Genomic DNA, 144,179 nt, shown 5'->3' with positions numbered 1-144,179 from the left:
CGATGATGAGTGACAGCGCGCGCCAACCATTAGCATCAGCCACAGGATCTTGTTAACGTTCATGTGTACGACAGCAACATCTGTAGGCAACTAGATTCAGCTAAAGGCCGATTTTTGTCGGAACGAGTGGTTGTTTGTTGGATAATAATAATTTGTCCACCTCAAATTGACCACAACTAAGCCCAAAAGGAGATTGTATTTGAAAATGACATAATTTCACAGCTTCATTGCATTTTGAGACACGATCACACATATATATATATATATATATATATATATATATATATATATATATATATATATATATATATATATATTTTTTTTTTGTGGGAATTTTGGGAACAGATTTCCTATAAAAATGAAACACATTTTTTGACTGAATTCCTAGTGGTCTTTTTGAATAAAAACAAACAAAACATGATTTTACTAGAAACCTTGGGGGTCCACATTTTGTCAGTGTTTAGCTAGACCAAAAAGTTGTTGATGTTTTTTGATCTTCTAAGCTGTGCATCATCCTGGCAGCAAAAACAAATCATATTTACAATGTTCTTCGCACAAACACACGCCTGGTCGTCTAGCATGGAGTGAGAAAAGTCTCAATGTTTTGTCTGTATAGTGTCCCACAATCCACATGAATATTCACCATAACTCACAAATAAAACCTTGATCTGTGAATACATTAAAATGTTTCACAAATGAAACCATGATCTGTGAATGTGTTCAAATATTTTTCAAATAAAGTAATGATCCGTGTGTATATGTATATATTGTCAAGGCTCAGGAGAAGACCCAGATGCCGACAGTTTCGAAGTAACAAAAGTTTATTACAAAAACAGGGGGGCAGGCAAACAGGTCAAGGGCAGGCAGGTGTCAGTGATCCAGAGCAGAGTCCGGAAGGTACAGAACGGCAGGCAGGGTAAGGGCAGGCAGAGGTCAGTAATCCAGGGTGGTGTGATAAGGTACAGAACGGCAGGTAGGCTCAGGGTCAGGGCAGGCAGAATGGTAAAAACCGGGAAAACTAGAAAACAGGAACTAGAGAAAGATAAGAGCATTGGAAAACCGCTGGTAGGCTTGACGAAACAAAATGAACTGGCAACAGACAAACAGAGAACACAGGTATAAATACACTGGGGATAATGGGGAAGATGGGCAACACCTGTAGGGGGGTGGAGACAAGCACAAAGACAGGTGAAACAGATCAGTGTGTGACATATATATATATATATATATATATATATATATATATATATATATATATATATATATATATAATATACCAGTGGAGGCTGGTGACTTGAAAACTTGAGGAGGATGGGAGACCCACGGTATAGGCACGGAATACACGGCAATGACAAAGTGTACTTCAAAAATCATCAAAGACTGATTATTTTAACCTAAAGCATTTAATAAAGACATTTAAAGTACAATATTATGGGAAATGGGAATGGGAATGAGAGGGCTACTTACACCGTGTTGGAAAGGGATCACAGCAGTGATTGAATGAGGGTATGAGGCATGAGTTGGAGTGTTCAGAGGCTTGACCAGTGCAGGCCAGGATTTGACTGGGAAGACAAAAGACTATAAGACAACACACTACATAGATAGACAAAAGAGCTAAGAATGAGTTAGTCCAAGCAAGGAGTAAAATCATTGATGTGTAATAATGTGATTGTGTAAGTGATTAACTCTACATACAGTAATGTGAGAAAATTGATAGGGGTACTCACTGTGCTTGGAGGGGAAACATTCAATGTGCCAGTGGATGAGCGGGCACATGAGACGTGGCTTCAGATTATGTCAGGAGAAAGTTGACAATGGTAGTGGAGTGGAGTAGTCATCACCTCTTAAATCAGGGAACAGGAGGGGACTTAGCTGTAAATACAAATAGCAGATACATTCCATTACAGCTGTGCCATCTTAGGTTTTGACAACACATTTCTCTATGAAGTTAATAAACATCTCAAAATTCATAAAGTCAAACACAGACTGTGCATCTCGCCCACTTGACACAGTAGACCAAGAAACGTTCCTGAATACAGCCTTGATCATCCACATACCTAACGATAACAGACAACTGCAAGCAGACTGGTGCAGGTCCCAGAGCGGTGGGGCAATTTTTAACAGTTGATAAGACTGAAAAATCGTCTCGTTTTCATCCGATACAGCATGTCAGATCTCTAACGTTTAGGTGTAGCCTAGGCTGCTGCAACATTTATGTCATGAGTTTTTGCTTGTGTCTGTCTGGAGTGATTGTTATCATCTTTGCTAAATAAATACAGGAGGAAAGTGGAAAGCCTATCTGAGCGCACACGAAAAAAATTGCTGTGTCAACCTCTCTCTTTAATGTAATGTAACTTTTAATGGATGAGGTGATGGAAGCTATCAAATCATTCGGAATTGTTTTCAACATCCCGGAAAAGACAGTCAAAAGTTCCATATGTTCAGTAAGTAAAGCATCATAGCGTACAATTACCTCTGCAAGCTCCTTGTAGTTGCCCTTGTTAAAAACTTCTTAGGGCTGCAATCCCGTTAACGGGATTGATATGACAACAGCCAGTGAAAGTGCAGAGCGCCAAATTCAAACAACAGAAAACTCGTAATTAAAATTCCTCAAACATACAAGTATTTTACACAATTTTAAAAAGATACACTTCTGGTTAACCTTTTTGGGAAAGGGGGCAGCATCTTCACCTTCGGATGAATAGCGTGCCCAGAGTGAACTGCTTCCTACTCTGTCCCAGATGCTAATAGATGCATATTATTATTAGTATTGGACAGAAAACACTCTGGAGTTTCTAAAACTGTTTGAATGATGTCTGTGAGTATAACAGAACTCATATGACAGGTGAAAACCTGAGAAAAATCCAACCAGGAAGTGGGACATCTGAGGTTTGTAGTTTTTCAGTGGTCTGGCAGAGAGCCTTGGTCTCATGACGCGCGTCCCCGACAGAGTTACCTCTCGTTCCAGTGCCTTTCTGAAGACAAAGGAATTCTCCGGTTGGAACATCATTGATATTTTATGTTAAAAACATCTTAATAATTGATTCCATACATCGTTTGACATCTTTCTAAAGGACTGTAACGTAACTTTTTTGCGTTTTTGTCTGGATGAAATGCTCGCGCCTCATGAAGATGGATTACTGGGCTGAACACGCTAACAACAAGTGGCTATTTGGACATAAATGATGGAACTTTATGGAACAGATCATCATTTATTGTTGAACTGGGATTCCTGGGAGTGCCTTCTGGTGAAGATCATCAAAGGTAAGTGAATATTTATGGTGTTGTTTCTAACTTTGTTGATTCCAAAATGGCAGCTATTCCTCTGACTGTTTTAGGTTCTGAGCGCCGTTCTCAGATTATGCTTTTTCCGTAAAGTTTTTTTGAAATCTGACACAGCGGTTGCATTAAGGAGAAGTCTATATTTAATTCTGTCTGTGAATAACACTAGTATCTTTTGTCAATGTTTATTATTAGTATTTCTGCAAAATCACCGGATGTTTTGGAATTTAAACATTGCTGCACATAAGGCGCCAATGTAAACTGAGAGTTTTGTGTAACATGATGTCCTATGAGTGTCATCTGATGTCCGCTTTCAAAAAGGCTTTACAGCGAAAGCAAACCAAACGGTTATGTTCGGTCAGAGCCAAGTCACAGAAAAACACAGCCATTTTTCCAGCCAAAGAGTGGAGTCACAAAAAGCAGAAATATAAATAAAATGAATCACTAACCTTTGATGATCTTCATCAGATGACACTCATAGGACTTCATGTTACACAATACATGTATGCTTTGTTCGATAAAGTTCATATTTATATTAGAAAATCTCAGTTTACATTGGCGCGTTACGTTCAATAGTTCCAAAACATCCAGTGATTTTGCATAGAGCCACATCAATATACAGAAATACTCATAATAAACATTGATAAAAGATACAACTATTATGCACGGAATGATAGATACACTTCTCCTTAATGCAACCGCTGTGTCAGATTTCAAAAGAACTTTACGGAAAAAGCACACCATGCTATAATCCGAGTACGGTGCTCAGAGACCAAAACAACCCAACAGATATCCACCATGTTGTGTAGTCAACAGAAGTCAGAAATAGCATTACAAATATTCACTTACCTTTGATGATCTTCATCAGAATGCACTCCCGGGAATCCCAGTTCCACAATAAATGTTTGTTTTGTTCGATAATGTCCATCATTTATGTCCAAATACCTCATTTCACAACGCGCGTGCAAGTCCAGCGGAAAGTACTGACGAAAAGTCCAAAAAGTTATATTACAGGTCGTAGAAACATGTCAAACGAAGTATAGAATCAATCTTTAGGATGTTTTTAACATAAATCTTCAACAATGTTCCAACCAGAGAATTCCTTTGTCTGTAGAAATGCAATGGAACAGACCTTGCTCTCACGTGAACGAGCGTGGCCAGCTCATGGCACTCTGCCAGAGCCCTGAATCATTCCCCTCTCATTCGCCCCCACTTCACAGTAGAAGCATCAAACAAGGTTCTAAAGACTGTTGTCATCTAGTGGAAGCCCTAGGAAGTGCAACATGACCAATAGCCCACTGTGTATTCGATAGGCCAAGAGTTGAAAAACTACAAACCTCAGATTTTCCACTTTCTGGTTGGATTTTTTCTCAGGTTTTTGCCTGCCATATGAGTTCTGTTATACTCACGGACATCATTCAAACAGTTTTAAAAACTTCAGAGGGTTTTCTATCCAAATATACTGATAACATGCATATCTTAGCTTCTAGGACTGAGTAGCAGGCAGTTTACTCTGGGCACCTTATTCATCCAAGTTACTCAATAGTGCCCCCAGCCATAAGAAGTTAAAAGCCCATGACAGCCCACTTGGAGTTTGCCAAAAGGCACCTAAAGACTCTCAGACCATGAGAAACAAGATGCTCTGGTCTGATGAAACCAAGATTTAACTATTTGGCCTGAATGCCAAGCGTCACGTCTGGAGGAAACCTGGCACCATGCCTACGGTGAAGCATGGTGGTGGCAGCATCATGCTGTGGGGATGTTTTTCAGCGGCTGGGACTGGGAGACTAGTCAGAATTCAGGGAAAGATGAACGGAGCAATGTACAGAAAGATCCTTGATGAAAACCTGCTCCAGAGCGCTCAGGACCTCAGACTGGGGTGAAGGTTCACCTTCATACAAAACAACGACCGTAAGCACACAGACAAGAAAACACAGGAGTGGCTTTGCGACAAGTCTCTGAATGTCCTTGAGTGGTCCAGCCAGAGCCCGGACTTGAACCCGATCTAACTGGAGAGACCTGAAAATAGCTGTGCAGCGACGCTTCCCACCCAACCCGGCAGACCTTGATGAGAATCTACTTCAGAGTGCAAACGACCTTAGACTGAGGTGAAGATTTACATTCCAAGAGGACAATGACCCTAAGCATACAGCCAAAACAATGCTGGAATGGCTTCAGAACAAGAATGTGAAAGTCCTTGAGTGGCCCAGTCAAAGCCCAGACTTGAATCCCATTGAAAATCTGTGGAAAGACTTGAAGATTGCTGTTCACCCTTTAATTTAACAGAGTTTGAGAAAATCTGTAAGCAAGAATGGTAGAAAATCCTCAAATCCAGATGTGCAAAGTGGATACAGACACACACAAGATGACTCAAAGCTGTAATTGCCATCAAAGGTGCTTCTACAAAGTATTGACTGAGGGGTGTGAATACCTACGTAAATAAGATATTTCTGTATTTAATTTTCAATAAATTAGCAAAAATGTCTTAAAACACATTTTCACCTTGTTATTATGTGGTATTGTGTGTGTAGGTTAGTGAGATTTTTTTTTATTTCATCCATTTTGAAGTCAGGCTGTAACACAACAAAATGTGGAATAAGTCAATATTTCTGAAGGCACTGTATACAGTATATGGATCATGTTTTTTCTGTGAAACATTTTAATATATTCACAGATCACAGTTTAATTTGTGAAATAGTTGTAGATATTCACAGACCATGGTTTTATTTGGAAATAGTTGTAGATATTCACAGATCATGGTTTTATTTGTGAGTTATGGTGAATATACACACGGACACAATATTGATACTTTTCTCACTCCAGTCTGGAGTTCATTATGATTTGTTCTGACAGGAGGTTACTTCAAACTCAAGCATGTGGATAACAACAGATATATACACTCGGTGGCCAGTTTATTAGGTACACAGAAATGGTTCGCTGCTACAGACAGTGAGTCACGTGGCTGTGGCTTGCTATATAAAGCATGCAGACAGACATAGCATTCTGTTACTATTTGTTGAACATTAAATTGGGTGAGTGACCTAAGTGACTTTGAGCGATATGATCGTCAGTGCCAGGCGCACCGATTCCAGTTTCTCAGAAACGGCCGGCCTCTGGGGCTTTTCACGCATGACAGTGTCTAGGGTTTACCGAGAATGGTGCAACAAACAAGAAACATCCAGTCAGCAGTAGACCTGTTGTTAAAAACAGCTAGTTTATAAAAGGACAAAAGAGAATATCAAGAATAGTGCAAGGTAACAGGCAGGTCACAAACGGGCAAATAATGGCGCAGTACAACAGTGGTCGCAGAACGGCATCTCGGAATGCACAACTCGTCATTCCTTTTCACGGATGGGCTATAGCAGCAGATGACCACATCGGGTTCCACTCCTATCAGCTAAAAACAGGAAGAAGCGGCTCTAGTGGGCGTGCGATCACCAACACTGGACAACTGAGGAATGGAAAAACATCACCTGGTCCGACGAATCCTGGTTCCTGTTGCGTCATGCTGATGGCAGAGTCAGGATTTGGCGTAAGCAACATGAGTCCATGGCCCCATCCTGCCTGGTGTCAATGATACAGGCTGGCGGCACACATTAGGTCCCTTGATATCAATTGAGCAACGTTTCCATGCCCCGATGAGCTATTCTGGAGGCAAAGGGGCGTCCAACACGGTGCTAGATGGGTGTACCTAATAAACTGTGTATCTTGAAAAGAGAAAGATTTCACTCTGAAAATAGCCAGAACATAGTGGTAAGACTTAGTAAATGTGACTTTAGTTCCTTCTCCCGAATAACCGAAATCCTTCTCTTTATCCTTGGACAGAAAATCTTTAAGAGACAGAGCTCTGTGAAGATTATATGAAAATCATTGTAATAGTGCTTAAATCCATGCAAATCCAACACTAATGTGTGGCTGTAGAACAATAAGAGAACATTTGCCCAGTGAGATTTGACACATCCTTTATGTTTGATTCCCTCACTTTGTGTAAGAAGTGAATTAGCAATAGGCCGTTACTCTGACTCGGAACATAAAGAGACCACAGTTTGGTATTGGTGGGGACCATGGACTTGCCCCTCTAAACGCCAATAGCCTTACGTAGTATATCCAATATTGTGTTTATGTCCGTCTGTCTTCTTCTTCTTCTTGTTTACATCGTTACTGCCACGGTCCTCCTCACCGTCTTCATAAATCTTGTTGATTATCATCTTTAACCGTGTTCCCCTACTAACCACTTAATTTATGTAGAGAGGGTTTCTGATGGTGATCCAATGAGACTGCGGCTCCTAGTCCAACCTAAGATGTGCCGTGACTGTCACAATCCCTCTTTCTAAAAGTTGTGGCTCAGCTAAACAAGCTGAATGCTCCATAATTTATTCAGCAATCTCATTATTATTTCAAAGGAAATTAGATATTGTTCGAGTGGCCACTCTGGAAATCTTCAATATTTTGTTTTTTTTCACGTAACAAACAAGGCTCACTTTATAAGCAGAAGCGAGGCAATCTGAAGTACAGTAGCCCACAGATTAAGATGATAAATCCTCAGATTATTGATGACAAAAATCAGATGCTGATACTATTATGTATTTGCCCTCATTGTCTCGATCACAAGCTTCTAAGAGACGATATTACTATCGTGGCTTTTGCTGGTCTCCCTTCGATGCTACAGCACAGACACGTGGTTCGAGAGGATAGGGAAGCTTTTACTGTGAATTAATTGAATGTACAGTACACGAGGAATGAAATACTGTGGGCTACAGTAACAACAAGACTGATGAAGTGTCTTGCTTTACTATAATTTACTATTGTCCAATATTCACCAAGAAAAGCTGACACCTCTCATTTTCAGATCCCCTTGACAATCAAGCAGATTGACTAGAAGGGAGAGTCCAGCCTATTCAGTAACATTTTATACTGTGGAAATGTAACTAAGAACATTTGGCTCTTGATAACAAAAATTAATCATGGTTGGTTTTAGTTCCCTCACTTTAACAATATTGTGGCATGCCTGTGTGCCCTCTAGTGGAATATGATGAACAAGAAAATGTTTGCGTCCTAGTCCTGACAAGACGATGACCTCGCTGTTACTGAACGTCACACTAGAGATGAACTGATTAAAAAAATAATCCATTCTAGCCTCTCATGGGTAGACTACAAAAAGCATCAGACCAAATAACCCTAGATTTTAGTTATGTCTTAACTGAGATTATATCCCAGTCAACAAGTCATATTTCATAACGTCAGATCAATGTCACCTTTTCAGTAAAGGTCCACTGCGGGACACCTGAATATATGTACTAAATCAATCCTTCTCAGGTCGGCACAACAGCAATAGACAAAGAAATGCACACAATCCTGCTAGACCCTTTGCAATGAGACAGGGTAGCCTCAATCTGAGTATGAGGTGATGAGACTTGGAATCTAAATAGGACATGTGGAGCATACAAATGGATTTGTCACAATGTCTAAAATAAAGCAGGGTAGCTCAGTCAGCAAGCAAAACTAAACAGCCATCTTGGTTCAGTTACTGCATGCGTTCTCTATGGACACTCTTGGTGGGATAATGATTTATTTTGCATTGTTTTATTGCTGTATAGTGACTAAGGCTTGAGTGGTGGCACAGACAAGGCTTGGAGACATTGCAGGGACAGAGAACACACTTTATGAATAATTTCTTTAACACATTTGTACTGTAATAAGAAGAGACAACAAGGAAAACAGTCTCCTCCATTCGCTTCCTGAGAACCCCATCGCACTAAATAATGAATAATGGAACTAGGAAACCTTCACAGAACAATACGGTTGTGTTGATATAAAGGTACATTGCAGCTTGGTAACTATAGGACTGGTTCAGGGTTTAGTATTAACTGGAGGTAGCATTGTTTATTCCTCAAAGGACCCAGAGGACACGACAGTCTTATTCTTCATCTTCACATGGACCTAGAGTTAGCTAAACCCAAGGGAACTACACAATCCCTCCTTGTAAATTGTGTGGGCAGACTTGCAGTGTACACACCAACTGACAAGGTCTCCGTGGTGAAATTGGATTTTCCGACACTTCCCTACTGCTGATATGTCCTCTATTTTGGGGGTCTCAAGCTTTGCCCACTGAGCGACACTCCTGTGGTAAACTTGTTGTCACAATGTAAAAGGTCAGGGGTAAAGTAAACAAGGTGTAACAGCGCCAATTGCCAATTCAGCACCATTGAAGCAGACCGCAACTGAATCACAATTCCAAAGTTCAGCAAAAAAGGATGGTGGACAGTGACCTTATCAGGAGCCGCCACTTCCCACTAACCAAAACATAAGAAGCCAATATGTGCAGCCGTGTTGACCTTTTCAAACCAAACTTTAGAACTGTACATAATAGTGTATAAATGAAAATAGACCTCTCTATTGTTTTTTGGTATTAATTACGGTCCCCTTTAGCTGCTGCAAAAGCATCAGCTGCTCTTCCTGGGGTCCACATGAGACATGACATAATACATAGTATAGAACATTATTAGTCAAGGACTGAAATACATACAGTACATTTAAAACGTCACACATAGCCTACATATCAGTACATACACACAATATCTAGATCTAATACGTAGTACATTGCAAATTACAATATAATATATATAAAATGTCTCTCTCTTCACAGTCCCCTTTGTGCAGCAAAGTGCTTTTCTATCTGCTTGAAACTGGTTTTATTGCTAGTTTGAGTTCCCTGGGGTGGCATGTAGTCATGGCTCTATTTAATACTGTGTGTTTCCCAGCCACTGTTCTGGACCTGGAGACTGTGAAGAGACTGTTGTACCGATGAGTGCCTGAACTGTGTGCCAACTGTTTGAACAGACAGTTCGGTACCTTCAACGTATCAATGCTTTGCACAAAGACCAATAGTGATGCAGTCAATCTCTCCTCAACTTTGATCAAGGAGAGACTGACATGCATGTTACTGACACTTTCACTCCATGTACATCTAAGTGCGATACGTGCTGCTTTGTTCTGGACCAACAGCAATTTACCTACAGCATGTCCTTCTTTGCCGCACATGACCACACAGCTGGGCAGTAGTCCAGGTGCAACAAAACTTGGGCCTGCAGAACCTGTCTGGTCGACTGAGATATCAAGAAGGCAGAGCAACGCCCTATCATGGACAGGCCTCTTCCCATTTTAGCAACCATTGAGTCTATACGTATTGACCATGACAGCTTGCTTTCTAGGATTACACCCAACAGTTTAGTCTCCTCAACTTGCTCAATAGCCACATTACTCAATAATAGATCTAAATGAGGTTTAGTGTTGAGCGAGTGATTTGTCTCAAAAATTATGCTTTTAGTTCTTGAGATATTTAGCATCAGCCTATTACTAGTTACCCATTAGAAAACAGACCGGAGCTCTGTGTTGTGTCTCATTTATTTATTTTACTGTTGCAGCCAACGTGTATACTGTTTAGTCGTCAGCGTATATAGACACACAGGCTTTATTCAAGTTAAGTGGAAGGTAATTTGTGAAAACAGAAAACAAGATTGGTCCTTGTTGGCTGCCCTGCGGTACACCACAATCAACTGAATTAACAGCGATACTTAAAATGTATTTGCTATTCCCTTTGCCTCACCCCACTCAGCCATACAGTTCTTAAATTCATCATCTATCCATGGGGATTTGGCCGTTCTAACAGTCAGTTTCTTGATGGGCACATGCCTATCAGTAACCGGAAGAAGCAGTTTCATAAATGCTTCAAGTGCAGCGTCTGGATGTTCCTCATTACACACATCAGACCAACATGATTGCTTTTACACAATTTTAGGTCCAATTTTAGGTCCAGTCTTTGGAACTTTGGTTTTTCTAGATATGGCTATTATATTATGATCACTACATCCGATGGGTGTGGATACTGTTTTAGAGCAGGTTTCTGCAACATTACTAAAGATGTGATCAATACACATGGATTATTAAGTTCCTATTTTGTTTGTAATTACCCTGGTAGGTTGACTTATAACTTGAACCAGATTGCAGGCACTGGTTACAGCTTGAAGCTTCTTCTTGAGTGGGCAGCTTGATGACAACCAGGCAATATTTAGGTCACCCCAAAAATATACCCCTGTTTATATCACATACGTACATTATCGAGCATTTCACACATATAGTCCAAATACTGACTTTTAGCACACAGTGGTCTATAGCAACTTCTTACGAGAATAAGCTTTAGGTGAGGCAGATGAACCTGTAGCCATATTACTTCCATATAATCTGACATGAGACCCTCTCTTAGCCTAACAGGAATATGACTATGAACATACATAGCAACACCTCCTCCATTTGCATTTATATCTGTGTGATTATCGAAGCTGGAGACAGGAAGCAGGTACAGGGAGAACGTTTAATAAATAACGGACATGAAACAGGACAGGAACAGCATCTGGACAGCGGACAAAATAACGACATCAATGCTGACACAGGGATGGAACAGAGGAAACAGACAGATAAAGGGGAGGCAATCAAATAATGATGAAGTTCAGGTGGGTCCACTGAGGCGCAGGTGCACGTTATGAAGGGGACAGGTGTGCGTAATGATAGGCAGTCTGGCGCACTCGAGTGCCAGAGAGGGAGGGATGGGGAGCAGGAGTGACAGTAAAATTAAACATTTCTACCTTATCCACTACTGTCCCTTCGATGTGAATAGGGGGGTGCTTTCTCTGCTCTTTCCTGAAGTCCACGATCATCTCGTTTGTTTTGTTGATGTTGAGTTAGAGGTTGTTTTCCTGGCACTACACTCCCAGTGCCCTCATCTCCTCCCTGTAGACTGTCTCGTCGTTGTTGGTAATCAAGCCTACCACTGTAGTGTCGTCTGCAAACTTAATGATTGAGTTGGAGGCATGCATGGCCACGCAGTCGTGGGTGAACAGGAAGTACAGGAGGGGGCTGAACATGCACCCTTGTGGTGCCCCAGTGTTGAGGGTAAGAGAAGTGGAGATGTTGTTTCCTACCTTCACCACCTGGGGGCGGCCCGTCAGAAAGTCCAGGACAGGGCGGGGTTGAGACCCAGGGCCTCCAGCTTGATGATGAGCTTGGAGGGTACTATGGTCCTGAATGCTGAGCTGTAGTCTATGAACAGCATACTTACATAGGTATTCCTCTTGTCCAGATGGGATAGGGCAGTGTGCAGTGTGAATACGATTGCGTCGTCTGTGGACCTGTGGGGCGGTATGAAAACTGAAGTGGGTCTAGGGTGGCCGGTAAGGTGGAGGTGATATGATCCTTGACTAGTCTATCAAAGCACTTCATGATGACAGAAGTGAGTGCTACGGGGCGGTAGTCATTTATTTCAGATATCTTTGCCTTCTTTGATACAGGAACAATGGTAGCCATCTTGAAGCATGTGGGGACAACAGACTGGGATAGGTAGCGATTGAATATGTCCGTAAACACACCAGCCAGCTGGTCTGCGCATGCTCTGAAGACGCAGCTAAGGAGGTCATCTGGGCCAGCAGCCTTGCGAGGGTTAACACGTTTAAATGTTTTACTCACATCGGCCACGGAGAAGGAGAGGGGGGGGGGGGGACAGACCTTGTTAGAGGCCGCGACAGTGGCACTGTATTATCCTCAAAGCGGGGAAAGAATGTGTTTAGTTTATCTGTAAGCGTGACGTCGGTGTCCGTCACGTGGCTGGTTTTCTTTTTGTAGTCCATGATTTCCTGGAGACCCTGCCACATACGTCTCACGTCTGAGCCGTTGAATTGCGACTCCACTTTGTCACTGTACCGGCATTTTGCTTGTTTGATTGCCTTGTGGAGGGAATAACTACACTGTTTATATTCAGCCATATTCCCAGACCTCTTTCCATAGTTAAATGCGGTGGTTCGCGTTTTCAGTTTTGCACGCATTCCATTGATCAGTATGTTGATCAACACATACAGTAGGATCCTGCACAAGCACTATTCGTCATGGTGAACAGCTGGTGCGTGATGTCTAATATTAAAGAAGTCTCGAGGTATTGTTCGCCTTAGGTAGAGTACCTTATGATAAGCTGTCGACTATACTATCTACCAAGAGAGTTCTCATCTGTATTATTCGTAGCCGTCTATTTACCACCACAAAGCGAAGATGGCACTAAGACCGCTCTCAACCAACTCTGTAAGGCCATAAGCAAAGAAGAAAATGCTCACCCAGAAGCGGCGCTCTTAGTGGCCGGGGACTTTAATGCAGGCAAACTTAAATCAGTTTTACCACATTTTTAACAGCATGTCACATGTGCAACCAGGGGGAAAAAATCCTACACCACCTTTACTCCACACACAGAGATACATACAAAGCTCTCCCCTGCCCTCCATTTGGCAAATCTGACCACAATTCTATCCTTCTGATTCCTGCTTACAAGCAAAAACTAAAGCAGGTACCAGTGACTCGCTTAATACGGAAGTGGTCAGATGACGCAGATGCTACACTACAGGACTGTTTTGCTAGCACAGACTGGAATATGTTCCGGGATTCATGCAATGGCATTGAGGAGTACACCACCTCAGTCATCGGCTTTATCAATAAGTGCATTGATGATGTCGTCCCCACAGTGAATGTATGTACATATCCCAACCAGAAGCCATGGATTACAGGCAACATCCGCATCGAGCTAAATGCTAGAGCTGCCACTTTCAAGGAGCGGGACACTAATCCAGACGCTTATAAGAAATCCTGCTATGCCCTCAGACGAACCATCAAACAAGCAAAGCGTCAATACAGGATTAAGATTGAATCCTACTACACCGGCTCTGACACTTGTCGGATGTGGCAGGGCTTGAAAACTATTACGGACTACAAAGGGAAACCCAGACTCAAGCTGCCCAGTGACGCTAGCCTGCCAGATGAGCTAAATGCCTTTTATGCTCGCTTCGAGGCAAGTAACACTAAAGCATGCACGAGAGCACCAGCTGTTCTGGATGACTGTGTGATAACGCTCTCGGTAGCCGATGTGAACAAAACCTTTAAACTCTCCCTCAATGTGAGCAAGACAAATGAGCTGATAGTGGACTACAGGAAAAGCTGTTAACATTGACGGGGCTGTAGTGGAGCAGGTCGAGAGTTTCAAGTTCCTTGGTGTCCACATCACAAACAAAATATCATGGTCCAAACATACCAAGACAGTTGTGAAGAGGGCACAACAAAAACTTTTCCCCCTCAGGAGACTAAAAAGATTTGGCATGGGCCCCCAGATCCTCAAAAGGTTCTACAGCTGCACAATCGAGAGCATACTGACCGGTTGCATCACCGCCAGTATGGCAACTGCTCAGCATCTGACCGTAAGGCAATACAGAGGGTAGTGCGAACGGCCCAGTACATCACTGGAGCCAAGCTTCCTGCCATCCAGGACCTATATAACAGGCTGTGTCAGAGGAAAGCCCATAAAATTGTCAGAGACTCCAGTCACCAAAGTTATAGACTGTTTACTCTGCTACCACACGGCAAGCAGTACCGGAGCCCCAAGTCTAGGACTAAAAGGCTCCGCAAGAGCTTCTATCCCCAAGGCATTAGACTGCTGAACAATTCATAAAAATCGCCACCGGACAATTTACATTTACACCCTCCCTCTTGTACACTGCTGCTACTCGCTGTTTGTTTGTTCCCTATGCATAGTCACTTCGCCCCCACCTACATGTACAGATTACCTCAACTAGCCTGTACCCCTGCACACTGACTCGTACCGGTGCCCCCTGTATATAGCCTCGTTATTGTTATTCTTATTGTGTTACTTTAAAAAAAAGACCCCCTTTTTGTGGTATCCAATTGTTAGTAGTTACTATCTTGTCTCATTGCTACAACTCCCATACAGGCTCGGGAGAGACGAAGGTCGAAAGCCATACGTCCCCCAAAACACAACCCAACCAAGCCGCACTGCTTCTTAACACAGCACGCATCCAACCCGGAAGCCAGCCGCACCAATGTGTTGGAGGAAACACCGTGCACCTGGCGACCTGGTTAGCGTGCACTGTGCCCGGCACAGACCACTGCGCCACACGGGAGGCCTTATTTTGTTACTTTTTATTATTACGTTTTATTTTAGCCTACTTGGTAAATATTTTCTTCTTCTTGAACTGCACTGTTGGTTAAGGGCTTGTAAGTAAACATTTCACGGTAAAGTCTACCCTTGTTGTATTCGGCGCATGTGGCAAATAAAGTTTGATTTGATTTGAAGAAGAGAAGTACTACAATGGATACAAATTACATTGAAGATATCACTATCTCAAATTGCTAATATTACAATAAAATGTGAAATGAATGATTTTTAATCTAAAAAGCTAATGAAGTGTCTAGTCATGCGTGTTTGTGGAGTAGCCTACCATTAACACCTATTTGGCTCCCATTTAACAAAGGGAGTTGAGAAGGCATGCATCTGCCTGCCTGGCTGCGGTGGATATTCTGAGCTGTGAGTGTGTAGGTGTTAATTAAGGACCTTGCATGTTTAACAGCACACCATTGGCAATGTTCCAATACCATTTAATAACACTATTTACTATCTAATCACTGACAGTTATAAAGACTGGAATTTACCTTTATAATATAACTTTTAGTTAGGGCCCCTGGATTTTTCCTGACCATGTGACTTGAACATGAAAAACTCAGGGTGCTCGGGAGTGTTTGTAGTTTATCATAAGGATCAAGAGTTTTTCCTGGTCAACTCACATCTCAGGGCAATATTTATCAGGTCGTTTCAAATAATTGGTCATCAAGGGATGTTACTAAGGTAGTGAGGAAAGGAGGCTGTTCAAAACAATTGGGACGCAACCTTCCCTTTTATTGTAATATTCAAGCTCTAACACTAGATGGCGGAAGTTACCAGCTCTGAATTGTGCACACAAGGTGAAACACATCCCACCCCAAATTTTTTTTAAGACTATGGCCTTGGTTAATCAGTTTTAAATCTGATATCTAAAGTCATTGAAGAATGAGTTCAAATGTGGTTGTTTGTTGGGTTGTTGCCCTTTTCGTTTGCATAAATCTGTTGTAATAACTGTAATAACATTAGAATGTCTGGTGTTTACATTGAAGGGTGAGGAAAACAAACATTTACTTGGGAGTGTCTTCCTGAATGAAGCTGAAATTACACTTACAACGATACCATGATACAACTGTCACCACAACCACCACATAAGAACAAATGGAAACAAAAAATAAAATGGTATGAAAAGTATTCGAATTTACTGACCACGTGAAGGAGTTAACAAAGCTGGAGCTGAGGGTTTAAATCCCATGCTCGGTGGCACAATTCAGCTAACTGCCCCAGTATTCACTAAATTGGCATAAGAAATGGAAGATGTCAGGAATCTCTCACCCAAAGATCTTGTGTGGAATAACAAACAAGCGAAAACCAGCTAAAGTGACTGGATTGGAAAGCATTCTGCATAAAAGGAAACACACGAGGAAAGTTGAGGATGTTTTTGTGTTGTACAGCAATGAAGTTAGAGGTGGGTATTTGTATGTGTCTGTCGGTCTGTCCTCTATCTGTCTGTCTGTCTGTCTGCCTGAATCTCTCTGTTCAAGACCCTTAGGCTACTATAGCAAAATATGCATAAAAGGCTTAGGTGATCTATCTATTACCAGTAGCCTAGATATGCAATTCTGCCTCAATTCCCCTCTGCAATGATTACATGTATTTTGTGTTCAATGACAGATGTTTACATGAAAATTAACAATGAGTGCAGAGCTAGAGGGTCTACAATCGTTATACACACACACGCTTCCAATGCACCGTGTATTCATTCGGGTGTGCGCGTACTTCCATGCGTGCCACCCGTGTGAAAAATAGGTTTTTAGCACACTTGTTCTGACGTCACTTGCATCGATCTTTTTGCATTTTCCTTCTCGTTGCACGTCGTTGTTGTCACCTGCAAAATATTCAATACTCCCAAGGAATACAATGCAATATTTGGATCATGTTTTTCCCACTAGATATCTAAATACGCACATTTATTATAATACCATTCGGTTTTGCGGTTTGCTTCGATAGTGATTTGGTGCGCGAGTGACTGGCTGCAGTGGAGCTGTTCATTCAACACAAGCGCGACACTTGGCGATGAAGCTGAAACCATCAGCTACAGAAGCGTAATCTCTTACATTGCCAAAATTACGGGCGGAATTAAATACAACTCTCTGTCTCCGGCCTCTCAAAGGAGAGACAGGAGGTTCATCATGTCTGCTAAAGAGAGACTAAAAGGGAAGGTGACCAAAGACAGCGTCACCTTGCTGCCTTGTTTCTATTTCGTTGAGGTAGGTGAGTTTTACCATTCCGCGACAGCTCCAATGCGCATTGAACCGCTGGCGCTGGAGTAGCCTAGAGAAACAATGTGTTTTGAATGAATATGCGGTGCCTGACAGCGGAAATGTAACGAAATACAGCTGTATCATATTTTATGCACAACACCACATTGCCTACAGGTAGCCGCGCAGAATGTGTGGCAGTCACGGCGGCACTGTGTATTGGTATGGCAGTCACGTTGAAGGCTAGGATGAATGATGAGGCGGCCCTGAAACTACTTATTCAAGGTTAACGAGCTGGCGGTGGGGACTATCTTCATGTCTTTCTGCCATGTGTCATATAACAGATTCATACAGTAGCCAATCAACTGAAGTGTTGAACATGACAAACCATAAATAATTTCACTCTCATCTGAATAGTCACATCACTCTTGTTTCATATCTGTTTCATTACTCATATAACTCAACTCCCACATCATTTAGAGAGTGTTCATAAAAACTAGTTGGACTATGCAAAAATGACTCAAAGAATTAAACATGTTTAGCCTTGTTTGTTTTCTCCCAAGCAGGGATCATGAATATTAATATGCCATGCCAGTTTATGCAGGCCTACTGTTTTAAACAGCCTGTTACACCCATGTCAAATATTCATGTAGCCAAGGGTTGATGCATTCATTTGCATTTTGTTGTGATTCGAGGCCTAATCGACAGAAAGGTAGTAATGGTACCTGCTGAATCTGGGAGTTCTCCATGATGGTGAAGACTGCTGTGTAGTTACAAAGCATTACTGTGGATTTAGTGACGCTCCACCAAATATGTAGGCCATGTTTTCCATTCATTATAGATCGATTGATGATTAACTATAGATGATTACCTGAAAAAAAACATCATTTGAAACAATGGATTTTAGAATCAGAATCCAAATAGACATCATACAGAATATACAATATCGGAACACTAACCATAAAACATACAACTCTAGAGTGTATTATAGGCTGATTACAGTGGGAATATACAATTTACAGATGGGAAATATCTAAATAAGCAGAGGGAGGGATGTTTCCTTGGCGAATACAATGCAGATTGGCATTCGAGGTCGTTGATGACAAGGTGCAGTAATCGGCCCAATGCAAAGTCACGTAATCCCTATGAGCCTGATGGCCGGTTGATGAGGGCCACCGCAGGGGAGAAACTGTTCAGGTGGCAGGCGGTTTTGGTCATGAGTCTTTGAGAGATGGGGTGTCCGGGGTGGGCGGCGTCGGCGATCATCTGACCTACACGCTTACTTGTCCTGGAGGCGTGCAGGTCCTTGATGGAAGGCAGGTGACAACCAGTGACCTCCGCAGACCAGACGATGCGCTGCTGTTTGCCCTTGCAGCGGGTAGACGCAGATCCAAACCAGACGGTGATAGAAGAGGTGAGGATGGACTCCTTTGGTCACGTTCTCCCCCTATACTAGGCTATATGGCCTGGTTCTTGGATGGACACATTGGAGAGGGCTAGATCCCCATATTAAGTTGAACAAGCTTTCTCATGGGGCTTCTTAAGTACAGGCAGGAGGGTTGTAATGCAAACATGTCGTTGAGATGCAGAGGTTCCCTTTACTTTGTCCGTCAAGCAGATGGAAGTCAACACTGACTTCTTTGGTTTCAGTCACTATTGGAAATATATGCCCTATGGATATGAGGATGAACAACATAAATGTCCTGCTAACTTGTGAGTTGGATGTGGCTTTGACAGTTTAACTGGCCACAACTCCATATTAAGAAGGTCTTTGTAATGTTTGGTATGCTCAGTGTATGTCTGGATTGGAGAATATGTGGGCCGTGCAGGCTTAAAGGCCCAGTGCCTTTAAGCACTGATGTTGGAATTAGAGCTGTTTAAAAAGACCGCCTGAAATTTCAGCCTGTTTTGGCTGGGTGGAGTTTTGGCCTGCCTGGTGACATCACCTGAAGTTAATAATATTTATATTATGTTAATAGACCTATAAGAAAGGAAGTTCCAAACCTAACTGCCAATGACAGCTAGTTTTCAGTTTTCCCCCTCCCCACTCAGACCACTCCCAGACAGTCCTAGCAACATTTTTGATTGAGAAATTGCTCTTTACTAAGAAGCTATTTCTGTTTCTTATTGACCATTGTGATTGAAAGCAATCACAGTAAGGTACTTAATTGTTACCCGGAAAATATTTGATATTGAAATAAAAAACGGCTGCATTGGACCTTTAACGGTCCAACTCATAACAGAGCTGGCTTTAGTTCAATAGTAGCCTCTGCCGAGTCCTCAACAACTGGACGGTCCAGTTTTCAAGGGAAATGGAAAGAGAGCCTGTAACGAGACTTCCGCTTTTGGACGCTAACAAAGCGACCCTCCATCTTAACTCCTCCACATTTACTGGATTCATTGAACAGTGCGCAAGAGAACCTCCCCCAACAGTTATTTTTCTTCTTCTGTTCAAGACCAGTATTTAGGGCAGGGGTATTAAAATCTTACCCTACGAGGTCCAGAGCCTGCTGCTTTTCTGTTCTTCCTGATCATTTATTGCACCCGCCTGGTGTCCCAGGTCTAAATCGGTCCCTGATTAGAGGGGTACAATGGAGAAAAAAAGGCAGTGGAACTGGCTTCGAGGTCCAGGGTTGAGTTTGAGGGATGTAGGGGATCTAGTTTCACGCGTGTCTTTTATGGCTGCTACGTTAGGTTAGTTCAATAGTTCATTCCATTCTATACCATTCCATACCATTCTTGGAAGCAGTGACTGTAGTGGATGGCAATGCTAGTTTTGACCAAATGTGGGTTGCCTTCTCCATCCCCATAAATGCACAACATGTCTGATATCAGTAAAAAGTCAGTGGAAAGGTGAGTAAAAAATAAGATTAGAGTAATGAAAATGGAGAACCACACGGTGGTACAGAGTATCTCATTTTAGCACCATGGAGAGTTCTCTACTCCAGCCTCTATTTCTTCCTCGTTCATTTCTCTTTAGCCGATGTCGACTGTGTTTACTATGCTTGAGTAAGCATAAAGACGCTCAACGGGATATGAAGAACGGCTAACTCTTGTCTATGTGTGACATCAACAAGAAGGATTGCCCTGGGTAAGAGAGAGAGAGAAAAGAGAGAGAGAGTGAGTGATCATTGTAATATAAAAGTGTCATACCATGGGACTTAAATCACTGCCCTGGTGGCCCAGCCTGCTCTACCATGGGTTTGAATAGAAGGGAATATCCAATGAAAAACAAAAAGTTATATCTCTACCACAACAACAAAAAAATCATTATGAAAAGTGGAAACATGTAAAGTGTAATCCACAAACTCAATTGATGTATAATATGTTGGTAAAAGGTATGGTGACTATTTATTCAGAGCTACGGTAAGGAAAGAAAAATGTGGCTGATAAACCATTGGTCGCTCGACCGGGGAAACTGTATTATTCTAACATAAATATTCAATGTGACACTGCATTTTTTAAATATGCCCTTGGGCGGGGAACAACCCACTCCTTCAGTCGATTTACATCGAAGCTCCTTTACGATCGCTTAAGGACAGGCAAGATAATCGTGCAGATCATCGTTTAGTTAAGTTCTTTATGGAGCTCAATTAGTCAATTAACTGGTGGCATCATAGCGAGCAGAGAGCCTACACAGAACCTGGATTGCAGTAATCGAACAGATGCAGGAACAGACTTGCACGGTAAGCTCTTATTAAACGAGCATGAGGTTGCAAAGTGCTATCAGTATGGTGGGCAACCAGGCAGCACAGCTCCTCAGGTGTTTGTTTGCGATTAGCTTTATACCCATCATTTTTTGGCAACTGTAATATGCTTCGGAAATGAATGCATGTGGATGGATTGGATTGTGATGAACAATACGGTAGAAATTGTGGCACTGTGGCTTATAGGCCTACTCTATATATCTCTTCATCATCATTCATGTTATGGAAGGGGCTCAGTTGCTTCAATGGTCCTGTGACAACGCGGCTTGCCTTGCGTCCATCTACCCTACCTATTTATTACTAGCGTTAAGCTAAATATTATTCTGCAGCGTTACCCCAATATTTAGTGCATTGCAACGTAATTTAACTACTATTAAGTCGCCATTGTTGTGTTTGAAGAAATGTGCTGCTTCATTCACCTTTGCTTCTGTGTTTGTTTGGTTATACTGTCATGTCAATAACGTCTCACACACGAGCAGATGGTTTAAGATACGTTTCACAGTTCTTAGTTTACATGGTCCACGTTTAGCTATCATTAAAAGTAATAAATTACTCACTTTAGATATGTATATACATTTTTTATTGTATTTTTTTACCACTTTTTCGCCCCAGTTTGTAGTTACAATCTTGTCCCATCGCTGCAACTCCGTACGGACTCGGGAGAGACAAAGGTCGAGATCCATGCGTCCTCCGAAACACGACCCCGCCAAGCCACACTGACACACTGCTCGCTTATTGACACACTGCTCGCTTAACCCCGGAACCCAGCCGCACCAATGTGTTGGAGGAAACACCGTACAGCTGGTGACCCGAGGTCAGCGTGCATGCGCCCGGCCCACCACAAGGAGTCGCTAGAGCGCAAGAACATCCCGGGCCGGACAAACCCTTCCCTAACGACGCTGGTCCAATTGTGCACTGCCTCATTGGTCTCCCGGTCGCAACACAGCCCGGGATCGAACCCAGATCTCTAGAGACCCCTCTAGGACTGAAATTCAGTGCCTTATATCGCTGCGCCACTCGGGAGGCCACATATATATATATATATATATATATATATATATATATTTTTTTTTTTACATGCAGCAAATATAAGTGAAATCATACAACAATTAATGTGTACTAGAGTTAAAGCAAGTATTCACTGAACAGGAGCTAAAGCAAGTATTCACTGAATACCACATTAGAATGTTGACAGGAAGAAATGTTCTAAGGAATGTTCCCTATTGTAGATCACTTTGATAGTGGTTGTCTGAACAGGAGAGTGGGAGGCTGGGTATCATGAATCATATTGTGAACCCATCCAAGAGACTGCTGCATTCCCAGTCACCTCAACTCATCCTCAGACATCAAGTGGGATTTGGGGACCTTTCAATCATCATGGCCTGTTTACCAATGGCATTATCAATTGAAACTCGAAACGTGAGCTTGCAGCAGCCTTTTAGAGATGTTAATTGTGACATTGTTTCCCCCATGTCCGATGTGTGCTTCCGATCCTAGGGGGAGGCAATGTGCCGCATTGGGTGCCCATTCACATTGCCTCGTGTGGTGGTGCCACATTTTGGAGCAGGGGTTTAGTTTCTCTCTGTTGAGTACGTAAATGTACGGCCTCTGTATTGTTTCGGGCTTAGGGATTGTATGGTTCTATGCTACTATTAGAAAGTGTAAATACTGTGATGTATTTTCAGAAAGATAATGTCACCTCTGTAGGAGTGAGTTGGTATGACCCATTCCAGGTAGGAGAGTTACCAACTAGGATACATGTTTTGACAGTTTGTTTCAGACCTTCAAGGGCTGAAGGAAATGGGTAGACCGCGAAAAATGTATCTGCGTTGTCCCTCTGCGATAGTAATGATGCTTGTTATGTGTGCAGCTTTAAGGTAAAGCAGCTGTCGGACACTGTGAAGTGTTTACCAGACAGTTATTCTGTCTTTTCTGATTTTCTAGGATCCGCTTTGTCAAATATCGAGTTGACAGCCTACCACTATAATCGTGCTGTAAATAGAACAGCTGACTCCTAGAATCCTTCATTTTTGAAGAAGTGTAAATTACTTGTATTAGAGCTCATTCAATGCTTGAAGCTGGAGAAACTCACATGAGCGATAGGGGAGTGGAGTTTCTCCTTACTATGTAACCTTTGCATGACTCTGTGACCTTGAATCTGGTTCCCTGGTGGTCGCTTAGACTGTAACTTGGGCACAGTCTTCTAGTTGGTCAAGAAAACCCCAACCTCATAGCTCTGTGTCCGTTTCTTGTTACTTACAACCTCATGCTAATCACATTAGCCTACATTTGCTCAACCGTCCCGCGGGACACACACACACACACACACACACACCCACACACACACACACACACACACACACACACACACACACCGATCCTGTATTCGTACGAGTCCCTCCTACTACAGTAACACCCCCACCAACAGAGAATGGTTGCTCTCACTGGTGTTACATCTGTAAATGCCATCACAGCCTCTGAAGATGCCTTTGGTCAGCGGCAAAAAGATAAACATTTCCCCTCAAATGTATTTTCCCTTGAAATGCTACGCTTCCATATATATATTTGTTTGGTTAATCAATAGTCCTCACGCATCCTCAGCAGACTGCGTGCTATGCCATTCTGTTGCTGTTGTAATAATGTGTCATCCCCACTGCAAGGGGTACATGGAAACCGCCTGTGTGATTTCTGGAGAAGCACATTTCTCACGGAGCTCTTGGGTTGTTCTGAAGTGGAGTGCACTACGAAGGGAGAATTCATGGGAAATCTACCCTATGTAATCGCTGTGCTTTCATAAACCGCTCGTTTTGTGTTCTCCATGTTCACAGTTCGTGTTGTTGTGTTGGTTCTGTATGCACTATGCGGTGTGGTACACAGTGCTGTTGTGCTTGGGTAACAGATGGTTATCAACAAAGTGCTAGGCGGTAAATCTCTTAAGACTGTGGAATTATGTCGGGATCCAATCACTCTTTAGCGCAATGGTGTTTCATATCAAACCAGTTATCATCATTGTATTCTCTATGTTTCTTAGTTTGCTAAATGAAGTCGCTAATTGGAAACAGGGGCCCCTTTGTGGCCCTGTCTGGAAGAGCATTGCTGTTTAAAAAGGCTAACATCTCAGTGCTCAGGAAGGATGTCATTTTGAAGAATAGTGGGTTGTAATTTTGGTTGGCTTGTCCGACAGGGCTCTTATAGTAGTTTGCTTTCTGTCTGCTGCCTGCCATATGTTATCATGACAGCTTCTAACCTTTTCCCCCCTCTCTGTCTCTCATTTCTCTCTCTCCTCTCTTTCTGAAACATCTGCCTATTGCCCTCCTCTGCTTAATCTCTCTCTTTCTCTTTCTGTCTTCCTCTATCCTCCTCTCAACCTCATCTCTCTCTCTGTCTTCCCTACCATTCCCCCTCTCCCCCTCCCTCCCCACTCTCTCCCTCCAGCTCCCGATCATGGCTTCCTCTGTGGTCAGCCTGTATTTCCTGGAGCTGACCGACGTGTTCAAACCGGTGCGGTTGGGCTACAGCTGCAATGACCGCAGTCTGAGCATGCCCTACATCAGGCCCGCTGAGGAAGTCATCCCTTTCCTCATGCTCTTCAGCCTGGCCTTCGCTGGGCCTACAGCTACGGTCAGTATAACCACAAACCTCATTCCCTCGCTCCCTATTGGTTGGCTGAAGGGTGTAGCATCATAGCCTGTTTCCAGATCTGTTTTTGGCGTCTTACCAACTCCTAGTCACGCCAAACAATGACCATAGAAGTTGGAAAGACAGTACGATCAGATCTGGGACCAAGCTAGTGGCATCAGTGTGCTCTTCAATTTACTTTCATTCCGGTGTTAGCTGAACTCACAGTCAGTGTTCAACCAAATGTATTCTTAGGGGATCACTTCTTAGGGTTTAGGGCCTGTGCTGGAAAACTCACTCGGTCCTGGTTTACTCACTGTGTGTGTGCTTAGTCCCCCTCTAAGGGTTCCATATTCAGATTGTCAGCTAAATTCACTCTTCATGTTTCATTTCTAAGGGCTTACTCACGGCCAGCATGCCCTTAATCTCAGTGTGTTCCCTCCTAAGGGTTCCTCCACATTTCAGTAGTCACATATGGTTTATTCATGCTGAATGAGAGTTCAGGGAGAATCCAACGGGCTTACTTACACTGTCTGAGGTTCACTTCAAAAAGGTATGCCTTTTCATATCTTAGCATGCTCATTTACCTAGACTTACTATATCAGAAGGGTTTTCTCCCAATGGTATGTCACAATGTGTTTACTCATGCAGATGAATTCACTCCTAGGCTGTAGGATCACTTCTAAGGGTTCACTCACCCAGAAGTGTACACTCCCTAGGTTTTTTCCCCCTTTACAGTGGATTTACCTTTAGGGTCTAGTAAAGAATAGGTTTTCATTGTTTTCAAATGTAATATCTCACTCTTCCAAAAGTGTTCTGTCTTTGGGCTTGTAAGGGTTTCAAGTGCCATCACTTTGCTAAAGGTCTTGGTTTTGGAATCGTTTCTTCCATAAAGATAACATCTATGGTTTCTATCTACCGTCTCTTCTCTATATTAGACACTGCTCGTGTGAGAAAACAACAGACCTGAAGGTGTCCGCGATACAGTTTCCCATGGACCTTTTATGGAAAGTGTTGGCCTACACGTTCCAAAACATCTTCAGATTTCTCTGGTTAATAATTGCGTGTTATATTCATACAATCCTTAGCATCACTCTGCTGCTGCTTCTCTCTCTATGGTCCTCAGCAAAAAATTCCCCTGACAGCGTCTCGCTCGGCGACACATTCTCTTTCTCTCTTTCGGCTGTTATCACCTAGGCAACCTGCGGGGTGTTGTGCTTCTTGCGGTGTCATGCTTTGTCTCTCAGACCCATACAGTTTGGCTGGCGCTGTCAGCTTCTATTGGACTGTTGCCCACCTAGGGCCACTGGCTGAACATCAACACAGACAGACAGACAGACAGACAGACAGACAGACAGACAGACAGACAGACAGACAGACAGACAGACAGAACATCTCTCTGGTCCTGTGGTGATTTGTTGTTGTTGTTAAAGCCCTATAGTATCCTACTGCGTGCTTTATTTAACAGGGGGCCCTTGGGGTGCTTAGAATGGCAGTTGGTTACAATAAAGCATAGCCATGATAAGGCCAAATATTGTTATAGCTGAAATTCACCTGCTAAAACCATTTATGTACAGTGTTTCCCCATTTACAGCTTTCCACGGAAGGGCTTTCTTTTGTTTTTTTAATACGTGCATGACTTGGTCTCGAGGTGGAAGCACACAGAGGAATCTAAACCTGGTTTCTTCTACTTTAGCTACATGACTACATTTATCGGACTATGTTACTAGCTTTGCAGTCCAAAATGAAAATGGTTCAGATACTAAGCTGTGACTTGTACTGTTGTTATTTTTTTTTAAGAAGTAGGTCACTATACATCTTTAGTATTATACACAAAAACTACAAGACGGCCATATAAGCATACAAAAAATATTTTCAGTATAATGGCTAATGAGTCCGCCTCTAGCAACATGGGCTATGATGGTTAATGCAACTCCCTATCTCCCTCCTTGAGTCATTAACTTCATATTATCCCCCTTGTTTGAGATATATCATATATATAGATTCTATAACATCAATATTCTGTAGCAGGAGATTATTGATGGACTATAAATCCTGCCTATTTAATTTGTTCCCACTCGCTGATCCTCTCATCATTAAAGTAAATGCATTCAATTATGTATTTAATGTCATGTTCCTCCTACTGTGCCGAACGCATACTTTACATTATACAGTATAGGCTATACTGTAGTAATTGCTCCTAGAATGGACAATTGTAAACCGTTATAGAACGTTTAACCAATTTTGACAACGGGTATTCATTTATTCAGAGGGCATGCCTGTGCAGCATGAATGTATCTCACTCTTCTAGAAGTGTTTTGGCCTTGGGCTTTTAAGGGTTCAAGTGTCATCATTTATTCAGAGGGCATGCCTGTGCAGCATGAATGTATCTCACTCTTCTAGAAGTGTTTTGGCCTTGGGCTTTTAAGGGTTCAAGTGTCATCATTTATTCAGAGGGCATGCCTGTGCAGCATGAATGTATCTCACTCTTCTAGAAGTGTTTTGGCCTTGGGCTTTTAAGGGTTCAAGTGTCATCATTTATTCAGAGGGCATGCCTGTGCAGCATGAATGTATCTCACTCTTCTAGAAGTGTTTTGGCCTTGGGCTTTTAAGGGTTCAAGTGTCATCATTTATTCAGAGGGCATGCCTGTGCAGCATGAATGTATCTCACTCTTCTAGAAGTGTTTTGGCCTTGGGCTTTTAAGGGTTCAAGTGTCATCATTTATTGGTTATGTTTGAAATGTGTATTTTGTCCAATGTCTTCTTTGTTGAAATTCCATTTTTTTTTAATGGGTGATTCTTCCGCCAAAAAAACAAATGTCACCCCTTTAGGATTCTGTTTTTCTACCACGACTTTTACGATTTGAAGATTGAACACACTTTTCCAGTGTTTCACACATACACACATTCACGTATGTGTTCATTATTATTGTTATTATTTGTTCTGAATCATTTTTATAGGGGCTTGAATATTGCAAATAGATTGTGGCTTCAATCATTGTACAGTAATTGTCTGCATTCTTTCCAATCCCCCATATATTTATATTTTTTTTAACAAACATAAATATTATTTTAAATATGCACAGTGCATTCAGAAAGTATTCAGATCCCTACACTTTTTCCAACATTTTATTTTTGGGAAACGGTTATTGTGATTCATCCTATACTGTTCCGAACATCATTACCTCTTAGCAACAGATGTGGGATACATACACACACTCTCCCCACCCTTCCCCCACAAACAACCACAAGCTCAGATGTTCAACAGTTGTTCCATCCTCGAACCCAACTCAAGAGAAGACTTGACGTGCGAATGCATATACAGTCGCAGCTGTTTGAGAAGGCATGCAAAATTGAGCAAGAATGGGGAGGTTTTCAAGTCCTAGCTGAAGGAGCTCGGATACACCCCTTTCCCCTGAAACACACGCACGCTGGTCCCCCGTTGTGACCATTTTCCCAAGCATCTCTGAGCATCTCACATTCTGTATGTGTTCATACATAATTGAAGTTATCCCCTGGAGTTTTCTCCATGTCGATGTTTTCCTCTTTCTCATACAGTCTGTCATTGTATGGTGTTTCCCACCTGTTCTCATGGAGTAGATATATTTCCCCCCGCTGCTTAGATGGTTCAACCCAGATGTACAGTGTTTCCCCAACAGGGTAATTTGTTTCTCACCCCGCAGGTGAGATAGTACGTGCCAGCTGTCGTGGGGAGTTTCCCACGCGGGTCCTGTGGTTTGTCCCAGCTGTGGTCCTGTGTAGTAACCAATCTCTACCTTAGCATGGCACTGGGAGCCGTGGAAGGTGTCAGACTGTAGTAGCTGCCTCTCAGGCAGCCAGTTAGTGTAGCTGCCTCAAAGGCATGTAGTTATTTTAGCTGCCTCAGGTGGTGGAGCAGCCCTGCATTCACTTTAGCCATCTCTCCTTCACTAACAGATGCTGCTATCCACTGAGATTATGAATACATTATCTGTCAGTGTTACCTAATACATTTCTAGTCAATTCAGGAGCAATCCTATGAATAAATTATTTGGTCCAATTATTCAACATACAGAAACTGAACTAGGATGGACCCCAAACCTGGTCTGTGTTAATTAAACCCTCCCTCTGTCTGTCCTTTCTGTCGAATCTCTTCTTAGATAATGATAGGAGAAGGTATCCTGTATTGCTGTCTGTCTAGGAGAAAGACTGGGGTCAAAACAGAGGCCAATATCAATGCAGCCGGCTGCAATTTCAACTCGTACATACGGCGTGCTGTTCGGTTTGTTGGTAAGTTTTGGTATTTTCTTAATCGCGACGTCTTGAAAACATAATGGCGGTATCTAACTTCACAACACGCAGCTGTGTAGTGAACACCCACATTTTCTGCATAGTGTTTTGTCTTGTCTTTTGGTGATTAGCTGAGTAATACCTCCCTTGCTCTCCCACTTCCTGCCCCCCCCCCCCCCCCCCCCCCCCCCCCCCATCACTCTACCAGGGGTCCATGTATTTGGACTGTGCCTGACGGCTCTCATCACTGATATCATCCAGCTGTCGACGGGCTACCACGCCCCGTACTTCCTGACAGTGTGTAAACCCAATTACACCACGCTCAACTTGACCTGTGACGACAGCTCCTTCATCACAGAGGACTTCTGTTCTGGAGGAGCAGACCCAGCCATCATCGACGCTGGCAGGTCAGAGTGCTAATCTAGGATCATGTTTGCCATTTAGATCATAATTAAAGATTAGGACTGGTGGAGGGGAACATTGTCCTAGATTTGAAGGGGGAAACGTAGGAGAAACTTCACCCTGGAGTTTGTAAACACAGGCACTGAAATTGTGCTCTGCAAGTGGCACGCAACGTCGTCTATAGTGGGCCGCCACAGATGGTCATTAGCATATCTCTCCAATGTAGTATATACAGAAGTTATATACATTATTACAGCGAACACCTTTCCCCGCCAGTAAACCAACAACATGCCTACTGTACATCTATCTGTTGTTCATATACTCTACATTGGAAAGCTATGTTACGAAATGCTCATTTGCAATGTTAAGAATAGCGCTAGCTTGCTAAACAACACCCACACTAGCCTCTACCTCAGGAGTGACTCACCGCCAGTCTCAGAGGCATTAGTTTGTTAAAGGCACTTAAAGGAAATAATCACCCATTTTAAATGTTATATCGGCCTGTTTGAACGGCAATACATGTAGCTCGGATACACATGAAAACATGAAATGACCCTGGGAATTGATAGAACATCGCTCAGAGAAGCACAAATACAATATAACATAAAACAATGGGTGAATCTTCTTTATTTTAATGTCTCCACTCTCTCCACCAAGTTGCTTAACTTAATAAATACTGTGTCTGACTCACTGTACAATGTAGCTGTCCTAGCTACGGTCTGCCAGTACAGAAATAAGAAGAGAGCAAGGAGAACCGGAGATGCTGTTCCTACAGCCCACTCAGTTCATCCCGGTGCACTTACGAAACAGGGAATGTGTGGCAGATCTGCCTGAACCCACACACAGACCATTGCAACTGAGTATTTCACAGCTATCATTTTCAGCTCTTACCGAGGCTGTCAGTTTCTGTTTACTCAATATGCGGAATCTGTACTGTGTGTATTCTGTTCTGTCCAGCCTCTCAGGAAGGGAAGTAGGCCTGTGCACATCTGCATGGAGATAGGCCCCTTTGTGATCCACGTTAGAAGGTCCCTCAGTTGTCAGATTAAACATTGTTGATTTTCTTAGGATTAGCATATGTTTTAAGTCCTTTAAGGGTGCAGTTTTTGTATTGTATAAATGATGTAGGCTATGGAATACTTTAATAGGCAAGTGAGTCTGGAGGAGGACCATAGATGAATGACGGCTACAGCACAGTAGGTATGTGCTGCTCCTGAAGTCTGATTGTCCGTCATTTTTAATAAAGTGAATAAACAGCTGTTTGTTGACTTTATTCCTCGGTGGCAAGCTAATGCAGGCTAGGGGTGTGACAATAACTCGCAATGCTTATGCTCAAACTGCTCAAAATATGGTCAGTGATTTGTGGGGCAAATATAACCAACTCATTGCTGTGGCAAATCGATCACGGGTTGCGCCCTTCAATGTGGATCTCCCTTCAGTCCGTCTCACCGTCTCTCAAGCGGAAGATAAAAAAATGACCGTCTCCCTCTCCTGTCGTTCCAGGAAGTCCTTTCCCTCGCAGCATGCCACTCTGGCCGCCTTCGCTGCTGTCTACGTCTCTGTAAGTAATCCAGCTACAAGCACACATACACACACACACACATATCCTTCTCCGCAGCCTAACTGGTCCTCATCCACTGGATGATGACCATGTGTCTTACTCTACAAATGTTTTCCATGTTACTCTATTTCGGGTTTGAACAGTCTCTGTTAAGGTCCACAAAAACATACACATTCCTTGGAATGGTTGAATTGGAACGCAGTCGTAATGCAAATCAAGTTTCGACAAGGCACCTCTGCTAACAATTGAACAGCTATTTTATAGTGTATTGATTCCAGGCCTCTCTACAAACAAGAACAATTTGTTGAATCCATAATGCAACTGGATATATGGTAAATAGATAACTGTATAGACGATAGCTGAATTATTAGCTGTACGGCATCCATAGTAGGAACTCGCCAGTTGTGAGACAAAACTCCTTGGCTGTGGCCGAAATCTGTCTTGCCTACTACTTACTAAAACGGCATACTACATACTGCATACTACATACTCATACTACATACTACATACTATTTAGAACATACTGTTTGGTAAAACTGAATGCAGTATGCAACAAATAACAGCATACTATATAAAAAATCTATACTGTGAAGGCATCATCTAATGTGCAATTGTTACCGATCATTCGTTCATTTTTGTAGAGCGAGTCCCATATTCTGATTATCAGCTGTTGTCAATCGCACGTGGATCTGAAAAGACGATCCTCTTTCTCTATAGTGTGCAGACAATTCTACTAAATAATTAACCGAAATGAGTATGACATCCTGGCATTTAAAGAATGCATATACTTTAAAAGTTTCTCTTTTCGCATACCCAAAATGCCTACTATTTAGAATGTAAGTATGGTGAGTTTTCCGACAAAGCTTCCACAGTTGTCAGTTGGCGACTTCCTAATATGGATGCCTGAGTAATGGCACACTGAGTCTCCTCTCTCCTCCAGATGTACTTCAACGCTACGCTGACGGACTCCTCCAAGCTGCTGAAGCCCCTGCTGGTCTTCACCTTCATTATGGGTGGCATCATCTGTGGCCTGACCCGCATCATCCAGTTCAAGAACCACGCCATCGACGTCTACTGTGGCTTCCTCATCGGAGGTGGGATCGCCGTCTACCTGGTGAGATGCTCTAGTAGATCTCTAGTTGATCACTGATCTTCTAGGTCTTGGTCCGGGGAGACTAACTGGTGACACTCGACGACTGTAGATCTGAGTCTGCGTATGGAAGAGAACCCTATCCCCTATAAAGTGCACTACTTTTTCTGGCCAAAAGAAGTGCACTATATAGGGAATAATGTGCCATTTCGGACACTCCAGGCTCTTGGTCCTGGAGACCGACAAGAGGTGCAGGTTTTTGTTCCAGTCCATGTTGTAACACACCTCATTCACCTTGTAAATGAAATAACATGCCAAATTGATTTAGTTGAATTAGGTGTGTAAGTATCATGATGGAACAAAAGCCTGCATACCCGGTGGGTCACCTGGACCAGGATTGAAGAACACCGATCTGAAGATTCATCTCATTGAAGCCATTCTTTCTAATACTAGAGCACGCCTCTGATATAGCTAGCCTCTCATCTCCTTCTGGCATTTTAGAAAAAATAAGGTGCTATCTAGAAGCTAAAACAGTTCTTCGACTGTTCCCATAGGAGAAACCTTTGAAGAACTATTTTAGGTTCCAGGTAGAACCCTTTTGTTTCCAGGTAGAACCCTTTTGTGTTCAATGTAGAGCTCTTTCCACTGAGGGTTCTACATGGAACCCAAAAGAGTTCTAACTTGAAATAAAAAGAGTTCTACCTAGAACCGAAAGGTTCTCCTATGGGGACAGCCAAAGAACCCCTTTGGAACCATTTTTTTCTAAGAGTGGAACCTCTAGGATAAGGTGCAACTGTCTGTCTGTATATTGATGGATGTAATGAATAGTGGCATGTTTTGCTAGCTTGTTTGTTGAGTCTGTGGTGCTTTTGTAAATAGGGTTCCAGAAATCCAATTACCGGCATGCTGAACAGAGCAGGATGCACTAGTTTTGAGCAATATGATTCATGCTGTTGTATGAGGGTGTCAATGTTTCAACATTATTCAAATACTGTTGGCTATAATTAGGCTACATGGTAATGGATATGTCACCAAAATGAAATGTGCATTGAATTAGCTTAATGTGCAGCATCAGAAATACATAACATGATTACGATTGGTAAAGATACTGTACAATACTGTGCATTTGCTCAAATCCTTTTCAGCAATATGCGGCAAAATATTGGATTTTCATGGTACTGGATCATGGACATGTATAAATAACAGACATGCACATCCCACAAACATTCATGTCACACCACCTACACCCACCCACACAATATCCTCACATTGAGGAATATTAAATCAGAAGTGCTTGAGGCTATGATGTGGCTATGATCGTGCCACTGACAATTTACCACGACAGTAATACAGTTGGCTGCTGCATTATCTATGACTCAGTGACTAAGACATGTCACATGACCAGTGGCACACCAAATCCACTGACACAATCGTGCAGACCTCATGTTGAACGAATGGCTCTTTGCCCTTGCTTGTTTTTTTTTCATGTTTTTTGTCTTAGATATGTTCACTGAATGATGCTTGATTGTGTACTAATGTCTGTCTACAGACGCCTAAGACAATTTTAGACAGTTATAGGTAGATGCAGATATATTAGGTATAGATAGGTAGGTAGAGGTAGCTCAGGATGGTAGTTCAACCTATAAAGAATGCTGTCATGGTCTGTCCTCCCTTCAGGGTCTGTATGCAGTGGGTAACTTCCAGCCTACTCGGGACATGTCCAGACAGCAGCCCCAGCCTCCCCCGCTCCGTGAGCCCCCCAGGAGCAACACCGTGCCCAACGTCAGCCAGAGCGCAGGGCGCCACCTGCAGCCCAACAGCCTCAACAGCATGAACAGCCTGAACAGCATTAGCACCACCGATAGCCTCACCGCTGCCCGTCCCGCGACCCTCCTGACCCGGGTCCCCTCCTGCCGTGAGTCCAGCTCCCTGAACAACCTGAAGAGGGCCAGTGCTGATGTGGAGTGCATCACCTCGTCAAGCACGCTGTGTAAACAGGACAGCCTGGTGACCTTTAACAGTAGCACGTTACCCAGGTCGCACGGCGGCTCGCTCCCCGAAGAGCACCGGGTCCCGCGCCGCCACGCGAGCATCCACGCCTCCATGGACTCCACGCGCTCCAAGCAGCTGCTGTCGCAGTGGAAGAGCAAGAACGAGAACCGCAAGTTCTCACTGCAGGTGATGGACAGTGGGGTGGTGGTGGGACGCCACCATTCAACATCCTCCTCCTCCTCACCCCAGAGGACCATGGAGCTGAGGTGCAGCTCTGAGCCGTCCGCCATGGGCCTGGAGGCGGAGCTCCGTGCTCAGGGCCACATCCCCGCCCAGTACATGAAGCTGGCAGCTAGCATCGTGCCGCTGTCCAACCACCTCCCCCACAATGGGGGCAGCAGCGGCCTGGCCGCGGGGGCCCGCGTCTCCATCCAGTCCCGGCCAGGCTCCTCCCAGCTGGTCCACATCCCCGAGGAGACCCAGGAGCACAACAGCAGCACCTCCACCAGGGAGGATGAGGATGACGAGGACAGAGAGGATAGCTATGTCGGCGGTGGGATCCCTGGCGGGGGAGGCTCGGCGCGCTCCAAGTGGCTGAAAGTGGCCAAAGAGGGCGCCCTGTGCAGGACTAACAGCCTAACTAACCAGCCGCGCATCATGCAGGTCATCACCGTGTCCAAGCAGCAGGGTCTGCTCCAGCACGGCAGCCCCAAGAGCTCTGAGGACGGTAGCGTGGTCAGCTGCACAGGCTCCATCCATTACAAGGCCCTGACGGACCAGGAGCCCGGCCAGGGCATCGTAAGGGTGGAGGCCCACCCGGAAAACAAGCCTGTGATCAAGCCTCCGGATGGCAGTGGCTCCTGGAGGTGGAAGCCGCAGGAGCAACGGGGTAGCATCCGCCAGTCCTTTGAGCTCAACGACCTCAACCGCGACTCGGAGAGCTGCGACTCGCTCAAGGACGGCTACGGCTCCATCGACGGGAGGATGAGTCAGACGGGTACGGACACTGGCAGCGAGCGGGGAGGGGGTCACCCCTATGTGCACCACCCACACTACCACCACCACCACCACCACCCCCACCAGGGCATCACCACCATCCGTGTGACCCCTGTGGAGGGACTAAGTGGAGTGGGCAGCGAGGCCGCCTCCGAGACCCTTTCCATCGCCTCCAGTCGGGAGTCCACCCTGCGGAGGAAGGGCAAAATCATCCTGCTCCCGGATAGAGGTCCAAGTCCGGACAACTCCAGGAACTATTTCAAAGGTGCCTCCCAAACACCGCCCCCCACCCTGGGTCTGGCGTATAGGGAGTGAACAGCTGCACAGTCAGCACTTATTCTTACCATTCCCCCTTACTGCCCATGTGGTGGTCCTATCTGTCCCCCCCCCATGAGTGGCCTTCTACACTGGATCTAGTCTGGACCCCACAACAAGACCAATGAGAACATTCAGCTCATAAACGGCTGTATATTATCAAACCCGTCATGGATTCAGTGGAGTTAGCTGGGCTGGATAAATTGTCCTATGGTCATATAGTTCATTAGAGCTATCTTAGTGTGTCTGGTCCAGGAAGGCCACTGTACAGTACATAGGGGTTTCTCCATTACTCAATAATCTGATCCTTCTTCATTTTTCGCAGTTGTTTTACTGTTAGACCTGGTTTGATAGGACCGGGGCTACCTTTATTGCTGTGTGTTCTTTGAGAAAATGAAACTATAGCACGCACAATAATCCTTTAAGAATGCAGGAGACGCTGGATAATCACCACAAGGTCATTTTGCGCACACTTTTCAACCCTCCTTTCATTACATTAACTTTTATCCATTTGAGAAGCACAACTTCTAACTATTTTTATATAGTGGCTAAAGTGGTTTGAACTAGGAATTTGATACTATTTTGTTATCACCCGGCAAGAGCCTTCGATGGCAATAAACCGTGCAAGTTGTTTATTAAGGGTGCGTTCGTAAATTCTCTCCGGAGTGCCAGAGGGTGCTCTGAGTGCGTTCGTAAATTCAGAGCGTTGTCAGATTGTCTGTTTGTACATTCAGAGCGTTTCACTCTCGGAGCGTTCAGAGCGCACACTGGACGCTCTGGCCGAGGAGTAGAGTTGGCAGTCAACGGCAGTCAATCACCCAAGCTAACTGGCTAAAGTTAGCTAGCTTGCTAGCTACTTCCAGACATAAATGAGAGAACAGCTCACTCTGACCATTTTACTCACCCTAGCAGAGCTGGTTAGGCTGTTTATGTTATCCAGAGCGTCGGTGACTGTAACTGTGCTGCTGGCAACAATTTAGTAACGCTTTTTTTTGCCTATGTTTACTGATACCGGCCATATTCAACAGCTGTTGAGCGTTCATAAATTCATCAGTTATTCTGCTCTCTGGCACACTCAGACGAGAGTGCTCTGAAATCTGAGTAGATAGCCAGAGTGAATTTTATGAACGCACCCAAAGTTGATAGACATTATGTTTTGTAGGCTTTTTCCATTGACGATCTGTTCTCTTTCACAGCATATTAATATCCCTGTGTAATGTGACTGTCATAGTGTGTTGCACTGCATAGCAACTGCATAGTAAATGCATAGCAACTCTAGAGGTGCTTTTCATAATACAACTTTCATACATATAGTACTCTGACAATTGTGAAAATAAATGTTTCTATTTTTTTTGCTATGTACTGTACATATTTATAGTACTCTGATTGTGCTGACAACAATATTCACATGTCCTCATTTGCTTTTTGCTAATTATTGATAGTCTATTTTACCAGAGATGTGTTTATTCAAAGTTGTTGTTTTTGGAACTTTAGCAGGATATGTATTGATTTGGCAGGTGATTTATAAAAGAGCGATGTATGTATGTCATGCTTTTTTTTTTAGCTCACAGTGGTATACAGTGGCAAATACTGTATATTAATAGATGAACAGGGGCAGTGCATACAGTGTGTAAGATAATTGATTAGTAGGGGCAGTGGGTTAACTATGTGAGATAATTGATTAGTAGGGGTAGTGGGTTAACTATGTAAGATAATTGATTAGTAGGGGCAGTGGGTTAACTATGTAAGATAATTGCTTACTAGGAGCCTTAATTAAAAAAAACATTTCTTAAAGATGGGAAATTCAAGAAGGACTTTGAGTCTTTGTGTCCTTTGTTGCCTTTAAAATAAGTATACTAATAAGTATTCACTGTTTTGATAAATATTTTGATAAAGTACCCTTTTTCCTATCAGCTCATATAGCCAACTAAAATCTATAACTGCTGTACATGTTGTGAATGCTACTCACTTTGCACTCAACTCATTTTCAAGTAAATGGATCTATTGATGAGTGCCATAAAAAGGAAACCACTCTCGGGAGAGGCTTCACTTCCCAACCCATTGCTATGCGCACACGAATTGGTCTAATTATCCGGTTGATTTTCCAGATTGGACAATGTGACAGCCAAGCCTGTACTGTGGACTTTGGTTGTACTGTTAGATTAAATTAAATCATACATTAGTCTCCCTTGGGCTATAATGTACAGTGTACGAGTCACGACTGAAGCCCTGTTTATAGCTGGTTCTAACATGCGTCCTTTCTTGATCTTGTTCACATTCTGACTGTGCATTGTGATTGGATAGTGATCAGATCTTTCAGCCCACATTCGGAGGTAGTCAGGTGTGGACAGTTCAACCATTTTAAATCATCGTTATCTCGCCCTTTAAAATCATTGACAGATGTCAATATGTCTTAAAATAAATAAATATTATTTTGAAAGAATAGCAGTCAAATAATTTACATACAGGGAGGAACCAGGAAATCTGGTACCAATGCAGACACAGTGGACGGATTAGGCTTTTCACATCGGATATTTTTCAGAGGTGATCTGATTTGTCAAAAGACCAATTTGTGAAACAAAGATCAGAACTGGGCTACCTGTGTAAATGCAGCCTTTGAGACATTTTAATACCACATTAGATGCATTTCTGAAAATGTGGGCACAATCAGAGTGTGGGCAAGATCAGCACAAAGAACGCATGTTAGCGCCAGGTATAAACAAGTCTTGAGAGATGAGGTTGTATAATGCCAATACCATCCCTCTCCCTCCCACAAGAGGAATAGTAAACATGTGAGTCATAATCGGTCGAAAGCAAGTTTATTATAGTAAACTAAAACTGAAACCAAAACTAATCATGAAAAAACAATTTAGTAAAACAAAATTATTAACAAACCTGTTTGAAAAACTAAAACTATACTGAAACTATTATCTTTGACTCCAAAACTAACTAAAATAAAGCATCATTAATTGTGTCCAGTTTTATATTTTTTATTTTTTTACAAACAAATTGGGTGTTAAATGCGGTTTTCAAGCTTTTGAATCTGGTGGGTAAATGCGTCCAGGAGATGGCGACGTTTCAAATAGGCCTAGCTTGTGAATCGCTACAGAGAGGAAGAGGCGAAGCAAGAGGCTTGAATCTACCCCAAAATCTGTCCATGTGGAAAAAAACAGGCAGAAGCAGAGGAAGTGGGGATTTCTTTGTATGCAGCTGTCAAATTTGGTCAAAACACATTTGAATTGCTAATTTGCTGTGTGAGGCTTATTTGATCGAATAGCCGTAATGTTTATATTGTTAAGTGGACTCACGTGGAATTCCGACAACTTTGAGAAAAACAATTTTGCAGTGATGAAAAAAGTACCCAGTAGTCATACTTGAGTAAAAGTAAAGATACCTTAATAGAAAATGACTCAAATGACTCAGTGAAATGGTGGTGGATCTTTGATGTTATGGGGCTATTTGGCTTTCACTGGTCCTGCGACCCTTGTTAAGGTCAACGGCATCATGGCATCATTTAGCCAAAAGCCTGGTTGTCTCTGCCAGGATGCTGAAACTTGGCCACAAGTGGATCTTCCAGCAAGACAATTACCCCAAGCACACATCAAAATCCAGAAAGATGCAGTCCATAAGCACAGACAAAAAATATCAAGGATCTGGAAGGATTCTGTATGGAGGAATGGTCTGAGGTCCCTCCCGATGTGTTCTCCAACTCATAAAATATTTTAGAAAAAGGATCAGTGTCATAATCTTCGAACACTATCACTAGCTATCACTAGCTAAAAATAGTCTAGGTATTCTTACATGTACAGTACTACTAAATGTAAAAAGCACTGGTGTAAACATACTCTAGAGAAAGTTTCCTATCACCATATGTTTTGCTATTCCAGATCTTTCGCTATTCCTTTTTTTACATTGAGATTGATTTAATAATTTCTAATAATTTTATTGAATAATTTAAAACTAACCTATGACCTTAAAAGTCACCTTATGTATAACTGCCTCCCAGTTGCAAGAAGACGACATCCCAAAAAAACACCCCCAAAAAACTATGCAACACAAATGGCTCCTAGCCTCCCATGCATGCTGTCTGTCCCTAACACTAAAACTGAAACTAAGGGCTCTATTAAATCCATAGCGCTGAAGATCCGCTATACAGCGTGATTGACAATTTAAGGCAACGTTCCCCGCGGGCGCGGCGACTGCATTCACTGTAAACGTTGCATATGTCGGCTCAATCGGAAATTACCTTTACATTTTAACGTGGATCTTCAGCGACACTCTGGCGATACGGATTGAATCCAGCACTAAATAATATCAAAACAAAATATAAATATTTTTATACAACTCAAAACTAAATCAAAACTAACAAATCAGGTCGGAAAACGAACTGAAACTAAGCGGAATTTCAAATAGAAATGTCAAAACTAATAGAAATAAAAGTGAATATAAACACACAACTATTACAACCTTGATCTAAAGTACAGAAGTGAAAAAATAACATTACTTTCACTACCACTGGTTAGTGGCACTGTAACTATCACACCTGATCTATATGTGTGTGACATGCTGCCACTGAACAAGACTATTGTTCAAGGACAAATAATCAATGATTTATATCCAGTTTGTTGTGTACAAAGGTAGAACCATTCAGCAATCTATAAATGTATGTAGGGCGTGTATAGTACGTATATTATAGTAGGCTGATACCTTTACAAAACTGTGCCAAGAGCTTACTGCACATATACAGCAGGGGTCTCAAAGCCATTTCGCCGGGGACCACGTTCTCTTTCAACGAGGTTAAATCAAGGTCAGACCGCATTAAATACGTGTGTGGCCCGTGGGCCGCCAGTTTGAGACCCCTGACATGAGTGTTATGCGCGTATAGAACACTATCTACTCATGAAGTAACATGAGATATCTACCACAGTATCATTTTTTTTTTTTTTTTTTTACAGTGGTCATGATATGTCAGTCGCATTTGGATTGCCAAGATAAGGAATGTAATTCAGTTTGTTTGTGTCTGTACACAATAATATGAACGTAAGATGTATTAAATGAAGATGTTGTTAAAAATGTCCATCGATAATCACGTTTTTTTTTGTGTGTGTGTGTGTGTTTTTCTTTTCAGTGACACTGAATTGATATTATATAAATATTCTACATATTTTTTATGTCTCAAAGGGTATATTGGAAGCGACAGCTTAAGGGGAAAATGTTTCATATTTGCCTGTGTACTTTCATGATGGCTTTAAACTGTGGTCATATCTGCATGGTCATTTTGATATGTACTGTATCTAAAGGCTTATTTTTTTGTATATGACACCTTTTGAAAGTTCTGGCTGGTACCTTGATTTATACCTACTCAATTGATCAATCAATCAACCAATTGATTAACTCGTAATGATTTCTATCACTGTAAATACAATATTTGTAACTTTGCCATGCAGACAATGTTGTTAGGAAAGCATATCTACAGAAATAAAATCATGTTTGGCAGAAGATGTTTTGATGTTTAATAGACTGAGGATGCATTTGTACAGAAATGAAATAGAAATGGAATCTATAATAATCTAGTCATTCTATTTCTATGGTCGAACTGACAGTTGGCTTTATTATACATCTGCAACGTTGGCCTGTGCACATTCAGAACAGATGTGGTGATTGGCAGATAGCTTTGTGGCTAGCGAAACAGAAGCCTCAGTCAGAAGTCGCTCTTATTTAGAGGGTCGAATTCCAATCATTGTGTATAATGATACCACCAGACATACTCTGTATTCCACATTCTAAATACACTCTGTATTTCACTATTCTATGGAGTTGACTATGTCTAAATATTGAAATAAATGTTTGATTATCAAACTAGATTGTTTGTTGATGGTGATATCTTTTTCTGTCTCATCTGTGTCACAGAGACGCATAGTGATGTCATCTTTGTATTGCATGTATACATTATGATGTAATGGTATATGTAATTTCCCTGTGTCACAGAATCATATGTTGATGTAGTTCTTTGGTAGGGGTAGAAGTAGACCGTGATGTCCTTTATCTGTGTCACATACTGTATGCTCATAGTGATGTCATTTCCCTGTGTCACAGAGGCACGCAGTGATGTCATGTCTCTGTGTCACAATGGCATATTGTGATGTCAATTCAGTATCACAGACTTACAGTTGAAGTCGGTAGTTTACATACACCTTAGCAAAATACATTTAAACTCAGTTTTTCACAATTCCTGACATTTATTCCTAATAAAAAATCCCTGTGTTAGGTCAGTTAGAATCACCACTTTATTTTAAGAATGTGAAATGTCAGAATAATAGTAGAGAGAATTATTAATTTCAGCTTTCATTTCTTTCATCAGCCTCTGCATTCCATGACCCCAATGCCCATACTGATTGTTCGCTGCCATAACATCCTATACTCTTTATAATTAATAGAATTGCTGCATAGATGATACACATGGGTGTGCAGGCATGTGATGTTGGAAAGTGACCTAGTTATCATGGGGGAGAGGGAGGTCTTAAGTAGGGCAGAAAGTTGACCTAAATTGAAAGGGAGAGCTCCTGCTCCTCGTCAGCTTAAACAGCATCCCCGAAAACCAAAGGGAATGTGCTGAGGGATAAAAGAAAGAGACAGACCGGTGGTGGAGAGACTATGAGAGAAGAAGAGACAGAGCGAAAAAGAGGGGCTAGCGTTTGAGATGCTTCGGTGGGAACCAAGGAGTAACACATGAGTTGGAGACTGGCCACTGCCGCTTTAGAAGAGAGGCAGAAATCAATGTACCTCTTAAGATGTCTTAGGGACATTATCAAATCAAATCAAAATGTATTTGTCACATGCTTCGTAAACAGCAGGTGTAGACTAACAGTGAAACGCTTACTCAAGGGTCCTTTTCCAACAATGCAGAGATAAAGATACATTAAAAAAAAACTATAATAATGACACAAGGAATAAATATACAGTGAATAATGAGTAAAAATCACATGGCTATATACAGGAAGTACCAGTACCGATCCCATTTCTAGCAGATAAATGCACCAGACGTTCTCAACTGATGGAACAGACTAGAGTTCTGAAGATGGAATGAGAAAGGGACTTATGAAGGAAAGATAATAGGCCCTGTCATGATGTCACTCCATGATGGAGCACTAGGACAGGTAGTGGGGCTTAGGGACAAGGAGGGGGTTCTGTGGTGGAGCGATATCAGGCACTGTGATGAAACTCTGTGACAGAGCAATAGTAGGCCCTCTTATGGAGCTAAGGGACGGAGTGATAGCTGCCCTTCTTAAAACCCCTGAAACCATTATGCCAATTGAGATTAGAAAATTTGAAAACATTTTCCAGTGTGAGAGTGGATGGCCTTCAGTTTGATAAACATACACTTCAAGTTCTGTATTCTACCATGTTTTTTTCCTTAGATACAGTAAATGACATAGCAACAAGACAATTGTAAACAGTTCATGTATTTCCAATTGATGTCAATAGCCTTGATTGATCCTGTATCACTTCAAATATGTTATGAGGACTCAATGATTAATTGCAGTACTGATGAAATACACAAAGGGTACTGGTGTAGTCTAAATCATATATTCACATTTCAGATGGATTTCAAATAGATAATTCTGTCAGGGCCAGTACACGATTCCTCGGCTCTAGTAGGTGAAGCAGTCGGGTGGAACCATTGAATCCTGTCGACATGTTGGAGGAACAAGAAAGACCATGAATGCAACAAATGAAAGTGTGTGCACTAACCACTGTAAATCGCTCTGGATAAGAGCGTCATGCTAAATGACTCAAATGTAAATGTATAATGTAATAATGTACTCCGTCTAAACTCAATCTTGTTCCTGGGCAGCACGTACACAGTACATGGACTGGAGCATTGGCGAGGACTCTACCACTGCATTGTGTTGTCTTCTTTCTCAACTAGGGTCCTATTTAGCCGTCACCAGCAGCCTCTGAGAGAAGTACCGCACGTTTGCTGTCTCAGACACGTTGCCACGGCAACCCCGGGAAGGAGAGCGCGAGAGCTCTCGTCCTTTTTTTCTCCAGATAGAGGAGAGGCAGCGTTACCAGTCTATGCTTTGTGTCAAAAGATGGGCATGAGTGTGTAGCGTTGTGAAACCCGACTACCACACACAAACACATATGCATCCAGAAACAAACCAAATAATCCAAGCGCTCTAATGTGCTCTCTGGCCCGGAGGTGCTAAAACAAAATGAAAACCAAGTCCAATATCCCTTCTGAGGGGGATATGTTTTTTATTCCTGCATTTCTGGTGAGCTGCTGTGAAGCATAATGGTGGAGCCTAGGGAGGTATATAAACAGCAGGATATTGAGATCCTAGATAAGTCATAAAAATGTATAGTGATGACTAGATCAAAGGCAGGGGCATCGATACAACAAACCACTCGAATGAAGTTGTTTCATTCACTGCTTTTAATGTGTCTGGAGCATTCCTTTGAATGCTGAATGGTTGACACGACACTGCAGGGTTTCACTCACTCTATTTTTCTCTCTCTCTTTCTATGTATCTATAGTACCAGTCAAAAGTTTGGACACACCTACTCATTCCAGGGTTTTTCTTCTTTTTTAAAAACTATTTTCTACATTGTCGAATAATAGTGAAGACATCAAAACTATAAAATAACAATTTTATAGCCAACCTTTGCATTGATGACAGCTTTGTACAATCTTGGCATTCTCTCAACCAGATTCACCTGGAATGCTTTTCCAACAGTCTTGAAGGAGTTCCCACATATGCTGAGCACTTGTTGTCTCCTTTTCCTTCACTCTGCGGTCCAACTCATCCCAGGTCATCTGATGCAGCACTCCATCACTCTCCTTCTTGATAAAATAGCTCTTACACAGCATGGAGGTGTGTTGGGTCATTGTCCTGTTGAAAAACAAAGTATGGTTAGTCCCACTAAGGTCAAACCAGATGGGAAGGCGTATCGCTGCATAATGCTGTGGTAGCCATGCTGGTTAAGTGTGCCTTGAAATCTAAATAAATGACAGACTGTTTCACCAGCAAAGCACCCCCACACCATCACACCTCCTCCTCCATGCTTCACGATGGGAACCACACATGCAGAGATCATCTGTTCACCTACTCTGCATCTCACAAAGACATGGAGATTGGAACCAAAAATCTAAAATTTGGACTCATCAGAACAAAGGATAGATTTCCACCGTTCTAAATGTCCATTGCTTGTGTTTCTTGGCCCAAGTCTCTTCTTCTTATTGGTGGCCTTTAGTAGTGGTTTCTTTGCAGCATTTCAACCATGAAAGCCTGATTCATGCAGTCTCCATTGAACAGTTGATATTGAGATGTGTCTGTTACTTGAACTCTGTGAAGCATTTATCTTTATCTCTAATGAACGTGTCATCTGCAGCAGAGGTAACTCTGGGCCTTCCTTTCCTGTGGCGATCCTTATGAGAGCCAGTTTCATCATAGCGCTTGATGGTTTTTGCTACTGCACTTGAAGAAACTTGACATTTTCCGGATTGACTGACATTCATGTCTTAAAGTAATGATGGACTGTCGTTTCTCTATGCTTATTTGAGCTGTTCTTGCCATATAATGGACTTGGTATTTTACCAAATAGGGCTATCTTCTGTATACACCCCCACCTTGTCACAACACAACTGATTGGCTCAAACACATTAAGAAGGAAAGAAATTCCACAAGTTTTAAGAAGGCACACCTGTTAATTTAAATGCATTCCAGGTGACTACCTCATGAAGATGGTTGAGAGAATGCCAAGAGCTTACAAAGCTGTCATCAAGGTAAAGAATAATCTCAAAAATAATATTTATTTTGATTTGTTTAACACTTTTTTGGTTACTACATGATTCCATTTGTGTTTTTCATAGTTTTGATGTTTTCACTATTATTCTACAATGTAGAAAATATTACAAATAAAGAAAAACCCTGGAATGAGTACAGTAGCTGTTTCCAAACTTTTGACTGCTACTGTATTTATTTATTTCAATGTCTCTCTCTTCTCAGGGCTCCGATCTCTGCCTCTGTCTCTCTCCTCTCTCTTTCTCTCTGTCAGTCTCTCTTACTCCATCGCTTCATTTCTTTCAATCCATCTCTCTTCCCTGTCCAATCAAAGCATGTTCTACTCCAGAACTAGGTTTATGAGTCCTGGAAGTCCAAAATGGTCAACATTTTATTTAACATATCAGGATGAAGCACATTATCTTTGTGAATAAGGTATTACAGCTGTATTTAAATAATGCGTGTTCTTGTTCGAAATTTTACTGTTGATGTTAAATTATGCTGCAACTTTGATGCACTACTGCATCATCCAGGCTTTTCATAGCTCGGGGTTACACAGATCCTTCCTTCTTCCTTTGTTTCTTATTCCTTTTGAAATACTTGGGAGAGTTTTATGGCTCCTTAGTTCCTTATTTGGTCATCATCACACTTCTCTTCCTCTCTGTTATTCCTGTCTCAGTGTGAGGTCACCAGACAGACATGACTGAGAATGCGATCCTTCCACTGCCACCTCTCAACCCACAATAAAAATCTACGGAAGGCAGTCATTTCCCAGACACCTTGAGCCAGTCCAGCCCCAGAGTCCATCCTCTGTTGTTTAGTGCCTCAGACTGAGTCAGTAATGAAGTGGCACACTCTATCGCACATCAATCAATCTCATCTCTCTCTCTGTCTCTCTCTGTCTCTCTCTGTCTCTCTCTGTCTCTGTCTGTCTGTCTGTCTGTCTGTCTGTCTGTCTGTCTGTCTGTCTGTCTGTCTGTCTGTCTGTCTGTCTGTCTGTCTGTCTGTCTGTCTGTCTGTCTGTCTGTCTGACTGACTGACTGACTGACTGACTGACTGACTGACTGACTGACTGACTGATAGAGAGAGAGAGAAGAGTTGTTCTCTGCAGCTGAAGACTGAAGCAGGCGCTGTAGATTATTTCTGCATTGTCAGCTTTGTCCTCAGTAATATGATTTATCACTAAAGAGGTCAAACAGTTACTCTCCAGCTATAATACTGTAAGATGTATTGATATATGCCTACCTCTGTGGTATGAATCCGTGATGATATCACTTTGGTCAAAGATAGGAGTGTTATGGGTGATTTAATGTTTGATGGCATCATGTCAACTTCATACATATCATGTTGTGTTACTGTTTACTGATGATTCAGTATCTGTGAAATAAAACAGTAATTGTTTACAAGCAGTTGTTGTGATAAACAGCATTTGTATTTCCCTGAAGCACCTCCCCCCATAGACTTCAGTTCTACCCAAAATGAATGGAAAACTATTCCTATCCCTCCTATAGAGTTATTATCACGTCTTATTCTGTCTGGGATATTCATGGGGGTTTATTCTCTCTAAAACGAAGAAGAGGGTTGGTCTAGAGAATGTAGGTCAGGCCATGAGAGAGAGAGATCCTGTGAATGGGAAGAGAAGAAGAAGAAGAGAATAAAAGTACCGCTTAAGGAAAAATCTGCACGTCCGTTAACTGATCTTCATTTACAAAAGCTACCGCTAATGTAGCTATTACAATAATTGTTCCTAGTCCCTTTGTGGGGTAAAGTGACGGAGTCATTATCTGTTCAGTTTCCACTGGTTATCCACTCTGAGAACAGAGAAAGAATGTCAGCCATTTTGATTTTGAGTACAGTACAATGATACACGCTGCCCAGAAGCTCTTCTGTGGATTTGTAGTTTGCAGTAAGACCATTCTTTATTCCCCTTTCGTAATAATTTAAAAAAAAATCATTACCATGTAACTACTATGTAACAACACTGTTATGACACAGGTATAACAGCAACATAAAGTGTTAGCCTACCTAGCATAATATTGGAACATTGAATATATGACAGTGAAGGTGACAAGTGCAACTTGATCACACATTGTCAAACACATCATTGTCTGTGAAATCACCTGGCAATCCCACGCCATGGAGGGAAGTCACCAGTGACAGCTTGACGAGAGGTTGACACCACAGTGACGACATGACGCTGTCGGGTTCATGTGCGGTTCAGCGGTCTTTCAATTGTATACCGCAGACAGGAACTTAACACAAACGCTCCCACGGCTATGGAATGCCTTCTGCCCACAGTAATGCAATGTGACCACAGTAGCCCTCTCAACAGCACCTCACAAACAGACACCTCAGGTGAATTTCACCCCACAGGGCATGCTCAAGCTACATTACATACAGTGCCTTCAGAGAGTATTCATACCCCTTGACTTATTCCACATTTTGTTGCGTGTACATCCTGAATTAAAAATGTATTCAATTGGGGGTGGTGGGGGGGTTTCTCCCAATTCTTCTTGAAAATTGATTGAAAATGAAATGTAGAGATATCTCATTTACATAAGTATTCACACTCCTAAGTCAATACATGTTATAATCACCTTTAGCAGTGATTACAGATGTAAGCATTTCTGGGTAAGTCTCCAAGAGCTTTGCAAACCTGGATTGTACAATATTTGCACAATATTCTTTTAAAAATTCTTCAAGCTCTGTCAAGTTGGTCTAAGTTTGATTTAAGTCCATACTGTAACTAGGCCATTCAGGAACATTCAATGTTGTCTTCGTAAGCAACTCCAGTGTAGATTTGGCCTTGTGTTTTAGGTTATTGTCCTGCTGAAATGTGAATTTGTCTCCCAGTGTCTGTTGGAAAGCAGACTGAACCAGGGTTCCCTCTAGTATTTTGCCTGTGCTCAGCTCTATTCCATTTCTTTTTACCCTAAAACAACGCCCTAGTCCTTGCCAACTAGCATACCCATAACATGATGCAGCCAGCACCATGCTTGAGCATATGTAGAGTGATACTCATTGATGTGTTGTGTTGGATTTCCCCCAAACATAACACTTTGTATTCAGGACATAAAGTACACTTCTTTGCCACATTTTTTTACAGTTTTACTTCAGTGCCTTATTGCAAACAAGATGCATGTTTTGGAATATTTGTATTCTGTACAGGCTTCCTTCTTTTCACTCTTTAATTTAGGTTAGTATTGTGGAGAAAGTACAATGTTGTTGATCCATCCTCAGTTTTCCCCTATCACAGCCAATCAACTCTGCAACTTTTAAACCATTGGCCTCATGATGAAATCCCTAAGCGATTTCCTTCCTCTCCGGCAACTGAGTTAAGAAGGACACCTGTATCTACCTAAAGGTGCCCTTCTTTGCGCGGATGAACACAGATGAATCTGTGTTTGAAATTCACTGCTCGAGTTAGAGACCTTACAGATAATTGTATGTGTGAGGTACAGAGATGGGGTAGTCATTCAAACATCATGTTAAACACTATTATTGCACACAGAGTGAGTCCATGCAACTTATGTAGGGTTGCCATAACAAAGGAGTTGAATACTTATGGACTCAAAACAATTCAACTTTGACATGATGGGGTATTGTGTGTAGGCCAGTAAATTCAGGCTGTAAAACACATCAAAATGTGAAAAAAAAGTAAAGTGGTTTGAATACTTTCTGAAGGCGTTGTATAAGGCTGTCAGACTGTGCTGACAGAGATTCAAACACTACCCCGAGGAGAGCTTGTTCTGGGGATCTGTGGAGGAGAAGCTGCGTCGGGACAGTTTGAAGGGAAAGTGAAGTTCTGATCCAATGCAGGGGTGCTACACTATAGTGTAAGAGGAGAAAGAGCATGTGAGTGAACAAGATATACTGTATTACACAACATGCCGGGTTTGGGGGGAGTAGAGTGAGCAGTAACAACTCCCCAAAGTGTCTGTACAAAATAGGCGTAGGTGTTACTACGAACCCTGGCCTCATTCTGGTCCATGCTTAATTTATTGCCAGGTTGGAAGTAGGGAGAGAGTAAAACTAAACATATGGCTTATGGTCTGACTCAGCAGCCAGGTCAGCATTTGTGGTCAACGATCAGTCATCAGGTGCTCTCCACAGGATAAGCTCCATAGCAGGAGTTCCACTGAGGGGGAGGTATATTAGTGGAAGCCCCAGGGAGAGCCGAGGCCAGAGGGGATGGAGATGACAGGGGATTGATTGAACGGGGCAGGGCCTGCTGCTCTACAGAGGGTCCAGGATCTGAGCTCTCACTCACTGCTTCATTCATTATGATTCAGGAGCACAGGAGCAGAACACTGAATAGCTTCACCGGAGTGAGGGTTAGGTGTGTGTGTGTGTGTGTGTGTGTGTGTGTGTGTGTGTGTGTGTGTGTGTGTGTGTGTGTGTGTGTGTGTGTGTGTGTGTGTGTGTGTGTGTGTGTGTGTGTGTGTGTTTGTGTGAGAGAGACAGTTTGTGTCAGATGAGACATTTTATGGGTAATACAAATGTGTTGTTAAAAGACTCAACTGCAGTATGCAATATATCCCCAATAGTACAGAGAAAAATTGGCTATGCAGCAAACAGCATATTGCTCTGTACTGCTGGGAATATACCATTTGTAGCTAAATGAATGACTTAAATCATCTCACTCATCTTTCAACAATCAGTACAACACTATCAAGGTCAATAATCGACCCCTTTGATCTGATTTAACATTTAATTAAGATCACACACGGATTCCATTGTGCAATTTCAGGGAGTTGTTTTCATGAATCACAGTCTCAGTAACTGTGGAACTTCACTGAGAGGAGAAACTGGTCTCAGGAGGGCCAGTATGTTTCTGTACTCTCCCGATGGCTCAGCCAGGCATTAATACAACATCAGTCACACACACACACACACACACACACACACACACACACACACACACACACACACACACACACACACACACACACACACACACACTCATTTAATCTCAGGAACACACTAATTAATTGTAAAAGATGTCATACTGAAACATTGATGTAACTAAACAGGCATTGATGATGCTCGTTTGAATGCACATCGGTCAGCTGCATACCTGCTGGACTGGTGGGTCCTCTCATGTTCAAAGACCAGAGACAACAATAATAAAATACTTAAAAGGCAGGGTCGCATTCATTAGAAGTTTTTTTTTAAATACAACCTTTTTACTATAGCAAGCGCCAAATAAGTGCCTATAAAAGAAAAAGGTTTGACGTTTATCTTAAATCAAACATAACTCCCCTTGTGCCAAGGGGAATGGGTGCTTGTTGTGAACACCGGGGAGGGGCAATTGAATGAAAGCTTCACTTTTCCATCACAAAACACCAGAAAATGGCAAAAAAAAAGAGCAGAACCAGCTCAACTGCTTTATACTATCATTTGACTATTAGATGTTCAATGGTTATTTAGAAAAAAATGATCTAAGAAGGAATGATTCAAGCGAGAGTTCAGTTCAGTTCAGAGGGACAAATGTTAATTAATCGCATTAAATAAATAATAATCTTCAGAAATGACTTCGTCAAAGAAAAAAGCTTTATAATGATGGTATAAAAAACGTAGTTCCTAGAAGTTGGAAAAACACGAGGCGTCAAAATTCTGATTTGTGGCACTTTAGCAAGTCTTGATTCATATCAAAAAAAGATCGGACTTATTGAATGTTCCATGTGGTATGTATCAAAGGGCACTTCCTTTAATATAACAGGCTTTTACAATTCAATAGTGGTGCACAATTTCTACTTCAAATATCAAAGGGATGCACTATACTCGTGGAACAACCCATATGATCTCTGTTAGCGCATTGGAGGCAGTCGTAATATGTAGCTACTAGATCGGGGTCGTATTCATTAGGCACAAAACAGAAGAAAATAGACTGAAACAGGGAAAGACTACCTGGACAATAAGAAACACCTCTTGAGATGGGAAAACATGTTTTTTTCAGATTTTTTTTGTTTGTTGCCATTTCCAAAAGGCACTGCTGGAATGACCCATATACAGTAGCATCATCTCTCCTGTGTGTTCTCCTCTGACGTAGAGCGAGCCTTCTATTCAACAGCCAAATTATCCTCCATATCAGGATTGAAGGTAAGACCCAGATGCAGACTGTGTCGGACTAACAATGTTTATTACAGCAACAGAGCAGGGAAACGACAGGTCAATTGACAGTGAAGCTTGATATAGTCATTGCATGCAAGGAATATGGGACAAAATAGTAAACTTTTGAATACCTTAATAGTGACTCTGGCCAAATACTTATAATTTCTTCAAATGGGGGGACTACAGTGTACAAAGTGCTTACATAAAGTGCTTTCATTTTTCAACAATAAAAATGGTATTAAAATACCATCAAATTAGGGGCCTCCCGAGTACTGCATCGCAGTGCTATACTGCCCTACAAAGCAAAAAGGCAGTAATTCTTAATTTGGTAAAATGTCATTTTTGCTACATTAAATACATGCTTAATCATGTGGACAAGTATCCTTCCTCTATTGTATTGTGTTTTGGAGAAAATGTGGGTCATGTTAGCAGTAACTGCATAAAGTTACTGTGAAACCAAGGTAAATTAAAGTACTTTTTCTCAGTTCCACGCTATGTCACCCATGTGTTGTCCGGGTTAGGGGAGGGTTTGGCCGGCCAGGATGTCCTTGTCTCATCGCGCTCAGACGGGCAGGGCACATGCACGCTGACACGGTCGCCAGTTGTTTCTTCAGATACATTGCTGCGGCTGGCTTCCGGGTTAAGCGAGCAGTGTGTTAAGAAGCAGTGCGACTTGGCAGGGCCGTGTTTCGGAGGACGCATTGCTCTCAACCTTCGCCTCTCTCTCTCGAGTCCGCACAGGAGTTGCAGCGTTGGACAAGGCTGTAACTACCAATTGGGGAGAAAAGGGGTAGATTTTTTTTTATATATAATAAAAAAAAACATTTAACTAAAAGTGACCTTCTGTACTGTGACCTCATGTTTATTTATTTGTATTTATTTGATTTAACCTTTATTATATCAGGGAGTCATACTGAGACTAAGGTCTCCTTTACAGATTACATTCATTACCAGTCAAAAGTTTGGACACATCTACTCATTCAAGGGTTTTTCTTTATTTTTACTATTTTCTACATTGTAGATCCGGCTCTCGTGAGGACCGCTACTGGAAAGGAAGTTACCTCTGCTGCAGAGGATAAGTTAATTGAAGTTACCAAATACAAATGAGTTCAAGCAACAGACACATTTCAACATCAACTGTTCAGAGGAGACTGCGTGAATCAGGCCTTCATGGTCAAATTGCTGCAAAGAAACCACTACTAAAGGACACCAATAATAAGAAGAGACTTGCTTGGGTCAAGAAACATGAGCAATGGACATAAGACCGGTGGACATCTGTAATTTGGTCTGATGACTCCAAATTTGAGATTTTTGGTTCCAATCGCCGTGTCTTTGTGAGACGCAGAGTAGGTGAATGGATGATCTCCGCATGTGTGGTTCCCACTGTGAAGCATGGAGGAGGTGTGATGGCATGGTGCTGCTTTGCTGGTGACACTGACTGTGATTTATTTAGAATTCAAGGCACACTTAACCAACATGGTTACCACAGCATTCTTCAGCGATACGTCATCCCATCTGGTTTGCCCTTAGTGGGACTATCATTGTTTTTTCAACAGGACAATGATCCAACACATTTCCAGGCTGTGTTAGGGCTATTTGACCAAGAAGGAGAGTGATGGAGTGCTGCATCACATGACCTGGCCTCCACAATCACCCGACCTCAAACAATTGAGATGGTTTGGGATGACTTGGACAGCAGAGTGAAGTAAAAGAAACCAACAAGTGTTCAAGACTGTTGGAAAAGCATTCCAGGTGAAGCTGGTTGAGAGAATGCATTGAGAGTGCAAAGCTGTCATCAAGGCAAAGGGTGGCTACTTTGAAGAATCTAAAACATAAAATATATTTTGATTTGTTTAACACTTTTTTTGTTACTCCATGATTCCATATGTGTTATTTCATAGTTTTGATGTCTTCACTATTATTCTACAATGAAGAAAATAGTAAAAAATAAAGATAAACCGTTGAATGAGGTAGGTGTGTCCAAACATTTGACTGGTACTGTACATTACAGAAGATACACGCAGCAATAAAATACAAAATGCAAGCCTTCTGAACTGCTCTAGAGGCACCAAAACATCAAATTTAAGAACATTTTGAAGATTCTTGCGCCTTATTTGTGAAACAAAGGTAAATCCTGCTTTTAGTTAACGCAGTAGAGACCAAAGGAATTTCCAGAGTTAACCATCCCTGAGACCAGGTGTGGTAACTCAAATGTCTAAAGTTTTGTAAAGATGTTCGGTTTAGTTGGACTTTTTACAAAAGGGCTTTATAAATGAAAACATAAAAAATATATATCTATATATTTCACCTTTATTTAATCAGGTAAGCTAGTTGAGAACAAGTTCTCATTTACAACTGCGACCTGGCCAAGATAAAGCAAAGCAGTGCGACACAAACAACAACACAGAGGTACACATGGAATAAACAAGGGTACAGTCAATAACACAATGGGAAATAAAAAAAAGTCTATATACAATGTGTGCAAATGGCGTGAGGAGATGAGGCACATCACCATCTACTCATCTATCACTCCAGTGTTAATTTGCTAAATTGTAATTACTTCACTACTATGGAATATAATAATATAATAATATAATAAATAGGCCATAGTAGCGAAGTAATTACAATTTAGCAGATGGTGATGTGCCAGTAGAAATACTGGTGTGCAAAAGAGCATAAAAGTAAATTAAAACAATATGGGGATGAGGTAGGTAGATTGGGTGGGCTATTTACAGATGGATTACGTACAGCTGCAGCGATCGGTTAGCTGCTCAGATAGCTGATGTTTGAAGTTAGTGAGGGAAATATTAATCTCCAGCTTCAGCGACTTTTGCAATTCGTTTCAGTCATTGCCAGCAGAGAACTGTAAGGAAAAGTGGCCGAATGAGGTGTTGGCTTTGGGTATGACCAGTGAGATATACCTGCTGGAGAGCGTGCTACGGGTGGGTGTTGTTATCGTGACCAGTGAGCTGAGATAAGGCGGAGCTTTACCTAGCATAGATTTACAGATAACCTGGAGCCAGTGGGTCTGGCGACGAATATGTAGCGTGGGCCAGCCGACTAAAGCATACAGTTTGCAGTGGTGGGTTGTATAAGGGTTTTGGTGACAAAACGGATGGCACTGTGATAGACTCCACCCAGTTTGCTGATTAGAGTATTGGAAGCTATTTTGTAAATGACATCGCCGAAGTCGAGGATCGGTAGGATAGTCCGTTTTACGAGGGTATGTTTGGCGGTGTGAGTGAAGAAGGCTTTGTTGTGAAATAGGAAGCCGATTCTAGATTTAATTTTGGATTGGAGATGTTTAATATGAGTCTGGAAGGAAAGTTTACAGTCTAGCCAGACACCTAGCTATTTGTAGTTGTCCACATATTCTACGTCAGAACCGTCCAGAGTAGTGATGCTAGTCGGGCAGGCAGGTGTGGGCAGCAAACGGTTGAAAAGCATGCATTTGGTTTTACTAGCATTTAAGAGCAGTTGGAGGCCATGGAAGGAGTGTTGTATGGCATTGAAGCTCGTAGCAATACATCAACCTGTACATGACATCAAAGAGGGAAAACCAACTTTCTGGTAGAGAATGCAGTGATGAGTAACTAAAACTGTTGCCTGTAATAAAGCGCAGTGCACTACGACAATCTGCATCTAACGGCTTTAATGAAGTGGCTGCTGTGTTCATATTGATGACGTCGCCATAGTTTAGGACCAATAGGAAGGTCGACTGAATAATATGCATACTAGTTTTTAGCCGAGAGGCAGGAGCTATTTCTATAGATGAAGCCCATTTTTATTCTCAGCTTCTTACCCAACTCCTCTTTATTATTTTCAAAGGACAGCTTTTCATCTATCCAGATGCCCAGATATTTGTAAGCAGTGACCAGATCAATATGGACACCATCCAAAGTACATATGCTTATTAAATCATCAGTTATTTTTATGCACTCTAGAGAACAACATACTCTATACTTAGTTTTACCTGCATCCAAAACGAATTTCTGGTCAAAGTTTTTCTGTAGTACAATGAAGGCAGACTGTAGTTCAGATAGAGCCTTATCAATCATGGGGGCAGTAGCATATACAACAGTATCATCGGCATACAAGTACAGGTGCATTTATTTTACAGACAAGTCAATATTAGGTTAAACATATGGGTTAATGATTCAGCAATCAGGGGGGCAAAGAGCTGCAGCAAAAAATGGATCAAGCATACCAGCCAGAGTGGATATTTTTTCCCCTCATCAATCTTCAGCAAGGCATCTAGCACCTCACAGAGAGTAAATTGTTGAAATGAAAACAAAGATTCACTAGAAGCTGACGGGTTAACCGTCGAGTCAGCTACAGTCGGCTGGCAGAGGGAAGAGCAGTCGATTGACTGACTGTAGGTATACTGTACAGCCAGGCAGGCTGCAGAAAATGACAAGTTAATTAGTGGGTGATTTCAGAACCAAAGTGGGGGGACAGAAAACATAGGTTACACAGGTTACATTGACCCCCTAATCTGATAGTGGTAGTGGGGTGGTAGATGCCTCGTCTCCCTTATGGCTCAGCTCAGGTGCCTAAATAGTACATTCACCGTAGACAAACATCTTTCCTTTACAGAAGAAAGGCAGGTTGACCCATGGCGGTCAGGGCTATTGTCCAGGGCAGAGAGAATACATTGTCTTACTCGGCCTCCCGAGTGGCGCAGCGGTCTAAGGCACTGCATCGCAGTGCTATATGGGTCACTACAGACCCGTGTTTGATCCCGGGCTGTATCAGAACGACAAAAGCTACATTTTCGAACACATTCACTTAACTTCATAATAATTAATGACCCCTAAGTGACAAGAATCTTCCCACCACAGTTTGATTCATGTGATTATAAATGTTGGCTGTTGGTGTTTTCCCCTTGACCTCTGTGATAGCCCTGTGGAATTTTCACCATGTTGGTCAAACAAGTCACACCTATGAAATCATTTGAGATCACAAGTGCCGATGGGGCTAGAGGTTGTTTCTTGGCTCGGCTGATATAGCATCAGTGTGGCAGCGAACCCTAGTCAAAGTGCAATGTGCCGAATTCCATGACTTTGCTCAATCATTAACTACCACACACTACAGTCCTTTGCTTGTGCAGTATTACACCTATGTTGGAAATGGTGGAGTTTCCACTCTTATTAAAACCCCAGCGTGCAAACTCTGTAACTGTCAATGAAGTATGCAGTGCTTGAAGTGAAATAGGTGCAGTGCCAGCACTTATTTTGGGTGCCAGTAGTCTTTATATTTATGTGCCGCAAATTGCAATATTTTCATGCCAATATTCTATAACAGGTGCTGGAACTCAAGCAGTGAGTGTTCAGGAACGGCCTAATGTCAACTATTTGTTTCATTCATACCACCAGAGAGTTTCAACGATGGACCTTGGTGATGGACAAAATTATTTCTCTGAGTCTTAACAAAAAGGAGAAACACACACGTTTCCTTTTGGCCCCCATTCCCAACAAGAAACAAGAAGGAGCCAGCATTTACCTTTATGAGGGAGGATTAAAACATGATGAGCATTTCAATATTCCACCTAAACCTGAGAAGCCCACAGCATGTGACAGAACTGACAACAGTGATTGTGGGGAAGCTGGAATCAGCAAGTGGAAAAGACGTGGTTGTCACTCACCCAAAGACCAAAATGATTGGCTGAAGTTGTAAAAGAGGGAACTGAAGCACTCTGGGGCTCCATCAGTTTATGAGATGCCCATGGAAACAATAGAGCTGGTGAAGAAAGTAGCCAGCCACAGGTTTGGAGAGCAGATCTCGAAGCCCAATCAGACGATCCTTCTAGCGGGTGACGAAGAAGAGGTGATGCCCGTCATCAGCACCATGATCAACTACTTCCTGGGAGGATGACTTCTGTTTCAAGCTGCCCCTAAAATGACACGGCTGTTGTTGTATAGGAAATCAGTTACCACGAGGGATTTCAGATCCCCTTCTCTTTCAAGGTACCTGCCAAGAGTTAGAGCTATGGGCGCGGTGTGTGAAGCATCTATGTCAACGGATCGAATCTTTAAAGGGAGTAAGAGAGGATCTGAGGATCTTCCGGTATATTTCAAATCCAATCTATCAGCATTGTTTAGAGACAATGCAGCAGCTACTGTCGGAAATAGTCATGATGATAATCACCAGTTTCAGAAGTTCTGGGATGCAGATTTGTATGAGGAGTATGAAGGTGTTTTCCAGACCTTTGTTCAAAATGGAGAGTTTAACTCTGTTCAAAGAAGGATGAAAGTTGTCTTAAAATAAGTTTGATAACTGATTTTGGAAGGGAATATTGAGATATGTAAATAAAGTTAGTTAGTCACCCTTTAGGCCCCTGCCATTGCTTTGTTTAATAATTATATTTAAGTGTGCTTGCTGAAAGCAAGAGCAACTTTAGAAATCCGACATACTTCTTGTTATTCTCTTTCCACTGCCACCTGTAGTGCCAAAAATGTAAAAGCTACCTACAACAAAACAACTTTCAAATGTGCAGGCAGACTGTCTTCAGGTTGCTTATCAAAACATTTTTGATGCTACAAGTGGCAGTGGAAAGAGAATAATAAGAAGTATGTCGGATTTCTAAAGTTGCTCTTGCTTTCACACTCCCACCATACTTGCATGATTCCCAATCCCATTTCAATGGCCATAGCTAAACATAGTAAAAGTTTGGACCGTAACTAGTATTCAACTGTTTATGTCACACCCTGATTTGTTTCACCTGTCTTTGTGCTTGTCTCCAGCCCCCTCCAGGTGTGGCCAATCTTTCCCATTATCCCCTGTGTGTTTATACCTGTGTTCTCTGTTTGTCTGTTGCCAGTTCGTTTTGTTTGTGAAACCTACCAGTGTTTGTTCCCCTGCTCCTACCGGTTTCTTGCACCTGTTTTCTAGTCCTTTCCGGTTTTGACCTTTCTGCCTGCCCTGAACATGACCCTGAACCTGAGCCTGACCCTGCCTGCCGTTCTGTACCTTGCCCCACCTAACTGGATTATTGACCCCTGCCTGTCCTGACCCTGAGACTGCCTGCCGTTCTGGACTCTTTGCACCCTCTCTAGATTATTTACCCCTGCCTGCCTTTGACCTGTCGTTTGCCTGCCCCTGTATTAGAAATAAACTTTTGTTTCTTCAACACTGTCTGCATCTAGGTCATACCTGGAATGTGATAGTTTAAGCTTGAAAAGCCATTCATACTTCAAAATATGCAGATCAATCTGGAATAGTGTGCTTTTATACAGATTTTTGATACCATTATACTGTTTAACTATGACACTTTTAAATATGCATAAACACTTCATAGGTTATAATGGGAGATTTGGGGATTTGCCACAACTCTTGAGTAGAGGTCGACCGATTATGATTTTTCAACGCCGATACCGATACCGATTATTGGAGGACAAAAAAAGCTGATACCGATTAATCGGCCGATTTAAAAAAAAAATGTATTCGTAATAATGACAATTACAACAATACTGAATGAACACTTATTGTAACTTAATATAATACATCAATAAAATCAATTTAATCTCAAATAAATAATGAAACATGTTCAATTTAGTTTAAATAATGCAAAAACAAAGTGTTGGAGAAGAAAGTAAAAGTGTAATATGTTTGAATGAATGCTTATGAGCCTGCTGGTGCCTACCATCGCTCAGTCAGACTGCTCTATCAAATCATAGACTTAATTATAACATAATAACACACAGAAATGCGAGCCGTAGGTCATTAATATGGTCGAATCCGGAAACTATCATCTCGAAAACAAGATGTTTATTCTTTCACTAAAGTACGGAACCGTTCCATATTTTATCTAACGGGTGGCATCCATCAGTCTAAATATTCCTGTTACATTGCACAACCTTCAATGTTATGTCATAATTACGTAACATTCTGGCAAATTAGTTTGAAATGAGCCAGGCGGCCCAAACTGTTGCATATACCCTGACTCTGCGTGCAATGAACGCAAGAAGTGACACAATTTCACCTGGTTAATATTGCCTGCTAACCTGGATTTCTTTTAGCTAAATATGCAGGTTTAAAAATATATACTTCTGTGTATTGATTTTAAGAAAGGCACTGGTGTTTATGGTTTGGTACACGTTGGAGCAACGACAGTCCTTTTTCGCGAATGCGCACTGCATCGATTATATGAAACGCAGGACACGCTAGATAAACTAGTAATATCAACCATGTGTAGTTATAACTAGTGATTATGATTGATTAAGTTTAATGCTAGCTAGCAACTTACCTTGGCTTCTTACTGCATTCGCGTAACAGGCGGGCTCCTCGTGAGGCAGGTGGTTAGAGTGTTGGACTAGTTAACCGTAAGGTTGCAAGATTGAATCCCTGAGCTGACAAGGTAAAAATCTGTCATTATGCCCCTGAACAAGACAGTTAAGGCCGTCATTGAAAATAAGAATGTGTTCTTAACTGACTTGCCTAGTTAAATAAAGATTTTTAAAAATATAGTTAAAAAATTAACAATTTCCGATTGTTATAAAAACTTGAAATCGGCCCGAATTAATTGGCCATTCCGATTAATCGGTTGACCTCTACTCTTGAGAGCTATCATCACCAAACCAAAGTTGTACAGACTGACTCAACTTAAATTGAGTGTCAACAGATTGTTTATACTACTTGTACTTTTTAAACTATTATCATTTTACATATGCATAAATGCTCAATAAACTTCAATGTTCAAATTGGATCCGCCACTGCCCTTGAAACGTACTACAAACACCAACCCAATGTTGAAATGTGCAGACTGATTCAACATACAGTAGATTGCTTGAACACATGCTTTTGCTACCAATCATACTTTATAAACTACAGATGTTGGATCTTAATTTGATCAATCTTTTCTTGCTGAGAATTTTCCTGCAAAGCATGAAATTAAAACTTATAGTATATTTGTGTTTAAAAAGGCTTCTAAAGTTTGTAATTTTAACCCCTACAAAAATGTATATTAATGGCCTCCCGTGTCACAGCGGTCTAAGGCACTGCATCGCAGTGCTAGAGGCGTTACTACAGACCCAGGTTCATTCCCGGGCTGTGCCACAACTGGCATTGGCCAGGAGTCCCATAAGACGGTGCACAATTGTCCGGGTTAGGGGAGGGTTTGGCCAGGGGGCTTTGCTTGGCTGGTTGGCTTGTTGCGCTCTAGCGACTCCTTGTGGTAGGCCGGGTGCCTGCAGGCTGACCCAGGTCATCAGTTGAATAGTGTTTCCTCCGACACATTGGTGTGGCTGGCTTCTCAATTTTGCTGGCGAGTGTCAAGGAGCGCGGTTAGGAGGGTCATGTTTCGGAGGACGCATGACTCCACCTTTGCCTCTCCTGAGCCCGTTGGGGAGTTGCAACCATGAGACAAGATTGAAAAAGGGGGTTACATTTTTGGGGATTAATTATAGTCCACATTTCTTGTTGCGGCAGGATTATTTTCCTGTTTTAGCAAATTTGCACCAATTAAGATCTGACATCTGTATAAACTTGTTGTATCCCTATTAATTTAAACTCAGGCTTCAACATTAAAAACTGAAATCACTTCACAGAATGTTCAAACGTAAACATTTTGAGAGCTTAAAACACATTACATGGTTTATAATGCTATAGTACTGCCTTTAGCCTACTATACTAGCCCATAATAACACACTATAATAACTCCTCACTTACAAACCACTGCAAAATCAAATCAAATCAAATGTATTTATACATTTGTATTTAGTTGCACCCCTAAAAACTAAAAACATTTCTCATAAGAAACTAGCTCCCTGGTACATTGAAAATACCCGAGCTCTGAAGCAAGCTTCCAGAAAATTGGAACGGAAATGGCGCCACCCCAAACTGGAAGTTTTCCGACTAGCTTGGAAAGACAGTGCCGTGCAGTACCGAAGAGCCCTTACTGCTGCTCGATCATCCTATTTTTCTAACTTAATTGAGGAAAATAAGAACAATCCGAAATTCCTTTTTGATACTGTCGCAAAGCTAACTAAAAAGCAGCATTCCCCAAGAGAGGATGGCTTTCACTTCAGCAGTGATAAATTCATGAACTTCTTTGAGGAAAAGATCATGATTAATAGAAAGTAAATTACGGACTCCTCTTTAAATCTGCGTATTCCTTCAAAGCTCAGTTGTCCTGAGTCTGCACAACTCTGCCAGGAACTAGGTTCAAGAGAGACGCTCAAGTGTTTTAGTACTATATCTCTTGACACAATGATGAAAATAATCATGGCCTCTAAACCTTCAAGCTGCATACTGGACCCTACTCCAACTAAACTACTGAAAGAGCTGCTTCCTGTGCTTGGCCCTCCTATGTTAAACATAATAAACGGCTCTCTATCCACCGGATGTGTACCAAACTCACTAAAAGTGGCAGTAATAAAGACTCTCTTGAAAAAGCCAAACCTTGACCCAGAAAATATAAAAAACGAATCGGCCTATATCGAATCTTCCATTCCTCTCAAAAATTTTAGAAAAGGCTGTTGCGCAACAACTCACTGCCTTCCTAAAGACAAACAATGTATACAAAATGCTTCAGTCTGGTTTTAGACCCCATCATAGCACTGAGACTGCACTTGTGAAGGTGGTAAATTACCTTTTAATGGCATCGGACTGAGGCTCTGCATCTGTCCTCGTGCTCCTAGACCTTAGTGCTGCTTTTGATACCATCAATTACCAAATTCTTTTGGAGAGATTGGAAACCCAAATTGGTCTACACGGACAAGTTCTGGCCTGGTTTAGATCTTATCTGTCGGAAAGATATCAGTGTGTATCTGTGAATGGTTTGTCCTCTGACAAATCAACTGTAAATTTCGGTGTTCCTCAAGGTTCCGTTTTAGGACCACTATATATTTTACCTCTTGGGGATGTCATTCGAAAACATAATGTTAACTTTCACTGCTATGCGGATGACACACAGCTGTACATTTCAATGAAACATGGTGAAGCCCCAAAATTGCCCTCGCTAGAAGCATGTGTTTCAGACATAAGGAAGTGGATGGCTGAAAACGTTCTACTTTTAAACTCGGACAAAACAGAGTTGCTTGTTCTAGGTCCCAAGAAACAAAGAGATCTTCTGTTGAATCTGACAATTAATCTTAATGGTTGTACAGTCATCTCAAATAAAACTGTGAAGGACCTTGGCGTTACTCTGGACCCTGATCTCTCTTTTGAAGAACATATCAAGACCATTTCAAGGACAGCTTTTTTCCATCTACGTAACATTCCAAAAATCTGAAACTTTCGGTCCAAAAATGATGCTGAAAAATTAATCCATGCTTTTGTCACTTCTAGGTTAGACTACTGCAATGCTCTACTTTCCGGCTACCCGGATAAAGCACTAAATAAACTTCAGTTAGTGCTAAATACGGCTGCTAGAATCCTGACTAGAACCAAAAAAATTGATTATATTACTCCAGTGCTAGCCTCCCTATACTGGCTTCCTGTCAAGGCAAGGGCTGATTTCAAGGTTTTACTGCTAACCTACAAAGCATTAAATGGGCTTGCTCCTACCTATCTCTCTGATTTGGTCCTGCCGTACATACCTACACGTCACAAGACGCAGGCCTCCTAATTGTCCCTAGAATGTCTAAGCAAACAAATGGAGGCAGGGCTTTCTCCTATAGAGCTCCATTTTTATGGAATGGTCTGCCTACCCATGTAAGAGACACAAACTCGGTCTCAACCTTTAAGTCTTTACTGAAGACTCATCTCTTCAGTGGGTCATATGATTGAGTGTTGTCTGGCCCAGGAGTGGGAAGGTGAACGGAAAGGCTCTGGAGCAACGAACCGCCCTTGCCGTCTCTGCCTGGCCGGTTCCCCTCTTTCCACTGGGATTCTCTGCCTCTAACCCTATTACAGGGGCTGAGTCACTGGCTTACTGGGGCTCTTTCATACCGTCTCTAGGAGGGGTGCGTCACTTGAGTGGGTTGAGTCACTGATGAGTCACCCCTTGGGTTGTGCCGTGGCGGAGATCTTTGTGGGCTATACTCGGCCTTGTCTCAGGATGGTAAGTTGGTGGTTGAAGATATCCCTCTAGTGGTGTGGGGGCTGTGCTTTGGCAAAGTGGGTTGGGTTATATCCTTCCTGTTTGGCCCTGTCCGGGGGTGTCCTCGGATGGGGCCACAGTGTCTTCTGATCCCTCCTGTCTCAGCCTCCAGTATTTATGCTGCAGTAGTTTATGTGTCGGGGGGCTAGGAGATATCAGCTGATGTACGAAGGGCTATATAAATTGATTTGACTTATATAGCCCTTCGTACATCAGCTGATATCTCAAAGTGCTGTACAGAAACCCAGCCTTAAAACCCCAAACAGCAAGCAATGCAGGTGTAGAAGCACGGTGGCTAGGAAAAACTCCCTAGAAAGGCCAAAACCTAGGAAGAAACCTAGCGAGGAACCAGGCTATGAGGGGTGGCCAGTCCTCTTCTGGCTGTGCCGGGTGGAGATTATAACAGAACATGGCCAAGATGTTCAAATGTTCATAAATGACCAGCATGGTCAAATAATAATCAACTGTTGGTAATGATAAAATTATACAGGCGACATTATGGACATGTCCAGACTTGTAAACTAATATATGTCAGCGTAGGTGACACAAACAACAATGGTTTAATGTCACTATTTGGACATATTGTAACATGTTGGTGTCCAACGAGTCAGAAAGCTGACAATCAGGCTGTGGTGTCACAGTTGGATGTTTCTAATAACACTGCATCTGTAGGGAAGAGGCTGACTGCTGTTTTTTTAACATTTTTAATAAAGGCCTCTCCTGATTTTCTCTTCCTGTGGGTCTCTCCACAGTAAGCTGCTTGACACAGTGGAGGGCACTGCAGAACATGCAATCCTTGATTGCCCGTGTAGAAATTCACCATGGCAACCATGGCATGTAGACAGTGTGAGCTCAGCAAGCTGGAGCAGTCAACTCAAAGAGCTCACACACACTTACAAACACACGCACTGACACACAGTACATATGAACACACACACACACACAAGTGTGTGCATGGATGCACGGGCACAAGCTAGCACATGCACACACACAAACACCCACATCTGGACCAATCAGAAACTCAGATATCAAGGCTGAAATGCATGCATGTGTGTGGGGGGGTGTGTGTTTGCATGTGTGTGTGCGCGTGTGTGTGCGTGTTTGCGTGGATAAGCATGTACGTGCGTGCTTGCCTTCCTGCATATGTCTGTGTGCGAGTGTGCAGAGACCAAGACATTTGAGAGAGTGAGAGTGCATGACTATTCAATACAGTACAGTATGCATATATATGCGTGAGTAAGTAGTTCTGAGTTGATTAGATGTCAGATTAAGGTTCTCCACTGCAGAGAACACAGTATAAACCCGATCTCTGTATCGAGTCTGTGGTTGCCTAGTGGTTAATATTCAACCTCCAGGCAATCCCAAATGAACCCCGCTCCCCCCTGTAGCCAGAGGCTGTAATCCACAGGAGGTTGGTGGCACCTTAATTGGGGAGGACGGGCTTGCGGTAATGGCTGGAGCGGAATAAGTGGAATGGTATCAAATACATCAAATACATCTATTTGTTTGAGCCATCCTCCCCTCAGCAGCCTCCACTGCTCTAATCCCAGGGGTTAATCCCATTTGATATCAGCTCGGCTGAACCCAGAACAGTCAACAACAAGGGTGAAACATTCTCATCAGAAGGTGTCAGAATTGACAGGCTGATCCACAGACAGAGAGGGAGGATGTAGCTGTAGCTACCAGGCTGCCAACAACCTGTCTCCCCTGATAGATTATGTGTTCCCATTTCAAATCAGTGTCACAAAATTAGAGTGTTATGCTGTACACCTTTACAAAAAAAAAGGTTATTTGTTTGTTCCCATAGGAGAACTATTTTTGGTTCCAGGTAGAAGCTTTGGTGGTGAAAAAGGTTATACATAGAACATTTTAGTGGTGAAAGGGTTCCACTATTTTGCAGAGGGTTCTCCTATGGACACAATTGAAGAACCCTATATGGTTTAGGTAGAACCTTCTTTTCTAGTCCAGGCTTTTGATTTGATTTTCTTTTTTTCTTTCATGTCACTGATTGGCCACCGAGTTTTCTTGCCTAGTGTCCCAGGTCTGAATCAGCTCCTTATTAGAAACAGAGAAATAAACAGGATTGTTTCGGCCCTCTGCAGAACGGGAGTTGACTATCCCTGCTCTATTCATTCACCCATACTGAGTGGATTGGTGACAAAAAAATGTAAGAGGTCTTATGCCTCTGTTTCGCCTCTTCCTCTCTGGTGTCACTTAAAAGAAAGACTGGTTGTGATTTGCCATCCATACTCATTGGATCAGTGTTCATTTCCAGTGTTAGATGAGATGTATCATACTGCCACCTGCTGGTCAATATGATAATAAAGCACCTAAAGTATCACAAGTATCGGATCAGCTGTGTTTATAGTCATAAGGGTATAACATAAGCAATTTGCTAGAACTGGACAAATGAATTGAAATGGGGACCACCGTATTCATCAACATTTTTAAATATACATTTCTGGTATTTTACTTCCTAAGGATTCCAGGTCGTCTGTCTTTACCCTGCTGTTAACCACTTGGCATTCTACATCATTAGATTAGATTCAACTTCATTGTCATTGAACAAGTACAAGTACTGTACAACAAAATGCAGTTAGCATCTGACCAGAAGTGCAAATAAAAGAGTACAAAAAATGTACAAGTAAAACAATTAAGTACAATGTATGTTATTAAGTGGGATGTATAAATATGCAATGAAGGCCAATGGCAAGTACAAATGTGCATTGAAGGCAAATTGAAAGTGCAAGGAGACATGCAACTGAAATGCAGGGATAGGAGCAATGAGGTTACCGAGGTAGACATGTACATGTACAACTGAATAATGTCCTTAATCAGACTTTGCAAGCAATGTCAGAGTCCAGTAGGACCGTGAAGAGTGTGCAACAAGGTCCCTGAGAGGCCACACTAAGCGGTGGGCGGGTGGATAGGGCTAGTGCCGTGTCACAGAGTTCAGCAGGGTTACAGTAGCTGGAAGAAACTGTTATTGAGCCTGCTAGTGCGGGAACGTAGAGATCTGTACCGCCTGCCTGATGGTAGGAGGGCAAACAGTTTATGGCATGGATGTGAAGGGTCCCTGAAGATGCCGCGCGCCCACCGCTTTCCCTGGAGGTCTACAATGGCAGGGAGCTGGGCACCAGTGATGTGCTGGGCGGTTTTCACCACCCATTGCAGGGCCTTCCGGTCGGCCACGGAGCATCCGCCAAACCACACTGTGGCGCAGTTAGTCAGAATGCTCTCGACCGTGCAGCAGTAAAAGTTCACCAGGATCTTGGGAGATGGGCAGGCCTTCTTCAGCCTCCTCAAAAGGTACAGGCTCTGCTGCACCTTTTTCACCAGGGTTGAGGTTAAGGGTCCACTAGAGGTCATCGGAGATGTAGACACCCAGCAATTTGAAGCTGGGCACACGCTCCACCTCAGTGCCATCAATGAGAACTGGGGCGTGGCTGCAGCTTTTAGACTTCCTGTAATCCACAAAGACCTCCTTGATTTTCTTTGCATTGAGGGCCAGGTTGTTGTTAGAGCACCATGCAGCCAGGTGCTTGACCTTCTCCCTGTAGGCATTGTCACTGATCGGGCCTAACACGTGGTGTCGTCTGCTAACTTGTCGATGGTGTTTGAACCGTGTACAGGAACGCAGTCGTAGGTGAAGAGGGAATACAGGAGGGGGCTCGGCTTCCAGCCCTGTGGCACACCGTTGTTCAGGTTCAGGGTTGAGGAAGTGAAGTTGTCTAACCTGACAGACTGTTGGTTAGGAAGTTCAAAGTCCAGTTACAGAGAGAGGGGCTGATCCCTAGGTCATGGAGTTTGGTGACCAGCCTAGGGGGAATGATCGTATTGAATGCTGAGCTAAAGTCTACGAACCACATTGGTTTTGGTTTTGTCCCGGTGGTTCAGGGCAGAGTGTAAAGCTGTGGAGATGGCGTCCTCTGTAGACCTGTTCGGTTGGTAGGCAAACTGGTGGGGATCCAGTGTTGGAGGGAAGCAGTTAAGGTAGGCCAAAACCAGTCTTTCGAAGCACTTTATGATCGTGGGGGTGAGTGCAACAGGTCGGAAGTCATTCAGGCTTGATGCGGTCGACTGCTTCGGCACTGGGACAATGCTTGTGGTCTTGAAGCACGTGGGGACAACCGCCTGGGCCAGTTATAGGTTGAAAATGTCAGTGAAGACCTCGGCCAGCTGCCCAGCACATGCTCTGAGCACACGAGCGGGGACGCCATCAGGACCACCAGCCACTCACGTGGCGTGAGTAGCAAACAATCATCTCCAGTCTGTGCGTTGAAACTTGTGCTGTAGTAATGAGTCTGACCCCTCTGGACACACTTTGACCGTCCTCACTGATGGTTTCACGCGTTTAATGAGGGGTAAATACTTGGGGAGTAGGAACAGTGAAAGGTGATCAGATTGTCCCAGATGGGGGAGGGGAATGGCTTTGTAAGCCTCCGGAATGTTTGTATACACGTGGTCTAGTGTATTCTCTCCTCTAGTGAGCTAGGAAACATTCTGGTGGAATTTGGGAAAAACAGTTTTCAGATTTGAGTGGTTAAAATCCCCTGCAAGTTTGCTGTTAGCTAATAGCAACTTGCAGTTCCTTCATTGCTAGTTTAGCATTAGCATCCGGAGGTATATAGGCTGCAGTAACAACAATGGATGTAAACTCCTGAGGCAAGTAGAAAGGCCTGCACCTAATCACTCCAGATTGGTTGAGCAGTGACAGCCCGTTATGTTACGGTCTGTACACCCTGCTTTGTTTACATAAATGCACAGGCCACCTCCTCTGGTCTTACCAGAGTCCTCTGCCGTACGATCAGCCCTGAAGACGTCGCGCCCCTCTAGCCCAATAGCGTTGTCGGGTATGCTGTTGTTTAGCCACGTTTCCGTGAAAATCATGACGTTGCAATCCATAATCCTTTTTTGTGAGATGATTCTTAGTCGTATTTTGTCCATTTTGTTCACCAGAGACCGGACGTTAGCGAGGAAAAGGCTAGGTAATGAAAGCCGATGTGGGGTTAGCTTTTGCCTAGCCCGGAGGCCACCCCGCTTCCCTCGCCTTTGTTTACGATCTCGACGCCGCCTCCGGGCACTTCCTCTCCCAAATTTTTCTGTCTCCAGGGCATCTTCGCGATCTCCAGTGGAAGATGTAAGTTGTCAAAAACTCTCTTCGTGCATTGTGTTCCAATATCCAGGAGTTATTGTTGGCTATATAAAGTGTACATCAGGCTGTACTGAGTGAATAAACTAAGAACGATTAGGTAAATTACTGCTAATTCGCAAAATCTGGGTAGACGCAGAGCCTCGCATTGTACACGTGCCGCCATCTATATAGGCATCATGGACATATTCTCATGAATAATTCTCCAGTCTGCACTTTCACATAAACGTCAACGCAGCAGAGCGTTCTCATCTGTCTATCCCGTAAACATATCATTGGTGTATCCATGCTCTGAGTGTTGAGGTATACTGAGCTCATGTCAAAATATAACTTGAAAAATGTCTCAATGTTTTGACAGTGTTGAAAGCCAGGTAGGTGAGTAGTTTGTTTTTGCTGACTGCAGCCAAAACTTGTAATAGGTACAAGGTGCTAGGTCATAGGCTATACAGAGTTGTAATGAAACAACTCTCAGAAGTCACAAGGACCTGTGTCTGTAATGTGGTTTCAGGGCAATTTGTATTATTCTGTATGTAAATATGACACTCCGTTTTATATAGTTCGTTACGTTAGGTTACATTATGAATGGAATAGCGGCTGTACAATATCATACGAATTATAGAATATATCATACGTCTTACCCAGACGTCCAATAGCATACAAATTGGATGATTTACATTATAATATGATTTGGGGGACGTATAGTATTATACGTCTTCCGCTGAGACCAAATTGCTTGTTGCGCTGTGAAAACAAAGGAGAATTATGAGGAGAATTTACATTGGTGATTATGGGAACTAACGACAAAGGTTAGGATAATTTACGTAGCAGGTTAGGTGAAATGGGTTAAGTTTAGAACAAGGGTTAAGGGAAGAGTTAGCTGATATAAAACAGTTGTCCCCGACGCGACTTGAACATGCAACCTTTGGATTGCTAGAAGGTTGTGTATTAACCCCACCCATCCTCTGGGACACTCATCTGCAAACAATCAATTAATGACAAGTTTGCCTTGGCTGCGTCTACCCAGTTAATGGCAAGTCGCTAGAATTCAGTATCTATGACAACAGCCACAACAGAGCCTGCACTTGACCTTGAGGTCGAAAGACAGCAATAGACCGCATATAAAATGATCTGATCTATACAGTAGACAGCCTACACTCTTAGAAAAAAGGGGCTATCTAGAACTTAAAACAGTTCTTCGGCTGTCCCCATAAGAAAACCCTTTGAAGAACCCTTTTGGTTCCAGGTAGAACCCTTTTTGGATCCATGTAAAACCTTTTCTACAGAGGGTTTTACATGGAACCCAAAATAGTTCTACTTGGAACCAAAAGGGGTTCTACCTGGAACCAAAAAGGCTTCTCCTATGGGGACCCCCGAAGAACCCTTTTGGAACCCTTTTTTCTACGAGCGTACAGATTGTAGAATCTGCCTATTAACTCAACATTTTACTCTTGCATTTTCATATGATGTGCGATTTCATAATGTTCCCATTTGGATTTACTTCTGCTCCTAGCCATGTAATCGCATCATACTTTTGATTGCGGGATGACCTGATTCTGCATGTAAACAGGGAGTCTACAAATCATATTTTTCTGGTTCGCCGTAATATTCCCAAGTGTTTTTGTCAGACAACTCTTTCTTTGAGTCCAAAATGTTGCTGCATTTTCATCAACAGTACAGTGGGTGGGTGTCACAGTTCTTATGCAACCGTCCTTGACTGCAAAGTTAGTAACAGTCTAGAAAAATAGCGGCTCCTTGATGCTTGATGTTTTTATGGGAATGACCACGCCATGTGGTTGTTTCCCACTGACCTGACACATACCTCTCTCGTATGGTCAGTATGACACAAGGATGTATGGTCAGAGTTCTAAGATATCATTGAGACATAAAAGCTAGAAGAGCCACGCATCTAGAAATGGTGGTTCTCAATGTTCAGCCAATTGTGACTGCTTTGAACAGGTCAACCTATGAATAAAATCATTTTTCTAAATATCTCAAAAACTCTTCCAGCAGATATTCAAGACAAATGAAAACATATTAGCGTCAGTGGATCCATAATTCACAATGGCTACAGTTCAAAAACCTCATTAGCTTTTCTTCTATGGCAGACCTCTGTAGATTGACGAAGAGGAGAAGTGATCAAACCACAAAGGGCCGTCTGGACAGGAGAAGGGTCATACGAGACAAACAAGGTAACAGAGGCAATAAGAGGAAAAAGATGGATAGGCAGACACACGGAGATAATTAGAGAGGAGGTTGAGAGAGGGAGAGAAATGGAAGAGAACTGGAAAAGCAGATGAGACCGTGAAGAGTAGCAGAAACAGAGGAGACGGTGTAGGAAAGGTTGATCGAGAGAAAGCGATTGACTGGAAGAGGATGAGAGGAGAGTAGCAGGGTCAAGGAGAAAGAGGGCGAGGGTCTTGGAAGAGGTCGGACTCCCTGAGGGCACTCTTGAATAGTGTCTGAGAACTATGGCTTATGGTATTTCTACAGGATCAATACTGCTTCCCATTGGAGAGAGAGGAGAGAGAGGCCCTGATTGAATTAGGGCTGTAAGTAAGTTAAGTGGCCACACGTCTGAATGCAACCATACAAACATGATGCCTCTACCCTGAGCACAGGACTGCAACTTCCATTGTATCTCCCACTGTACTAAAGCACAAGAGAGAGAGAGACCAATTGCAGGACGCTAATGAGACAAAATGAACTCGGAATCCACTGAGCGAATGAACTGCTTTGGAACTGAGAGAGCACTTACCAATTTATAAACAGGCTGGAGAGAGAGATAGAGAGCGAGAGAGAGAGAGAGAGAGAGTGAGCGAGAGAAAAATAGCAGGGGAAGAGGATGTATTGTGTAATGTGATGTTGTGTTGCATGCCTTGTCCATGACAATAGCCAACCCCACTGGCCACCACCACTTAGCAAAAAAGCAGAATGGGCGTTGTTGACACATACGTATAATCCCCAGACATTGAGTTAGACAGGGTGCGACAATCTGATAGTTCTTATGGTCAGCGTCGCTGTCCACCAACACCAAAACAAGGCAGCCAAACAAGCACACACACCACACACTCCCTCGCGGTCTATATAGTTTCTCTCTACGAGGCCTGAACTTGCGAACTGTGTAATCCTAGCCATTACCTCCTTGCCCTGGGTTGTAATTCTATAGTGGAACCTTCATGATGGTCAGGGGAATGTCCACTCCATGTAATCTATAGCTATGCCATACGTAGGCACAGGAGTTTTATCCTGACTATTTTCTCTATACAGACTATACTGTAAGGCCTGGAGTTTTTCCTGGTCAGATCACATGGACAGGAAAACTCCTGGCCCTAGCTATGTGTCCCTTCCTTGTGCCATCGCCTCACTGATGAGACAGGACAGGGTAGGGTGGGTGACAGATGCTCTCTCTAGGTGGGCTGACTGCAGCCGTCATTGAAGGTGACAATACACCTTCTGCCCATCAAAAACATTTAGATGTCACTGGAGTATATTTACAGAACGCTGTAAAGCAGGGGTGTCAAACTCCTTCCATGGAGTGGCCTAGTGTCTGTTTTTGTTTTTGTTTTTTCCTTTCAATGAAGAACCTAGACAACCAGGTGTGGGGAGCTCCATACTTCTTGGGGACCTTAATTCATCACTCAAGTACAATGGAGGAGCGAAAACCTGCAGACACTCGACCCTCTGTGGAATGACTGACACCTGTGCTGTACTGTGCTGACGGCTGTACTTGGATGACCTCTGTTAAGAGCGGTACCTTTAGAAAATTCAGAATAAACTGTTGTGTGTCTTTATGAAGCATAGACCTGTATGACTACATGCAATTTGCCCTTTCTGTATAACAATCATCAAGATATTTGATTGTTTTGAAGAATAGGAACACTGTTATATGAATCCAAGAGAACCAAGGGATCTTCATTAGAGTCTGCACTGAGAATACCCCATGCCCCCGAGGTTGACATCTTTTTTTTATGGGAGCGCAAACAAACGCAACACCACGTGGGAATGTCTCCCACCTAGGTGTGCTCTGTGAGCTGTCCCACGCTGAGGTGATTGGTGGACGTGTTATTGTTTGACCAGCAGGGATATTCTGTACCTATGAGCTCACTGTTGAACGTTCCACTGACATGAGAGAAAGACGAGCACATGGACATGGATATTGCATCGACTACTGTACAACACCATTGAACATCTATGGGTGGGGTCTAGAGTGGCTAGGAAGACGTTCCACACCGCCGAAACAAGTGAATGCGTTCGATGTATAATATATATATTTTTTTTTAAACATTGAAGATTTATTGAGTTCTTCAGCAGTTAATCTGACCAAATAGACCACCAACCCAAAGCAAGGTATCACACAATTCAAACAATTTGGCGACATAGCTCAAAATGGCATTCCTGGAAATTGGCAGACAGAAATAAATACACTGAGCACCGAGGAGAGAACAGGCAGAGAGAGAGAAGCCGCAAGTGAAAAAGTGAAAAGACAAGGGTTAGATATTGCTGTACTGTCAGAACTAGAAGCACAAGCATTTGGCCACACTCGCAATAACATCTGCTAAACACGTGTACTGTACGTGACCAATAAAATAGAAATATAGAAATATCATGACTCTCTGTCATGTTATGTCTTGGATTCCATTCAATCGGAAACAGATTTTCATGCCAATATTCGAGAATCCGCATTAAGAAAACATGTGTATTTTCAGACTAGCAGTGGTGTTTCAACCAAACCACGGAGATCTTTATATCTGTGCCATTATAGCGCCCGTGGCAGCGCCATTGAGGGTGCAACCCATAGGAATCCCGACCCAGTTCACTACTTTGACTACTTTAAAATGTCAGAAACATCGTGGAAGCCCTCTATGGTGCTGCCCACACTAAAACGGTCTTTTGGACACAAGAGGTGTCCATCATTCCCTATACCCCAAAAAGGACTCGTTGCTGATAAAAATCGGTGTGTGATGACATAGTGCACACAATAAATGTACTTTTTCGCTAAACTTTTAAAGCACCGAATACAAATCTAAATGTGTTTTCCATGGCATTTTCAAGTCCGCTGTAGTTCTGTCACACTAACTGTTGCATTAAATAGCAAACGTGCCTACTCTCTTGCCAGTGCCCGTACACTGTGAGTAGGCTGTGCGGGTAGGCTAGTCTTCACCAATTAGATTACTATGGATAAGAGCGAGGATATTTGCATTTATCAAATGAGAGTCAAGCATTGATCATCATGTCACCAGAATAAGAGCCCCGATATTTATTGGAAAGAAGCATCAAGATCACCGTGCACTTTCACCACCCTGTGAAGTTCATCATTATTAATTTCATCTGTAACCTAATAAACTGCATAGTTTCCTGAGTCACAGTGGGAGGAATTCCCATCATATCATCGCGTGACTAGCAAGTTTACTTCTTCCGTATGATGGTTATTATATTAATATTACATAAATATTTGCGCATAATGGCATTACCACACCATTTCTCGCATAATTAATTTTCTCGGTGTCTGTTCACTTCTGTCAAGGTCAAGGAGGAGCAAAGCAAAGATTGATTTTTTTTTTTTTACAAAACAAAGAGAAGCTTTGTTTCACAGTGAGATGAAGAGAGAGAGAGCATATGGCTTTCTCAACATTTCAATTAAGCCCACCAGTCATTGAGAAGTGTTACTTATGACACTTGCACTGTTGCAATTGGTGTAAAGGCAAGCTGCCAATCATGCGTAACCCTGGCTCCGGTCAATCCCCACACACTGTACCTGACTGTCGCGTTGTGCAGGACAGAGCGCTGTCCACTTGAGAAGTATAGTGAATTTGAGAATTTGAGCCACCAAGGCATTTATAATCCATATCCTGCCTTTGTTCACTTATATAACTGGTGAGTGTTATTGCTATTTACTCAAACCATTACTTTTTGTTTGGCAATGTTGTAGAATTTGGCCATGAGTGCACTGATACCTGACATGGAGAATAGTTTAATTTATACGTTATATTATACGTTATATTAACTATGCAATACGGTATACCTTTGTATAGGTTTTAACCTATCTACGGTGTACTTTTGAATGGTTGCAACATCATTTCACTGTTATGTTCAATTGCTCTTTTTTTTATGCGTGACGATATAAAACAATTGGACAGGGTGACTGCGGGGTCTCCATTAATCCCTTAAAGCTTCGCTTAAACCTTTTCAGTTTTCACCATCTGTTGGGTGCATTCAGAACCTGTCATGGCATGCGACGACATGGGGATTCAATGTCATTTTATAGGTACTTTTACTTGGGACACTTTGTTCATGCATGCGACAACTGCACACTCGCAAGCTATTCTAATTTAGGACTTTGGGAAAAAAATACCATAATAGGCATAGAATACACAGTACTTCTGTTTCATTCTTTGTCCATGATTTGTGCATTCAGGCTATATTATTGACAAACGCTTTGCTTGAGCCCTTATCAGTCCTCTTTGCTACTGGAAAGACATATACACCCATCAAATAACAGCATGAAGGAAGAGTGCACATTTAATTGTTTGCTACATTTTGAATACTGCTCGACTATCGTCCATGTGCCATTTTGAAAGCCATGTGTCCACGCAATTATTGTTGTGCAAGCAGATGCCCTAGCAGATTTGCTGCCTGGATAAGTCACCAATGATCAGCTTAGGGCAGGCAGCTTAGAAGGAACTGACCATCACAGTTTAGAGCTTCCACTCTTCACTATGTGGAGAGATTGAAGCACATCCGATTGTTCTGCGCGGGTGCTGGGGATCCGAGTATAAAGAAAAGCAATTAAGAGTCTGCATATTGCTGTATAGTGTACTTAGCTACCAAGTGTGATCGGGGCCCGACTCTAGCCTTCTGGGGGCCTTGCACGAGATTTGGTTGGGGTGCTGACATGGTTAATTGAGTGACGGTCGGTGACTGACAACAAGAGAACAATTGGGTTGGGGGCCCCTTATCGCCCTGGGGCCCTAAGTGACCGCTTATGCCTGGAGTGTGAGGTATCAGGCCAGGTTAAAAAAAAATGCATTGTTGCTTAGGTCTTTCATTAGGTCTCACATTTTCTTAGACTTCTCAGAAGTGATGACCTAAGGGTCAAAAGGGTGTCCAGCCTAATTAGTCACACGTATATCACACACTTCACAATGCTGACCAGGGTTGTGGTCAGTGAGTACCATTTCAATTTAGTCTATTCAGGAGATTCATTGAAATGCCACTTCAAGAATTGATAAGAGCCATTCATTTTTAATCAGGATTTTGTGCTTTTTTCCCTTGTTTTACATTTTATTTCACCAGGGACGGATTTTCCAATTCTTGAACGTAATTGTTTATGCTGAAAGCTGATGCACAGAGTTGTGTGATGATGATACGTGTTGTAATCAGCATTGGCATAACTGGCCCTATGCCACATGACATTACTGTGTCACAAAGGCTTCAGGTCAATAACCTGTAGTACTGTATCTACTACGACCATAACAGCAGCCCAAATGTTTATACATTTGTAAATGAAGGACAATAGCTGTACTTCAGTTCTAAATATCACCTGTTTGCTTAGCTCTGTTTTCGAAGAGACAGACACACATTATTTGCAGCAGAATGCAGCACTCGCTATTTTGACCTGCTATTTTTAGACAGCGCTTCACTATACAAGCATGCAATGCAAGAGGCGTGGTTCGGCCAGATCATTCCTCTATGTACAGTATGTAGATGCCTCACCCCATTTTTTCCCCCATGGGAAGCATTGAGTGTTGTGTGGTGAAAGGTGGCAACTGGTGCTCCTCTGGCATATTGTGTTGGTGAGGACATAATGATGGGAGCATCTTTCTCATGTTCTACCACAGTGCTTCCCACCCCTTGGCTTGATGTCAAGGTATTGTCTGAGTAGCACCGTACCTCACCCAGCCTCGGTAATGTTGGCTGGAGACCGGAGACATTGGATGTGATTATACATACAGATATAGCTCCTCATTGCAATCATTCTCTGATCTGACAGAATGCCATTCCATTTGGACTTCATACAGTTGAGGCTCCTCAGAGGAGGAAGGGTAGAACCATGTGAATTTCATTTTTTTTTTAAATAGTGATTTATTAAAAACGTTATCCTTTTTAGATAAAACTATACTAAATATATTGGGGCAGCAGGTAGCCTAGTGGTTAGAGCGTTGGACTTATAAGCGAAAGGTTGCAAGATCGAATTCCCGAGCTGACAAGGTAAAAATCTGTTGTTCTGCCCCTGAACAAGGCAGTTAACCCACTGTTCTTAGGCTGTCATTGAAAATAAGAATTTGTTCTTAACTGACTTGCCTAGTTAAATAAAAAAATATTCACGTCACCAAATAATTTATTAATACACTGTTTTGCAATGAAGGTTTACAGTGGCCTCAGCAGCAATTTGTATGATAGCACCATGGTGTAGTCGGAGGACAGCGAGCTTCCGTCCTCCTCTGGGTACATTGACTTACAAAACCTAGGAGGCTAATGGTTCTCACCCCCTTCCATAGACTTTCACATTAATTACGTCCTCCAACCTATCAGAGCTCTTGCAGCATGAACTGAAATGTTGTTCACCCAATCAAAGGATCAGAGAAGGATTCTAGTACTAAAAGCATAAGCTACAGCCAGCACTGCAGTGTGTAAAATGTGGTGAGTAGTTGACTCAAAAAGAGAGAAAGACAATAGTTGATGAGTTTTTAACAAATTAATTTCTTCAAAATTAAGGAGAAGCAAGAGAAAGCGAAAATATTTGGTCGTATTTTTTAAACTTTCACTTAGCTAGCGAATGCAGCTAGCTTGTTTAGCCTACACAAACACCCGGCTCAAACAGAGAGGGATGCTATGTTAGCTAGCTGGCTATGGCTATCCAACACTGGAAATCTTCCAAGTCAAGGTAAGCTTTTGGTTTTATTAATTGATTTCCACCGGGGCCTACCTGTGTAACTGCTAAACTGCTTTCTGACTGTGCACTGCATGATTGCAGTGGGTTTACTAATGCGTTAGTTCTAGCAGCTATGTTGACTATGACGTGACAAGGATGTAGGCTGTGTGTAGCAGTTAGCGATCATGATATGAAGGTTTCGCTTGGAAAGTTTTTATTTGCCTGGTCACAGACAGCTGATGAGTTGTGTGCTGAAGTCCACGAGCGAAGGGAAACAGTGACAGGGACGAAGGGAAAAGATGAGAGGAGGAGAGCACGTAGATAGTAGCTAGAAGGAATTATACATACAATAGGCAAAGTGATCATGGTGTTTTTATATGGCCACTATGAAAGTGAAATGTGTTTGCATGTGATCAGGGGTGTATTCATTCTGCCGATTGTATTGAGAAACATTTCTTAAATGGAAGCAAACGGAATTGAAACAGGGATAAGTTTGTCCAATAGAAACTCACATCTGCAACTGTTGGACTAATCATTACACTTAGATCAGCTAGATGCAGGCAAGTGTGTGCAAAGCTGAATTGAATGTGTCGATGTCATTCACCTTAATTACAAAACATCCTCTTAACCTGTGCAGCTACGTTGTGAATGTTCATTCATAGGCTAGGTTATAAAACCTCATAATGGCTACAGGGAAAATTCAAGTATCGTTTAGTAGCCTAAACCTATCGATGCTACATTGACCAGGGTGAATGGAATACGAATGACAGTCATCCAATATGCTGTAATACAAATAAGGCCATGCTCATTAAAAATATAATTCTCCCTCATCTTAAACTGCACTGACTGCCAGACTTTGGTCTGACTCTCTCATTCTAGTTTTAGATTTACTAGAATTAGATCGTAGCGGGTTTACCAAATACTGTTCTATCCTCATCTGGCCCTAGACTGAGAAGTATGATGTGGTGCATCTGGGTCTGCTCAGATCAAAACATATTGACAATGCCTGGACACAATGCCTGGACACAATTCCTGGACACAATTCCTGGACACAATGCCTGGACACAATGCCTGAACACACCTACTACGGGGGTTCAAAGGCACTTCAATCTTTTGTCTTTCCCATTCACCCTCTATTTCTCAATTGTCTCAAGGCTTCAAAATCCTTCTTTAAATCTGTTTCCTCCCCGTTATCTACACTGATTTTCAGAATTCCCTGTTAGAGGACTAGCAGAATCAGAAAGGAAAAAGCAGTTATGTACAGAATTTTTTTTGACAGTATCTGGAAGACATCTGTTTTATGTTCGTACCTCTATGTGAATAGCAGATGTGGAGGCTGCAGCTGTGTCATCACATTAAGGGGGCTATCTGTCTGAGGACATAGCCTAGCTGGAATATCTGTGGGGCATGGTGAGAGACAGGGGGAAAAAGTGTCAGGAGATCAGGGAGGTGCTGGCATGCCTTTTCAGGCCCATAGGTCATCCCTGTCACTATCACCACACATAAGCACAACAGAAGCACCCCTGACAGAATGTGACAGAGTCCATAAAGTCCATGCATTTTTGCACCTTGTGATGTTTGTAAGTATGCGTATCATCACACCAGTTGACTTGCTTTACTATATCTATACCCCTCCCAATTGATATGGCGAGTTTGGAGACTCTTGCCTTGTAGGCCAGAACATTTCTGGAGTAAGATCCGAGGGGTTTGAATGCCTTGCTCTCTCAGACCAGAAATACAGTTGAGTGTTTTAGTGGCTAGACCAGACTCTTGTTTCAGGTATGATCAGGTAGGCTAAAACCCAGACCTGGGTTCAAATACTACTTGGGGTATTTAAATAAGTATTTATATATTTTATATTTAAACACAACCTCCTGTGTCTGTGACATTGTGGAAGTCAAACCCTTTTGTTCCGGGTCAAATTTGTCAAGTCACTCTTTTAATCACCACTGACGCTTGTCCTGTTTTTAACAGTTGAAAGGGGATAGTTCACTTTGAAGACAAGTCGAAAATAATCTGAATCCCTTTAGCTTTCCCTCTCAACCCATAGTGAAGCTCTATACGTTGCATACAGGATTGTACGTGCCAAATGATCACTTTTTAGCTACTGTTTTTATTCTAGTTTCTCTATTAAATTTCCTCCCCTCACTTTTCAATTTCTTTGGTCCAGGGTCAGTATGGAAGAGGCAGAACTGGTAAAGGACCGACTCCAAGCAATAACGGTAAACTGACCTGGAATCAGTCTGGTCCTCTTACATCAGATCAACTTCTGAACAATACCTGTTTCGAGTACTGTAGTAAGATTCATAACTATATTGTGTCTGCAGGATAAGAGAAAAGTCCAAGAAGACATTGTTCATAAAAAGCTGGAAATAGACCAGGAGAGGTTAAAGCTTCAGCACTTAAAGGTACAGTAAGATAATGTGATGACGTGATCAAATTATAGTTACTTACTGTCATATAGTCAGACCACATAATTTCAACAACATTGGATGAATTCGTAAGTCAACATCTAATGACAGTGAGAATTCTAAGCACCAAGGCTTTCTGACAGTTTGATATTTTATGGTCACTGCAGTTAAGCAGTCCATTAAAATACATATCAGCGTGTAAAAAAAAAATGAATGTCTCAGGACACTTAAGCCGTAATGTTTCCTCTTCTGCTTTGAACAGAAAAAGTCTCTGAGGGAACAGTGGCTCATGGATGGAACGAGCAACCAAAGCCCACAGCAGAGAGAGACTTTGAGGGGAGATCAACAACAAACTAAACTCCTCCAGACCAGCATCGACAGGTACAGTAAGCCGAGACAACTCATACTCCATTTGAGCATGTATAAACTGATCTATGTTTACATTGCTGGTTTAACATGGCTGCCTGATCGAACATAGGCCGTATTATGTTGAGAAATGCTTTTAGCAACAGTTGGTTAAGTGTTATGTGAAAGTGCTGGTTAGTGTTATAAATCTTACTCATTTAAAACATCTGTTCCGCTTACAGTCAAGTGTTGCTTTTCAAGAACATATACATCTGAATGGAATTAGTAGAGGTATTTTTATAAACATATATTAACTCTATTTGATTATATGTTATAAAGACATAACATAATAAACCAGTAATAACATTATCTGATTTCTATGCTCAAGAGACAGTCACTGCATCAACACACTGAAGACAACATGTATTGGACAGTCTGTGGTGAAGGGCAGTCCATCCATTGTCCAGTTAGACCTAAATCCCTTAGATGTGTACCAATTTGACCAAGTGGCAGTCAGTGCATTCCCTGAAAACCCTAAGGTGCTGGTAATAAGACAACAGCAGAGTGATCTTTAGGTCCACCAACTCCAGTAACTGAGACTTTTTTAACCTAATGAAGACCACCTAGGATTGAAACAATTGTCATTATTAAAAGGTGGCATAAGGAGTGATATAGTGTTCAGGTCTTTTTTGTTTCTTTAGTAAGAGAGAAGGACATCTCCAAATAGTCTCATTCTGCACTCCTCCCTCCACTCAATGGACACTTGTTAATATTTCACAGAGTAGGTGCCATTCTGTTAGGGTGGTACCACTTTGGGATAGTGTCATTTGGACTGTAGGTGTCAAAGTGTCACGCTTGTGCCAGTTGGCTGGGACGGCACAGCGTTGATGGGGTTGGCAGAGGAGGGATGCCGGGGCCGTTGACCTCAGGTCTGTCTGATGCCAGCCATGATCAGTTTGCCAATTTACACCTTTGACGAGACTCCAGTCAGAGCAGAAAGTCTTCAGAAGATGAGAAAACAGTCACCTCACCGATCCTTTTCCTCACCCCTACTCCGCGAGGTGATATGACCTTTGAACCCTCTTCGTCTGGGCTTGCAGGATGGAGAAAGAGATTGAGGCTCTGGAGAGGGAAGAGACGATGATTTCGAAAAATGAGGGCTTCATACTGAAGAGGCTGAAAGCTATTGAGAAAACACCTGAGGAGATAATAAAGGTACTTGGACGGTACGGTACTTATTGACATTGAGCTATTTCTGTCTTAGATGTTTTCGCTTTGGCCACAATGAGAGTACTGTAGATGTATATCTAACACGGTTGTATCTGAATGTTTTATTTGAGGTTGGTGACTTTTAGTCTCTTTGTTTTATGTGATCTTATAGGACGCAAAGGAGAATTTCCAAGAAGGTAAGTCCTTTTCCCAGCTTGCTGATTACGTTTTTGTGATTGTAATTATTGGCACCGTTGACAAAGATGAGGAAAAAAGACTGTACAAAACAGATAATACAAATCGTAACCTTGGGACTATAAGGTTATATCTGTACAAAGCATAGTTCTGAGATATTAGGCATTAACGTTTTCACATCCCAGATCTCAGAACTGTTTTGTAATGAATTCTTCTTTCATAACCCATATCCACACCTTAAAGGTACCTACTAAAGTGCAGAGTATCAAAATCCTGAGACAATTGTAAATTAGTTTTTTTTGGGTGGGTGCAATCGCAGATAGAATCTTATGGCTCTGAAATGTCAATCTGGTTTCAGCCATTATACCTTTATTTCAACAAGGAACACAGACTGAGACCAAGGTCTCTTTTACAGCTAGGCCCTGCGTATACATGTTTACACATACAGTTTCGGTACAATGATTAAGAAATTACACAAGACAAACAAAACGATCACAGATAACACAAAAAAAATACTACAGCAGACTGTTACATTTACACATACTTTAGGTTATTCCCCTAATAGCACAATAACTTGTATTACCCAAAGCAGTTACAAGCAATACAAAAATGCTCCAATAAATGTTTAAAATGGGCAAGGGGGACAAGAGTCAAGTTTAAGTTTGGTCTGCAGGCGATTCCATATGCAAGGAGCGTAACACAAAAAGGCAGCCATTCCCAACTCTGTGAAGATTGCCGGGGCCTCAAGTGTGATCCACGCTTGAGACCTGGTTTTATGAATTATAATTATAATGTTGATGAGTGATGATAAATAAGATGGTCGTTTATTCAGAAGTGCTTTATAGACAAACAAGAGAGCATGTTGTTCTCGTCTCACGGACAGCGAAGTCCAACCCACATTTTGATATAAAACCCAGCGGTGAGTTCTGCAGCTAGCACCCGTAATAAACCTAAGTCCGCAATGATAAGTAGCATCCAGCGGTTTAAGTGTGGATGCCGTAGCATGCATGTAAATACTATCCCCATAATCTATAACAGACATAAAAGTAGCTTGCACAATTTGTCTTCTATTTGTGGAGGACAAACATGTCCTGTTTCTATAGAGGAAGCCTAGCTTGATCTTTTGCCATTTACAAAGTTCGTCAACATGCATTTTAAAAGACAGTTTATCATCCAGCCATATCCCTACGTTTTTATATGAAGAGACCTGATTTATTTGAGAGCCATCTAAACTCGTAAGTGCAAGTGTATTTTCATCCAACTTGTTGAACCTGTGTTAAAATGTGTTTTCTTAGCATTTAAAACAAGTTTCAACTGTAAAAAAACAACCCTTCTAATATCTTCAAATCTGTGTCCAGCTGCGATAATGCTTGGTCAGCCGTTGAAGCAATAGAGTACATGATAGTGTCATCAGCATATAGATGAATTTTACACTTTCTTACCTCATCACCGATATTGTTTATGTAGAGAGTGAACAGTAATGGACCAAGTATAGAACCTTGTGGGACCCCTTTAACCAACTCCAATGGCTCCAATTGGATGCCGTCGACTCTAACAGCCTGACTTCTATCCTTTAGATAGTCATGACACCAACGACAGGCATCCGATCCCAGTCCTATTGATGACAGCTTACCCAAAATTATCGCATGGTCTACAGTGTCCAAAGACAAATCTATGAACAAGGCGGCACAGACAAATCTATGAACAAGGCGGCACAGTACTTTCCATTATCTAGGGCATTAGCAATATCATTTACAACATGTACAGTGGCCGTAGTGGTACTGTGTTTATGTCTGAAGCCAGATTGATTGCTAGAAAGAGTATTGTTAACAGTTAAAATGATTGTAGTTGCCTATTCACCAATGACTCTATAATTTTAGCCAAACAGGAGAGCTTAGAGATGGGCCGATAATTATCCAACTCACTACCATCACCTCCCTTGAGGAGTAAAACAGAAGCTGTTTTCCTACGACTAACGTTTGATTGAAGATGTGCGTCACTGCACTAGCAATGATAGGTGCCACACACTTGAGTAAATATCGATTGTCAGCACCTAACGATTTCTTTGAATCTATAGCAGATATGACCTCATCTTCTGTGACTTTTTGAAAATTAAAAACCGGCTTACTGTTATCCACTTCAGGTGGGGGCCGAGGGGCTGAAACAATAGACTGGTCAGGATCATATTGGCAATTTTTTCTTTAAAAAAAGAACACCAGCAGAAATAAAGTGCTTATTAAAAACACCACAAATTTTAGTTGGGTCACTGACGATCCCAGATTCCGATGTAATTTGCTGTGGCAGGGACGTCGAGGAGTTTCCTCGTTTAAGTGAGTTAACGGTTTTCCAGAATTTAGTAGGGATCACCAGCAGACTCTGTCATAACACCTAGATCTTGCCTTTTTTATTCCTCCAGTCCATTTATTTCTCAATTGCCTAAAAAGCAGCCAATCAACTGTTTCGCCAGTTTTCCTCGCCAAGGCCCATGCTTGATTCTTTTGCTGGAAAAGGATTTTCAAATCAGAGGAGAACCAAGGATTAGTTAATTTTTTTACCCTAAGTCGCTTTAACAGGGCCTGTTTAACAGCAATGGAGGTAAAAATGTATGAAAAGAAAGAGAACGCTAAAACTGGGTCCATTATGTTGTTTGTGGATAAAAGCTCTGTCAAAGGTCATGGATAAAGGCTTGCTCTGAGAAGTGTTTATAGTTTATCTTTAGAATTATACGGGGGTAAGGGTTTTTTAGCCTGATACATGCAATAGGGCAGTGGTCACTGATGTCATTTGCAAATAACCCACTAGCTATATATTTGTGAGGTGTATTTGTTAAGATAAGGTCTAGTAATGTAGATGTTTCCGGGTCTTTTGGATTAGGATGGATAGGTATAGTTATTAGTTGAGTAAGATTTAGTTTGTTACAAATGTCTATTTAATTTAAGCGATGCTGGCATCAGCCAGTCCAGATTGAGATCTCCGATAATCCATAATTCAGAGATTGCATAATTAGACATTAACTCAAACAATTTGCATAGAGCAGATATCGGAGCTGAGGGTGGGCGATAAACACCCGCTAGCGTTAATAGTGCATTATGAACAAGGACCCCATTTAGAACTAAACATTCATACTGTTTCAGAACAGAAGTTGAAATTGACACAGTGACATCTAGGTTGCATTTAACATATATAGAAATACCTTCACCTCTGTAGACATTGTACCCAGCTAACAGAACATCGGAGTTTGGAACAGAGAAACAGAGCCAGGATTCGGATATAATCAATATGTCAGCATGTGATTGTGAGACCAGTATTTCAATCAAATCTAACTTTTGGATCAAGCTTCCAGCATTCAAATGAATAATTCCAAGGCCACTATTTTGAGAGCTCATATCAGATGGAGCATTCAAGGTAATATTAGATGAGCGATGCTTCCTCATGTAACTACTGACGGGCCTGAGTTGGATGGAGACGAGATTACATCTAACAATACCCCTCTGCCTGTGCGAGGAAGTGGCAACACGGTACATTGACAATAGTGTAACAATAACATAAAGTCCATCAAAAATTTAATCCATGTTATCAGCACCTGTAGTGCTATTTAAAGCTGGGAGGGGAACAATGAATATAGTCTGATGTGGAATCGACCAATTCCGAGTATCAACCCCCATGGCTGTATATTCTCACATGCTCTGTATGAGACTATAGTGAGAGCCAGGTTTGAGGAGAGAATGCTTGTACCATACCTATTCAGATGTAATCCATCCCGGATAAATACATTTGGTCGAATTAGGAAAGCTGTAAAATTGTCCATATATTGTATGCTTATTGAACAACCGGCGCCGACAGAGATGGCCGCCTCGCTTCGCATTCCTAGGAAACTGCAGTTTTTTGTTTTTTTACGTGTTATTTCTTACATCGGTACCCCAGGTCATCTTAGGTTTCATTACATACAGTCGAGAAGAACTGCTGAATATAACAGCAGCGTCAACTCACCATCAGTACGACCAAGAATATGACTTTCCCGGAGCGGATCCTGTGTTCTGCCTTCCACCTAGGACAACGGAATGGATCCCAGCCTGCGACCCAAAACAACGACGTCGTAAAAGAGGCAAACGAAGCGGTCTTCTGGTCAGGCTCCGGAGACGGGCACATCGCGCGCCACTCCCTAGCATTCTACTCGCCAATGTCCAGTCTCTTGACAACAAGGTTGATGAAATCCGAGCAAGGGTAGCATTCCAGAGGGACATCAGGGACTGTAACGTTCTTTGCTTCACGGAAACATGGCTCACTGGAGAGACACTATCGGAGTCGGTGCAGCCAGCTGGTTTCTCCACGCATCGCGCCGACAGAAACAAACATCTTTCTGGTAAGAAGAGGGGCTTTATGGTTAACAAGACGTGGTGTGGTCACAACAACATACAGGAACTCAAGTCCTTCTGTTCACATGATTTAGAATTCCTCACAATCAAATGTCGACCGCATTATCTACCAAGGGAATTCTCTTCGATTATAATCACAGCCGTATATATTCCCCCCCAAGCAGACCTGGCTCTGAACGAACTTTATTTGACTCTTTGCAAACTGTAATCCACATATCCTGAGGCTGCATTCATTGTAGCTTGGGATTTTAACAAGGCTAATCTGAAAACAAGACTCCCTAAATTGTATCAGCATATCGATTGCGCAACCAGGGCTGGTAAAACCTTGGATCATTGCTATTCTAACTTCCGCGATGCATATAAGGCCCTGCCCCGCCCTCCTTTCGGAAAAGCTGACCACGACTCCATTTTGTTGCTCCCTGCCTACAGACAAAAGCTAAAACAAGAAGCTCCCACGCTGAGGTCTGTTCAACGCTGGTCCGACCAATCTGATTCCACGCTCCAAGACTGCTTCCATCACGTGGACTGGGATATGTTTCGTATTGCGTCAAACAACAACATTAATGAATACGCTGATTCGGTGAGCGAGTTCATTAGAACGTGCGTTGAAGATGTCGTTCCCATAGCAACGATTAAAACATTCCCAAACCAGAAACCGTGGATTGATGGCAGCATTTGTGTGAAACTGAAAGCCCGAACCACTGCTTTTAATCAGGGCAAGGTGACCGGAAACATGACCGAATACAAACAGTGTAGCTATTCCCTCCGCAACGCAATCAAACAAGCTAAGCGTAAGTATAGAGACAAATTAGAATCGCAATTCAACCTGCTCAGACACAAGAGGTATGTGACAGGGTCTACAGTCAATCACGGATTACAAAAAGAAAACCAGCCCAGTCACCGACCAGGATGCCTTGCTCCCAGGCAGACTAAATAACTTTTTTGCCCGCTTTGAGGACAATACAGTGCCACTGACACGGCCCGCAACCAAAACATGCAGACTCTCCTTCACTGCAGCCGAGGTGAGTAAAACATTTAAAGGTGTTAACCCTCGCAAGGCTGCAGGCCCAGACGGCATCCCCAGCCGCTCCCTCAGAGCATGCGCAGACCAGCTGGCTGGTGTGTTTACGGACATATTCAATCAATCCCTATCCCAGTCTGCTGTTCCCACATGCTTCAAGAGGGCCACCATTGTTCCTGTTCCCAAGAAAGCTAAGGTAACTGAGCTAAACGACTACCGCCCCGTAGCACTCACTTCCGTCATCATGAAGTGCTTTGAGAGACTAGTCAAGGACCATATCACCTCCACCCTACCTGACACCCTAGACCCACTCCAATTTGCTTACCGCCCAAATAGGTCCACAGACAATGCAATCTCAACCACACTGCACACTGCCTTAACCCATCTGGACAAGAGGAATACCTATGTGAGAATGCTGTTCATCGACTACAGCTCAGCATTTAACACCATAGTACACTCCAAACTCGTCATCAAGCTCGAGACCCTGGGTCTCGACCCCGCCCTGTGCAACTGGGTACTGGACTTCCTGACGGGCCGCCCCCAGGTGGTGAGGGTAGGTAACAACATCTCCACCCCGCTGATCCTCAACACTGGGGCCCCACAAGGGTGCGTTCTGAGCCCTCTCCTGTGCTCCCTGTTCACCCACGACTGCGTGGCCACGCATGCCTCCAACTCAATCATCAAGTTTGCGGGCGACACAACTATGGTAGGCTTGATTACCAACAACGACGAGACGGCCTACAGGGAGGAGGTGAGGGCCCTCGGAGTGTGGTGTAAGGAAAATAACCTCACACTCAACGTCAACAAAACTAAGGAGATGATTGTGGACTTCAGGAAACAGCAGAGGGAACACCCCCCTATCCACATCGATGGAACAGTAGTGGATAGGGTAGTAAGTTTTAAGTTCCAAAGGCGTACACATCACAGACAAACTGAATTGGTCCACCCACACAGACAGCATCGTGAAGAAGGCGCAGCAGCGCCTCTTCAACCTCAGGAGGCTGAAGAAATTCTGCTTGTCACCAAAAGCACTCACAAACTTCTACAGAAGCACAATCGAGAGCATCCTGTCGGGCTGTATCACCGCCTGGTACGGCAACTGCTCCGCCCAAAACCGTAAGGCTCTCCAGAGGGTAGTGAGGTCTGCACAACAAATCACCCGGGGAAAACTACCTGCCCTCCAGGACACCTACACCACCCGATGTCACAGGAAGGCCATAAAGATCATCAAGGACAACAACCACCCGAGCCACTGCCTGTTCACCCCGCTATCGTCCAGAAGGCGAGGTCAGTACAGGTGCATCAAAGCTGGGACCGAGAGACTGAAAAACAGCTTCTATCTCAAGGCCATCAGACTGTTAAACAGCCACCACTAACATTGAGTGGCTGCTGCCAACACACTGACTCAACTCCAGCCACTTTAATAATGGAAATTGATGGGAATTGATGTAAAATATATCACTAGCCACTTTAAACAATGCTACTTAATATAATGTTTACATACCCTACATTATTTATCTCATATGTATACGTGTATACTGTACTTTATATCATCTACTGCATCTTTATGTAATACATGTATCACTAGCCACTTTAACTTCTTGCTCCTACTTGAGACGCAGATGTCTCAAGTAGACACCTGGAAATGCAAATGCGCTACGCTAAATGCTAAATGTACTCGTTAAAACTCAAACCTTTATCAAAATTCACATGCAGGGTATTGAATTAAAGCTACACTCGTTGTGAACCTAGCCAACAAGTCAGATTTTTAAAATGCTTTTCGGCGAAAGCATGAGAAGCTATTATCTGATAGCATGCAACACCCCAAAATGCCTGAATGCGACGTAAACAAAGACTTTGCTTATCCGGCGCTACACAAAACGCAGAAATAAAATATAAAACATTCATTACCTTTGACGAGCTTCTTTCTTGGCACTCCTATATGCCCCATAAACATCACTATTGGGTCTTTTTTTCGTTTAAATCGGTCCATATATACCCAAAATAGCTTTCTATGGAAGCTGTGTCATTCAGAAAAAAACATTGTTTTTAAACGCTGCGTCATTTTTTAAAATTAAAAAAGTCGACGCTAAACTTTCACAAAACACTTCGAAATACTTTTGTAATCCAACTTTAGGTATTAGTAAACGTTTATAATCTATCAAAATGATTACAGGGCGATGTATATTCAATAGCTCCTCGTCTGCAAATCAATGGCTGCCAATGTGCAATTTCAAAACATCCTGGTGGAGACCGGAAGAAACGGAATCCTGTTAGTTGGATTTTCCTAGAAAAAACTCCATTGAAAATGACGACAATGGCGACATCGTGTGGAATCTGTATGAATTGCATGCAGGTCGATAATACATTTTGTGCCCTTTTAACAACCCATGAAAGTGACTTATGGAAATTATTTTTAGCTTTCAGAGAGCAGTTTTTCTTGCGTTTTTCAATGAAACACATGATCTGTTATAGTCACAGCCGTGATTTAACCAGTTTTAGAAACTTCAGAGTGTTTTCTATCCACACATACTAATCATATGCATATACTATATTCCTGGCATGAGTAGCAGGACGCTGAAAAGTTGCGCGATTTTTAACAGAATGTTCGAAAAAGGAAGGGGTAGACTTAAGAGGTTTTTAAACTATGCCACTTTGTTTACATACTCATCTCATATGTATATACTGTACTCGATACCATCTACTGCATCTTGCCTATGCCGCTCTGTACCATCACTCATTCATATATCTTTATGTAGATATTCTTTATCCCTTTACACTTATGTGTATAAGGTAGTAGTTTTGGGAATTGTTAGCTAGATTACTCGTTGGTTATTACTGCATTGTCGGAACTAGAAGCACAAGCATTTCGCTACACTCGCATTAACATCTGCTAACCTTGTGTATGTGACAAATAACATTTGATTTGATGATTTGATTTGATTTAACCTTTAAGCCAGATGTGTAGCTGGCGTATACGACTGAAATTATTATCCGTAGAGCGTGGAGATGGGATTCGACCTGAAATAATGCATTGTTAACCTGATTGGAGTAGAGTATGAATCAGTGATTTAAAGGTCTTTTTAAGTTGCTCAGATTGATGTAGTTTAATATCATTTGACCCTACATGGACTGTGATAGCTGTGGCAGTCGGGTGTTCACTAATGAGTAGCGGTAACATACAGTCAATGTCCCGGATCCAGGCACCCGGGTAACAGATGGTCTCTGTTTTCCTAATAGAAACATTTTGGATCATGGATGAGCCCACAATAAGGACAGTGGGACTGCTGCTTGGTAATTTTCTTAAGTTCCGTCTCTCTTGAGTTATCTTCCTCCTAGAAAGTTGTTTGGGGCTAGTTGTAGAGCTGTTTCGTTGTTTAGATGGCGTGGGTTCACTTGCTTCCGGGCAGAGTTGTTTGTTCCTTTGGGGCCAGCGGCAGAGACCTCCGACTCTTCCAATACCCGGTATCTGTTTCCCAGTTCCAAGGCATCACTTTGCCTTGGCGTTTTCCTGCCAGGATTCTTTGGTTCCGTATAATGATCCATGGCTCCTGAGGCAGAGCAGAGGAAATGGAGCAGACCGGATGCTTGAGTATAGCTCCCTGTCATGGCCAGGGCCCTTCTAATGGGATCAAAGTTTGTCTCACAGCTGCAGGCTCTTCCCGAGCCATGGGCAAGTGGCTTCGTTCACCACGTTTTTGGCAGACTCAAGCAAAGAGTCAATCAGCTGTTCATCTTCTTTAATCTGATGAAGAATAGACACTCTACCCTCCAATTCAGCAATTTTCTGGGATAGTTGCTGACAATTGGCACATCCAGGGGTGAGTATGGTCATTATTCCGAGTTGTTAGCTAGCAACGCTAACTAGCTTTGGTGTGGGGGTAGGCCCAAATCGAGCTAATACGCTAGCCAGCATTACGGAGCTACCGCAAGTCCAATACTGAGTCATCTAGCTATTTCCTTAGTCTGGATAAGTCGATGAGGAAGGTTCTAGGTTCTACAAGGTTCTATAAGGTTCTGACACTTAGACATGTTCAGTTTTTTAAAAAACTGTAGCTATTTGAATACATAAATGATTGAATAACAATATTGGACCAAGATTGAACACATAATCAAATACATAAAATGTATTATGATCATCAGGCTTGTGATTGGATGGAAGATAGAGCCTTGTAGCGCCAAGTTAAATGGGTTTATGCAGATAGAACTTTCTAGTTTTAAAATGTTTTCACTTAAAGGGATTCTTCGGGATTTTGGCAACGAGCCCTTTATCTACTTCCCCAGAGTCAGATGAACTTGTGGATACCATTTGTATGTCTATACGTCCAGTTTGAAGGAAGTTGCTAACTAGCGCTAGTCATTGGGCTAACAATGGCTCGCAAAACTAGCTCTAACTTCCTTCATACTGGACACAGAGGTATAAAAATGGTATCCACGAGTTCATCTGACTCTGGGGATATCGATAAAGGAAATAAACTATTCTTTTAATTTAAAAAATCTAACTTATGAAGAACCATCTAAAGATCAATTATATGTGACTAAGTCCTTTTTGACAAAAATGCCAGACGGAACCTTAGGCCTCGAAATACTGAGCTATATTGTATGCTCCACATTTTAACATTTATTTAATATTTATATATTCATACAATTGCTCAGAGAAAGAGATTTTGTTTGAAAAGTATATATTTTTTTCTTTAAAGATGGGAATCCAAATTATGGCACCACTGTTCCCTTTTACACAGTCGTACTCTCACGACTTTGATTGAAGAACTAGAATCACGCCTGACAAGGCCAATGAAATCCGCGCCTGGCTGGAAGCCTCTCCTTCCACAGGTGATAACCCTGTGGCTTGGATTCATTTTTTACGCACTTCCCCTCAATGTGAGCAGGAATGATTCACGAAAAAAAAAACTTTGCGGCAACTAAACTGTCCCTTTGTGGTATAGCGTGCTCACCTCCTGGATGTTGTGTGCTGGAGTTTGTATTTGTTCTCCTAGTTTCCTAACCACAAACCAATTATGTATTCTTTGGATTGCATGGCCTGGCTGTAGCAATGAGTAAAATGGTTCATGCAAACAATGAAGGCAAACGAGCCGAGTTCGTGACCATGCCCAAATGACTAAAAAGATACTCATGTTTGTTGTCTTGCATGTCTCCCATACCTCAGGTGAGTTTGAGTTGCGGGACATGGAGATGGATTGGGTCTTTGGTCAGAGTAAATGTCTTGTCTGCCTGGGCGTGCAGTAGTTTCCTGCGCTCAACCAGGATCAGCACCGCTTGACTCTCTTCCCAGACTTGTAGATGCAGGGTCTGGTCCTACCTTGATGATCAGGTCCTATGTAGACTTTCAAGCTAGCTAAACTGAAAACAACAGCGCTCTATCTTCGCACCAAGTTTGAAAAAATAATATTTTTCTCTTTGGAAGAGCGGGCTCTTTCGGCATGGAGCGTGTAAAGCATGCCTCTGTTTAATGCAGCATGCCAGACTAGTTATTCCACTGTCAAGAGAAATGTCATGCATGTTAATATATGTTAATTGCATGCAAATAAAGATGTCTTCTCTACCACATCCACAACGGAAGCACAATCATGGCCTCTGAGTCCCAAGTGCAGGACTTCTGTGAGAGGTCTCTGTTATGACTAAATTCAACACAAAACAAACGAGGAAGTCTGCTGCGGTGTTGAGAGCGTGTCACGACTTCCGCCGAAGTCGGTCCCTCTCCTTGTTCAGCTGCGTTCGGCGGTCGACGTCACAAGCCTTCTAGCCATCACCGATCCACTTTTAATTTTAATTTGTTTTGTCTTTGTTTTCTACACACCTGGTTTCAATTCCCCCCATTACATGTTCATGATTTAACCCTCTGGTTTCCCCCATGTTTGTGTGCGTGTTTGTTTTATTGTAAGGCTGTATCTGACGGCTGGTATTATTGTTGCCGGGTTTTGTTGTTAAGCCCGTTGATTTTGTGGTTCTGGTATTTTTCCAGCACCATAGTATTGTGTTTGTACTGGTGTTTTCTTGAATGAAATACCTTGTCCGGGCATCTCAGCTCTCCTGCGCCTGACTCCTTTCACCAGTTACCCACAGCCTTGACAGAGCGGTTGTATGAAACCAAGTACCTCAAGCAAAGCTCTTAACCGTGCCATCTTAATTTCTACACAGTTCGACTGGCCAAAAAATGTGGCATCTGAACTGTGCGTCACTCGCAGAAGCGAGCTAGCTACTATTTGCTATTTCTGCCTCCCCACTGTGGAGTTGCTTGGGTAGCTCTCTTGTTTAGTATATGTAGCATTAAGTCACTATTCTAAATGGACTGTGCTGCGGTCAAAGAGGCTAGCCTGCCTAGCTTAGAATAAAAAGCCTCCCTGCTAACGTCAGCTAGCATGCATAGCTTCCAGCTAATGAAACGTATTAGCTTCCCCCGGCATTATGGCAGCTCCTATTTCCAATTCCTGGAGTTGGAGGGAGTGGAGGAAGCAGGGAGGAAGGAGGAGGAAGCAGCCCCCGAGGACTTGGTTCGGGTAAACCCCCTGAGGCAGGGTCTGAGCAACCAGTGTGCCCTTCCACAAAAACGTTGCTATGACAACAGTGCCCCCACATTTGGTTGCAGGCAAACAGGATAATACGTCAGCCATTGCCGGAGCCCCCTGTGCCCGTAAGGGGGCCAGGCTTAATGCAGGCTATACAGTCTCACAGGAGCACAACGTATATGTTGGAAGGTTGTCCATGTTTAATGCCCCTTCTGTTAACCTGTGTTCCATGGTGTTCACAGGGTTCAAGGGGCATATTAATCTCCCCCAGAGTAAGAGTAATAAATTGGGAGATTCACTCTCTGCTCACAAGGGGGCACCCCTCCCCCATATGTGTCTCATTACTTGGCTTCAATTCTGATTCCTGCCTGTAGCTCACTAGACCCTATGAGGTATTTAGTGATACAGGTTATAGTCTCTATAGGCGATTGGTTGTTGATAGCAGAGTTGATGGAACGTGCAGGGTTGAACACAACCATGCTATTATCCCACAAACATTCTCTGTGGATCATATGAACCCCTAAATGAGCTGTCTGTCTCCAGCTCAACACTTTTCATTCCTGGGAATTAGATTAAATGACAAATCACCCCTGTCTGTTACCACAGAATGGGTCAGTTTTTCAGTGCTGTCTGTCCCATCCCCGGCTAGGTTACAAGACGCTTAGTCACCAGTACCTATGACTGGTTAGTAGGGTAACCTCCATGATAACAGATTCTTCCCTGGGTCTATTTTTAATGCGTGTGGTCCACCACTGGGTGCCAGCCGGTTACCGGAACACAGTTTACTTTCTAAACCGAGTGAAGCTTGTTGTGACAACAGTACCCCCAAGTGACACTGCCAATTGGGGTACGTCACTGATAGCCAGAGCCCTTGTACCCAGAGTGGGCTGTGCTTTAAGCAAACTGTGGCACAGAAAACACTGTTTTTTCAACAATAGGCTCCACAGGGTTCATGGGTGTTGAAAGTGTTGTGTCTCCCTCATGTAAGTTCAATCAAAAGTGTCTCTTCTCCGTGTTCAGACACACGGTTGTCAAGAGTGGCGGAAATTGAAAAATAACCATTGTCTCCCAGTCCACCAGGTGGCGTCTCGCCCCACTTCACGGGAGGCGCACTGACTGATCTGACCATTGGCATGTGATGTTGGGGTACGAGCTAAAATGTGTTGTGTGTGTCCCGAGATCTCAGTGCCCGCTTTGAGGGAGAAAATATCCTACCTTCTCCAGAAGCAAGCTTCAAAATGGTATAACGTATACTGTAGTTGGAGGAAACATGGGAAAGTTATGCTGCTTTAAAAGTTTAAAAACCCATTATCCCACTAAAAGACAAGTAGGAGCAAATGTCCTGTAAAAGATTTTGATGAGATTTTCACACTAAGAGAGTTCTTCCTTGTTACCCCCATTCAGCACCATTCACAACCTCTTAAGCCTTAGCCCCACACCACATGCTTGTAAATGTGAGTCAGCATGGAATTGTCCTCCAGAAATAGGTTTATCTACTTAAACCCAGCTAAATTCAGGGCAGCAATGCTTTTGAGAGCTACAGCAACACTTTTGCAGTTGTCCATAGCTACAGTGCCTTGCGAAAGTATTCGGCCCCCTTGAACTTTGCGACCTTTTGCCACATTTCAGGCTTCAAACATAAAGATATAAAACTGTATTTTTTTGTGAAGAATCAACAACAAGTGGGACACAATCATGAAGTGGAACGACATTTATTGGATATTTCAAACTTTTTTAACAAATCAAAAACGGAAAAATTGGGCGTGCAAAATTATTCAGCCCCCTTAAGTTAATACTTTGTAGCGCCACCTTTTGCTGCGATTACAGCTGTAAGTCGCTTGGGGTATGTCTCTATCAGTTTTGCACATCGAGAGACTGACATTTTTTCCCATTCCTCCTTGCAAAACAGCTCGAGCTCAGTGAGGTTGGATGGAGAGCATTTGTGAACAGCAGTTTTCAGTTCTTTCCACAGATTCTCGATTGGATTCAGGTCTGGACTTTGACTTGGCCATTCTAACACCTGGATATGTTTATTTTTGAACCATTCCATTGTAGATTTTGCTTTATGTTTTGGATCATTGTCATGTTGGAAGACAAATCTCCGTCCCAGTCTCAGGTCTTTTGCAGACTCCATCAGGTTTTCTTCCAGAATGGTCCTGTATTTGGCTCCATCCATCTTCCCATCAATTTTAACCATCTTCCCTGTCCCTGCTGAAGAAAAGCAGGCCCAAACCATGATGCTGCCACCACCATGTTTGACAGTGGGGATGGTGTGTTCAGCTGTGTTGCTTTTACGCCAAACATAACGTTTTGCATTGTTGCCAAAAAGTTCAATTTTGGTTTCATCTGACCAGAGCACCTTCTTCCACATGTTTGGTGTGTCTCCCAGGTGGCTTGTGGCAAACTTTAAACAACACTTTTTATGGATATCTTTAAGAAATGGCTTTCTTCTTGCCACTCTTCCATAAAGGCCAGATTTGTGCAATATACGACTGATTGTTGTCCTATGGACAGAGTCTCCCACCTCAGCTGTAGATCTCTGCAGTTCATCCAGAGTGATCATGGGCCTCTTGGCTGCATCTCTGATCAGTCTTCTCCTTGTATGAGCTGAAAGTTTAGAGGGACGGCCAGGTCTTGGTAGATTTGCAGTGGTCTGATACTCCTTCCATTTCAATATTATCGCTTGCACAGTGCTTCTTGGGATGTTTAAAGCTTGGGAAATCTTTTTGTATCCAAATCCGGCTTTAAACTTCTTCACAACAGTATCTCGGACCTGCCTGGTGTGTTCCTTGTTCTTCATGATGCTCTCTGCGCTTTTAACGGACCTCTGAGACTATCACAGTGCAGGTGCATTTATACGGAGACTTGATTACACACAGGTGGATTGTATTTATCATCATTAGTCATTTAGGTCAACATTGGATCATTCAGAGATCCTCACTGAACTTCTGGAGAGAGTTTGCTGCACTGAAAGTAAAGGGGCTGAATAATTTTGCACGCCCAATTTTTCAGTTTTTGATTTGTTAAAAAAGTTTGAAATATCCAATAAATGTCGTTCCACTTCATGATTGTGTCCCACTTGTTGTTGATTCTTCACAAAAAAATACAGTTTTATATCTTTATGTTTGAAGCCTGAAATGTGGCAAAAGGTCGCAAAGTTCAAGGGGGCCGAATACTTTCGCAAGGCACTGTATACTGTATCTTTCAAAAAATCGTCGATAGCAAATATTAGCTATAAACTGACCACGGAAGAGCCCATTCTGTTATAGACAGAAGCCTGTGACAAGACAGACCAATCAGGGCTCATCTCTCGGCATGTCCAACCACTCCATTATCTCAGCCAATCGTGAATAGTCAGGAAGGATCCTGTCTTTCTCCCTGTATAGCTCAGTGCTTTCTCCTTGGCTCAACTAGGCTGATCATTTAAAATTTGTATTAATATTTACAGGTCCCATACAAGTTTGTAATTAAGGCACATGACAGTTCACATGTTCAAAAATATTTTTTTAATGGCCCTACTTTGAAATAGGAACCAGTTTCAAACGCCTCAGATTCTGTAACGGGTCACATATAGGAAATGCTCGGCAGGGCCAACATAGATCTTTGCTCATTGCGAGACTGCTAATTGTCATCTGTTTTTCTCGATGAGGCCTCGGACCCTCCTTTATGCATTCCCCCCCCCTTGGAGATGATTTGGCCCACGTTGGGGAGGGTGCACCTGGAGGGCTTGTCATAGATTTTTGAGGCTCCCCTTTGGCCCAAGCATCCTTGGTTTGCAGAGATTGTCCGTATATTGGGCGAGGTCCCATGGCAACTCCCGTTGCGCAGGGATCAATTATCTCAGGTGCACAGGTAGGTTTGGGTCCCCCGGCCAGAGATTTGGGGTCTGTGGCTTGTGCCCTGGTGGTGTGGTTCCTAAAGGGGGTGCGCCGTCTCAGGCAGGTTTCTTAACCTATTGTGCCCACTTGGGATTTAGCTTTGGTTTGGGATGTTCTGTGTTATGCCCCCTTTTGAGCCACTGGAGTCTGTGAATCTGAAGATCCTCTCCAACAGAACCTCCGTGCTCGTGGCTTTGGCCTCGGCTAAACACGTTGGGAATCTCCATGCCTTCTCCGTACACCGTTCCTGTACTCCGATCGCTGCTGGCGACTAAGGCGACTAAGGTGACATTGCGTCCTAATATGACCTTCACCCCTAAGGTCATGACTATGTCCTACAGGTTCCCAATGGTGTGCATGGCCAAAGAGCTCTATTTTCATGTCATCTAAAAAAAAATTAATGTCTGAAGTTTTTTAAACGCCATTGGCACTAGGATTGGAACTGGTGCTATGGTCAGATGACATGAAAATAGAGCTCTTTGGCCACGCACACCAGTGATGGGTTTGGCATCGAAAGAAGGATGTGATAAGCAGAAAATAACCCCATACCTAGTGTAAAATATGGTGGTGGATATTTTATGTTATGGGGCTATTTGGCTTTCACTGGTCCTGCGACTCTTGTTAAGGTCAACGGCATCATGAACTTTACCCAGTACCTGGATACTTTAGTCAAAAACCTAGTTGCCTCTGGCAGTAGGCTGAAACTTGGACGCAAGTGGATCTTCCAGCAAGACAATAACCCCAAGCACACATCAAATTCCACAAATAAATGGTTAATTGGCCACATAATCAACATTTTGCAATGGCCATCTCAGTATCCGGACTTGAACCCCATTGAAAGCTTTTGGTTTGGATTAAAGAAGGCAGTCCATAAGAGCACACAAAGGATATCAAGGATCTGGAAAGATTCTGTATGGAGGACTGCTCTAAGCTCCATCCCAATCTGTTCTGCAATCTAAAATATTCCAGAAAAAGGCTCAATGCCATTATTCTTGCAAGGAGAGGGTGCCAGAATATTGAAAACAGGGGTGCCAATAATTTTGACCCCTATCTTTTTGAGAATAAAAATACATTTATTTCTCTGATTAATTGTAGCAGTATAGCATAATATGATTTTCCCATTTTGTTGAGCATACAATATAGCTCAGTATTTGTATTATTTATTTTATAGAGTATTTTTTGTTCATCTTTATCAAGGGTGCCAATAATTTCGGGTCATGACTGTATTTGATAAAACATATTACATTATACACATTATCATTGGCAATACAAAAATAAACATTGCTCCTTTTCTTTTTCCAGAGCCAATCCATATCAACCCAGCTACTCCAGATGCCCCAAAGTCCTGCAAACCTCCAATCTCAAAGAAGCAGTCCTTTGAATCTAATAAGGACACACCCAAACAAAGTAAGAAACTTCCTAGTAACATTTATTACAATAATAGCATGTACTGTAGATCTGACAACCCTAATTTTATATAACTTCAATCCATCTCTCTCTCTCCCTTCCTCTTCCACTCTGTCTCTCCTCCCTCTCTCCTCCTCCAGCCATGTTTGCCATGGAGATCAACGTCCAGAAGGATCTCCGTACCGGGGAGACCCGGGTCCTGTCCACATCCACTGTCACCCCCCAGGTGCTCCAGCAGAGAGGGGTCAAAGTCTATGACGACGGCCGCAAGTCTGTCTATGCCCTGCGGTCTGCCGAGTCTCAGCTGGGGGATGGTTTTAACAGAGTGGACGAGCTCAGCGCTATGGAGGTGGAGGTTCTGCTCAGAGCAGCTACAGAGCAGAAGAAGTCTCAAAGCGGCCCACTGGGCCACCAAGGCCATCAGGAATCCGTGTCTGCATTCTCCACCAACTGTGGCCCACAGAGCCACCAGAAGCCAACATTACCTGCATTCTCCACCCCCCGTGGCTCTCGGGGCCACCATGAGCTCAGCCCTATGGAGGTGGCGGAGCAGCTCAGAAAGGGTATAGTGCAGAAGATGCCTCAAAGCGGTGCTTTCCCAAAAGACCACCGGGGCCACCAGGAATCAGTGCCTGCATTCTCCAACACCTGCAGCTGGAGGGCCTCAGTCCCCAACAGACCCCAACAGAGTAATGCTAAAGTCATCCACAAAACCAATGGGAATGGGTATCAGCAAGAGTCGTATAAGCGTGATGTCCTCTCCAGGAAGGAGCTCCACTATATTGATGGAGTCCACAACTCAGGGCTGGAGATTCTTTCCTCCTCCCCTCACATTCCAGTCCATTATTTCATTGGCAGGCAGGATGAGGAGTACTACCAGCCAAACAACAGGTATAACCAGAATCCTTTCTCTTATGGTGTGGAGAAAGGGTTCCCCACCGACGACTTCTACCATAGCCCTAGAGAGAACCCGCGAGGAGGGATGTTTTACGACTCATCAGTTGAAATGGACCTGAGGCCGTCTCCGATCTACCAGGAAGACTCACACTTCAGTAGCCTGAACACCATGGACACGTCCGAGCCTGTCACCGCCATCTTTATGGGCTACCAGACCGCAGAGGATGACAGTGGGCGTGGCCTTGGCTATGAAGGATCCATCCGGGCCGAGCTTGTCGTCATTGGCGACGAGGATGGGGTGGACGAGAGTAACCCTCAGTTTAACACCTACACCGCGGATGGCTATAACAACCGGGGCTACCATCACTGTCAACCTCAACAGAACTTAATCAAATACATGGCAGAGCCCACAGCTAATTTTAACTCAAACAATGCATCACCGTACACAGCATCAAGGAATGTGGTCTATCCTGGTCAACAGGCCAAAGAGTCACACTACCTGTATTCAGACGGACAGTCCGACGAGGACGGGACAGAGAAGCACTCTGCCCCAGGTATCAGAAAGATTAAAAAGATTAAAAAGAGAACAAAGCCCTGCTGCATGCTCATGTAACCAACCTGCAACTGCTGACGCTACTGTAACTAACAAAGTTCACTTTATATGCTTTGACTGACAGCACTTTTGAGGTCTTTCATTGGCTGGCTAGTGTGTTGAACTGTGTGCTGGTTACTTGGCTTCTTCACTGCATCAGTTTCTCTTTGTCGTAGCCATTGCAACACAGAGTGACCTGAAACTCTCATTCTAATCACAATTTATCACTGTATAAATACATAGTGATGTTGTGTATCCATACGAGAGCTTGTGTTGATGATTGAAGTCAAACTCTGCCTCTCTCTAGTGGCTGATAGGCATTCTGCCTCCCTCTAATGTCTGAGATGCAATTGTACTGTATCTTTGGTTCTCTTTTAATTATTTGTTTCAATATCTCACATGAAGGATTCACCAGAATCTCAAACTCGAAGAACCATTTATAAACGTCTGTCTGAGACAGAAAGGTCGAGTGGCAAATGAGGTGAGCCCCTCCCCTCATACTAAAGACCTACTTGCCTGCCCTCTGGTAATTCTCACCTCTTTTCCTCATGTAGAGTACTACTCTAAGCTCTCCTTAGCACAACTTTGTTTTCCTGTTCGACTGTTCTGTGAGGTTACGCCCCCAAGCACAGCTTTTGTCTGTGTTGGGTGACTCTTTTGGGTAGGAATGAGCTTTTCCGCTTTTTCTTCCCCTTGTCTCCTGTGGTGGCTCCTGAGATTTGGCTAGTTTAGCTGCAAGGCTTAGCTACCCTGGCTAGCTCGCTGCAAAGCTAGCTATTCTACCGACTGGTTTTTCTACCTGGAAGGGTACAATTACTAGCTCGCGTTCTCATTTAGCTCAACCCACTACCGTGCCGCGTTGACTAGACCGGCCATCCTAGCTTTCACTGCTTATCGGTCGAGAGCCACACTTTTGTTCATTGCAAGACCAACATAGCGCTAGCTTCCTTTGGCTAACATTGTGCTAACTAGCTAGGCTAATAACCCACAAGGAAAATGCTAGCTACGTTCACATTGTTAAAGGATTTGTTTCTCAGGTTAGCACTGTGCTAACTAGCTAGGCTATTAGCCCACGTGGTGAACGCTAGTAATGTTTCACTTTGTTCTCAGATTAGCTATTTTTGTGGAGCCATGGAGCCAAGCAACGGTCAACGATCCCCAATCATGTGCCCTTGCAGATTAGAAGGTTTATTAGTCGCATGCACAGGACTAGCAAGCAGCGCACGGGGGGGAGGGGGCGGGGAGGGGGTCTGCCTAATGGCTATTCAGCAGCCTGATAGTCTTGGGGTAGAAGCTATTAGCCAATCTGACAGTTTTTGCCTTCTACACGCTCACTGTATAGAAACAAGATAAGATATACTTTATTAGTCCATACGTGATGGAAATGTGTCTTCTGCATTAACACAAATCCTCCGATATACACACAAACACACATTAGGTTGGAAAGGCTGGAGCAGAAGGCATTTAGTGAAGGGGACATGCCTGTGAGGGGAGACCCCTCTCTCAACAACGGTTATCATATTGGATTGTGGAAGCTATTACACTGGCATATAATAGTAAAGGGTTACAGCCTCTGGAGGGCCTGAGGGCTCACTCCACCAGTGGTAGAGATCCAGAATTCTAAATAATATCACGGGTCTGGGTTGAATCTGATATGATCGTCTCGGGTCTCGAGTATGTGTAATTTTAACTGACTTGTCCGGAAGGGCCCATACAGATCCGAATGTGACTGTTGCAGTAGAGAGAGAAAGAAAAGTTTATGTTGTTTATGCTGCTGCTCTTGCTTTTCACAAGAGTGGAGCGTGGCGCACGTAGCTTGTTGTTGGCCAATCATAAGTCATCAAAGCGGCAATAGGCTACAGTCATAGAGCCTCGCTCCATGTGTGGCAACAGTTAGGCGATCTCTAATAAATGGAAGATGGAATTAAAATGACTGAATTAAAAGTTAAAGGAGAAGGATAGGCTACAACGACCAAGAGCCAACAGACTACTACTTAATATTCTGAATGGAGTTATTATTTTTAGCAGTAGGATGAGAAAGTGCATGCACTCAGATAGCCTAGCTAGCTAACGTTAGCTAGCTTCACTAGCTTCTCCCGGTTTGATACAGTCTAAGACAGGTACTACGTCATCATATTTGATGAGAAATAACCTAGCTATGGCAGCTATTAATCTACTATAGCACGAGTCGGCTTGGTTGGTTTGGTTGGTTGCTGTCCCTCGTCTCTCCCTCGATGCGCCCCATGTCACTCACTAATAGTATGGCACACCTCTCTCCCTCCTCTTGTGCTTTATCAGCTCCAGTTAATAAAGTAGCTTAAAAAATGACTTTTTCTGCTGCTTCCCCCACTTGAACCGGGTCTGAATCCGACCATGTCTATATGGAACAGGTCTAGTTTTCCTTGCGTCCCTTTGGAATGGGTCTCTATATTTTTTAAATGCATTTATGCATAGTGGGTCTGGGTAGGAAAGCCCTAGGTCCATTTCGGAATGGGTTCAACTTTTTGGAGCCGTGAAGACCTTTAACCACAGGTATGGCTACTTTTTGGGCGCTGTTCAAGGGCATCTCCTTACAGGAGATATGCGATGCAGCTCGTTAGGCATACCTTCATAATTTGACCTGTCTCTCTCCGACAGACATGTTTGATTGGTTCTTAGAGCTAATGAGTTTCCGGGGAATCCCTCGTGATGTATCTCACTGATAATATCAGAGACCCGGGGTTACGCAAGTAGCCTTAAGATTCCTACGTGATGCCAAAGGGATCTTGACTGTTTGTATAATATGTAAAATATAATTTGATATTTTTTATGTTTATTGCTTTTGGGGAACAAAGATAAAATTGACTTTTTTACTGACATATTGTAAATCACTAGTGTGAATGTATATTGCAAATCAAATTACGCTCTGACTAAATAATTGTTTTGTACTAATTTAATATGAATTATTTGTATGTGTGTTTTCTAGAATCTCTTTTCTACATTACAATGCTGGTATGCCATGACTGTCCTCTGTATACTTACAGTAGTATGCATGATTGCTTGCCCTGTAACTTAAACAATAATTTGTTTATTATTAGCTGGCTTACTTCTCTTGTGTAACAATGAACTGTTTGATTGTGTGTGTATGTGTGTGTGTGCTGCTGAACTCTTTTTGTGTATTTGTTCAATGTTTGCTTTATTTATCATTAATGCATGTCATCACACCAACACTACACACACACACATACACGCACACAACCATGTGTCCAACAACACTCTCACCCCATGTGACAGACAGTGCTAACAACCTCTCTGTCACCTCTCATAATTTTTCTGAGCACACAGACAGACAGTGGACGGTCTGGACCTTAATGATCTTAACGGTCCAGACATCAATCAGATCATTAGACACGGATGTCTCCCGAACTAATATGCTTTTGACACAACTGAGGACATACACCAATCTTAGCTCACCAGTCGTGTGGTTGGTTCAGCCAGTCTTTTTCCTAACAACTGTGTCTGCTTGGTGAGTAGGCTATGGGAAGGTGGGTATTACCAAACTTCACGGAAAGAGCTGGGGTGCGTTCGGTTCTCTTCAACGTTTACTACATTGCGTGACCGTGTGGTCAATATGCCCCACCATATGGTAACTGCCCTCTTGGCCACCATAATCACAACCTGTTTTTAACTGGGCTCTTCTACCATTTCCATTGAATTCAATGTTGCACACCGTTCTGTCATACTGAACACAACCCTGTCCCATACTTTTGTCACGAGGTTATTTTCAGGAGTCACATTAATATAAACATAGCACAACTAATCTGAAGTAGTCCTAACTGAGGTGATATGAGGTGATATGGTAAATGTGTTTCATTTTCTTTTACATTCCCCACAGCTTCAAGTACAAGTATGGAGAAACCTGAACAGTTTGTGTAAAAATACACCACGCAAGACTCAGCAAACCTACACGTTCCATGACAATAGAAGAAGAAAACCAACTTTGCACAAAACATTCAACTAACAGCAAAATGCTTCTGAGATGCCATCAATAGCTAAAACCAGCGCCTTGTATTTGGATAATTCTCAATATATTCTCAATGTAAGGATGTGGCTAATACTGTAAAACATATGTTTGCTCATAATGTTTCCTTACACAGCTGAATATATACTAATGATGTCATTTAGAGAGAAAGAAACCAGCCGAAAAGTAGACTTTTGAAATGAATCTCTGATCTTAAATGTTAAATGTTCCTGAAGATATAAGTGCCTCTGATGTTTACTGTACTCTCTAGCCTTTTATGCTGCTGTCGGCTACTAGTCAGCACTTTTGATATAATAATAAAACCTTTATGGAGTGCCTCAATGTAATATGCTGTTGAAACTGTAATCTGGGAGCATATTTGTAAAAGCTAATCATGCTAACAAAACAATTAAAAAGCAAATTGTCAGACAACTGGGTGTTTTACTGTTGTTATACTACAAAGGCAATGAATCTGAGCTTTTCTTAAGTCCCTTGATGTAGGCTTTGATTTAAATAAGATGTGATTATGTGACAGTAACTTTAAGCATAAGGGATGACGCTACTAGGTATATGTCGATATCCATTTTAAAATACTGTGCAGAAATCTATAATTACTTTTAGTACCCCACTGTCTCTTACTGAGAAATAGATTTCTCTTCACTGACCTTTTATAGGAAAGATAAAATGTGACACTAGAGAAAATCCATATTCATGACATTTTGTGACAATTCTACCATTCAAAATCCTTGACAGGAGTAGCTCAGCTAGCTGTGTAGGAGGCTGTGTGGAGGAGTAGCTAACAACTAGCTGTGTAGGAGGCTGTGAGGGGAAGTTTTTGTATTTATCCCAGCTGTTGGTGACATGCCTGTAACACCACATCAAATAGTATGTGTGTGTAACAACTGTCACCAAAACTGCTGTTTTGTGATTGGTTGATTCCCACGTACCCGATTTGTGTCGCTGCCTGCCGCTGTGGCGTATTGTGTTGTGTGTTTGTGTGTCAGACATATACAGACAAGCACACTCCACTTCATCACTCCACCACTGGACCGGCCCAAACCCAGATCACCTTGGAAACTCCCGGAGAGGTAAGAGAGCAGCAACACAACACTCACTGTGTATCTATGACGTTTGGTCATGACCTACTTTTTCAGCATCAGGCTGAGAATCATTACAGGCACTTTAGAGACAGTGACCAAAGTAGGAATTTCATTAAATTACTTTACAGTTTTGTAGAAATTATTAACCGTTCAGAGTATTGAGTAAATACTGCTGCGGCAGTGTTCTGAAAGGCAAAAAGAGTGAGAAAGATTGATAGAGACAAAGAAAAACAGGGAAAGAGAGAGAAAAAAATGAAAGATACAAAGAGACAAAATGGTAGAGAGGGAGAGAGCTATGCTTAAACATAAATAACTTGTGTTATTGATATTTGGTTGATTCTGATCTTGTTGTTGCTTCAGTGTGTGGGTGAAGTGGATAGAAACAAATCTCTGCTCCAGTGAGCCAACTGAGTTTAGGAGAAAACACAAGAGGGTGGATTCAACTGTAGAAACACTCACAGCAGCATTGCACTTTCCTGCACACACTGGAGAGGTTGTCAAGTGTACCACTGGTTTAAGACTGAGGGGAGTTTATTTTTGAATGATTATTTATTCGTTTTATAAGTTTTTTATTTCTGGGTGGAGGGCTGTGCCAAGTTGTTGTGAATTGAGGAAGAGCTTTTGAAAGCTACTCTGACATACAGTTTCAGGTATTTTGCACAGATGGAATGTCACCTGGAACCCAAAAGGTTCCAGTTTACGGGCATTCACATTACAAAAGATAGGGATAGATAAGGGGTATATAATTTTAACCAATTTGGGCAAATAGAACTAACTGTGTGTTGTATAGATTTTCTGTATTTGTATGTATGTGATAGATACGGTGGTTTTGGGGGGTTCTCTTCTGTATGTATCTAGATATGGTGGTTCTGGGGGTTATCTTCTGATTTTAATTAACTAACACCTTTAATGCCTCGTTTATGACAAAGTGTCCAAAGTGAACAATTGATCCCAAATATTGGGCACAGAAGAGAATCCACCTTGCTTATTAAAAATCCATAATTTATCCAGATTTGAATGGCTTTTGAATGGCAGTGAGTCAACTGTGTCTTAAATACATGTCATCACCCAAGGCTTCACTGGTGCCCCTCAGCTCTGATTTATCTTTGAAACCAGGATTTCTCCTGGAAAGGTTTACAGATGTTCTAATTCTCCACCTGTAGCTTCATCATATTAATACCACAACCCCGACAGCCCGAGACATGGTCATAGGAACGAAATGTATGGACAAAACCAGACAGAGATGGTTCACTCACATGTCAGAGAAAGAGTGTATATAATGTATAACATGTTGTCAGCTAAAGGTAGAAGACGAAGGACCACAATAAATAATCAATCAGTTAACTAATGATTCGGAGAGCAACAGTGACCTTGGTCATGAAAATCGACTAGTGTTTCAAAAAGTGCGTGGGCAAAATCAAACGCTCAATAGCTGGTCCCTGAAAGAGATGGAGCCTGGGGGGCGATAGCTAGACGCTGCAGAAGTCGATGCATGCGCACCCAACGTATCTATGTGAATGGGGACTAGGGAGGATGCTATGAGAGAAGAGCCGGGGTCGCGTGTGATTCAATGCATTTCAGTGGCGTTTATGCCAATACTTATCGCGTCTGCTCTAGTTAACTTCAGACAAGTTTGCCATGCAGATCGATGATTCCAACCGAGACCCACCACACACACCCACAGAAACGCAAATATGTTCACTCTCCAAATCAAACCTGAATTACTCGCGACGGGTGGCCGCATGGTTGAGTTCTCCACTTGTCAGTGTAGTTCAAATAATATGTAGGCGCCTGGGTAAATTGGAGATGATATCCTTCTGGTTGCTCTGTTGGAGACTGCTGGTAGGTACCAGATATTTAATACATCCGTATGCTGCATATTTTCGCCATGGACAGATTTTTTTTATTGGCAGCATGCGCAAGGGCTGGATGAGTACATCAACCGCATGGATTTTGCTCGGCTAGGGTATGCTACGTGAGATTATCTGTCACGATTCTGGGCATTTGCCTGCATGTACTATCTATCTACATTCCCGTTGCAGAATGGTTGAAACGTATGTAATTTGCGCAGTGTGACTTTTGGAGCTGACATCCTAACTATTATTGGTACTCAGCCATATAACAGGTGGTTTGCCTATATGAAGAAGAAAATAGTAACTTTACATTAAGATATTTTACACATTTGTTATCAGAAAAGCATTCATTCGGATAAAGATATTTTCTTTCACATCCTATCACTGCAAATGATGGTTCTTTTTCCCGTTGGTTGGGTATCCTAGGAAAATATGGCTTAAAGGAGAGGATGTTGGGGGGGGGGGGGGGGTCTCCTTATTCTTAACAATCAAGTAATCTTTTAGTTGTATATCCCCCCCCCCCCCCCCCCCCCCCCCCCACCACACACACACACACACACACACACACACACACACACACACACACACACACACACACACACACACACACACACACACACACACATAACAGGATAACGGGTAGGTCATCTTGCTTGTAACCTGCTGATGTCATCTTTGTTGTGTCTGCAGATAATCAAAGGCTGTGCAGAGAGAAGACTCCATTTTCCTATCAGTTGTGATGTGTAGCCTACAGGTTCATACCATGGGCCTTGTGGTCATGATATAACAGTACACATGACATGGACACACAAAGATACATGACGGTGAAGGTGAAATGGGTTGCCGGCCCTAGGCCTGTTGTAATTTGACCGACTGCGAAACACCATACTGTACAACATTCACAATTATTAACGGCTATTCAGTAATATGTACATTTATTGATGGTGTGTGTATAGTTTAGGCTACGCTACTTTTCAACACCCATCCCTGCTATATCTTTCCAGATAAATCTGGTCCATCTGATAAATCAAGGTGTCACAGTTATGGCAGAGAGCTGAACATTTAACACTGCCATATGTACATGTAATTTGACCCAGAGGATGAAAGATACGAAAAAGCATCCCTTACACTGTACAAGCTGTCCCCAGGAGGGCTTGGATTTTCATATCAGCAAGTTTCTAGGCAACCGTGCCAAAGCTATATTTATATACAGTATGTTGGCTCATGAATATGAGATTCACATCCAGTGGACTTGATCTCCAACCATAAAGCAGTCAAGAGACACCAGTAGATGTGCTTGACAGCAATTAGGGAGGAACAGCATGTACTGTATGGTGGTGCACTGGAGATTGGAGAAGCAGAACTGTGGCAAGTTAAGAGCTTCCCACTGGAAACTGTACAGGCAAAGTAACCACTCCAACGATTGGCTATAAGATTGATACCGCATTATGGATGAATTACTGTTACAGGTTGAATCCAGGTCTTAGCACAGGGTTGTGGATGGAGGCTGGGCTGGATGCCCTGAGGGCTCGAATGTACTGATTCCCTGTTCTGCAGTACCAGGACCCGATGTTCAAACGCTATGGGGAGCAACCCGAAATGGTGGGGGCGAGGTATTTAGACCATACATAATGCATCCAATTTGTTCTTTCAGATAGGTTTATTCTGTTCTCTGCCAAACACCATTACAGTCACAGTACACAGGTCCACATGTGCACAAACAAACACACAACGCCTTAATTGTATGTATTTTTTTTCTCTCCAGATAAAGCAACAGTTGATTCTTAGCATATACAGTGGGGAGAACAAGTATTTGACACACTGCCAGTTTTGCAGGTTTTCCTACTTACAAAGCATGTAGAGGTCTGTAATTTTTATCATATGTTTACTTCAACTGTGAGAGACGGAATCTAAAACAAAAATCCAGAAAATCACATTGTATGATTTTTAAGTAATTAATTTGCATTTTATTGCATGACATAAGTATTTGATACATCAGAAAAGCAGAATTTAATATTTGGTACAGAAAACTTTGTTTGCAATTACAGAGATTATACGTTTCCTGTAGTTCTTGACCAGGTTTGCACACACTGCAGCAGGGATTTTGGCCCACTCCTCCATACAGACCTTCTCCAGATCCTTCAGGTTTCGGGGCTGTCGCTGGGCAATACGGACTTTCAGCTCCCTCCAAGGATTTTCTATTGGGTTCAGGTCTGGAGACTGGCTAGGCCACTCCAGGACCTTGAGATACTTCTTACGGAGCCACTCCTTAGTTGCCCTGGCTGTGTGTTTCGGGTCGTTGTCATGCTGGAAGACCCAGCTACGACCCATCTTCAATGCTCTTACTGACAGAAGGAGGTTGTTGGCCAAGATCTCGCGATACATGGCCCCATCCATCCTCCCCTCAATATGGTGCAGTCGTCCTGTCCCCTTTGCAGAAAAACATCCCCAAAGAATTATGTTTCCACCTCCATGCTTCACGGTTGGGATGGTGTTCTTGGGGTTGTACTCATCCTTCTTCTTCCTCCAAACACGGCGAGTGGAGTTTAGACCAAAAAGCTCGATTTTTGTCTCATCAGACCACATGACCTTCTCCCATTCCTCCTCTGGATCATCCAGATGGTCATTGGCAAACTTCAGACGGGCCTGGACATGCGCTGGCTTGAGCAGGGGGACCTTGCGTGCGCTGCAGGATTTTAATCCATGACTGCGTAGTGTGTTACTAATGGTTTTCTTTGAGACTGTGGTCCCAGCTCTCTTCAGGTCATTGACCAGGTCCTGCCATGTAGTTTTGGGCTGATTCCTCACCTTCCTCATGATCATTGATGCCCCACGAGGTGATATCTTGCATGGAGCCCCAGACCGAGGGTGATTGACCATCATCTTGAACTTCTTCCATTTTCTAATAATTGCGCCAACAGTTGTTGCCTTCTCACCAAGCTGCTTGCCTATTGTCCTGTAGCCCATCCCAGCCTTGTGCAGGTCTAAATTTTTACCCTGAGCTCTCTGGTCTGGGTCATTGTGGAGAGGTTGGAGTCTGTTTGATTGAGTGTGTGGACAGGTGTCTTTTATACAGGTAACAAGTTCAAACAGGTGCAGTTAATACAGGTAATGAGTGGAGAACAGGAGGGCTTCTTAAAGAAAAACTAACAGGTCTGTGAGAGCCGGAATTCTTACTGGTTGGTAGGTGATCAAATACTTATGTCATGCAATAAAATGCAAATTAATTACTTAAAAATCATACGTGATTTTCTGGATTTTTGTTTTAGATTCCGTCTCTCACAGTTGATGTGTACGTATGATAAAAATTACAGACTTACATGCTTTGTAAGTAGGAAAACCTGCAAAATGGGCAGTGTATCAAATACTTGTTCTCCCCACTGTATGTGGTCTCCAAGCTTTCACATATCTTAGGCAATATACACGCTACGCAGCTTGACTTGAAAAATAATTGCCGTCAACTGGTTGACGGTAGCCCATGCCAAATTCAATGGTGCGAATTGGCAGTATTGGTGTGTGGGTGTATTCACTGTGCAATACATGTTGTCTTGGCGATATGTACTGTATGTTGGTTAGGACTATCGTGTGTGTGTGTGTGTGTGGGGGGGGGGTTCTGTGTAGGCTGAATTGAATTGTGTGTATTTGCTTTTCATCCCCTCATCAAGAAGTCCGTTTCAATCACATGTAAACTGAAATTAAGGGTCACAGAAAATGGTCCGGTTACCATATATTTCATAGCATGCATGTTTTGCATGAAAACCTCGTCCAAATGTCAATCTAAAGACACCTTTAAAAAAAAGAATCGTCAGCAGCATATTCTTTGACATCCACGTGGTTTCCCTGGCAGAATCACATGCTTGGCTGGGAAACTAAGGAAATCATGCTAATTCTAACCCACTTAGAGCGATGCCATGCTCAGTTTGCGGCACTTCTCATCGTGACTTATGCTATCAAAAGATGTCCTCCCACCCTCGGTGAGCACCAGCGTGAAGACAATGCTTTGATGAAATGAAAGTGGCATGGTGAAACTCTGGTGTCCTATCACAGAGAACCAAAGTCTTAACCTGTTAACCAATTGTGTGTGTTATACTACCTATAAGGAGATATGGTCTTTGAAGAGTTTACATCCAAAACGCTATATCCACCAATCAGAAGTGTATGTTTATAGGTAGCTTTATGTGTGTGTAAAATATTACTACCCACTGGGCACACACTGGTTGAATCAATGTTGTTTCCAGTTGGAATAGACATTGAATTGACGTTTGTGCCCAGTGGGTGTCCCCAGTTTTTTGATGTGCATTACAATTGGTTTTGTAGCAAAACACTATATATACACATTGTTTAGCTGGAATGGAATATTCATATACTGTATTTTTAACATATAAATTCAACACATCATAAATCTAGCCTCATGTTTGGTTAGAAGTTAGGGATCCTCCCAAATGGCACCCTATTCCAAATATAGTGCACTACGTTTGATCAGAATCCAGATCTCATATTATTTATGTCTCAAATGTATCAGTTGTACAGTTAAAAAACAAAACAAAAAAAACATTATTTGTCACATTTGTGACCGACCGACCGCCTTGAGTCGGTCTTATGTGGCAAAATATTTTTTTTTTTCATATTGGATAAAAGCAGAGACACAGAGCTACAAAATGGTATATTATACATTGCATTTGAGGAACAATGGGAAAGTAATTCTGCTTTGAAAGTTGCTAAACTTGTAACCCCACTTTTGAGAAAATGGTTCTTGAATTTTTGGTACTCCTACTGGAGAGCTCTTTGTCTACACCCATTCAGCATTGTTCACACCCTCTTAAGCCAGCCCCACCCATCTCTTTAAGGATTCACATGTGAGGTCATGTGGTAAACAGTGAGTAGTGTAGTAAAGATTAAGACTAAAAGTGGTAAAAGTAGTAGTCTACAATAAGTACAAATTCCAGGTAAACAGAAAGTGTCCAGATAAAAATATTTTATAAATATTAGATGACATTTACCCAGACACGCTTGTCTAAATTGATGGGTCAAAGAAATTCTATAACCCAGAGCCAGATCTTGCAAAGTGGATAGGTCTCTACAGAAGATGTAAACGGTGCAGCGAAATGTTTACTTGCATATTAGCAATATCAAAATTAGATAGTGTCAATATAAATAAAAAATAACAAGTGTCAATGGCTGTAGAGAAAGAATATACAGTATGTACAAGAACAATATCAATAACGATATCAGTGATACTGGTAATAGACGAGGTAGTTATATGCATACAATCAGGGGTAAAGTGGCTGAGCAGCAGGATAACAAAATAAATAGTAGGAGTAACGTATGGCGTGTGTGTTACGAGAGAGTAATGTGAATAGAGGCACTGCAGATAGTGTTGATGACTGGGAACTCGCCCCCGGTGATGAACTGGTCTGTCCAAACCACACATGAACAAGATAATCTATATTTGGAGAGCCCGTTTCATAAATATATGTTTGTCAAGCTGTGTCCAGTCCAGGTGGTGCTTGTACAGGCAGACCATCTATGGGAGGAAGGATGTCAGCATTGCACAGCAGCTAAAACCTGGTCTCGACTGAGTCTGAAAGCTCCTTGGCAACAACACCAGGCACCAGAGCATCAAAGCTGGAAAACAGGAAATAACAGAACAAATTGAGAAGACATTACAACCTTGCATAACATCAGTTCAAGTTTAGATAACAAGAATTACCTCATACAATGCAATGAAAATGATATTCATCTGTAGTGCTGGTACTGCTTGATCTGTGGCAGCGGCCTGAAGTGCAGAGTCAGCTGTTGTTGCCAGCCGTAGCTTTCCACCAGCACCGTACCATCCTCCAGTCCAACCAACTGTGGGATGTTTACCCCTGTCACAGTGCTGCCCTTCACAATCCCTGTCCTTGGATTAGTGCTTGAGATGTGGAGCAGCAATTTTCGCCACAGATTCCTGAAGGAAGACAGCCCGAGTATGCGTACCTCTGGAAAATACACAAATAATGTGAGATCAATAAAAGTAGTGCCAATCATGTTGGAGGTAAATTAAATAATCAAGTGTGTTAATTATGCTTTTTACATACCAAGTGTTGTCATCGATTCCTTGTAGAGACGCCACACCACTGCTTTTGTCACGAGATGGCAGCAGCTTTCCACCAAAGTGTTTTTGTCCTGGGTGGCGCCCTGGTAATACTATTGCATTATCCTTTGCGTAGTTGTTGAAGTTCACAACTTGCTGCAAGTCCTCATGTTTCAAGTGTAAGCTCTCTTTTTGATGGGAGGCATTAGACCATTCTCCTTGTATGACTGGTGGAGTCAGATGTGCTCTACTGAAAGACAAATTCCAGATACAAATATTTTAGCATTATTATACAATAGATGGCCGTAATCACCGTCAGACATTCCTGGATAACTTGATGGGTCATGCAATCATCTGGCGAAGTGGAGTCTTTTGTTTAGACATGTAGCTAGCTAGCTAAACAATGAACTATAAACCCAACCCATAGAGTACTAGCAATACAAACCGATTGTTATAGCTAGCTAATAGGTTAAATGTTAGCTGGTTCATTAGCTAACATTAGGCTATAAGTAGTAATGTAATTGGCTTTCTGAGATAATATTACTACACAGATACACATAATGTTAGCTAGATAGCCAGCCACCTAACGTTACCTAGCTAGCTAATAGTGAGCTTTAACTTGCAATGAAAACAACTTTGACAAAATTAGAAACGTATAATATCTGAAACTGTAGCTAGACTCTTACCCGTATACATGGATGAACGCTTCACGACAGACTGCAACCACTTTCATTAAATAAGAGGTCCTGTGTCCTTTCTGATTTGTTTATACAGCTTGCTTGGCTCATTGTGTCAAGTCACTCTTTTTCACACTGACCGTGTGCAATGCCATAAGAATCGTCCTCCTGAAAGTAGTCCAACTTTTCCCCACTGACCTTTGTCGATAGCGCCTGATAAATTCAGGGCAGCAATGTTATTGAGCGCACATTTGCAGTTTTCCATGGCTAATGTTATATCTTTCGGAAAAAAACTGCAGTAGAAAGGATTACACATAACGAGCAGCTCATTTTATAGACAGAAGATGCTACACGGTAGACCAATCCGAAACTCATCTCTCAGCATGTCCAGCCCATTCATTATCTCCGCCAATCATGGCTAGCGGGAAGGTCCCTGTCTTTTTGTGGCTAAACCAACTAGGCTCGTAATTTAACAACTTTATTCGTATTTACAGATGACATAATTACAAAGTTGTAAGGCACATGAAAGTTCAAATGTTCCACAAGGCATTTCTGCCAAAAGAAATGCATTTTGACAAAAAAAACAAACAAAAAAAAAAACACATTCAAATGCCTCCTGTGAAGTCGTGACTTGCGACATATGCTTAGTTTCCTGAAATGAGTCACATTTCACAGTTATGGTAGAAATTACAAGATTATGTGATACGGCTGTTATTGCATCAAATGGCTATTTTATGCAACAGAATAAGGGGTTGTTAGAACGCTCATCTGTGGGTGTTCTACTGAGGATGGGCCTCTAGAAGATTTACGATGTCTTTGGGTGATACTGCATTCCAGAGCATGAGTTAATGTTTCTGTACTGGGGTACCAGGGGGAGATGGCTGCAGTATGGAGGTGGGGGACCAGACCCTGGTCTCTACACAATGAGAACTGTTTTTACAGCAGATACTGTCTGCTGTGACTTATAAATACCTTTCATACAAATCTTAGCCTTGTGACCCATTCCATACATCTGTTTGTCATGTAGACTTAAGGATTGTGGACTTTGCTATAAAATGATGTGGCTCGAACCAGCTCGTTGAGTTTGCAGTGATCACCTCCAGGGGTGATTAACGACCAGCTCCATTACTGCAGTAATTAAATAATAAAGTTGATTGTTTTGAAGAAATCTAAAAGTTGATCCTTTTGATTACAATGATTCCACCAGTGTAAAACCTTGCAGTGACACTTCTCTGTGAGAGTGAGGTGGATACATCTCGTTTTGCAACAAAATGTGATCATTTGTCTCTCTGAAATGAAACCATCTAGTCATAGGTTTCAAACAAATTCATGTCTGTCATTTAACAACCCCATGTCATCATTAGATGGGGAAAAACACAATCTATTTAATAAGTTCTTTAAACAAAAAAGGTTAATTGACCAACATTCCAGAAAATTGATATATAGCGTTTTGGAATTAAATTCTTACACCGAACCGAGGGTACTGGCTGGTATAGGGGTTCTTATTCTCTTGTTAAATAAAGGTAAAATAAAAACATTTCTTAAATTTGAGATGTAATATGTAAAGAATTCCACTCACCACCACATTTCAAAAAGAGCCATTGAAGGAAGAAAACTGATAGAAATACCTCATACCAAGACAGGTTCTCCTCTGATAATGTTTTATTTGGCTTCCATAGAGAGCCACAGCTGGAGTGAAGACGATAAAGGGGAATGAAGTGATTGAGGGCTGTAGTGCTATCGACACTCCACAAGAGAAAGAAAAAGAACAAGAATCCCACTCTGGGGCCATAGCCATGGAGACCAGCCAGCTTTCAGAGATGGCGAACCTAACAGACTATAAAATGGATTCTGGGGAAACAGAGGACCAGAGACGCCTGCTTAGCGAAAGCGAGGAAGAATGTGATCGAGAACCTTTCGCAGAATACAGAGGAACAAAAGAGAACTTAAAAACATCAGTGGATGAACCGGACGAAGATGATGAAAGTGGTGAGGTGAACAGAGAGGAGGAGACTCACAACTTTGAGACTGGACGAAATGATTTCAGTCTAACACAGTTACTCAACTCCTCAAGTATATTTGGTAGTGAACCCGTTTGCAAGGTGGAAGACCTGCTTGCACAAGGTCACCTGGGCAACTCTTCTCCATCAGAAGTGACGATGACACAAGAGTCCATCTTGGAGCAGCGCATCCGAGAGGAGGTCTCCTCAGATGTCTCAACAGGGTCCTGTCACGACCCTGACGACCTGAGTGACTGTCTCCAGGTAGAAATGGCCATCGTGTCATCAGACAGCGAGGCCGACGACCAGTGGAGGTCCACTTTTGCCTCTACAGTCAACAAGGAGGAAGGTTGTGATGGAAATGCTCAAGAGGCCCTCGAGAAGGACAGAGCCGCAGGGGAGGCAGAGAATGGGACCAAGGGTGAAACTGGAGATAGTCCTCGCGTTCTTGAACAACCCGATTGCCCGACAGAATGCGAGATCCAAGACATGCCCTCTGGCAAGTTCCAGGGCTTGTCCAAAATTCCAGAGGATGAAGAAGAGGTCAGCCAAGGCAGGACTCGCAAAGTGAGTCGTTCTACATCTGCAAGCTCTTCTGCAAGCTCTGACCCCGACAAGAAGGTTCCTAAAGACTACTGTGTGATACAAGAAATGAAGAACAAGAACATTAGTACAGAGCATGTGGACTTCCAGGGGGCTCGGAAGCAGTGGCGTCAAATGGAGGAGCAGACCCAAGGAGAGGTCCAGGTCCACCAGCCCACTGTCAGACAGCAGGGGATGTGCCAGGGAGGTCACAGCGCCATGTACACACCCGTCAGGAACATTGACCGACCCAGGAGGGACCCCGAAATTGACAGCCTTGCCCTTGGTGACTTTCAACACACTCAGTTCAGCCCATGTTCAGAAGACTCAGGTATGGATGACTTCAGCTACAGGTCCCTTTACGAGGACTCAGACAACCCTGTCGAAAGGGAGATACGACAGACCATAGAGCGTGAGGAGAACTTCAGGCGTGAGAGAGAGATTGCCAAACAGGGTCAAGCTGGAGAATCATCTGCACATTTGAAAACCCGACCAACTACTCTCTACCCCGGCAAGTACGGCAAAGGCCTTTGCCATGAGGTGGAAGAGAAACGGAAGATGTTTGAGTCTAGTGATCCCGGATGCAGGCCTTTGAGGTCTCCCAACGCAAAGAACCCAACTGTCTCCATATCCACCTCCCCATCGCCCACACCAAGGGGTGCAACCTACCATGAGATGACCGCCCAAAATGTTATCATCCTGGAGCCGGACTCCTACCCCACCAGCCCGAGGCACCGCACCCGGGGATCCTTGCTATCTCCGGGGCCCAGCAGGTACAGTGAGTGGCCCTTGGAGACGTCAGCCAATGTCATCATTTTGGAGACGTCCAACCTGATCATCCGGAGTGCCTCTGAGTTCTGCCTGAGCTCGGCCTCCTGCCAGGAGACCCAGGAGAGCACATTTGTCAACAACCCCTTCTTCAAGCTGCGCTCGCGGAGCTCCATGTCCCTGGTGGACCAGGAGATTAAGATGGTGAAGCAGAGGGAGGAGGAGTGGAGGAGGCAGAAGAGCCAGATGCAGACCAGGGAGAAGTACGACACCGTCCTGGTGTCCCCAAACCTCCTTGATAACCTGAGCTTTGATAAAGCAGGTATGTGCTGATTAATGATGTGCATGTGTAACCGTTGTGAAATGGCTAACTAGTTATCGGGGTGCACGCTAATATCGTTTAATTCGGTGACAGATCTCGCTCTGAGACCTTGAAGTAGTTGTTTCCCTTGCTCTGCAAGGGCCGCAGCTTTTGTGGAGCGATGGGTAACGGTGCTCCGAGGTTGACTTGTCGATGTGTGCAGAGGGTCCCTGGTTCGAGCCCAGGTAGGGGTGAGGAGAGGGATGGAAGGAACACGTTCACGTGGTCATTATGGAAAAGAGTTTGTGGTTTGTAGCGGTGTTGTGTTTTCATTGCATCATTAGTGGTATTTTTCTGACTCAACAGCTGATCTTTTCATCTTACCTGCCTTAGACTTATAGCATACTTAGGATATCCTGAGCGTCTCATTCCCAATTAGTCCAAATTCATGATAGGTCTCTCTTTTTCAGAAGTGCCACTGAAATGTGTGTCTTCCCCTTCATCACCATCAAGGACTCGAAAGCTGGACCGCTCCGCCCTGTCATGTGACCATAGGGTATGTCTCCTATCTCCAATAATAATTCAAGATGAACAGACTGTGTAAAACAGATGCTAGCCTAGTCACCTGAAGACGTGCGTGGTCGGTCAATTCCCCTGTGCTGTTCGTTGTCATGTCAAAATGCCAAACATGAGCAGGCTAGAAAAAAAAGCTTTTGTCATCTGATTGCCTCACGAAATGTAAATCGGAATGACTCATTTAAATAAACATGAGCACATGCAATGTTAAGTCTGCTCATTACATTTCCCAGAAAATATTTTGCCATTAACCATTTTAATAAATCACCATCCATTTTCACCTTGAAACTGCATGCAGTTTTACAGGTGAAACTCTTTCCTCCAGTTCCCAGAATCACTCTCCCCAGGACCGAGGAAAAAGACTGCCATGGCTCAGAGATGGGAGGCAGGACTATTTGTCAACCATGAAAAAGAGTAACATCAAACCAGAATAATACCGCGCCATACTACAGATGCCAACTTCCTGAACTTTAGATGTTTTCCAGTTCTGCTATTGATACAGCTTGAATATTTACCGGTACTGTAGCTTTAAAGTTATTGTGAAACAAATGTAAATTAAATTGTAAGAGATGAGAATTTGAAGATAGATGGACTGCCAGATGCTTTTTGAATGTGACAAGTACGTGATTATATTGTCTGGTTAAGATTTTTACATTTTTAAGTACTGTCTTGGTTATACAAAATATATTGCATTTTTGTATTGTATTCTAAACACTTTAAATTAAAAGGCTATGAGAAATGTGGTAGACTTACACCAGCGACCGATTTGTTTTTTTTTTGTAAAATGTGTATTATGAAAATGTATATATTACCTGCATAAGTACCTTCATGCAAAGTGTTTAATATGATAGCCACTTATAGTATATTCAAAGCTTGACCTGACATTGCCATTTTGAGATGCCTTTTCAATTATGCCTTTTTTTTTTTAAACCTTCAAATGTGATATTTTTTGGGTTGCAGTTGGTTTAGTATTACTTGCTAGACTAGCGCAAAACTCCAAGCGGAATACTTTAACGTTTAAACGGCATTCATCATTTTAAGTGTTGTGGTTTCATGGAGAACGTGTTTGTTAATTCTCAATTGAAAATGCTACACCAAAATAAAGTTGGATTGACATTAAGGACAATAATTGGCTGTGTCCTTCTGTTACCTAGAAATGCATGTGCCTGTCAGTGTGTATTGATTGGGAAGCTAGCTGTAAATCCAATAAAATGTACAGCCACAGGAAGGGAGTTACATTTGGAAAGTTATTTATTTAACAATATTATACTACAGGATAATTTCTGTTTTGGAAACATAAATGAACAAAGTGAATGTAATTATTCATTAACATTGTGGGAATAAATTGTGCATTCTCCCTTACATATATTCAGCAACACTTCGCAGATAAAATGTAATGTAATAAACATGAACTCATGGGACAAGGCTGTATCGAGTATTGAAATGCATTACACACTCAGTGGACAGTTTAGGTACACCCATCTAGTACCGAGTCAGACCCCCCTTTGCATCCAGAACGCCTGAATTCTACAAGGTGTCAAACATTTCACAGGGATGTTGGTCCATGCTGACATCAGAGTTGTAGATTGGATGGCGGTACATTCATGCTGCGAACAGCCCGTGCCATCTCATCCCAAAGATGCTCTATTGAGTTTGAACATTGGTCAGGAACAGATACCAATTGAGCAACAACTGCCACAGCGTATCAAGGGACCTAACACATGGCAGGAAAACATTCCCCACACCAGCCTGTACCGATGACACTAGGCAGGATGGGTCCATGGACTCTGCTACTTATGCCAAATCCTGTCTGCCATTAGCATGACAACAGGAACCGGGATTCTTCAGACCAGGCAATATTTTTTTCCACTCGTCAATTGTCCAGTGTTGGTGATCACGTGCCCAATGAAGAGTTGTTTATAGCTGAAAGGAGTGGTGGTCTGCTGCAATAGCCCATCCGTGACAAGGATAGCCGAGTTTTGCGTTCCGAGATTCCATTCTGCACACCACTGTTGTACTGCGCCATTGTTTGTGTCCCACCTGTTAGCTTGCACAATTCTTGCCAGTCTCCTTAGACCTTACATCAACGAGCTGTTTCCGCCTACAGGACTGCCACTGACTGGATGTTTGTTTGTCGCCCCCTTCGCGGCAAACCCTAGACACGTGTGTGTGTGTGTACAGCCCAGGAGGGCAGCCATTTCTGAGATACTGGTACCAGTGCGCCGGGCACTGACAATCATACCACGCCCAGTCGCTTAGGTCACTCGTTTCGCCTATTCAAATGTTCAGGCGAACAGTAACTGAATGCCTCGATGCCACAGGAGGTTGGTGGGACCTTAATTGGGGAGGACAGGTTCATGGTAATGGCTGGAGGCATTAGTGGAACAGTATCAAATGCGTCAAACATGGCTTCCATGTGTTTGATACCATTCCAGTCGCTCGGTTCAGGCCATTATTACGAGCCGTCCTCCCCACAGCAGCCTCCTGTGCTCGATGCCTGTCTGCTTGCTTTACAGTATATACACACTAAGCCACGGCCACGTGAACGGGACGGTATACCTAATAAACTGGCTGCTGAGTGTACAACTGCATTTCCTGAGAAGTTGGGATAAGAACATTCGTGCAAAATCAATAGTGCAGAAATACTTTTGATGTGCGTGTGAAATGGATAATCTAGCCAGTATTTTTTTTGTATATATATATATATATATATTCCCTATCATTACATTTATAGCTTTAGATCTGGATCAGTGCTTTGATCTGCCTGTGGCCTGGATCTAAATAAGAGTCAGGAACCGCCATCTTTCCTCCACCAGACAGTGAGTTGTCATGTACCATGGAATGGCCCTTCTCACAGATTCATCACAATCCACTGATGGTGTGAATGAAGCTGATCAGGAACCCACTATTCCCAATAACAAAGGCAAGAAGGGCAACAATTTTGAACCATGTATCCTGTGGGGGGGGGGGGGGGGGGGGGGGGAAGAGAGAAAAAAAACCATAATATTAAGTTGTCAAAAGTGCACAATATTATAGACAAATACAAACTGGCATTTTGCACCAATCTGTCATGACAGCCTTAATATCAAATGAGTAGCTAAAAACCAGCAGTTGATTTGGTTCTGGGTGCCAAGATTACTTTGGACCAGCAGTTGCTAGTAAATCCCATACATTTACTCCTGAACAATCAAATAGCTTCTACAGGGTCTAAATCAGACAAAGCTGACTTCATAAAAACATGTTCAAGAAAAGTGTTCATCTTAAAACTACATCTGGCTTCAAAGTTGAATTCTTACTGTCCTTCACACTTCAAATTACTTAAAAGCTTCAGAGAAACCCTTAAATCTGTGCTTATGGCCTTACCCAAGTGCTGTCCTCTGAGTCATCAGCAAGAATCCGTTGCTGATCAGTGTCACTCGCTTTGGAAACAAAGTCACAAAACCCTAAAAACAGGAAAAAAATATTTACCTTGAAGGAATATAGCATGTGGGCTATTCACACATACATTGCAGTCGGAAAGTATTCAGACTCCTTGACTTTCCACATGTTATATTACAACCTTAAAAAAAAAAAAAAAAAAAAAAACGTTCTCCCCCTCAAATCTACACACAAAACCCCAATAATGGACAAAGCAAAAACACGTTTATACATTCCAAATGTATACAGTATAAAAAAAACTTCAACATAATTACAGTACATATGTTCTCAGACCCTTTACTCAGTACTTTGTTGAAGCACCTTTGGCAGCGACTACAGTCTCAAGTCTGCTTTCTTCTGGAAAATGTGAAGTCCAAGATGGACAAAGGGGGTGTTGTTGGGGCTTTTGATACTGTTAACCAAGAGATTCTCATCACAAAACTTGTCCAACTTCAACTTCCCCGAAAGCCTAGAATCTTGTTAATCCAACTGCGGTCAGATTTAAAAGGATTTACTGCGAAAGAATACGATGCAATTATCTGAGAACAAAGCCCCATAAGAAGAAAAACTATTTCAACCAGCACAGGCATTACAAAAGCACAAATTACAATGAAATAAATTGTTTACATTTAACAATCTTCCTGTTTGCAATCCCAATGCTCATTGTTACACAATGAATGGTCTTTTGTTTGATAAAATCCATTTTTATAGCCTAACACAAAACATTGTGAACCGCTTGTGTCGTGAATTCCGTCTCATTCCATTTGACGACACATTCGATGTAAACACACACCAAACGTGACTTTATCCAGTCATGTTTGGTTTCATTGCAATCAACTGGTTTGTAACACAACCAAACGTGATGGGTCATTTCTCGGGACGTATCGACTGAAAGAAACCGATTTGAAGACAAGTAATGACATCATTGTGCACCAATGATATGACCGCTGTTTCGTTGATTGACTGTATTTTAACCCAGTGACCACTGATAGTCTTGAAATCTAGCTGGGTAGATCGCCAATGAGCTGAGGTAAACGGCAATATGTAATGTTTGTGTTGGAAGACCAACCCATGTAGTAAACTCCGGCGTAAAGAGGGTCATTCGCCATTGAAGAGTCACACCAGAAGGAGCCACGCATGTTAAGCACAGCATTATTTTGGTAAAGCGCATCTTCAGCTGTTTATACAGTATATCAAATCAGTATGGCGACTAAGCCAGGGAAAGCTAAATCTAAGTCTAGATACAGATGTACACAATTTTAGAAGAAATTGATTGGGAAAGTGAGACAGATTGTTGGAGGACGATTCATTTAGCAATTCCCAAATGGAGGAATATTTTTTGAACCGAGAGGACATTGTTTTGGACTGGTAAGTTCTCATGCTAATGCCGTTTGAAATGAATATAAAATGTGATTTCATTTTAGTAGCAATATATAAAAATGTCATGAAATGGGTAAAGTACACTTTAGCGGGACACCTGTCGACAACATCCGGTGAAAATTGGAGGGAGCGCAAATCAAATAAATAATCTTATATCATTTAAAAGCTGAACTTCTTGTTAATCTAACTGATTTACAAAAGGCTTTACAGAGAAAGCATACCATGCAATTGTCTGAGGACGGCGTCCCACATCAACATATTTCTCAACCAGCACAGGCTTCACAAAAAGCGATTAAATAAATCACTTACTTTTGAAAATCTTCCTATTTGCAATCCCAAGAGTCCCAGCTACAACATGGTCGTTTTGTTAGATAAAATCCTTCTTTATAGCCCAAAAAGTCAATTTAGCTGGGGCCATCGATTTCAGTAATCCACTCGTTCAACATGCAGTCCAAAAACCTACTGCTAACATTTATCCAAACAAGTCAAATGACGTCTATTTAATCCTCAGGTACCCTAAAATGCAAATAAACTATAATATTTCATACAAAAAGTAATATGTTCAATAGGAAAGTAAAATGAGTAGTTAGCCGAAAGACTGATATTGTTCCGGTGCTCTCTTCACTAAAACTCAATTCTTGCTCATTTTAAGAAACAAGCCTGAAACCTTGAACAAAGACTGTTGACATCTCGTGGAAGCCATAGGAATTGCAAACTGGGAGCTGGAATTACATAGGAACAATAGCTTTCCATAAGAGCCTGGGGCCTCAAATTCTGGTTGTTTTTTCACCTGCCATATCAATTCTGTTACAGTCTCAGACATTATTTTAACAGTTGTAGAAACATAAGTGTTTCCTATATGAATATCCTGGCTTCTGGGCCTGAGTAACAGGAAGTTTACTTTGGGCACGTCAAGAAACTAGACCCTATCCTTTTTGCTAGACCCTACCCTATCCTCCATGTGCCTTTTACTGAGGAGTGGGTTCTGTCTGGCACTTTATCATAAAGGCTTGATTGGTGGAGTGTTGCAGAGATGGGAGAACCTTCCAGAAGGACAACCATCTCCACAGAAGAAATCTGAAGCTCTGTCAGTGACGATTGGGTTCTTGGTCACCTCCCTGACCAAGGCCCTTCCCCCCTGATTGCTCAGTTTGGCTGGGCTGCCAGCTCTAGGAAGAGTCTTGGTGGTTCCAAACTTCTTCCATTTAAGAAGGAGGCCACTGTGTTCTTGGGGACCTTCAATGCTGCAGAAATTGTTTGGTACCCTTCCCCTGATATGTGCCTTGACACAATCTTCTTGGAGCTCTATGGACAATTCCCTAGACCTCATGGCTTGGTTTTTGCTCTGACATTCACTGTCAACTGTGGGACCTTATAGACAGGTCTGCGCCTTTCCAAATCATGTCCAATCAATTGAATATACCACAGTTGGACTCCAATCAAGTCGTAGAAACATCAAGGATGATCAATGGAAACAGGATGCACCGGAGCGCAATTTCAAGTCTCATAGCAAAGGGTCTCAAGACTTCACACACACACATATAACTTTTTTTAAATAAATTTTTGCTTTGTCATTATGGGGTATTGCGTGTAGATTGAGAGGAAAAAACTACGGAATCCATTTTAGAATAAGGCTGTAACGTAACAAAATATGGAAAAAGTCAAGGGGTCTGAATACTTTCCGAATGCATTGTATAACCTGTTATGAAGTAAATGGGAGGATGTGCATCGTCTTAACTAGATATTCACACATGATTAGTGTGTGTATAACTGCTCATTTCAAGAACTCAAAAAGTTGACATATACAGTGCATTGCGAAAGTATTCGGCCCCCTTGAACTTTGCGACCTTTTGCCACATTTCAGGCGTCAAACATAAAGATATAAAACTGTATTTTTTGTGAAGAATCAACATCAAGTGGGACAAAATCATGAAGTGGAACGACATTTATTGGATATTTCAAACTTTTTTAACAAACCAAAAAATTATTCAGCCCCTTTACTTTCAGTGCAGCAAACTCTCCAGAAGTTCAGTGAGGATCTCTGAATGATCCAATGTTGACCTAAATGACTAATGATGATAAATACAATCCACCTGTGTGTAATCAAGTCTCCGTATAAATGCACCTGCACTGTGATAGTCTCAGAGGTCCGTTAAAAGCGCAGAGAGCATCATGAAGAACAAGGAACACACCAGGCAGGTCCGATATACTGTTGTGAAGAAGTTTAAAGCCGGATTTGGATACAAAAAGATTTCCCAAGCTTTAAACATCCCAAGGAGCACTGTGCAAGCGATAATATTGAAATGGAAGGAGTATAAGACCACTGCAAATCTACCAAGACCTGGCCGTCCCTCTCAACTTTCAGCTCATACAAGGAGAAGACTGATCAGAGATGCAGCCAAGAGGCCCATGATCACTCTGGATGAACTGGAGTGATCTACAGCTGAGGTGGGAGACTCTGTCCATAGGACAACAATCAGTCGTATATTGCACAAGTCTGGCCTTTATGGAAGAGTGGCAAGAAGAAAGCCATTTCTTAAAGATATCCACAAAAAGTGTTGTTTAAAGTTTGCCACAAGCCACCTGGGAGACAAACATGTGGAAGGTGCTCTGGTCAGATGAAACCAAAATTGAACTTTTTGGCAACAATGCAAAACGTTATGTTTGGCGTAAAAGCAACACAGCTGAACACACCATCCCCACTGTCAAACATGGTGGTGGCAAAAGACCTGAGACTGGGACGGAGATTTGTCTTCCAACAAGACAATGATCCAAAACATAAAGCAAAATCTACAATGGAATGGTTCAAAAATAAACATATCCAGGTGTTAGAATGGCCAAGTCAAAGTCCAGACCTGAATTCAATCGAGAATCTGTGGAAAGAACTGAAAACTGCTGTTCACTCAACTTAACCTTGCGCAATACCCTAGATGCAGTTGCACCCCTAAAAACTAAAAACATTTCTCATAAGAAACTAGCTCCCTGGTACACAGAAAATACCCGAGCTCTGAAGCAAGCTTCCAGAAAATTGGAACGGAAATGGCGCCACCCCAAACTGGAAGTTTTCCGACTAGCTTGGAAAGACAGTGCCGTGCAGTACCGAAGAGCCCTTACTGCTGCTCGATCATCCTATTTTTCTAACTTAATTGAGGAAAATAAGAACAATCCGAAATTCCTTTTTGATACTGTCGCAAAGCTAACTAAAAAGCAGCATTCCCCAAGAGAGGATCACTTTCACTTTAGCAGTGATAAATTCATGAACTTCTTTGAGGAAAAGATTATGATTATTAGAAAGCAAATTACGGACTCCTCCTTAAATCTGCGTATTCCTTCAAAGCTCAGTTGTCCTGAGTCTGCACAACTCTGCCAGGACTTAGGATCAAGAGAGACGCTCAAGTGTTTTAGTACTATATCTCTTGACACAATGATGAAAATAATCATGGCCTCTAAACCTTCAAGCTGCATACTGGACCCTATTCCAACTAAACTACTGAAAGAGCTGCTTCCTGTGCTTGGCCCTCCTATGTTGAACATAATAAACGGCTCTCTATCCACCGGATGTGTACCAAACTCACTAAAAGTGGCAGTAATAAAGCCTCTCTTGAAAAAGCCAAACCTTGACCCAGAAAATATAAAAAACTATCGGCCTATATCGAATCTTCCATTCCTCTCAAATTTTAGAAAAGGCTGTTGCGCAACAACTCACTGCCTTCCTGAAGACAAACAATGTATACGAAATGCTTCAGTCTGGTTTTAAACCCCATCATAGCACTGAGACGGCACTTGTGAAGGTGGTAAATGACATTTTAATGGCATCGGACCGAGGCTCTGCATCTGTCCTCGTGCTCCTAGACCTTAGTGCTGCTTTTGATACCATCGATCACCACATTCTTTTGGAGAGAGTGGAAACCCAAATTGGTCTACACGGACAAGTTCTGGCCTGGTTTAGATCTTATCTGTCGGAAAGATATCAGTTTGTCTCTGTGAATGGTTTGTCCTCTGACAAATCAACTGTAAATTTCGGTGTTCCTCAAGGTTCCGTTTTAGGACCACTATTGTTTTCACTATATATTTTACCTCTTGGGGATGTTATTCGAAAACATAATGTTAACTTTCACTGCTATGCGGATGACACACAGCTGTACATTTCAATTAAACATGGTGAAGCCCCAAAATTGCCCTTGCTAGAAGAATGTGTTTCAGACATAAGGAAGTGGATGGCTGCAAACTTTCTACTTTTAAACTCGGACAAAACAGAGATGCTTGTTCTAGGTCCCAAGAAACAAAGAGATCTTCTGTTGAATCTGACAATTAATCTTAATGGTTGTACAGTCGTCTCAAATAAAACTGTGAAGGACCTCGGCGTTACTCTGGACCCTGATCTCTCTTTTGAAGAACATATCAAGACCATTTCAAGGACAGCTTTTTTCCATCTACGTAACATTGCAAAAATCAGAAACTTTCTGTCCAAAAATGACGCAGAAAAATTAATCCATGCTTTTGTCACTTCCAGGTTAGACTACTGCAATGCTCTACTTTCCGGCTACCCGGATAAAGCACTAAATAAACTTCAGTTAGTGCTAAATACGGCTGCTAGAATCCTGACTAGAACCAAACAATTTGATCATATTACTCCAGTGCTAGCCTCTCTACACTGGCTTCCTGTCAAAGCAAGGGCTGATTTCAAGGTTTTACTGCTAACCTACAAAGCATTACATGGGCTTGCTCCTACCTATCTCTCTGATTTGGTCCTGCCGTACATACCTACACGTACGCTACGGTCACAAGACGCAGGCCTCCTAATTGTCCCTAGAATTTTTAAGCAAACAGCTGGAGGCAGGGCTTTCTCCTATAGAGCTCCATTTTTATGGAACGGTCTGCCTACCCATGTCAGAGACGCAAACTCGGTCTCAACCTTTAAGTCTCTACTGAAGACTCATCTCTTCAGTGGGTCATATGATTGAGTGTAGTCTGGCCCAGGAGTGGGAGGGTGAACGGAAAGGCTCTGGAGCAACGAACCGCCCTTGCTGTCTCTGCCTGGTCGGTTCCCCTTTTTCCACTGGGATTCTCTGCCTCTAACCCTATTACAGGGGCTGAGTCACTGGCTTTACTGGGGCCCTCTCATGCCGTCCCTGGAGGGGGTGTGTCACCTGAGTGGGTTGAGTCACTGATGTGGTCATCCTGTCTGGGTTGGCGCCACCCCCCCCCCCCCCCCCTTGGGTTGTGCCGTGGCGGAGGTCTTTGTGGGCTATACTCAGCCTTGTCTCAGGATGGTAAGTTGGTGGTTGAAGATATCCCTCTAGTGGTGTGGGGGCTGTGCTTTGGCAAAGTGGGTGGGGTTATATCCTTCCTGTTTGGCCCTGTCCGGGGGTGTCCTCGGAGTGGGCCACAGTGTCTCCTGACCCCTCCTGTCTCAGCCTCCAGTATTTATGCTGCAGTAGTTTGTGTCGGGGGGCTAGGGTCAGTTTGTTATATCTGGAGTACTTCTCCTGTCCTATTCGGTGTCCTGTGTGAATCTAAGTGTGCGTTCTCTAATTCTCTCCTTCTCTCTTTCTCTCTCGGAGGACCTGAGCCCTAGGACCATGCCCCTGGACTACCTGACATGATGACTCCTTGCTGTCCCCAGTCCACCTGACTGTGCTGCTGCTCCAGTTTCAACTATTCTGCATTATTATTATTATTATTATTATTATTATTATTATTATTATTATTAGACCATGCTGGTCATCTATGAACATTTGAACATCTTGACCATGTTTTGTTATAATCTCCACCCGGCACAGCCAGAAGAGGACTGGCCACCCCACATAGCCTGGTTCCTCTCTAGGTTTCTTCCTAGGTTTTGGCCTTTCTAGGGAGTTTTTCCTAGCCACCGTGCTTCTACACCTGCATTGCTTGCTGTTTGGGGTTTTAGGCTGGGTTTCTGTACAGCACTTTGAGATATCAGCTGATGTACGAAGGGCTATATAAATAAATTTGATTTGATTTGATCACAAATGCTCTGCATCCAACCTCACTGAGCTCGAGCTGTTTTGCAAGGAGGAATGGGAAAAAATTTCAGTCTCTCGATGTGCAAAACTGATAGAGACATACCCCAAGCGACTTACAGCTGTAATCGCAGCAAAAGGTGGCGCTACAAAGTATTAACTTAAGGGGGCTGAATAATTTTGCACGCCCAATTTCAGTTTTTGATTTGTTAAAAAAGTTTGAAATATCCAATAAATGTTGTTCCACTTCATGATTGTGTCCCACTTGTTGTTGATTCTTCACAAAAAAATACAGTTTTATATCTTTATGTTTGAAGCCTGAAATGTGGCAAAAGGTCGCAAAGTTCAAGGGGGCCGAATACTTTCGCAAGGCACTGTAGCAAGAAAGGAAGTAATGCATTTGCACATCAAAGTTGGATGAAAGATTCAACTTGTCACCTATAAAAAGAAAACTTCACTGATGTCACAACTAATGGAGATAAACCGATTCCTTACGTGTTTTAATGTAGCCTTTTTTATGGAGCCCAAGAAGCACCCTCAAGAGAACGACCCATGCCAGGAACCCAGCCAGAACCACCAGGCGCCAGGAGTGTGGCAGGAGCACAGATTGCTGGCCCATCCCCAAAAACATGGCCGCCACTGCATCACAACAGGAAGAGTGTATCACATGATAAAGGATAAGGGTTTTCCCTGACCATGTGACCAGACCAGGAAAAACTCAGGGCCCAATGCTGCATTCACATGCTCGTCGGAAGTGGGAAACCTCCCAATAAGGAAGTTGTAAGTCCGATATGATTGTGTTCAAGTGCTTTAGAAGTCGGAACAATTAGCTAAAAAAGTTAGCTAACATTGCTAATACAGTAAGCTAGTTTGACAATACTGTCAAACTATCTTAATTATCCACATGGATAAGCTTGTGAAACTGATTGGTCGTCATGTTTTGGTTGAAAAGGTGAGATGTCAGTGGTGAAATGAAACTCAGCCACTCAAGTAAAAACTAATCTTGACATGACTTGGAGGGTTGTTCAAGTAAAACGTTATATTTCTGTTAACTACGACAGCCCGTGAATGCACCACTAGTTATAGATAGGACCCTGAGCTTTTCCTGGTAAAGTCACATGGTCAGGAAAACTTGACCCAAAACAGGATTTACTCATTGGGAAGTGATCCTCAGCTAGCTACTCAGTAACATTCAATGAGACAAAATTAGGACTTTGTATGTGTTAGGTTATTTAGCGTGACTATCAAATATGTACTAAAAGAAGAGAAGAATTTCCAGAAGGTTGACTAACCAGCCATAATCTCAGCAACAGTGCCAGCTCCCCAATGCAGCCAATTAAACACCCACCTCCTGCAAAGAAAGAACATCTCAGTGGTAGGAATACAGGCTAATAATAGAGTAACACTTATGTCACAGCCATGGAATGGATAGAGAAAACAAGAGCACCAGAGTCAATATACAATCCAGCCATTACTTGTATGGGTAATTGTAGCACTTAATTTGTTTTTAACCTATGCCATGATCAAAATCATTAGTTAATGTACATATTGAATGAAAATGTCACCAAATGTGTGTATTATAAACCGTTTAGCATGAGGTCTACGTAATGTTTACGAGCAGTTTAGCAAAGCATTTCCAGCATTAGAATCTTCCATTGCGGTATGGAGTACAGTTGGTAGTCAATTGGGCTTTACCTGGAGGAGTCAGGGGGAGGTCTGAGAGTGGCCATGATAGGCTGAAGGAGAGCCAGGGCTAGTACAGTACATCCCAGGTAGGGATGGGCCCCAGCATGCTGGAGACAGACACCAGAAAGACAAAACGCTCTGTATTAAACACTAAAGCCCTCAATGCAAACAACTTTTTTACCCAGACTACCTAAATTGACCTAACTCTAATACATACCCACTGGACTCTAACCACATACTTACCCCCCAGCACAGTCATATGTCCTTACACACATGCACTGATGCCTACAAACACTTTCCCTGCTGCTACTGTCTATCTGGCCTGTTGCCTAGTCATTTTACTCCTACCCATCTGTACATGGCTACCTCAGTTCTCATACACTTTCACATCGACTCAGTACTGGTACTCCCTGTATAGAGCCATGTTATTTATTTTTTACTCGTTAGTCACTGTTTATTCCTTGTGTCTAGGGGTTGCACATTTTGGGGAATATTCAGAGGTGGAAACTTTCCGTGGGAATATGCAAATTAATACCATTTAAAATGTAGATGTTCTTTGCATTGGATACATCTACCATATCATATGGAGACAAACAAACCTTTTACCTTATCATAAGTAGACTGCAAATTATTAAATCCTTCCAATAGAAATAACAATTTAGTTAAGAATTTGAGTTGACTCTTCACATGAGATGATTTCACTGAACAGAAGGGATTGAGACTCCTCCCCTCCAGGAGACTGTCAAACATGATACCAACACCCCCCCCAATGGGTGTTGCTGTGCAGCTTCAATGTGGTGCTCTTATTCTTCTCACTTTGCTTGGTGAGGTAGATTGCTGCTATAACTTGATGACCCTTCACAATACCTAACAATTTCCTTGGCTCTCTTGTAGAGTGTAGCCATTGTTTTCAGTGCCATGGTGTCCTTGAGGAGCAGATTCAACACATGAGCAGCACATCAAAATGGGTGTGATGTGAGGGTAGGACTCCTCCACTTTAGACCAAGCAACCTTCATGTTTGCAGCATTGTCTGTCACCAGAGCAAATACCTTCTTGGTTCAAGGTCATTGATGACTGCCGTCAGCTCATCTGCAATGTAGAGACCGGTGTGTCTGTTGTCCCTTGTGTCTGTGCTCTTGTAGAATACTGGCTGGAGATGGAGTTAATTATTCCTTGCCCACGAACATTCGACCACCCATCAGAGATGATTGCTATACAGTCTGCTTTCTTGATGATTTGCTTTCCTTCACTTGAACTCTGCATCCAACAAATGGTTAGATAAAGCATGTCTGGTTGGAGGGGTGTATGCTGGGCAAAGAACATTCAGAAATCTCTTCCAATACACATTGCCTGTGAGCATCAGAGGTGAAGCAGTTGCATTCACAGCTCGAGCAAGACATGCATCAGGATTTCTGACTACGTTCCTCCATCGAGTCAATATATATATATTTTTTAAATAGATTTGGTTGAATCAGTCCATGACAGTTACATTATAGTCAGGCACTCAAAATCTCCTCATCCGACAAGATGCAATGCCCTCTGCTGGCTAAACAAGGTTAAGGCAGTGTATAACGTTGCAGGTGTGAGGCAGAATAAGAGGGATTGTGTGTGCTAATGCTTACTAGCTTACCTTACTCCAACCACCTCTGTAGATGAAGGGAAGAGTGAAGGCCACACAGGTAAGCAGCACTGTTAATATCATCAACCCTCGATGCACCTGGACAAACACAGGACACGTTGATGCTTATCACCTTTATTTAAGCAGTGACATATGTAGAGACAACCTTCAGTTTGTCACATACCTGGAACCAAATTCTCTGACCAAACAGTGTTCTCTCTGGCCAATCAGGCTTGAAGTAGCTGGCTAGGAAAGTACCCGTGCTTCCAGCCAACATCCAGGCAATTAACATCAGAACGCCTGATATTACAAAAGAGATAGCAGGTATTACAGATGGGAATCAGACCAACACTTTTAGAGGAGCCATAAGCATTCATAAATCAAGTCGTGAAATGCTGCATGTATCAAATTGTGGACACGTCCGACATGACATACTGAGTTGGTATTGCGCATAAAGCTGAATGTCGTTTTTATGTAGTTACAGAATTCTAGTTTGCCTATCATTTTCAGTCTCCAGTCCACTCACTGTGAAATTTCATGAGAAGTGGTGATCGAGAGCCATTGAGAATCTCTGCTGGGCCGTTGATGACCGACTGCTGTGAAGATATGAGGGGTTGGCGTTCATGCCTGTGCACCTCGCCTCAAAACCATGGTTTGAGAGAGAGACAAGTTAGAAGCAAGTAATTTACAGTAGCTACAGGCTTCTCAAATAGGTAATGTGTCCCCATGAGTGACATACAGAGATCAGTGAAGGCGACATCCCACTGGGAACACTAAGGTTGAATCAATATTGTTTCCATGTCATGTCAATGAAATTAAGTTAAACCAACGTGGAAAAGACGTTGAATTGACATCTGTGCTCAGTGGGATATAAAGGGGGAGACGCCATCTACAGAAATATTGCCTACAATTAAAAGGCTGCACGCTATTGTGTGACAGCATAATTTGAAGTCATTTCAGAGCCAGTGTTACTCGTTTATCTATATTGTCACTTATCATTTGTCATAAACAGGTCATTAAGGTGAAAAGTATTTTTTTTCTTCACAATGCACCTAAAATGATTGAGACATTCTATATACACAGACTTGATTTGACATTTACTGTCATGGTAGTCAGTTGCGGAAGCGTGGGTGTCATTAAAAAATGTGAAATAATTATTTGTTATGAGACTTTGCCGAGGGCAATAACACCAGCCAACCTCATAAACCACAAAATCCTTGACCTGAGTCAACAGAAAACACTGACATGACATTTTTGTGAGCTAGGTGATAACTAGAGTAAAGTCAGGGAACTTAGAGCCTAAAGAACCGGATCTGAAGTTGCATTTATATTTTATGATGTAGTGTAAAAGATATGTAGATGTGTGCAAAAGACAATCTGCTAATGGATGTAATAAAGGAAACAATTTGCAATACAGCCCTTCCTTGTACAGTAATTAGAGAGCTATTAAAATGCGTGGAAGACCTTTCTAGTACCCCAACACACTACTACAATAAAAACTATCACTGGTCCAATTTAAAGTTTTTTTTTTTTTACTGAAGTACTTTGTGTCAGCATTCAGCAGTAATCAGCTGGTGGTTGCATAGTAAAGGTGTCACTAGCTCAAATTCTAATTGAGCTGGCACCAGTTGTGAAAATGGGCTGTGCTGGCCCAGGTTTCCCCCGAAAGAGCGCGAATTTGAGAATTACATTTGAACAGCTCGAATTTGGCCCCAATGGAAACAGGGCTTAAGAGGTTTACAATAAAACTATATCACAGGTCCAATCTACACCTGTATGCTCAAAACTGATCAACAAAGGGCAGAATGCAAAAATCATATTGTTGGTAGCCATATTGGACAGGTACAAAACCATACCATGATTGTATATCATATTGCAACTCACCGTTTTCAGCTTCACCGTATGCCATGAACAGGTAGTACTGTGCGTCCAGACTAAACCGGGTCGGGTCCTGTGGGACAAGAACTTGTCGACGAAACCGACACTGAATGACTCCATCCGCCAATCTCCAGGCCACATCTGTAAGAACATTCTATAGGAAAAGGAAATAATGGCATGTCTATAGCTATCTGCCTCTCCTTAACGTTGAGTCCCATGCAGGAAAAGCTTGACTAGAATAGCTTGCTGAACTTGTGTTTGTTGCATTTCTTATACTAATAAACTACTCAAAAGAGGGACGCAACGTCTTGTTTGCTGAATGTCAACAGCAGCCAATTGAAGTCACCGGTAATTTGAAAGAAGAGCGAACGCACGATGGCGTTAAGCTATAGCTGTCATCTATTCAAATCCATAATCATTCAATCTTCGTGAAGAGAAGTGAACGCCTTCTGCAACAAACTCGTCCTATATCATTCAAGGATGTCATTAGAATATTGAAGAGAAGGAAATATCAAAAAGGTATGTCATTTAACTATTGAAAGCAAGTAAGGAATGAAGCAACAATAGAGAAAGAGGGTAGGATAATATCAGGGGAATGATTATGAAAAGTATATATGCATCAGCCTACTAAACATACAAATAGGCCCCATTATATTTCACATACATATTGGACAATAATTTGGTCTTTTTTGGGCTTGGTCTCATGAAATGTTTTTAATGTAGGGCTCATCAATGTATCGCTCAGGTAGCGTCAGGCTTGAAAGTTCAATCAAAGCGCTAATCAAATCCAGACATAGGCCTATTTATAATGCTTCTGAATGGCGCTTCCGGTTTTGGCGGGAAATACCGGGTTACCTGGGACAAAGGGGATTTATTCTCTGGATGGAACATTTGTAAAATATTGAACCCTAACGGGTAGGTCTATAGAAGAGACAATTCAAGTCATATACTGTGGGGTTTCACCTCAGAGGCCTCCTGTGGGTAGGACCTTCCTTTGACATAAGCTGCGCTCACATCCACCAAGCTGTCATCCCTCACACATAGGTACATGTCATCATCCCCCTATCAACAGAATAAGGAAGGAAGGAAAAGCATACTGTTACAGCCAAATGCTACAGTACCTTATCTAGCAAGTTATCAACCAATGCTAACTTACCATCCATGTGTCATGGGAGAGGGCGAAGGCAATGTAGCCATCTGAGGGCCCACTGAGCTCAAACACCACAGTCTGACCCTTGGGGGCAAACGACAGGAAGAAGCACGATGGATCTTTTTCCGGGTCACATCCCACTGGGTCCAACAGGCAGGACTTCTGTTGGCCACAGCCCACTGAGCTGAACTGAGACAGGAGGAGGATTCAAGAAAGGAGACAGTGAGAAACCGACAGAGCATGAATTGGGGGGGGGGGTTCTGTACCAAAACATACAGTAATGTACACTGTTTATATTTATAATAAAACTGTTATTTGAAGTGTCAAAAAAGGCTTATTTAATGCATCAAAGTGTTATTTGACGTGTATGTTTTTTGACACGAAAAGACCCAAACAGGGTTCCATAGTATTTCGTGAAGCTAGTAGCAGTGACGCAATTACTGTGTCACTCCGGTAGGCAACGTTAGTGTGTACCGGTGTGCGACTAGTTACGAAAGAGAACGGTTGATTGTGAAGGGCAATGAATTCCATTATCTTGGTGTTAATGGAGTACGCATTTGAGTTGTCTTAGTCTTCCAAATGACTGCTCAACTTGACTGCTGCTTGATCCACACAACAGACACTGGTTTAGGTTAGGAATGCTGGTGTTGCACGTGTAGGGCAACATTTTACGTGGCGTCATTACGTCATGTAGGTATACACATCAGCTTTGACATCGTTTTCTTCCACATCGGCATGAAACTAGATATTGGGTTGATACCGATGTTGGCATTTTTGGCTAATATCGGCCGATTCCGATATGTTCCATGATATATCGTGCATCCCTTGTTTCTATTGGAGTCCAACTGTGGACAATGTAATTGATTGGACATGATTTGGAAAGGCACACACACACCTGTCTATATAATGTCCCACATATTGACAGTGCAAACCAAGCCATGAAATCTAAGGAATTAACCATAGCGCTCCAAGACAGGATGTTGTCAAGGCACAGATCTGAAGGGTACCAAAACATTTGACAGCCCGCTTGGAGTTTGCCAAATGGCACCTAAAGGACTAAGACCATAAGAAACAAGATTCTGGTCTGATGAGAAGCCAAGATTGAACTCTTTGGCCTGAATGCCAAGCGTCACATCTGGAGGAAACCTGGCACCACCCCTACAGTGAAACATGGTGGTGGCAGCATCGTGGTGTGGGAATGTTTCAGTGTCAGGGACTGGGAGACTAGTCAGGTTAAGGGAAAATCAAGGGACCAAAGCATAGAAATCCTTGATGAAAACCTGCTCCAGAGCGCTCAGAACCCTAGACTGGGGAAAAGGGTCACCTTCCAACAGGACAATGACCCTTAGCACACAACCAAGACAGCGCAGGAGTGGCTTCAGGGACAGGTCTCTGAATGTCCTTGAGTGGCTCAGCCAGAGCCTGGACTTGCACCTGATCTAAAATCTCTGGAGGGACCTGAAAATAGCTGTGAAGTGATGCTCCCCATCCAACCTGACAGAGCTGGTGGGGGAAACTCCCCAAATACAGATGTGCCAAGCTTGTAGCGTCATACCCAAGAAGACTTGAGGCTGTAATCACTGGTGCTTTAACAAGGTACTGGGTAAAGCATCTGAACACTTATGTAAATGTGACATTCAGTTGTTTTTAAATAAATTTTCTAAAATGTCTAAACCTATATCTGCTTTGTCATTACGGGGTACTGTATGTACAGTGATGAGGAAAAAAACAATTTAATTAATTGTAAAATAAGTCTGTAACGTAACAAAATGTGGATAGTCTCAAGGGGTATGAATACGTTCCCGATGCACTGTATGACTTACTGGTCTGGGCAACACCGAGGGAGTTGACGTCTTTATGGTAGTGGAAGGTGTGGTGGGTTTAGGTGGGATGGGAGTTACCCCACTCTGAGACACAACAGGACCGGGGATTTTCACCCAGAAAGTCTTGTAATGAGCCACTACGGTCACACTTAATTCAGAAACACAAATGCATTGTTAACTGTACATTCAGGATATATATTTTTTTGCTGTAGATTGTAAATGACCATAGCATGTCATGGAAATGCATGTGTGAGACAGGGAATGCAGATGGACTCTAAACACTCACAGAAATTTGACAGCGGCGGGTGAGTTTTGGGGAGCTTTCCAGATTACCACAATTTGTGTCTGTCTGGCATCACTTGTGTGACTGACAGCTGAATCCTAAATAGCAACAAAAAAAATTAAAAACTATAATACATTGCAAGAAATGTAGAGTATTGAGGCCATGTGTAACCTGAGGTAATTATAAAGGACTCATTCCGAGTCAAATGAAAATAAAGGCATTGGCATAAAGGTAAGTAGGCCTACCGGAGTGTGGCCACATTGCAACAGTTGTGTGGTTTTAGGATTGGTCAGGATGAAGGAGCCGACAGCAGCAGAGTCCGGATTGGATGCATTCCGAGCCTCGAGCAGGAATCCCTCAAAGTATGTTGTTCCAGATATGGTAACTAGGGACATTACATGACAGTGTAGGAGTGTGCTTCTGTTGGACCCAGAACAAAACTGAATAAAATGCTGATAAAGGGGCAGATGTCTAGTCCTCTGGATTATTCACATCCTCTTTTGATCCTAGCATTTCTGTTCAGATTATTGTGCACAGGAGCTTTTGAAAAAAATCAGACGATGTGAAATGTATTGACAAACCTCTACTTCTGTTTGGAAACACCCTGATTACATTGGAGTTAACAATTTAAGAAGCTTTCTATTCCCATCGTCTGAGAATTTCTGAATATATTCCTCTTGTATTAACAAACTGTTATCATTACCTTGGATGTAATCTCCAGAACTGAATTCAGTGACATTGACAGCCAGAGTGTAGGGCGAGTGGGTGGTATTGGGGGCATGGCCGTGTTTTGGCATCATACTCCCACAGGCTTCAGTCACTTTTCCATTGGAGAAGGCATCAACTGATGTCAAACAAAGAGTCTGAACTAACAGCTGGATGGTCCATAGCCTCCCACCCATCTAAAAAAGACAAAATAAAACCCTCTAATAAACACCATTGAAGGCAAGCACATGTTCAATGGCTATATCAATAACCATTATTACCACCTACAAATGTACCACTTGCAGATACACTACATGACAAAAAGTATGTGGACACCTGCTCGTCAAACATCTTATTCCAAAATCATGGGGGTTAAAATGGAGTTGGTCCCCCCTTGGCTGCTATAACAGCCTCCATTCTTCTGTGAAGGCTTGCCACTAGATTTTAGAACATTGCTGTGGGGACTTGTCCATTCAACAGCACTTGTGAGGTCTGGCACTGATGTTGGGAGATTAGGACCGGCTCACAGTCGATGTTCCAATTCATCCCAAAGGTGTTTGACGGGTTTGAGGTCAGGGCTCTGTGCAAGCCAGTCAAGTTATCCCACACTGATCAACAAAACATTTCTGTATGGACCTCGCTTTGTGCACAGGGGCATTGTCATGCTGAAACAGGAAATGGCCTTCCCCAAACTGTTGCAACAAAGTTGGAAGCACAGAAACGTCTAGAATGTCATTGTAGGCTGTTGCGTTAAGATTTCCCTTCAATGGAACTAAAGGGCCTAGCCCGAAAAATGAAAAACAGCCCCAGACCATTATTACTCCTCCACCAAACCTTACAGTTGGCACTATGCATTGGGGTAGGTACCGTTCCTGTCAGCAATGGGTGTGGCTGAAATAACCGAATCCACTAATTTGAAGGGGTGTCCGTATACTTTTGCATATATAGTGTATTTCTCAGTTAGGCTCTTGAATGTGCCACATGCTAAGACAGTGAAAGTTAACAGACATAGCATTGAGCAAACCAATGAAAAATACTATTCTAGCATTAAGCTTTAATTAATCCAAATAAAGCATGTGGTCATTTAAAACCAATGGAAAACAGTATGGGAACTGACGAACTAGGACAAAAGACAGTTTAAAGGACATATCTCGAACCATGTACTCACCTCCAGCATACTTTACTGCTTGCGAAAAGGATAGTATGCGTTTTATTGCCTGAGCAAGGCTTTTTAAAGCTCATGCCCTGGGCGGTTCTTCCTCCAATGTGGGCTTGCCTTGTATGGGAAGAGGCATGGCTTACATAGTGTGAGTACCGGTCTCTTTAACTAACATTCCACTTGCCACTCCTTGTCATTGCCAAAGAGAAGGGCTTTTCTGCAATCTCAATGTTCAAGTTATGCGCTGGATTTAGAGCAGAGTTGCTCATTGGTTGTTGGAAATTGTGACGACCCTCCCACTCTGTCTGCCGAATTCTTTCTCTTTGCTCTTGTTTTCCTTAATAGGATATCGGTGAGTGGAGCCGGGAGGTTCGTCAGTGAAATGGGACACACCTGGGCCCGGGTGTGTCCCAGGATAAATACACCTCTTCCCCATTCATTGAGGGTAACAGCTTCACCACAGCAGATGAATCGGCTACAGATAGTCCAAAACATGACAATAAAAATGACTTACAGACTACTAAGATACATCAGCAATCACTACGTTAACAACATATCTGGGCTGACATCAATCAACAATAGAGAGTCAATCATTGGCCAGAAGTTCATCAACAGAGCCACTCACAACCCATCACTGAAGGGAGCCCAGATACACATGTCCATAATGCTAAAACTGACCTAGAAGGGAGGAAAGGGGAGAAAGGAGAAAAAAATATATATATAAAAAAATTCAGGAAAAATAATATTTTTTTTTTAAAAATGAAAAAGTAAACTTTTTTATTTTTTTAAATGCAATCAATTGTGTGTATTTGAAAGTGTGTAGATATATGTGAATGCACTCCTTAGCTCCCCCACCCCTCTCCTCCTGCACAGTTGTGAGCTATAATTTTAATGATGTTTTTTAATTTTTTTATTATTATTATTTAAAAATAATACATATTTTTTAAAGTAAACACCACAAACTCATGTCGGGAAAAGAAAAAGGTGAAACTAATCTACGCCCGTTCTGATAAAAACCTTAGGGCATCTATCCTCGGGGGATGCCTTGCTTGACCACACCCTCCTTCCTTGCTCCTGGCCTGCCCTGCCTCTTCCACCAATCCATTTGTTTCTTATGGACAGAAAAGAGCAGAAGCTCTGAGCTGTCTGATCAGGTCCGTTGTTTACTGAGCATTGAGACTCTCTCCATGCAGACACAGATTTTGGTTGTGGCATTTTTGTGGCTGTTTTTGGATGTTTGTGGTTGTTTGCGTTGGCACCTTTCAACACCCCTCATTATCACATTTATGCACGCAACCACTCACTTACACTACTGATTACTGAATACACACACACCATTGTTAATTATATTTAGTTAAATAAATATATTTTGTTATTCCCTATCTCCATGTTGTCTCCTTGTTTGTTACGTGCTTTGAGCCGGTTCGTGACAGAAATAATATTAACATTTGTTGAGCCTCAAATAGAATTAGAATGTATAACAAAGTTTAAAAAACTAATATTTAGATGTTAGCTAGGCCCGTTTTGTGGTTGGAATTATTGTTGGAGAATTTAGGCATGAGCTATCAACTTTTGACAGACTGGTTTCACAGAGTTTCTAAACTCATTACTAAACAACTGTACTATCTTCACTGGTTTCTTCTGGACGAACAAAAAACGTTTTTTTTTAGCAAAAAAAGTTCCCAAATGTGCATAATTGTGATTGGAGGATAGCTGTGAGGGTGATCAAATCCGGAACTAATCCTCTGTTCTCCTCGAGTTTATTAATGATAGAATGTTCATAACTGAAGATTGGCAGTAAAGCCAGTCTCTTAAGCACATGACATGGAGTACAGGGAGTGGATTAGCTAAAGCCTTTACTGCATAGAACGTATTTGCATCATCAATAATCAGATTTAAAACCATGGTTATACCTATGCGATTATATATTTGGTTGTTGATTGACTAACTGCAGTATAATCATGGTTTTGACCCCATCTGATGCAGTAATGTGATGCCGTACTGTATCAACCAGGTTCTTGGGTAGGGCAGAGTCAATGGAGACCTGTACTAGGTAATGGATATGGAACACAACACATACAGGATTATCACTCAAAATATATGTTATTACGATTAATCTAACAAGGATGTATGCTGTCGGGCTTGGATTGCCATTTACCACAAAACGCAGATCTCAAAAGAAAATTACACTTACACAATTTGAAGAAATGTTGACTCGACATACTCCCTGGTGCATTTATTTGGACAGCAAAGCGAAAACGTTTAATTTGGCTCTATACTCCAGCGTTTTGGATTTGAGATCAATTGTTGTATGCGAGGCAACAGTACAGAAAGTCACTTTTTATTTTAGGTTTAGAAATGAAAGCACTTTATGCATCTAGTCCCCCAATTTAAATGAGTTACAGATGCACAAAGACCATTCCCTCAAAACATGCTAACCTCTCACCGTTACCAATAACAGGGGAGGTTACCATTTTTTTCATGGTAGCACCCACAATCATTTAGAAGTCTTCAGAAACATATGCTATTCTTATTTACAATAAAAGTCACTCCAAATTGACACAATCCATTATTGAACATTCCTTTCTACTGGGCACAATTGAATCTGAAACACAACCAAAACAATTTAGTCATTGTGTGCTAGGAATATGGGATCAAATACTAAGCTTTTTACTAAACGTAATACACTATAAGTGAATTTGTCCAAATACTTACGACACCTTAAAATCAGGGGATTAGATCATGTACATAAAGTGCTTTAATTTCTAAACGGTAAAAAAAGAAATGAACGAAAATACCCTCAAATTAAAGGTGACAGTTGATCTCAAATCCAAAATGCTGGAATACACGGTGCATTCGGAAAGTATTCAGACCTCTAGACTTTTTCCACATTTTGTTACGTTACAGCATTATTCTAAAATTTATTAAATTATATATTTTTCCTCATCAATCTACACACAATACTCCATAATGACAAACCAAAAACAGATTTTTTGGAAATGTTTGCAAATGTCTTAAAAATAAAAAAACAGAAATACCTTATTTACGTAAGTATTCAGACCCTTTGGGATGACACTCGAAATTGAGCTCAGGTGCATCCTGTTTCCATTGACCATCCTTGAGATGTTTCTACAACTTGATTGGAGTTCACCTATTGTCAGACATCAGGATAAGACCCAGATACAGACAGTTCGAAATAACAAAAGTTTATTTACAAAATTCGGGGGCAGGCAGATGTCAGTAATCCAGGGCAGAGTCTGTAAGCTACAGAATGGCAGGCAGGCTCCGGGCAGGCAGAGGTCAGTAATCCAGGGCAGGGTATGTAAGGTACAGAACGGCAGGCAGGCTCAGGGCAGGCAGGGGTCAGTAATCCAGGGCAGTGTCAAGAGGTACAGAACGGCAGAGGGAAAGAGGAGACAGGACTGTGAGACAGAGGTTTAATCCTTGATACATGAAAGTGGAATGTATACGGAGGGTGTGGGGCAACAGAAGATGAACAGCAGAGGGGCTAAGGATCTTGAGTATGGGGAAAGGGCCGATAAAACTGGGGGAAAGTTTGCAGTACTCTACCTGGAGGGGCAGATCCCGAGTAGACAGACATACCCTCTGCCCAAGACGATAGAGGGGAGCCGTGGTCCGGTGGCAGTCTTCCGGTTGACGATACCTGGAGGTGTTCTTAGAAGAGTGGACCGAGCTCTCTTCCAGGGATGCCGATATCGGCGGACGAACATCTGGCCCGAGGGTATGTTGACCTCTTCCTCCGGGAAGAGCGGGGGTTGATAACCCACGGAGCACTCGAAAGGTGAGAGCCCCAGGGCCTCCCGGGTGGCGCAGTGGTTAAGGGTGCTGTACTGCAGCGCCAGCTGTGCCACCAGAGACTCTGGGGTCGCGCCCAGGCTCTGTCGCAACTGGCCACGACCGGGAGGTCCGTGGGGCGACGCACAATTGGCCTAGCGTCGCCCGGGTTAGGGAGGGTTTGGCCGGTAGGGAAATCCTTGTCTCATCGCGCACCAGCGACTCCTGTGGCGGGCTGGGCGCAGTGCGCGCTAACCAAAGTTGCCAGGTGCACGGTGTTTCCTCCGACACATTGGTGCGGCTGGCTTCCGGGTTGGATGGCGCTGTGTTAAGAAGCAGTGCGGCTTGGTTGGGTTGTGTATCGGAGGACGCATGACTTTCAACCTTCGTCTCTCCCGAGCCTGTATGGGAGTTGTAGCGATGAGACAAGATAGTAGCAACTAAACAATTGGATACCACGAAATTGGGGAGAAAAAGGGGTAAAAAAAAAAGAAGAAAAAAAAAAGAAAGGTGAGAGCCCAGGCCGAGCAGGGAAGGGTGTGCTGGGCGTACTCCTCCCACATGAGTTGCTGGCTCCAGGTGTTGGGGTTGGCCAAGACGAGGCACCAAAGAGTCGTCTCCAGGTCCTTATTGGCACGCTCCGACTGGCCATTGGATTGAGGATGAAACCTGGGGGACAGGCTGGCCGAAGACCCTATGAGGGTGCAGAATGCCTTCAAGAACTGAGACGAGAACTGAGGACCACGGTCAGAGACCGTGTCCACCGTAAGTCCATGGATCCTGAAGACGTGGGCTGTTTCCTTGGCAGAAGGTAGCTTGGGGAGGAAAATGAAATGGGCGTCTTTGGAAAACCTGTCCACCACAGTGACGATAGTGGTGTTGCCATCAGACAAAGGGAGACCAGTGACAAAGTCCAGGGATATATGTGACCAGGGAAGGTGAGGGACAGGAAAAGGTTGAAGGAGGCCAGCCAGAGCTTGCCGAGGAGTCTTGTTCTGAGGATAGACAGTGCAGGCGGCAAACGCAGAGACGTCAGGGACTATGGTGGGCCACCAAACTCGCTGTCGCAC

General features: G+C 42.6%; 4 protein-coding genes across 6 annotated transcripts; 3 read left to right on the top strand and 1 right to left on the bottom strand.

Annotated features, from left to right (window-relative positions):
* The first annotated feature begins 17,116 nt into the window (after positions 1 to 17,116).
* Positions 17,117 to 39,798, top strand: LOC139387279 (phospholipid phosphatase-related protein type 4-like). Its single transcript, XM_071133393.1, has 7 exons — positions 17,117 to 17,532; positions 24,666 to 24,851; positions 28,988 to 29,117; positions 29,326 to 29,524; positions 31,023 to 31,080; positions 32,021 to 32,194; positions 33,848 to 39,798. The coding sequence occupies exons 1-7, from the start codon at positions 17,455 to 17,457 to the stop codon at positions 35,471 to 35,473; spliced, it is 2,451 nt and encodes an 816-aa protein (XP_070989494.1). The 5' UTR covers positions 17,117 to 17,454; the 3' UTR covers positions 35,474 to 39,798.
* Positions 39,799 to 74,375: 34,577 nt separating this feature from the next.
* LOC139387462 (palmdelphin-like) lies at positions 74,376 to 104,313 on the top strand. Its single transcript, XM_071133654.1, has 9 exons — positions 74,376 to 74,441; positions 79,610 to 79,661; positions 79,767 to 79,847; positions 80,113 to 80,231; positions 81,296 to 81,410; positions 81,577 to 81,601; positions 98,725 to 98,808; positions 98,949 to 100,259; positions 104,172 to 104,313. Exons 2-9 carry the CDS (start codon positions 79,617 to 79,619, stop codon positions 104,210 to 104,212), a joined length of 1,821 nt encoding a protein of 606 aa, XP_070989755.1. The 5' UTR covers positions 74,376 to 74,441; positions 79,610 to 79,616; the 3' UTR covers positions 104,213 to 104,313.
* An 11,846-nt stretch (positions 104,314 to 116,159) lies between these two features.
* On the top strand, positions 116,160 to 119,347 carry LOC139386714 (uncharacterized). Its single transcript, XM_071132548.1, has 3 exons — positions 116,160 to 117,672; positions 118,122 to 118,207; positions 118,553 to 119,347. Exons 1-3 carry the CDS (start codon positions 116,160 to 116,162, stop codon positions 118,643 to 118,645), a joined length of 1,692 nt encoding a protein of 563 aa, XP_070988649.1. The 3' UTR covers positions 118,646 to 119,347.
* Positions 119,348 to 121,004: 1,657 nt separating this feature from the next.
* On the bottom strand, positions 121,005 to 139,544 carry LOC139387245 (ferric-chelate reductase 1a). 3 transcript variants are annotated; one of them, XM_071133352.1, is made up of 16 exons: positions 139,324 to 139,544; positions 138,154 to 138,352; positions 137,696 to 137,835; positions 137,454 to 137,548; positions 137,168 to 137,315; positions 135,351 to 135,533; positions 135,158 to 135,256; positions 134,201 to 134,348; positions 132,843 to 132,956; positions 132,501 to 132,616; positions 132,329 to 132,415; positions 130,707 to 130,804; positions 130,304 to 130,362; positions 129,507 to 129,650; positions 121,591 to 121,670; positions 121,005 to 121,182 (listed from the first exon to the last, which is right to left on the bottom strand). In XM_071133352.1, exons 1-16 carry the CDS (start codon positions 139,330 to 139,332, stop codon positions 121,090 to 121,092), a joined length of 1,812 nt encoding a protein of 603 aa, XP_070989453.1. In that variant the 5' UTR covers positions 139,333 to 139,544; the 3' UTR covers positions 121,005 to 121,089. The 3 variants fall into 3 exon arrangements, with proteins under 3 accessions (XP_070989453.1, XP_070989454.1, XP_070989455.1); XM_071133353.1 differs by lacking the exon at positions 135,158 to 135,256; XM_071133354.1 differs by lacking the exon at positions 139,324 to 139,544 and having other exon boundaries at positions 137,696 to 137,870; positions 138,154 to 138,255.
* Between the last annotated feature and the right edge of the window lie 4,635 nt (positions 139,545 to 144,179).

The sequence above is a fragment of the Oncorhynchus clarkii genome, chromosome 28 (genome assembly GCF_045791955.1).
Source record: "Oncorhynchus clarkii lewisi isolate Uvic-CL-2024 chromosome 28, UVic_Ocla_1.0, whole genome shotgun sequence".
In the NCBI taxonomy this organism is placed as follows: Eukaryota; Metazoa; Chordata; class Actinopteri; order Salmoniformes; family Salmonidae; genus Oncorhynchus; species Oncorhynchus clarkii.
This window is presented reverse-complemented; position numbering and strand designations above follow the sequence as displayed.

Bases quoted from the DNA above. Each gene is read 5' to 3' on its own strand.
- LOC139387279 (XM_071133393.1), top strand. From the start codon at position 17,455: ATGTCTGCTAAAGAGAGACTAAAAGGGAAGGTGACCAAAGACAGCGTC. The intron at 29,118-29,325 runs GTAAGTTTTGGT...TCACTCTACCAG, and splicing joins GCGTGCTGTTCGGTTTGTTG to GGGTCCATGTATTTGGACTG. The intron at 29,525-31,022 runs GTCAGAGTGCTA...CTGTCGTTCCAG, and splicing joins GCCATCATCGACGCTGGCAG to GAAGTCCTTTCCCTCGCAGC.
- LOC139387462 (XM_071133654.1), top strand. From the start codon at position 79,617: ATGGAAGAGGCAGAACTGGTAAAGGACCGACTCCAAGCAATAACG. The intron at 79,848-80,112 runs GTACAGTAAGAT...TGCTTTGAACAG, and splicing joins TAAAGCTTCAGCACTTAAAG to AAAAAGTCTCTGAGGGAACA. The intron at 100,260-104,171 runs GTATCAGAAAGA...CATTCCCCACAG, and splicing joins AGAGAAGCACTCTGCCCCAG to CTTCAAGTACAAGTATGGAG.
- LOC139386714 (XM_071132548.1), top strand. From the start codon at position 116,160: ATGACACAAGAGTCCATCTTGGAGCAGCGCATCCGAGAGGAGGTCTCC. The intron at 117,673-118,121 runs GTATGTGCTGAT...TCTCTTTTTCAG, and splicing joins CCTGAGCTTTGATAAAGCAG to AAGTGCCACTGAAATGTGTG. The intron at 118,208-118,552 runs GTATGTCTCCTA...TCTTTCCTCCAG, and splicing joins CCCTGTCATGTGACCATAGG to TTCCCAGAATCACTCTCCCC.
- LOC139387245 (XM_071133352.1), bottom strand. The intron at 135,534-137,167 runs GTAAGTCATACA...CTCCTGTCTCAG, and splicing joins CCTCGGTGTTGCCCAGACCA to TTCAGCTCAGTGGGCTGTGG. The intron at 134,349-135,157 runs GTGAAACCCCAC...CTTTTCCTATAG, and splicing joins ACCCACAGGAGGCCTCTGAG to AATGTTCTTACAGATGTGGC.